Source organism: Ictidomys tridecemlineatus, chromosome 8, assembly GCF_052094955.1.
Source record: "Ictidomys tridecemlineatus isolate mIctTri1 chromosome 8, mIctTri1.hap1, whole genome shotgun sequence".
Taxonomy (NCBI): Eukaryota; Metazoa; Chordata; class Mammalia; order Rodentia; family Sciuridae; genus Ictidomys; species Ictidomys tridecemlineatus.
This window is the reverse complement of record NC_135484.1, coordinates 6,961,630-7,105,808: the sequence shown is the minus strand read 5'-3', so window position 1 is coordinate 7,105,808 and position 144,179 is coordinate 6,961,630. Positions and strand designations below refer to the sequence as shown.

Genomic DNA, 144,179 nt, shown 5'->3' with positions numbered 1-144,179 from the left:
TTGCACTCCCCTGCGGAACAGTGAGGCCCAGCAGCTTGTCACATGCCACCGGATCATTGATTTGTGTGTCTTCTTTTGAGAACTCTTCAGACCCTTAGCCCATTATTTAATTGGGGTTTTAGTCTTTCACTGTTTCGATGCTTGGATTCCTCAAATATTTTGGATATTAACCCCTTATCCGATTCCTGCTTTGTAGACATTTTTTCCTTTCTGTTCTTGATCTTTGCACTCCGTTTCCTCACTGTGCCGAGGGTGATGTGATTCCATGTGTTTGGTTTTGCTCCTCTTGGCCTGTGCTTTGGGTCATATTCAAAGAGACATTGCCCAGACTGTCAAGAAGCTTTTCCCCCATTTTCTTTTTTCTTTTTACTTTTTTATTTATTTATTTATTTATTTATTAGTTGTAGATGGACACAATACCTTTATTTTATTTATTTGTTTTTATGTGGTGCTGAGGATGGAACCCAGTGCCTCACACACGCGGGGCACAGCCCCAGCCTCCCATTTTCTTCTAGTAGGTTCTAGTGGTTTCCAGTGGGCCCCTTGCGTGGAATCCGGCTTGAGCTGGTTTGTACTTGGAGTGAGGTCAGGTCCACTTTGCTCTCCTGCGTGGGGGCATCGGGTTTCCCAGCACTCACCTTCCCGGGCTGTGCTCTCGGTTTCTTGGTCAGAGGTGAGCTGAGCGTGAGGTCTGGATCTATTTCTGGGCTCTCCATTCTGTGCCATGGGTTCTCAGGCGGATGTCACACTGTTTAGATGACTGCAGCATTAGTATGGCCTGACCTGGGATGCCCCCCAGGGTCTGTGTTGAATGCCTGGTCCCAGTAAAGCTATGTCCAGAAGTGGGGGTTTGGGGAAGTGGCTGGATCCTGAGGCCCTGACCTGGTAAGTCGGCCTGATCCATGCAGTTGATTCATCAGCTGATCAACTCCTATGGCTACTTGTTTGCACAGCTCCACTTATAATGAATGTTGAACTCTGCCAAATGCTTTTCCTGCTGAAAGGGGTGGGAGCTGGAGGAGGTGGGGCCTGGTTGAAGGAAGTAGGTCATGGAGTGGGTGCGTCCTGGGGACTATATCTTGTCCCTGCCCCTTCCCTTTCTCTTTGTTTCCAGGCTGCCCTGGGCTGAGCACCTTCCTCTGCCACACCCTTCCACCATGGGCTTCTGTTCGCCTCAGGCCCAAAGCACTGGAGCCGGCTGACCACGGACTGAACCTCTGAAACATGAGCCAACATAAATCCTCCCTCCTCTAAGCTGCTCTGCCAGGTGTTTTGTCACAGTGACGACCAGCTGACTAATACAAACTATTCAAGGTCAAGACATACCTGCTTCCTGCTGTATCCTTCGGGCTCAAGTTTGCTTTGGTGATACAGGATCTTTTGTGGTTCCATTTAAATATTAGAACTGTAATTCTGGTAGGGATTGCACTGAACCTACAGATCACTCTGGGCAGTGTAGACGTTTTAACAGCATGAATTCTCTCAGTCCCCAAACTCGGGATACCTTTCCATTGTGACCTCTCTAATTTTTTTCAATGCTTTGTCATTTTCAGTGCATATGTATTTGATCTGTTTATTTCTAAGTATTTTATTTTTGTTGCTATTGTGAATGGGACTGTTTTCTTAATTTACTTTTAAGATATTTTTGTGTATAGAAATATGATCGATTTTTCTATGTCAATCTTGTATCCAGCAACTTTATTGAATTCATTTACTAATTCTCACAGTTCTGTTTTGGTCCTTAGAGTTTTCTAATTAGATGACCATGTCATCTGCAAAAATAATTTTATATCTTCCTTTCCAATTTAGATGCCTTCTTTATTTTCTTGTCTAATTGCTCTGGTAAGAATTTCCAGTACTAGGTTGAATGGATGCCCTTCCTTTGGAGTGGATATTAGAGGAAAAACTTAACGGTTTTCCCCATTAATTATGATGTTATCCGTAGTCTTTTCATGTATGACCTTTGTTGAATTGAGGAAAGTTTTTTTTCTATTCTGTTCATTTTCAGAGCCCTAATGATAAATGAATGTTGAACTTTACCAAATACTTTTTCTGTCTTTATTGATAAGATGGTGTGGGGTTTTTTTTCTTTCAGTTTGCTAATTTGCTACTGTGCACATTGACTGATTTGTGTATGTTAAAACTTACTTGCATCCCAGGGATAAATCTCATTTGATCATGGAATGTAATCCTTTTAATGTGCTATGGAATTTGGTTTTCTAGTATTGCATTGGAGAATCTATGTCCCTAAGGCCTTCCAAATTTCATGTGTTAGGAACTTAATCCCCAAATTAATATGCTAATGATCTTCAAAAGGGAAAAAGAGGAAGAGAGACCCTAAGTAGCATACTTGCTCTGTCTCACCATATGATATCCTCTACCACATTATGGAACAGTAATAAGGCCCTCACCAGAAGTCCAGAAAATGTCCTGTGAGGGTTAAATAAACCTCTATTCTTTATAAATTACCCAGTCTCAAGGATTTTTGTCATGGCAATTGAAAATGGACTAAGACATGTTCATCAGGAATATTGTCTTATCATTTTCTTGTGTGTTTATTTGGCTTTGGTTTTGGGATGATGCTAGCCTCATAAAATGAGTTTGGAGGTAGTTCCTCTTCTTCTGTTTTTTAGAAGAATGCGAGAAAACATCATCATTAATATTTTATTCTACATTCAGTAGAATTTAGCCACCGAGCCATTTGATCCTGGGTTTTTCCTTTGCAGGGGTATTTTGATGACTGATTCAATGTGCTTTCACTTATTGGTCTATTCAGAATTTCTGCATTTTTCTGAGTTATTTTTGGTGAGCTGCATGTTTCTAGGAACTTATCCATTCCTTCTTGATCATCCAACTTATCAGCATGAAATTATTCTTAGTAGTTCCATAGGATCCTCTTTGTTGCTGAGATATTCATTGTAATCTCTCTTTTCTTGTAATAGTTTCTCATTTTATTTATTTAAATCTTTCTTTTTATTTACTTAGTCTAGCTAAGGACTTGACAATACTGTTTACTTTTTTTAAAAAAATGAACCCTAAGATTATTTTTAATTATTTTTAGTTGTTGATAGACCTTTATTTAACTTATATATATGTGGTGCTGAGACTCAAACCCAGTGCCTCGCACATGCTAGGCAGGTGCTGTACTACTGAGCTACAATCCCAGCCCAAATTTGTTGTGTTGGTTTTTTTTTTTTCCTGTAGTTTTTCTAATCCTATTTGATTTATTTATTCTCTGGTCTTTATTATTTCCTTTCTTCTGCTAACTTTGGGCTTAAATGTTTTGGAGGTGTTGTTTGTTTGTTTTCACTAGCTCCTTGAAGTATACTATTAGCTTGTTTATTTGAGATCTTTCTATATACATATACTTGTTGTTTTGTCTTGTTTTGGGTGGTACTGGGGATGGAACCCAAGCATGCTCTACCTCTGAGCTACATCTCCAAGTCTTTCTATTTTGTATTTTGAGAAAGGGTCTTGCTAAATTGCTGAGACTGGCCTCAAACTTGCAATCCCCCTGCCTCAGCTTCCTGGGTCACTGGGATTACAAGTGTGTACCACTGTAATCCTGGATTCTTCTTTTAAATGTAGGCATTTATCAGTATAACCTTCTGCTATGATTTTGGATATAGTTTGAGTGTGCCCTGCTCCCCTAGAGCTTTGTGTTGGAAGATTGGTCTCTACAGTGGCCATGTGAGAGGAGGTAGAAACTTCAAGAGCCTACAGGGAGGTCATGGGGGTGCTGCCCTCCTAAGGAGTCAATGTAGTGCTCATGGGACCCTGGTCAGTCCTTATGAAAGAGTTATTACAAAAGCGTGAGTCTGACTGCTGTCTACCCAGTCATCCCTCCCTCCCATACATAGTCCCATCAGTTTGTCATCTACAGTTATGTGATAGATCCAGGGAAGGCCCTCACCAGCAATGGCATATGCTGTTTGGATTTTCAACTGTGAGCTAAACAAACCTCTTTTTTTAATAAAGAACCCAGGGTTTGGGTATTCGTTATAGTAACAGAAAGTGGATTAATAGAATGTCCCTGTTAGCGCTGCTTTTACTGTATTCCTTTGGTTGCATGTATGTTGTGTTTTTATGTTTATTTTTTAAAATTTCATTTTGATTTCCTCTTTTTTTTTTTAATTTTCCTGATATCTTGCTCAGTGATTTCTAGTTTCATTCTTTTGTGATTGGAAAAGATACTTAAAATTATTTCACCTTTCTCTAATTTGTTAAGTCTGGCCTAGTGACCTGGCATGTGATTTTGCTGGAGGATGTACCATGTGCACTTGAGAGAGTGTGGACTCTCTTGTTGTTGGGTAGAGTGTTCTGTGTGTGTCTGCCCATGTTGTCTCCCCGGTCATCAGTTCTGTTGTCCTCTCACGGATTCTCTGTATGGATGATCTATCCATTATAGAGAAGGGGGTATCGACGTCTCCTGCTATTATGGGATCACTGTTTTTCCATTCAGGTATGTCTGTGTTGGTTTCATATTTAGATGCTTTGATATTGGGTATGTGTATATTTATAAATATTATATCTTCCTAATGAATGGATCCTTTTTTAGTATATAATGAGCTTGTCTTCTGAGACAGTTTTGGTTCAAAGTCTGTTTTTCCTGTTATACGCGTAGCCATGAGGGTCTTTTTATGTCAACATTGGCATAGATTGTCCTTTTCTATCCCCACACTTTCAGCCCATTGTGCCCTTCAGGTTAAAGTGAGTCCATTGAAGGCAACATAGTGTTAGAGCTTGTTTTTCCTAACCCATTCAATCACGCTATGTCTTTTGATTGAGGAATTTAATCCATTTACCTTTAAGGTAATTATTGATATGAATGTACTCTTGCCTTTTTGTTAATTATTTCTGACTTTTTTTGTAGTTTCTTCCTTTTTTCTATCTTCCTTTGTAACTTGATGACTTTTGAATGGTATTCTTTGATTCTTTTCTTTCTTTTGTGTATTCACTAGGAGTATTTTTATTATGGTTACCCTTTATGCATACATCCCTGTCAAAGTTTAGAAAGTTTTCAGTCATTATTTCTTTAAATAAGTTTTCTTTCTTATTTCTCTCTTCTAATGTGTATACACATACATAAGCATACACATTTCACTTTTAAGTTGTTCATAGATATAAGAACATAGACATTTTGACATTTTATCCCAGCAAATCTGGATATTTTTTTTTACATGACCAGAGTTTCCCTTTCAGTTTACTTTTAAAAATTCAAAACCATTTCCTAATACCATGTAATACTCTGTCTATATTCCAATATCCGTAATTGTCCTCAAGCTGCCTTTTACAACTCCTGTTACTATTTTCTTAGCCAGGATCCAGTCAGTATTCACATCCTGCATTTGGCCCTGTGGAGGAAGTCACTGCATTAACCCTTCACCCCCCACTGGGTGTCCAGGAAGCCAGACAGGGACACCTGCCTCAGAGAGACTGTGAGTGCTTACAGAGGCTTGGCTTTTGTCCTTTGGAATCGCACAAAATAAGCAAATCTCTTTGTAAAACAAAAAGGACAGACGTAGAATCCTTAATAATAGATTGAGTTTTTATATTATATAAAAAATATTTTAATTAAATCTTCCCCAACACACACACACACACAGGCACACGAGTCTTGAAGAAAATAAAAACAAGCACTACCTCTGTACAAATTCTCCTGACAGTAACGATCTGCACAGAAGCTAAAAGGTTCCACACTCTGCCTACATTTTAAGAAATAACTTGAAAGAAAATACAAATATCGTTTGGTATAGGGAACTCAGGTCAATAGACTAAAATCTATACCTGTGTGTCGTAGCCTTGCTTGAGAGGATGTCTAAGCCTGGTTCCCAGATCACCTCTGTCCCTGCAGAACCTCCTCCGGGGAGGACGTGAGGAAGCTGTGATTCCCTCTTCACTGACTGAAATAAACAAGCATTTTCAAAGTGCAGTGATTAATCTTGAGAACCATTTGCCTTTGGAAAACTTGACATTATAAATAATTCACCTTAGAAATAGAAAGTGATTAGGAAACCAAAGACGAAGGTGGAAGGCAATAAAATACCAATACTCCTTCGTGATTTCAGGGAGCAAACGTGTGAGGATCGTGCATGGTGTTGTAGGCCCTGGAGTGAAATGAAAACAAGCAGCCAGGAAGGCCAAGGTCCTCAGGGGACTCACAGGACGTGGGGGACACAGGAGGGGACGTTACTCATCTGTGATGGAATTCCCTTGGTGTGGGGTGTACTGAAGCCAGCATTGGTGGGCACGGGGTGGTAGGGAGACTTCTGGAGTCATTTCCATGCTGAGGTCTACAGGAAGAAGGAGTTACGACGACAGATGGTAGGGCCAAGGGTCGAAGAGAGAATCTTCTAAATAGATAGGTAGCATTTTCAAAGATCCAGAAGGGCTGGCTGAAAGTCAAAAGTGCTGAAAGACATAGACATAACTGATAGTGCCTCCGAGTGAGAATTGCCCAAAGATGAAGCCAGAGAGAGGCACCAAGATGAGATCCCGAAGACCTTTCCAGGATTTGTGTGTGAGTGGGTGATACTGTGTGCAAGAGATAGGTGAGGAGGCGGCTGAGGCAGCACAGATGCAAGAGGCCCAAGTGAGGGCGAGCTGGTGGGTGCCTGGAAAGGAGGTGGCTGGGGCTAGACTAAGATGGACGGGAGTAGGGTGGGGTGGAGGGTAGCCAAGGAGCAGGCGAGGGGGCATGCGGGGCCCAGGCTTCTGACCTGGGTGGAAAGTGGTGATGTGCACTGACAGAGGAGAAGTCAGGAGGAGCAACAGGTGGGTGGGTACGTGAAAATTTGCATGTCCAGTAGGACACCCAAATAGAAATAGATGGATTGTGGCTGTGGTCTTAGAAGCCTGGGTGTGTGGGGGATCATCAGCTCACAGAAGTTTCTTAAAGTCACAGGAGTGGGTGAGCATGTCCATGTGCAGAGGGAGAAGAGAAGGCAGACCAGGACATGACCTGGAGGTACGGAGGAGGACGAGCCAGGCGTAGAGGGAGAAACTTTGTCGAGGTTGTCACAGGCCCAGCAGTGTGCAAAGGGACCGTTAACACACGCTGGGGCTCAGAAAACAGATTTTCTTTTTGAGACTCAAGAATAAGTTGAGTAGTTTTGAAATGGCTACTCTATGCCTAGCAACTATGGACATAAAGATTTATAAATAATCCTGGCCTGGGAACTTAAAATCTGTTTGTCAAATCAAAACACAGACATAAAAGTATAGGTGGCCAAAACATTAGATAACCTGAAAGTATCAGCAAGGTACTCTACAGGAAATAGGAAAATAGTTTATTCTGAGCCAAATATGAGTGACCACGGCCTGGGAACATGGGTTCAAATGACCCTGAATGACATTCCACCGTGGAAGAGGTTACATGAATTTTTATAGCACAAAACAAAAGGAAGTCATTAATCAATACATTTACCAATTAGACTGGCGGGGCATGAGGTAGACGAGCCACAGCAAGGCCGGGAAATCTCCCCTGTAGGTTCCAGATGTTATCTCCCAGCAGTCTTCTCTTTAGGGTTGACGGAGGCTAGCGGTCTGCTAAGCTTAATGAACATCAGTCATGAAAATGTTAGGTCAGATACAAAAGCTAAGGTAGCCCAAGATAATTTTGACTCCTGACCTACAACCTCCCATGTCTCCAAGGTCAAGCAGTCTGCAGGATCTTTAATACAGGTGCAGCTTTGACAGAGAACTTCGGTTCACAGTAGTAGTAACCGTGGAACTCGTGGTTAAAATGTCTGACTACCCATGTGTACACAGCCCTGTCCTCAGAAAGGCCCAGGGAAGGCAGGCCCAGAAAGCCCTTCCCTCCCCAGGGATGAGAGAGAGGGGTCTGTTCTCGAGAGATGGTGGGCTTCCAGGGTCGAACAGGAGGTGACAGCCGGTGTTTCAGGCTGCAGAGGCCTCTCAGCAAGTCACAGGACTCTAAGGGATCAGGTGCTTGGGACTGGGTCTGAAGCCTGCCAACAAGGATTTTTCTGGTGGCAATTGTTTTAGAAAAATCACAAACAACCTGTCACTTAGACTGGACCATCCAAGCGGCCATTCCTTCTTTGCTTTCTAACCAACTCTTGAAGCGAGTCAAGGGAACTGACTTTAGAAAGTTCCGTGTGTTGGGTGGGTGTAGGCCTGACCTCGTCTGCCTGTGGGTGCATTTGCTAATTTAGAGGTCTGAAGAGTTCCCGAGGAGTTCACCCAAGGCCAGCTCATCTCCGTCCTTCCTGAACCCCCTTTTTGGCCTCAGTTATAATTTGTTCCCCCACTTTCTCCTCCTGTTCCAGTTCTCCAGTTGTGCTGCTTCAGAAGCAAGATCCACTTTTTACTAGAATTAGAGGTTTTCATTTATTTACTAGAATTAACAAACTAGAGGCTATTTTTCCTTTTTTAATCTCTTCTTTAGAAACTTTCTGCCTTCGTTGTCTCTAAGATTTGTTGTAAGGACCGGCTGGCTCTCTGCTCTGCAGGCCCCTCTGTGTGTCCGTCTAACCCCTGGGATAACAGCACTGCCCTGTGGTGTCTCATTGAGGCGTCATTTGTCTTCACTGGAATGCTTTCCGTATGGCTTTTGTTTTTGTTTTGTTGTTTTGTTTTCTTAAGTGTTTTGTTTACATATTTTTGGCAGCAAAATTGTGTTTATTTAAAAAAAAAAAAAAAAAAGCCTAGACTGTGAACACACTTCACTGCTTCTGTTAAAGAGCCCCAAGCCAAACAGAAAGACCCATATTAACAGCAGCCGACTGGCGACTTTCTTAAAGATACATAAAAAGAATAAAATGCAACAGTGTAGGAAGACTTTTCAAAAATCACAGCTTCTTCCAAACCAAGAATGTGACCCATCTGCCATATTGAGTCGATATTTATTTCAGGCCTGTGGCTTTTTGACAATCGAGATATATAGCGTGGGCTTCTGTTTCTTTGTCGTTTTTGTGGATTTTTGAAATTCTATTTTGACACATTTTCTTTTTTGCTTTGTCATTAAAGGAAAGGTTTGAGTAAAGAATAAAAAGAGACTTCAATGTACAATTGACAGGAAGTTAGTTGATTCTCCCCTTTCAATAAGAAAAATTTTGAGGACAACAGATTATCTGAAGGTGTGTAAAAATGCCACTGAGGATTGAGGCTTTGGGGGGGAGGCGGGTACTAGGGATTGAACTTGGGGACACTCGACCACTGAGCTGCATCCCCAGTCCGATTTTGTATTTATTTAGAGACAGGGTCTCATTGAGTTGCTTAGCACCTTGCTGTTGCTGAGGCTGGCTTTCAACTAGCAATCCTCCTGCCTCGGTCTCCTGAGCCGCTGGGATTACAGGCATGTGCCACAGTACCCAGTGATTCGAGTTGTTTCTGCCACAAACTATTTGTATTGACCTCTTTACAGAGGGCCTGGGGGAAAATGTAACTATCAATATGTTTTGAATATCAGAATTATCTGTGACCTTAAATAAGTATTTGAAGAACTATAAAAACTATAAACTCTATGTAATCTATCAGATTTCTCACACATGCACTTCCCAAAGCAAAAACAAAGTTATTTGGTTAGTCTACATTCAGACCTTGTTATCTGATGTGGACTTGCAGAGCAAAGAGTGTATTGAACTGTCAAGTCCAGAAGAGAGTGAAAATATTTATCAGTATTTCTAATGCAGGAATGTTATGAATTGGACAACAGGATATTTTTATTTCCATTTGCATCTTCAGTGAAACCCTTTCTCTTGTATCCCCATTTTTTTTTCCTGGTCAAAAAGAGAAAGGACTCAATGCCATGTGTGGAAGCTACCTCAGAGTTTTCTCTACCTTATTTGTTCTTAGGAATCTAGAGACCTCAGCACCTCAGGGCATCTCCAGTTTTCGTCTTGATGAGTTCAACAGTTGCCTAATAGTTACGGGATAAATAAGTTCTTGTGTTTTGTTTGCTTATTTTCCAGGTTGGGAAAATAATCGGTTAAATCTAGGAGCTTCTTTTACAGTTGTTTTTGATTATGGGCTTCTGCACAATTATATTACTGCTAAGGTGACATCTTAGTTCAGGAGAATGAAGATTCACAGGTGCAGGTCAAACTGAGCTAACAAGACACACTTACGGATCAGCAGGGTCCACTCACTTTGTGAGGCACATGAGGACAGCTTCAGCCCCACCATCGTTAAACCCCTGGGGCACAACCATGGACCCTCCACAGATAATTTTTTTTAAATCTTAGCTATTTTTAAATTTTGTTCAAAAAAAATACTAAAAAACCAACAAAAAGGTTTTTTTCATTATTTGATAATCCTAGGACAAGTGGCTAAGAAATAAGCTCATTGAAGCTGAAATCATACTGAAAACACCTTCACACAACTCACACCACCACCACAGCCTAGATTTGCCTGGGTTCCTGTCCTCACACTTTCCCTCAAAACAAAGAGCTCTCCCACCACAGAGAAAAGCCCTAGATAGGTGGAAACAAAGCCACAAGGAACTGTCTGGAATCCAGAGTTCAATTCAACATCACACAAGGTCATTTAATCAATTAAAATACTTAGGTTTCAGAAAACATTATTTGATATATTTTCATTTTTAACTGACACATAGCAATTGTGCACATTTGTAAGGTATGCTGTTAGCTCAATACATGCATACCACGGGAAAGGATAGGATGGGGTGGTTGCAGATCCGTCACCTCAAACACATCATTTCTTGATGTTGGGGACATTTAACATCCTCTCTACCAGCTCTCCTGAAATATTTTACTAATCATTGTCAACCATAATTATCCTACTGGGTTTCACAAGCCTTAAACGTTTTTTTTCCTAGATATAAAAGGCCAGATTCATTTTTCTAAATTTTATCTTGTATGCCTTTTAAAGTTTTACATTTATGAAACAAATCACAATTTCCTATGTTTATAAAGTTCTTGAAAGCATTTCAGCAAACATTTATGTTTTAGCTTTTGTTAAAGAACTTTGCAAAGACCTCTTTTTAAATCTTTTTTTTTTTTTTAAAGCTAAAGTTACTGTTTTCTAGCCATGTGATACAGCACATGAGTATCTATGGGCATGTGCACAGACAGCCTGGGTGTCTGGACAATATGTTCACCAAACATCTATTTTTAGATGCACGCTGCACAGAACTATACTGTTTTGCTTTTTTAAGTTAACAGCACTATTTCATTTTAAGATGTTTTTTAAAATGTGTTGGAGCCTTCTTGAGAATAATCCAACCGTTTTGTTGAGCTTCCTTTGTTTTTCCCCCAAGGTTACAGCAATACAGAGTAGATTCAATTTGTTACATAAAGGATTTAGTTAAAGAAGTTTGAAGCTACTTCTAATAAGTTTTGTTTTGTTTTGTTTTTGTTTTTTTTGCCAGTCAGGGAACAGTTTATCACAATTTGACAAGATGCTTTTAAAATATAGGGTCAAGAAGCAAAGTAGAATTAGCTCTGGGCAGAGAGGGAAGGTTCCCAAGAAGGTACATAATGTATTGTGATGTGATATTTTACCCCACACCCATATTATAAATAAACACACCTGGAGTGCAGTACAAAACTCCACCAAATAATCACTGTGCTAACCCTGAAGCGAGTGTGCTATATTAAGAGAAGTGCTGCGTTCGGTAGTTTTCATCACAAAATACTTATTTTCCTTTCCTCCCTTCCTCTCACCGCCCCCCCCCCCAAAAATGGCTTCTGCACTTATTCATAGCGATCATATAGTTTGTAATTTGCAGTTCAGGTTACATGTGGTTAGAGAAGGACACTCGATTTTCTTTTATAGACATTGTGGATGTCTGTAGGTAGTCTGCTGTCTTTGGTAATCATTTGAAAATCTGCCCAGTCTCTGCTCTCTCTCCAAGTATTTCCTGAGGATTCTTCCCTTCTAAAGGCCTCCTGAAGTGTCCAGCACCATTTGCCAAGTGCCAACGACTCTTTGCGATGGGCAGACCTACTTAGGAGAAAGGAGAACCTGGGTAGGAATTCGAAGGTAAATATATGTCATTTTGGCAGTGAGTGATGGCATGAGCTGGCAGTGTGTCACTCCTGGGACCAGCCCAGGTGCCCGTCTCATACCAGTTTGTTGACCTCAAGCGATTCCAGAAACAAGTTTGGGGATGACTCAAGACCAACGCTGTCTATTTTTTAGCATTTAAAATCTTTCAACAGTAGGCATATTGATCTTCTATTTCTTTGGTAATAAAACAGTGAGAGCTATTGTGTTTTGGAAATATAGACTTTATAGGTATGATTATTAGTCACCCAGCCAAAGTCAGCAACTTTCAGAAAGCTCAGAATATCATTCCTTTTAAGGAGTCCCCTTCTGGAAAACCAAACCCCCATATTTTACTTGCACATGCAGGAAGATCACTTTCAACAGTCAGGATGAGGATTATCTACAGATGATATCTGAGGTGATCCTTCTTCCATTAAACCCAGTGGGTCCTGACGTCTGTTGAGCCAGCCCTCTCCTGGGTGCTGGGCATGCAGGGATGCAGGAGACACGCCCCGGCTTCCAGGAGTCAAACCTGGGAGGGAAACCATGCTTCAGACAAAAAAAAAAAAAAAAAAATTGTACTTGAGCTGCAATATGCAGATATTAGCATGTGCCCAGGGTTTGGGAGAACACAGGAAAGGTGCCCCTTCCCCTGGGAGCAGAGAGGCAGGCTCCCCTAGAGAAGATGCCCAGAATGAGTCCAACAGGGTGAGCAGCAGCATGAGGCCCACCAGAGTGGGGAGGGCTTGTGTGGGGTGGGAGCCGCGGCCGGGAGAAACCCACACGACGACGTGACCACAGATGACACTCCTGAGGAGCTACAGTGGTTGGCTATTGTTGGCACAGGAAGTGAGAGGAGGTGCATGACAGGAGAAGGGGCAAGGGGAGCAGGAGGGTGGACTCCTGGGGGCTTCAGGGCCTCAGTGATGAGCTTGGACTCCATCCTTAGTAGGTAGCCACCCAAAGTTTTAAGCAGGGGGGGTCACCAGGTAAGAGTGGCACTTTAGGTAAATCAGAATTAAAAAGAGCAAGGGCTGGGGATACTGGAGATAGAGCTCAGTTGGTAGAGTGCTTGCCTTGCACGCCCGAGGCCCTGGTTCAACCCCCAGCTTCACACACACACACACACACACACACAAAAAAAAAAGAATTGAAAAGAGCAAGACCGGACCCTGAGAGAAGAGTTGGAGACCCACGGTGTCAGGAGTGGGGAGAGGAAACTGTCTGGTGGAGTCATAAACTTCCCACTGGCAGAACTTGATGCTGGACGAGGTGGCAGGGGCAAAGGAACAGGAGAAACGAAGGGCAGTGCCCAGCAGTGGCGCTGAGGAGACTGGACAATGGAAAGACAGAGAATAAGGAGCAGAGCCTGTGCAGGAGACAGATGGTGGACAGGCTTTCCCTACTCCTGTACACACGCGCAGGCGCACACACACACTGAACCATACAAATCTCTGTCTTGCTCCTGTAATGTGCCACTCATCCTAATCATTGATTGACTGTTTCCTCACCTGCCCGTAAGGACAGGGACGGTGTTTGCCTTCTCATGACTCATTTCCACAGTCATCAGAGCCTGGCACACAGTAGGCATCAGTAAATGTGAAGGTAAAGAACATGTTCAGGGGGCTGGGGATGTGGCTCAAGCTGTAGTGCGCTTGCCTGGCGTGCGTGAGCCCGGGGTTCGATCCTCAGCCCCACATACAAACAAAGACATTGTGTCCGCCGAAAACTAAAAAATAAATATTAAAAAAAATATTCTCTCCCGCTCTTAAAAAAAAAGAACATGTTCAGTTTTCTGATCATAATTAAGAATCAACCTATATTTTGTTAATTGTTTGAAATCTTGCTGTACATGCCCATGAACCTGGGTTCCAGCCCACCACTGCCCTTGCCAGACGTGATACTGGACAAGGGAACTTCTACAGTATCCTTTGGTCATGAGTATGGTTAGGGATTTGGACAAGGATGACTGCTGAGGTCCTGCTGATCCAGATGTTTTACCAGACAGAAAGACATTTAATGGCCAAAAGAGGAAAACAGTAGTGCATTAAATTCTTGATTTAGTTAAAAAAAAAAAAATTAAAGCTTCAGGAAAACAGAAAGCCCAGGCCCTGTGTCTCCTGAATGGTTCTGCAACTTTTTGGGTGCATGTGGACTAAGTCAGAGAAATCAGCTCCAGAGTGGCCCTTGCTGTATGCTTTCTGAGCACCATCGCTTTGTCCTAGAACCCTGGGGTTCCACTAGAAAAGAGGGTGAGAATTAAGTGGAGCTTTGGGATTAGCAGGACACTCGCTCGCTGTTGCCTGGGTTTCCCCACACAGCAGCTCAGTGTGTGCTCGGGACTCTGTCTTGTTGCCAACATCAATCTGTCCCTAAAAAGCCTTGCATTGATTCTGCCTCTAAACGATTTTCCCTTTTTGCAAAGCATCATTATACCCCCACAAAAAGAATGTGAGCTCAGAGGCTTCTTTGTCGAAAACATCTTTGAGGGCAAATTCTTTGAGCTCTTGAGACATTCAACACACAGTAGTTCCTTTCCTCATGGAGGCCTGACTTTAACTCTGGCAGGAAACGTGGATTCATTTTTTTCCATAGTTCCGTTCATTGTGACTTCCTAAGGACATTTCACTGTTGACAATTTAACTAGAAAAGAAAGTATGCATTCTTCTTGCTAGACTTAAAACAAGCTTGAAACACTCTTTTACGCTATTCGATAATGACGAGGGGCATAACTTGCTTATACAGAAAACATTCAAAAATGATGTTGGCAGATCAAGTTTCTGTAAATCAAGTCATGCTAGGTGAGATGGTTGGTTAAAGGAGTTTGTCACGCCCTTTAAAAGAGAGAAGTGTGTTTTACAGGCAGCCTTCTGACTGGCCTATTTGTTGATCCTGGGTACCATTACACCAGAAGAGCTGCTCCTCCCCGCTAAGCCAAGCCGTCTCTGTCTCTGCATAGGATTTCTGGTATGGTCTCCTCGTTGCCTCCCCAGTTCCACACTTGCTCTCAATGTAGCAGCCATAGTCATCCTTCCAAAACATAAGGACATTTAAAAACTTCCCTCCTCTACTTCAAACACTCCAACACCTCCCAGTGCACCCTGAGTAAAATCCAGAGTCCCCACAATCACTCCCTCTTAAAAAAAGAATATTATTTTGATTGATATAGTGATTTTACATATTTATAGTGTGCAACTTCAGTATGCATAAACACATCAGGCAACTCCTGTCTCAGGCGGCCACCTGATCCCTTAGCCGGAACGTTCCCCATGTGCCCATCTGGCCCTTCATTCCCTTCTCTCCTTCTGGCAATGCTCACCTTCTCAGTGAGGGCTGCTTGACCACCCACGTAACAACTGCAACCCCACTCTCCTCCTCCCCTTTCCCTCCTTTATTTTTGGCCCCCAACACCTTCTGACCCATTGCAATGAATTTGCTCACCCACGACGTTATTGTCCTCATGAACAGATTATAAGTTGGACGAAGGTACAATTGTTTGCTCCTCTGGTAAATGTTCTCTCTCTCTCTCTCTCTCTCTCTCTCTCTCTCTCTCTCTCTCGTGCCTAACTTAGTACAGTGCAGAGTGGGGCTCTACATATTGATTGAATGAATGAATTTGGCATTTTTCATGTGTCATCTTAATAGAATCAAATCTTAATGTTCCATATAGTTTAAAACTATATAAGGGTAAAATCTATCAATGTGTGCATTTTTTTAAAAAAAGCCCTAGCATTTATAAATAACCCACAGGACATTCTTTACAAGTGAGGAAGAACGCGGACTAGACTGACCTTTGAGAGGCATGGAAGATGCTAGACGGGGAGCCCTGAGGGAGGCCTTAGCCAGAGCACTTGACCATGCTCAGTTTGTGCCTGGTAAAATGTGCACCATGGTAGGGTTGGGAGGCCGGGGGATGTATATAAAGTGCCTGGTCCACACAAGGATGCCTATGTAAAGGGAATAGTCGAAAGCTTTTCCTGGCTGTCCTGATGACTGAAGACATCTAAGACAAACGAATAAGCTAACAAAACACCCATTTCCTCCTGGAAGCCCCTCACCCACCACACCCTTTTCTGACATCCCTGTAGCTTGACAGGACTCCAGTTTTGCATTCGTCTGGTGCTGTGGATGTTTTGGAGTCTTGCTTTTATACCCCTGTCTTTGCTTGTCCCGTGAACAGACCAAGCACCTGCAAATACTCTTGGTCCCAGATTCCAAACGACTTATGGGTAGCCCCAGGTGTTTTGCACTCAGGTAAGTTTTTTTTTTTTTTTTTTTTTGCCATTCATAGCCTTCATTTATTTATGCAATAAATATATGCTCATTACATGTCAGGCACTTGTTAGACGTGAAGATGCAGCACTACTTGGGTCCTCATGTAACACACATTCTCAGGGAGAGAGAAAAGACAGTAAGCAAACAGTAACAGGCAACGTGCCCGGTTACAGAAAATTAGAGCAGGGTGAGGGGCTTTGGATGTGGGGACTACTTTAAACGGGGAAACTGCATGAGGTGACATTCAAGCAGACACTGCAGCAAGCCTTGTGGATCGCTGCAGTATTGCACTGAGCCACAACCAATGCAAAGGCCCTGAGGCAGGATGGTACCTGGACACTTGAAGCACGACAAGGAGACCTCAGTGGCTGGAGCTCAGTGAGGACGGGAGAGAGTGCTGGTGAGGTGGTCAGAGAGAGCACAGGGGCCCGGTCCCACTGTCTTTCTGGGCCTTGTAGACTTTGGTTTTGCAGAGTGAGCTGGGAAGCACTGAGGAATTTGAAGAGAGAGGTGGTACCTGCTGACTTACCTTTATCAGAACCATCTGGATGAGAGTCAAATAGCCCCAGGGAGGCAAGGAGAGCCAGGAGGGCAGCCCTTATGGAGGATCCAGCTGAAAGACTGCACTCCACTAAGACCAAGGCTGTGGCAGTGGGGGTATGCAGAGGAGATCTGACTCCGGATTGATCTTGCAGTTGGAGCATTTTGCTAATATGCTGGACATGCAACTTGAGAAAAACAGCCTTGTTAATGAGCAATTTCAAGTTTTCAACTCAAGCAATTGGAAGACTGAAGCCATGTGTACCTGAAGGAGAGGATGGTGAGTAGAGGGCATTTTCCCTGGCTCTGCTTGTCTGATTGACATGCCGGGTGTAGCTGAAATCAGGTCTGCCTACTCGGTGTCCACGTGGAGGTGCCCCGTGCACCAGGAGCAGGGGAGTGGGGAGGGAGCCCAGGCCCAGCTGGGCTGGAGACAGTGATGAAGACACACCAGGGTGGGGGCTTTGAGCCCGTGAAAGGGAGTGCAGTCATCTCAAAAGTGGGTAGCCACGCAGCAGCCCCAGGGCAGAGCCCCCGCAGAGCCCCGACACCCAGGGATGTTGAGGAACCAGCAGGGCAGGCTGAGAAGAGCGCTGTGTGGTGGGAGAGTCAGGAGATGGTGTTCAGAAAGTCAGGGGTGAAACGGGATGGAACTTCTGTCTCTGCCGCTGGTGAGTCAGCCCCTGGGGTCTGAGACACAAACCTCCTTCTATCCCGGAGGGGATCTCAGTCGGCTCACAGTCTCTTCCTTCTCTCACCAATATCAAAACTAGTGTTAGAAGCACAGTAACGACAGTGGGAGTTTGGGTGGGTTGGTTTGTTTACATTACAACCTCTTAAATTTTTTTTATTTATCATAGAACTATGTAGGAACTGACTAAACTTGCCCAGAATCCCACCACCCATAGGTGTTTTTTTTTCTATTTGTCCTTACATATTTGGGACCCTATTATGTTTAAATATTTGTGGGTGTGTGAACCCTTTTTAATAAGCTTAATATTGTATCATGAGGTCACTGAAAGTTGTTTGTAAACATTATTTTTAGTGACAAGACTGCATTATATCCTATGTTATACAATAGTTTATTAATTATTCCTCTTCTACTGGACATCTTAAATTCCCCAAATTTCACCATTATAACTAGCATCCATAATAGCATGTTAGCTGTCACGAGAAAGTCAGGATTCAGGATGGCTAGCTGGATGTGGTAGAAGTCAAAGGGGGTCCTGGGCATTTTAAGTACTTGCTCATGGCACCTGGATGCTTTTGAAGAAGTCTGTATGAGCATACACACCCAAATTACTGAGAGACTCTTTCTTACTCTCCCTTCTGCACTGAGTATCACCAATTTCATTTAAGTATTTTTTTCTGATTATTAATGCAATATATTTTTCTTGAAGAAAATTTGAAAACTCAGAAGTGAGCAGAGAATTTTAATACAAACAACATTGTCTTTCACAATTTTGGGGGATATATTTGTGCTTTTACACTGTTATACACATGCAAATTAGATATGTATCTATGGGAATATATGCATTGCCTTCTTCTTGGTACCAGGGACCAAATCTAGAAGTAGTCAATCACAGATCCACATCCTCAGACCCTTTTTATAAAAATATTTTTTTTAGTTGTAATTGGACACAAAAATCTCTTTTTATTTCTTGGGGTGCCAAGGATCAAACCCAGTGCCCCACACATGCGAAGAAGGCACTCTACCACTGAGCTACAGCCCAAGCCCCTCAGACCCTTTTTTATTTTGAGACAGGGTCTTGCCAAGTTGCTTAGGGTCTCATTAAGTTGCTGAGGCTGGCTTTGAACTTGTGATCCTTCTGCCTCAGCCTTCAGAGCCAGGATTACAAGCATGCACCATCATCACTGGCTATATTTTCCTTCTTAACTTGGCATTATTACTTCATGGAGCACCTTATGAATCATTAGAAATAAACCCAAATATGGCTTTTGATGACCCCACAGTATTTCTTTCCCTGTTCGCTATGAATCATTTGCTATTCTCTGATTGTTGGGTATTTGTATCAATTTTCTATCCTATAAATGTGCCTTGTATAAAACTCATTATGTGTCTTTGGATTCTTCAACACAAGGCCCTGGAAGTAGAGTTGTAAGCTTCAACTATATATTAGAAATATATGTTAGAAATGCCCCTCTAGAAAGAGGACACTGGGTGGCAGTGCCATGTCCACTGCAGCAGTGGGAAAGGGATCATTTGGGCCATGTGAAGGCTCCCGGGGACCATGACCTGTATTCATGGCTGCAGGCTTCCCCGCTGTGCGTCAACGCCACGGTGATAGAAATGGTTTATAGGTGATGTTTACTCATTATAGTTTATCATTGGCACAGATTTTCTTCAAATCTCCTGTCAATTTATTTGTTGGAATCTTGCATTTTTCTAAGTTACTTGATCCAACCAATCATGTGGTGAGGATATCGATGTTTTTTGTCATATTTGGGGTAATTACATTTTGGTTTTATAATGGCATTATGTGACCTATAAAGTTTTCACAGTATATGTAGTCAAATTTATCAATTTTTTTCTTTCTTTTAAATTTATAAAATTATTTGCTATGAAAGTAATTTAACTCCACATATGTAATTATAAAGTTTATAACTCATGATTTCTAAATTTTAGCTGTTTTAAAGTTATTTATTTTTATGCATAAAGGTAAGCTCCTAAACTGCCTTTTCCCCTGGAGGTAGCAAAATCTACTCTCTTAGGTCAGGAATTTCTTTGATATATTCCAAATTCAGCCTCTCATCAGCCACTTCTAGATTAAGGCCACAAAAATAGTAAACAGCCTGGTTGAACAGTTCTAGTACTTTGAATGTTTTTGGTCTCAAGGTCTCTTTCCATGTAATTTATGAATCAATCAGGATATGATTGGCTGTGCTGCAGTAATAAGCAGGCCACATTTCTTCCATGCCCTGTCCAGAAGTGCCACCCTCCTTTCCACTCATAGATCATTGCCTAGAGCTGGTCATGTGGTACTTTCTACTGCAAGCGCTGGGAAGGCAGAGCAGTAAACGGGAAGCTGAGGGAGCATCTCTGCCACGCTGCAGCTTCATGCTGGTTGTCTGAAAGCCGGCCTCCAAAGCACAGGGTAAGGCTTTTACAAACGTGCTTTCAGATATTAGAAAACAGTAATTCCACCATCCTCCTCCACATCTACTTACCCCCAACACATTGCCCTCTGGCTTCATGGTTTCTGGTTTTCAGGAAAACAAACACTCCTCTTTTGATCATTCTTTCTGTGATGCAGTTTCTTGTTCCCTTGACATCCTGCTGAGCCTTTTCTGGATTCCTTGTCCCTTAATAATGTCCCTTAGTAATATCCCAAATATCCTGTGATTAAAAGAGAGATGTATATGATATTTATTTTCCATTTCATTAACTCTTTGTTGTTGTTGTTGTTTTGTTTTGGGTGTGTGTGCGAGGGATTGAATTCAGGGGAAATTGATCACTGAGCCACCTCCCCAGCCCTATTTCATATTTTATGTAGAGACAGGGTCTCACTAAGTTGCTTAGCTCCTCGAGGTTGCCCAGGCCGGCTTTGAATCCTCCTGTCTCAGCCACGGAAGCCTCTGGGAATACAGGTGCCACCACGCCCAGCCCAATTCATTAATTCTTGGCTTTGTAGTCTTGAAAGCCAAGCCTCATCTTCCTCTTCACACTAGGCCGTCCTACCCAACTAGCAGAAAGCCAAGTGACTTTAGTTACTAGATTAATTGTGCACCAATCCTTTCCCCTGACTTGGGACCATGATTCTAACCACTACAAGAAGCCATAAGCACTTCAATAAGCTGCTGTAATTGCTTTGCATGCCACCCCATCCAGTCCCTGTGCTGCGGCTCTTTGGTGCTTCCTGCTGCTACACGTCTTCCCCACAGGGTCGAGATGAATCACAGCCTAGAAAACAACATCCCTAAACTGATAACGATTGTGAAAGTCTTTCAGTCTCCCTACCTTAGAATGGGGAAGAGGAGGGGATTTTCACTGCCCTATTCCCCAACTCCTCATATTATTTTTAGGTAGGAAAGTTTGCCTTGTTGGATCTTGTCTCCCTTGAATTGAAAGTCTTGCCTTGGTGGCCCCTCCCCGTCCTTCACAGATACAGAGGTTGACAATGAGCCTGAGGGTCTCCAAGGGCCAGGCTTCTTCATGATGTGGCAGCCAGGAGAATTAGCCCAAGTGACCCATGAGGATTCTTACAGATTCATGTGGTGTTGACTTCTGTATTACCCACTATGCCTTATTTATGTCGAAAGCCTACTTAATATGCTAAATAGAAATACCTGCCTTTGTGACCCATAAAAGGCGCTGTGTTAAAAATCTGCATGACAGCTCGTCATCACGCGTACAGCAAATCCTAGTTTGGACGGAAAGCCATGGTTTGTTATATCTCACCCTTAGCCTGGATTCAAATTTTTACTGGGACACTTAAGTATATTAAACTGAAGCTTAGACTTGCCCTTTAGCCTACCTGAGAGTTTCCAAATACATATTCACGTACTTGGCGTCTTCTGCCTCCTTCGTGACCATGACTGGATATTAGTATAGGCTGTGAGCTTGCCCTTGAGCCTCCTGGAGACCAGTCAGCTCAGAGCCCCGTGGAATTGCACTGACCAGGGCTTCAAAGCCCCACAGTTCTACGTGTTGTCCTGGAAGAATATTCAAGCATTATTTCCAAAATGCTTTTTTGTTCCAAGTAATGTGAGCAGGACTAGCAATTAACTAATTTCCAGCCAAGTCTGAAATATCAAAGGTTAGTCCCCAGAGATGGCAGAGAGCGAAAGAATGAGAGTATTTGTTGTAAAATTCAGCTGTGTTGATTTTACAATCCAGGACTGGAAAACGGCCAGCAGACTTTGTTAACCTTCTCTTAAGTCTTTCTTAAGGTTTCTCTGATGTCTAGGATGCCAGTTATACCCCAAGAATTCTTATTCTTGAGGGAGGCCTACTGGTACAATTGGTAGGGGCTCAGGATTGTCAGAGGGAAAGGTTGTTCTTAACTCCAGCACAGGGTACCTCTTTCACCTGCCATCTCAGTCAAGTTCAGGGTCACCCAAGAGGCCCAAAAGAAGTGGAAGGAGCTTCCAGCACAGGTCCACTGAGATTGCTTGAATATAGATTGTTTTGCATCCTGTTTCTCTTGATGATCTTGGCCTTGGTTTTGCTTCTTATGACCTTGATGCACACTTGACCTAAAGGCTGAACTCTGTTGACCTCTCACCTCTGGTTCTGCTTTCTTGTTTCTCACACAGGACCTTTCTATCAGCACACCCTAAGTCTCTCTCCCTGGGTCTATCCCAGCTCTGAGGGGGGATCTGCAAAGCTGTGCTCCCACCTGAAGTGTCTTCTCTTACTAATTAGGAACTTTGCAGGGAGAACTCAGATGCAATTTAACCCAGCTTCAACATACTTTAAGAAAATGATGGGCTGGGGATATAGCTCAGTTGGTAGAGTGCTCGCCTCACATGCACAAGGCCCTGGGTTCAATCCCCAGCACCAAAAAAACAAACAAAAAAACCATTATATTTGGGGGCTGGGAATGTGGCTCAGGCGGTAGAGCGCTCGTCTGGCATGCGTGCGGCCCAGGTTCAATCCTCAGCACCACATACCAACAAAGATGTTGTGTCTGCCGAGAACTAAAAACTAAATATTTAAAAAAAAAAGAAAATGAACATGTATCCTCCCAAGTGCAAAAACTGAAATTTACTCAGACATAGAGAAGCTAGCAAACTTTTACATGCAAGTTCACACTGTATAAAATGGCAATAGAATTGTGTAATGAGGGACATAGAAATTTTTTTGTTTCATTAACAATAGGCTCAGGTATCAAATATAGAGGAAGCTGGGATGATACAGACTACAAACCTATAAATCTTTTTATAGGTACTAGGGATTGAACTCAGGGACACCTGAATAGTGAGCCACATCCCCAGTCCTATTTTGTATTTTATTTAGAGACAGGGTCTCACTCTCTTGCTTAATGCCTCGCTTTTGCTGAGGCTGGCTTTGAACTTGTAATCTTCCTGTCTCAGCTTCCCCTGCTGCTGGGATTACAGGTGTGTGCCACCATGCCCTGTTAGACCTATAAATCTTTTAAAAAGTGATTTATTACCTTCTCCCTGCCAAAAGAAAAAAAAAGAGTAGTCTTGTACATTCATTTCTCTTGAAGTATTAATTCTGGCAAAGACTATGTTCATATTGTCATAACTAAAAATAAATAAACTGAGAAACTTCAATAGAAACCAACCATCAAAATGTGTGAAACACCCAAGATTTTGATATAATTACTACCCTCTAAAATGCCTGATAAATACCAGTTTCCGTCCATTGACATCTAATCCTCAATTGAATAGCTATGTCTGGGTTTGAATTATAAGTCCTGTACTCAAAAACCACAGGAAAACAGTCCACCCTGGTTATCTCTGGATCCATGGCTTATTTTATTTTATTATTTTTTGAAGTACTGGGAATAAAACCCAGATATAGCTCTACCACTGAGCTGTATCCCCAACCCTTTTTATATTTTACTTTAAGACCAGGATCTTGCTAAATTGCCCAGGCCAGACTTGAACTTGTGATCTTCCTGTCTCAACCTCCCGAGTCACTGGTATTAAAGGCGTGTGCCACCTCACCTGGCCCCTTGAGTTTTAAAAAGCACTAAATCAGATTGACTGCTTATTTGGGACACAAAACTCTCCATACAATAGATGATAATAATAAAAAAAAATTACAAAGCTCCCCTGTTCAAGAATTCCAAATGGCTTGGTAGATGCCGTGGCGGGGGGGGGGGGGTGGCATCTCACTTCCCACTCCTTAAATGTAGGCTGCACAAAGCTTTGCGGTTTCTTTCTCAAGAGTTCAGTATTGAAAGGGGGCAAGAGTCACTATCATGGAGAAACCCGCCAACTTCACCAGGCAGGAGTCCAGGCCAATACCAACGGTGATGAGCGCCCTTGCTAGGGTGAGCCGAGAGGGCACTTCACCTCTGTGGTCTTCCTCCCCAAAGCCGCAACTCCAGCCGTGAGGAAAACACCAGACAAACCCTGGCACTGACCTTCTACAACATGCCTGACCATTGCTCCTTAAAACTGAGGTCACAAGCAGGGAAAGCCTAAGAGATGGTTGCAGCCCAGAGATACCTAAGGACACATAGTAACTAAACGTAATGTGTACATAGGAAGGATCCTAGAACCAAAAACCTGAGTAAAGTAGGGGCTTCAGGAAATACTGATGTACCCATGTTGGCCCGTGGACTATGACAATTGTACCATGCCGATGTAAGATGTTAATGAGAGGGGACATGGTGTGGGGCCAATGGGACCCCCGTACTATCTGCACAATGGGTCTGTAAATGTAAAACGTTCCTGAAATAAAAACTTATAGAGGAATGATCATAACGGCCACCCTGACAGGTTGTATGGCTTCTCTGCACAAAAGCCTGCCTTGGAACAGCTGGCTCTAGGCCACCCTGCCATTGGGCTCTGACTCAGACCTGCTGTCCTGGCTCTGGGCCTTCTCTAGAACCCAGATGTCTCTGGCTACATCTTCTAAATTTCCCCTCACATCTGGAACCAGGTCTGAGTTCCCAGGAACTTAGCATGAGATTCTGTCCCAGGGTAACATCCCCTGGACACAGGAAGATGCTTGTCCTTTACTGCCTGCTCAGACCCCGACCCTTCGACATCCTGGGTCTTGGACTGGCTTCCCCCTGCAGGAGTCAAAAATATGAAGTGTTATCTGTTTTTATGCTAAAGCACTGAGATCTATTTTAAAGAAGATTTTGAATTTGCTTTTGCTTTTTTGTTAATCTACCAAAGGTATTTGACCAATAAATGGGATTACATCTTGATTTGACAATGTTAGTTATTAATGTTTTCATTTTAAATATTATCAACATTAGTGTCTCTTCCCATCTCTACCCAAGAAATATTACCTGTTCCAATGTGCATTAGAAGATCTAAACTGGGCATTTGGCTACATTTTAGATTCATTTTTTTTTTGAGATCTTTAAGGATTAGGTCTGTGTTTCATGAATTAATTAAACTGATATTTGTGTTATAATGAGGTAAGGTAGTGAGAACACTTGACACAAAAAGCAATTGAGTGAAAACTTTTTTTTTTTTTTTTTTTTTTTTTTTTGCTCAGCTTGAAAGATCTTAGAGAGAGGAGTTAAATAGCAAACTGGTTCAGTTGGTTACTAGACTGACTTTTGTTGATACTGAAGGAATCACGTATATGGTAGATTAAAATAAATTATTTTAAGAGTCTGGTCCTTTTCCAAATAAGTGTGCACATTGCTATCACCTGGGGATTTATTATTAGTGATTTTAGAGTGCCACCAAGTCACCGCTGGGTCATTGCTCATGCATGCTAATCTGGGCAAAGTCCAGTCATAACCAGAGGTCTGCAAGGTAATTGCTCTATTTTATCATTTTTAGCAGATAGAGTAGAGTGATGTTAACAGTTAGCCCTTTATCTTTCACGTTTTATAGTTGAAAGAATTTTGGCATCCAGCACATATCCTGACTCCACCATTTATTGGCTCTGTGATTTTGAGTCACATAGTGATGCAATCAATGTCCTGAATCGCAGCTGCTACAAATGAAAATGAGGCAATGACACTCGTATTACAGTGGTGACATGGTGCATCTAAAATGCCTACACTGTACATAAACTATCTGTGCTCATTTCCTTTCAGCTGCATTTATTTCTCTAGTCATATTCTTTCTCTACGGCAGACATCATACCTAATTCCTAGATATTTCTTTGTTCCCATCTCATAGGATTTGACTTCTGTTTCTATGGGGCAAGGCGGCCTCTAAGCGTCACCCACAATGCCTGGCTCAGGGTCTCCGCTGGCCACCCAATCCCCCAGGTCTCCAGTGGTGCATCTGACTCAAGGTAAACAAATATCTACAGGCTGACCAGGGACAGAGGATGTTAAAAGTCCACTTGGGCCTAATTAATTAACTCTGCTGGGAATGGGAATTGGTGAGTGCTGAGGTGACAGTTTGGCAGATGACACCCGTCAGAGTCAGAGCCTTGCCATGAGACTCTAAGAGGGAGAAGGCTCTGATTGGATGGAGGAAGCTGGCGAGGGCTAAGAAGTGAGGGTGAGCCAGCATAGGCACCAGCTTCTGTCTTCTGCTTAAGGCAATATTTGCATCTCTATTGTGTCCTGTGAAAAGCCCTGCTTTCCCTGAGTCCAGAGGAGATTACTCTGTTCCTTAAAGCCAAAAGAGCCTGGCTAGTGAACTATCACCAGCAGATGCACAGAAAGCACATAAACCTCCAAGAAAACTAAGACTCGCTCATGTCCAAGTCTCATGGAAACCAACATCTTCCAAATCACTGGCTTTGGAGGGATAATTAAGAACACTATTGCATGGAAAATGGGATGTCATTTAAAGGTTAGGCTCCAAACTGTGATATTTATAGAATTAGATCTAATCTTGGAATGGAGAATAGGCAGTCAGTGTGCCAACAAGCCTCCACTGGGTCCTGATCAGTGATCCTTCAAAAATTATTTCCCTGTTTTCCTGTCTGTTTCTCCTTGTGTTCATAGGAAGAGAGCATTGTGAACCTGGGCTAAAAGAGATATTCTGAGGTGAGAGCATATCGACTTTACATGGCAATGAGTTTCATATGTGATTTTGTTATGAAAGTCTGTGCCAAGCTCCAAAATATGAGAAAAAGCTAAAATGATAGCACAAGGCAACACAGGGGTTATCTTTTGCACATGTGTTTGCTAATAGCATGAGTGTGTCAAACTCAGTGGAGAGCACTGTAAGCCCCCGATGCACACTAGAGACATCTAGAATTCTCTTGCCTGAACCGCATAAGCCATTATGACAATTTATCTGATGGTGCCAAGTGTCGGTTTGTACTGAGACAGAGTGTGAGGCTATCCCCTCTCCTGACATTTTGCCTTTTAGACAGTTACTAGGAACACAGGCAGACACTCTAGAGGACATAAGAGCCATTTTAGGATGAACAGGGCCAGTGGTAACAATTTTTAACACATTTGGTGGCACACTCTGGGTTCTAATTGCTTTGGGCACTTTTTCTAATTGATTTTGCTAGATATATTTATTTGCAATTATTTATTTGGCACCTGCCATGCAAAATTCCACAAAGAATTTCCAAATAATATCTATGATATTTTTCTTCACTTTCCATTTTTTTCCACTGTGAGCTCCTAAAGGACTGAGATTTTGTTTTCCATCTGTATATCCCCCAGCATTGAGGGCAGTGGCTGGTGATAGATTTATTGAATTAATAACTTTGTAGCATTTTGCTCTCCAAAGGGGATTGTATCCTTTGGAGTTGATTTTTATGTCGTAGAACCTGAGCATATATAGAAAGTGAGTGGGCTCAGAACCCCAGGGCACGTGTCGGCTTTGATGTATTATCTGCACCTTGGGTAAGAGACCTCGGCTCTTAACCTGCATCCTAACCTATGCCGTGGGAATAACAACGGCCTCACAGGAATCTTGTGAAGCCTACAGGATGCTATGCATATGTGAAGTTCCCAGCACAGAGTGGTGCTCCTGATGGTCGTAAGCTTCTTATTGTTGAATGGTTAAGAATGAAGGCTTTGCCATCTGACCTTAGCTCTAGTCCAGTTCAACCATCGTCTTGTTGTGTGACATGTGTAAACCATATGGCAGTGAGTAATGACTAAATTATCAATATTATTAACAACAACAAAAACCGCTGAAGTTGTTACAAAACCTCAATTATGCCTCTTAAAAAACGTACAGAGTAAAGATACTTGGATCCTCTTAGAAAGAAGAGCAATAAATTGCAGAGGAACTCAGGATGAGAAAATTGTTATAATCGAGCACCAAATCTAGCTTTGGGTTTCCTGGCAACCAGGGCAATAAAAAGAAGCACGATGTTTTACATAATCACCATTATCGGTTATAGTCAGTCAACCAGAGCTGCCAATATGGGAGCCGGTAGCCACAAGTGTCTATGAGCACTTGAAGTGTGCTTGCTCAGAACCAAGATGTGCTGTGAGACTAAAATACAACAGACTCCGAAGGCTTGGTATGAAAAAGCAAAGCACCTCATTAATAACTTTTTCTGTTGATTACATATTAAAATTGTGGTATTTTGGTTATTTGGATTAAATAAAATATATTATTAAAAGTAGTTTCACCTTTTCTTTATTACACTTTTAGTATGGTTACTAAAATTTTTAAATTTCATGTGTGTTTCAATTGACAATGCTGAATTAAAAGGATAAAGGTGCTGGGCACAGTGGTGCACACCCATCCCAGTGGCTCGGGAGGCTGAGACAGGAGGATCACGAGTTCAAAGCCAGCCTCGGCAACAGTGAGGCTCTAAGCCACTCAGTGAGACCCTGTCTATAATAAAAATACAAAATTGAGCTGGAGATGTGGCTTAGTGGTTTAGTACCCCCCTAGTTCAATCTTCAGTACCAAAAGAAAGAAAGAAAGAAAGAAAAACATTATTTTTACTCTTATAGTCTAAGTGGATTTATATTATTTATACTTTTGTATTAAGTTAAAACATTATTACATAATTACATATTATGCAATTATAGTTTGTTATAATATCAAAATGCTATAATTACATAGCATAGCAAATGATAGCACCATATTGATATGTATTAAATATTAATTTGGATATAAAAGGTAATAATGATATTAAGGTAATAATGTGTTAGATATTATTATATAATTTATATTATTTACAAAAGAAGCATTGGATAACTAAGTGGGTATTATCTCTACCTATAATTTCAAAGAAAATTTGAAAAGTATCTTCATAAGAAAGAGAAGGGATAATAACATAATTACTACTTATTGAATGTTGTAATAATAATTGCAATAGCTACCATCTATCACATGCTTACTTATGTGCCTGGCATAGTCCTGGTTTCCTTATATATATTAATGATTTAAAAAATTAAACCAGAAACCCTTACAAATGATGTTAAGACATAGAAATATGCCTCTCTTTTTCAACCTCTTTGGTATCACTTGCTCTGCTCAGCAAGTGCTGGGCAGCGAATAGGGCTCCCAAACCAGGTGTTGATAGCTGGAAGGCTTTCCCCACCCTGTATCATCTGGCTTCCCAGGTGATGCATTTCCCTTCCATCTCAGAGGGAGCAGGACTGGAATTTGAGAGTGTGACTTTGTCCCCAGCTGTGGTTTGTGTCTGCAGGAGAACACTGCATGCGCCTTGGAGAGGGTTTACTGGGAATTTCCCTTGTGCTTGCTTGGGCTTCCTTTCGAGCCTTGCTGCATCAAGAAAAACTGAGCTACAATGATGAAGATGTGGCTTTTGCAGCAGGTAAAAAGCACCTCTAAATTTTTTGATGTTCAAATCTTTTGAAGAAACATTGTATAGCTTATTTTGAATCTGAGTACATTAAAAATAAGTTTCAAAGATAAAATGGATTTTATAAGAGCTAAAAATGTAAAATGAAGCAAGGGGATCTGATCCTCTTGTTCCTAGTCTTTTACACCCAACTGAGACCAGGAGAAAAAAAAACAAAAACCTGTGGCGTTTAGGAAAGGCTTTAACATTCAGTCACAGGTCAAAACTGTGACATATCCTGTTCTGAGTGTAAACTGCAAGAGATGACAAGAAAATACTGCTTCTATTTTAGGTTTTCCAACTTATAAGATAGGGAAAACTTAGAAATCTTTGTTCAAAAAAGTCACAAGATGATGGATGACAGCTTGGGAAATAGGTCTAAGGAGCAGACACAAAAAGAGTTTATGTTAATTTACCAAGGAAAAGAGAAGAGTTCGTAGGAACTCAAAATACATGGGTCTTGTTGCAGAGGGTGCTAGTTCACAGTGGCATTCCATCCCCATTAACACTAGACAGAATGAAGGGCCCTACCATAGTCCTAAGTGTGGACTTAGAGTGAAAGCCAGAAGAATGTCCTCCCAGCCTGAGCTGCCACATGCTGACCTGGGCTGCAGGGGAGGATGAACAATCTTCCCCTCTGGAATTCAGGCTCGGCTCTCAGCTTCCTGGTAAGGCCAGGGGTGCTCCAGTCCAGTGAAACAGGGTCTTTGGGAACGTGGACTGTGAGTAGCACATGGATGCAGCTGTCTTCCAAGAAAGAGTGACCTGTACCAGGCATTTGCACAACAGGTCTCTGGAAGTCAGGAAGCTTCCTTGTACTTACTCTTCTCAAAGCTCATGGGAGAGGCAGGAGAGGTGCAGTTACACCTTCTTCTTTATAGGATTTAGTCTGAGAAAATGAGAAGGTTTCAGCCTGGTTGCATAGATGGGATCAGGATCACGAGCATAATCTTCCACATTAAATCTGAGGCCTTCCTTCAAGGCAATTTGCAGTAAAAAGTTTTGAATGTTAGTTAAACCTTCTGATTTGCAGAGATTACATATTTTATTTTGAAACTTCTTGCACTGAACTAGTAGGAAAGTCCCTGTAACAGAGTGTTTCAAATTTCCCTAAGGCCACTTTTTGTAGTTAATGGAGGCATCAAAATGTACTCTGTTGTCAGCAGATTGGGAGCCCAAGGATGGGCAGCCCTCCACACCCTACCGCAAGTCGGAATGCCAGTTCTCCTCATGGCATTGACAAGATTCTGCAGCTTAACAGCTGTCGTGATTTATTGGTTTCAACAAACTAAAATTTTTGCTCCAATACAAACAGCTCAGTAGAACCACCAATGCTCAGAACCTACAAGGACAAGTAGTGCCAGCACTTTCTACTTGGATGTTGTCGGTTCTTGGCAGCTGCAGGTGTGGTGCTTGGTAAAGTTCAGACATCCATTTCTACCAGACGTGGACAGCTACTTACACCTACATGAAGTGACTCACTTGGATTCTTAAGCACAGAAGAAGCTTTTAGGCATTTTTAGATGGTGATCAAGTTGATTTTTAAAAAATGCTTATATAGGTCAAAGGAAAGAAGATGGTTAACATCAGAGCATAAAACAACAATTTAAGATAAGCATGAGGGAACTCCTTCATCGCGATAATATTCATGGAAATGTTTGGAGGAGAGTAACAGAGATTTCAAAAAGATCCCTCGTGTCCCTTCTTCTGTAATTCCACCGATGGTCTGAGGGCACCGGGGGTTGGTCATCAAGGTGCTTTTAATTTAATTTGAGGCTCAGAACCCAGGAGAGGTTGGTTTATTGGGCTTGCTGTGACGGGAGAGGACCCACTGTTTGCCTTTGGGACCTCCTGCTTGTTGCTTTTGCATTAATTTCTTCTGGTGCACTCAGGCCTCTCAGGGCTCCCCCGCTCCTCTCTGAGCTTCCAGGGGGCTAAAAATGGTTGCTCCCAAATCTGGTGGGCCGAGCCCTGGGCTTTGTCCTTTGATGGACGGTTGTGTCTCTTCTGTGTGCTGGCTGTAACAGAGAATGCCAAAGAAACAAGAAAACCACACTCAGGAGGGAGATGGGCTCCTGGAGAGGCCGAGGACCTCAGCATGGAGCAGGTGGGACAGGAGCTGGAGGGTTTGACTGGGCAAAGAGCAGAGCAGACACTTGTGTGAACACCGTCACTGAAATATTATGCCTGCTTGTCTTATCCCCAACCAGACTGTCCCTTCCCAGGCCTAGTGACCTTTCCCCCAAAAACCAGCTCAGTCTCATATGCAGTAGGGAGTAATACTGGGGAGCCAGGCTGTGAAAGAGGTCAGAAATACAGGGGTGGGAGTGGGGAGGGTGTTAACTTGCAATTATGGAAACTGTTAATGTTGATAATGAATCATCTTTTTAAAAATCTTTCTAAAATTGCTAACAGCTCAATAAACATACTCATGAGAATGCCAGAGATTTAAATTAATGGCTATCTTCAATTCTTACTCATTTTTTGCCATGATATTGATAATAATCTCTCTCTCTCTCTCTCTCTCTCTCTCTCTCTCTCTCTCTCTCTCTTCTTCCTTCCCTCCCTCTGAACTTGGAGTCTTGCAAATGCCAGGCAAGAAAGAACTCTACCCCTGAGCTACCCTCCTGGCCCAATGCTTGCTCTTAAACTCAAAATGAGTATTTTTTTATATAAAAACAACTTTTATCCCAATCTACAGTGCCTAAGAGTCCCTTCTCTGAAGGGGCTCAGCTGATTTGCAAGGCATATCCTAGAGGAATCTTTTTTAAAATTTTTTTTGCTTTTGTTTTTTAATGATTAGGAGATGAGATCATTGAATTTGGAAGCCCGATGGCAATGGGCAGCTGCTGGGGACTCCAGATGTGAGCCGTGCTCTGGGTGGATTCACATGTGCAGCGTGTGTCTGGGAGCAGGGGGTCTCTTGAGGGGGTTCCCTGTTGGAAACGAAGGGGAAGAGAAAGTGTTGGGAGGCAGGGAGAATCTTCTCGAGAATGTGTCATTCCTGTTTTCCTATATTAAGAGCACTCTAGTTCCTTATTTTCCAAAGGGGAAATAGGAGCAACCCAAAACCTGGATACAGGAATCAGCACACGCTCCACACATCTGTCCTAATGGGGCAGAGACATTCAGCCAACTGGGAAGCAAGTGAGGTGATGACCTGTGTCACTTGCCAACCCAGTGGGTACATAGGACTTGAGGAAGTTTGGCTTAAAAACTGTCTTGTCACAGCCTCCCACACGCGTTCCTGAACAACCAGCAAAAGGGGTCTTGGGAATACTCTTGCTGGGAATCCAGAATGAATGAGTCAGAACACAGTCTGCCAGGGGACGCAGAGGCACAGCCTGCAGCCCTGAGCTCCCGTGCTTGCAGTGTGGAAGGGCAGAGACCACGGGCCCTGCCTGGGCCTCTCACCTCGGCAGGCTTCCTTGCTCTGTGGTACTAGGAACCCTGGCCACTCCAGAATCCTGCTCTTCTGATCTCTGACCAAAGACGACAGTTTGTATTGTATTAAGAATCCCAAATTGGAACTCTGAGAATAACTCAGAGGTCAGGGAGCCACTGAGGATTTGCACACAAGTGCAGACTGATGTCTGAGACTCCTCACTTCCTGACCCCACGCTTCTTTCTACACTGCCTCCCAGAGCATCTGAGCATCTCTGTCCCCAATTGCTGCTGCATGTTCCTTTGTTTTCTGTCCCTTCCCTTCCATCAGTCCTCTTCCCACCCTTTTTTGCTTAGTGACACCCATTTGTCTCTCAAGGCCCTGCTCAAATGCCACCTCCTGCCTGAAGCCATGTCGTCAGCCTTCCCAAGTGATTCTCCTCCTCTCCCCCAGAAAGGCCCACATGTGTTCGGGAGCAGTCATGATTGCTGAAGTGGATGATCTGACAGTCCAAGGCCAACATGCTTTGGACTAGGAACAGAATTAGAAAAGAAAGATGCAAAGAAACCCAAGAACACTGGTTTATATAGACTTGAACACCAGTATATTTAGTGTTTCCAGTGTACCAATAAACATGATATTACGTAACAGTTATTTAACAGGTTTAGATTTCATATTTATAGACAAGCATTCCCTTCAGTATAAAAATGTATTATATCTGTATAATAAATATACAAAGATGCAGCATATGCTACAGTATTTATAATTATAAATATCTTACTTACTTGACTATGATTTCTTAATACAGTCTGAGGGATGTATTAAAGTTCAGGTGCCTGGGAAGCCCCTCAGGGGTCTGGTTCACTAATTCCTGGATGGGGCCTGCACTTTCATGTTGAGTTCCCGAGGCTGGTGGTCTAACCCCCCGATCCCAAGCTTGGAGAAACACAAGTGGGAGGTGCACAGACTGCTGTCCTCTTCCTGGGCCTTTCCCTGTCCTGGACTCCCTGAGATCCCCATGTGGTGGTTAATTTCGGGTGTTGATGGGACTGAGCCACAGGGCCCAGTTACATGGCTAAACTTTATTCTGGATGTTTCTGAGAATATTTTTAGATGAGACTGACAATAAAATTGGTGAACATGGAGTAAAGTAGATTGTCCTCCATAATGTGGGTGGGCCTCATTCAAATAGGTAGAGGCTATCCAAATAGAAAAAACAAACAACAAACAAGCAAAACCCACTGACCTCCCCCAGTCATCTGATCTGCCAGCAGCCTGCCTGAAAACCAGACGGCAGCATGAGCTCTTCCCTGAGTCTCTAGACTGCTGGCCCACTCTACAGATTTCGGACTTGCCAGTCCCCACAATCATGTGAGCCAATTCTCTTCTGCTATACGTGCATACGTGCTGTTGGGGCTGTTTCTCTGGAGAGCTCTGGCTGATAGATCCCATGAGAACTGAACAAAGTGCCTCACTGCAAAACAGAGCAGTCAAGGCCACCCTACACCAGAGCCTTCCACTGTGAATCAAAGCCAGCCTCCATCAGAACATGCAGGTTCCTAGTCTGCATCCCCAGAGACTCTGACTCAGCAAGGTTTGGGTGGGCCCTGAAACCTGCGTTACTTACAGAATGCTTGGTTATTTTTAGTACGTGACTCTAATGCATTTTGAAATGTGAGTTGCCCTAGTGTTGAGCCCTGTGAAAGCCCTAAAATTAATACACACACACACACACACACACACACACACACACACACACACACACCAGTCCTTCTGGCAAAGAGTTCACAATTCAAGTGAGACCTTCTATTTTGGAGTGTGTTGAAGTGACAGCACTACAGTGACCCACTGTCCTCAGTCGCACGGTGTTATGTACAATGCATGCCTTTCCCGGAACCTCAGAATGTGACCGTGTTTAGAAGTAGCCTAGAAGTAGGACTGTTGTGCATGTCACTAGTTAAGATGAGGTCATGCTGGAAGGAGGTGGCCCTTCATCCAGTCTGACTGCTGTCCTTGGCTCTGGCTAGGGAACCCTGGCAACTCCGGAGTCCTGCTCTTCTGACCTCTGACCAACAGAAGACAGTTTGTATTAAGAATCCAATTCGAACTATGAGAATAACTCAGAGGTAGGGGAGCCTACCTCTGAGAGTAACGCAGAGGTAGGATTTGCACACAAGTGCAGACTGGAAAAGAGACACGGAGGCAGCCACAGAGGGAAGGGGGCCATGTGGTGGCAGAGGCAGAGAATGGAGCAATGGGACCGTGAGCCAGGGAGTGCCAGGGCTTACTGGCCACCCCCAGGATCCAGAAGATAGGCATGACACAGGCCGGCCCTCACACTTGGATGTTGGACTTCTGGTATTTAGAACTGGAAGAGAACAAATTTCTGTTGTCTTAACCCAGTTTGTGGTTCTTTGTTATGACAGTCCTAGCAAAGGAACACACCCACCCACTGTAAATAGCTAAGAAAGATATTCACAAGATGTACAACTCTTTTCAGACATTGGACAATTGGCAGTATACATCTGTGATCCTTGAGAGAAGGCAAACAAACAGGGGTGCAGCAGCACCCATGTGGCCGACTGTCACCATCCAGGCTAAACATGGGCATGTCTGTATTTGCACAAGTAATTTGCCTCAAGGGTCAGTGGCTGGTTATTTAGACCCTGTCTTGCCTACTGCACCCTGCACAATGCTGTCCACATTTGGCACTGGGTAAATGAGAAGGGACACTCTTGGACTGCATTGTCAAGGTTGGCCCTGCTTTTGAAGGTTTGGGTCTTTAACAGTGATTCTCAGCCCTGGTGGGACATCAGAATGAAACGAGGAATATTTTTGACGTAGCAATACTGGTCCCATCTCAGGCCAATCAGATGCAGATCTGGGAGGAAGGTGGAATGTAAGCATGAAAGTTTCTAGAACCTTCCTGGGTGATTCTATCATGCAGCCAGAGGAAGGGCTCATTGGTCTCTACATTATTTTTCAAACCAGTCACCAAGCCTCTTTAAATCATCCTGCTGAATCCTAATGTAAGCAGTTTTTTAACAAGATGCAGGCATGTACTAAGTGACCCCTGTACTGTTGCATGGGTACATTCCCATGGGGACTCTCTCACACAGGTCCACATTTTGTGTCATGGGTCATTGTCATGTTGGTGTCCTCCTCCTCTCAGGGCACCTTTCCGCAGAGGGCCACAGCACAGCTTCCTGGTGCTCACACAGCTGGAGCTTCGGGGTTCTTCCCTTCCACTCCGCCATGCCCAGGGCGCCATAACAAAGAGCCATAGACAGAGTGGAGTAGGACCGCAGAGGTGTGCGCTTGCACTGGTCTGTGTGAGCTTCCCAAACTGGGGTGTCCTCGGGGCGGTTCTCTCTCTGAAGGCTGTGGACGAGGCTCTTGTAGCCTCTAGTGTTTGCTGCTGTGTCATTGGCTTTCCTGGCCACACTCCATCTCTGCCTTCAGGGCCACATCTCTGCCTTCTCTCTGCACTAGTGACAATGTCTCTGTTCTCTCTTCTTTAAGGATGCCACTTCTATCAAATAGAGGGCCCACTCTGCTTCAGTGTAACCTCATGTCTCCAAATGCTTCATTCCCAAATAAGGTCACTTTCATAGGTACCAGGAAGGGACTCCACTGTGAATGAAATGCTCGTGTTCCCTCAGAAATTCACATTAGAACTTGGAGCCTGGTGTGCTGTATCGAGAGGTGCTGGCGAGAACTCACTTTTTGGTCCCTTCTAACACCTGTTCCCTCCAGAGGAAGCAATGTTTGAGGAACCATCTCGGATGCGAAGGCCACCAAACCTGTCAGGGTCTTGATGTTGGACTTTTAGCCTCCAGATCTGTGAACAATGCATTTACTCTGTTTATAAATCACTCAGTTCCAGGCATTTGGAAAAAAACAAAAACAAAACAACAACAACAACAAAAAAACTAGCAGCACAGGCTTAGATAGACATCAATATCTCTTTTGGAGAGACACAAAGAACCCACAACTCAAGACTCACCACATACCTGTTAGTTTCACTGGAAGGAGGCTTAATTATCTTTGAACTTAACACTTCCATCTTCTCTTTGGGTCACCCCCTTTAAGCAGGGGTCTGTTATCTGTCTTAGCAGAGTCCTGCGTCTATTCACTTCCCACAGCACCCACAGCACTTAGGAGCTTGTTAAAAATGCAGACTCTGTGGTGCCAGCCAAACCTGCTGAATTGGGAATCTACCTGGCCAGGTCTCTAAATGACCCACATTCACTTTAGATTTTGAGCAGTAGTGGTCTAAATAACAGTAGTCATCTCCTTTTTAAACTCCTCGTTGTTGAAGACACACAGTGCCCTTTGTTTAAATAGGAAAATGAAGTATTAAATATTTTCTTAAATACCTTATATATATATATATATATATATATATATATATATATATATGGAGAGAGATATGAATTTGAGGTAAAAGTTCTAAAGTTATGATTTCAAATTCTCTTAGTTTAATCAAAACCACTCTGGTCAAGTCTAAGTTCTCAAACACACCATGAGAAGAAAAATCAGTTCAAGTCTGCATGGAGTCATGGGAGGAAGGATTAATCTGGAGGGTGGGGAGTTGGGGAGAAGATTTTTTATTTTTGTCATTTTGGGAGACAACTGTAAGATAGTTGTTCTTAAGTGTCAAATCCACTTATTTTATGCAGTCCCAGATAGGCCCCTGGGTTAGACATAACAGGGAGGCAGATTTGGAATTGTTACAAACATTAATTTCCTAAGCCTGGGAGTTGTCAAAAACATGGCATATATTGCCTTATGAAACTGGAAGATTCAAGCCTGGGACACTTTTGTGACTTATGAAAAGTCTTGTTCTGAGAAGGGCAGTTTTGATGGCTTCTCAGGATGTTTCCAACTCAAAGAGTTCATGATGTTGCAAAACCACACTAAAAATGCAGACCTCAAAAGGAGGAGTCTGATTTTCTGGAATTTATTTCTGGCCTTTGGTTACAAGTCTGTTGGTTCAAAATGTTTCTGATGTGCACCAGAGCCATACCTCATAAAAATCGGGGCTTTAAACTCCATTTCCGTATTTATCCATGACTCCTTTTCCCTTACTTCAAGCACAGTAATATAAAAAGCCTTGTATTTGTTAGTGTCAAGTGTATATACAAACACAGCCACTGTCAACGTAAGTAAGAATCAAGTTTATTTCTGTTCTTCGTAAGATGCTTGTCATTAAGAGCTTACATGTGGTACATTGCTTTACCCTTCATGCTGAAATGTTTACTTTTAAGTGTAGTTTTTCTTTCTTATGTGTGTCTACCTTAGTAGTCTCTGATTGTTAGAATACTAGCTGCATTAAGAACAACAATAAAAACTGCCTCTGGAGACTTCTCTTAGTCTACATGTACCACAGAAATTTTCATCCTGGGTTTATTTCCCCAATTAGATCCATGCATGCATACATAATCCAGTTCATTTCTTCAGCAGATATTTAGCTGAACAGGTACTATGTACAGAGAGTTATTGCATGTGCTAAAGAAGTAATAATTGGCCAGAAATGGTGCCTGCTATTGAGAAAGAAAGACACATGTAACCACCCACAGGAGACAACAGTGTTTGGGAGAACAAGTGACCTTGACAGACAGAAGTGAGGGTCAGAAGCTCCTGGCACAGGGCACCGAGTCATCTCTCTTCTCTTCTGTGCCTGGTTCCACATCCTGCACAAAGCACATACTGTTGATTTGAAGGGATCTGAAGATAATTTAGGAACTGCAACTTGCATTTTCACAGTTCTGCCAACTTCATACCTGGTTATTCAGAAGGAGAAATGAAATACAGAGAATCAGGCAAGAGCCCTGCACCTTGCATTTTCACAGTTCTGCCAACTTCATACCTGGTTATTCAGAAGGAGAAATGAAATACAGAGAATCAGGCAAGAGCCGACTCCCTCAGGGGCTTCGCCAGCTTCGCCTTGCTGTGGCAGGAGCTTGAGAGGTGAACTGAGAAGTCAGAGCAGGAAAGAAGCCATGCGGGTTCCCTAACTCTGCTTCTCCTGCCTGCATTTCTAGAAGGAAACGAAGAGGCTGTGAGCAGGCTGCACATGACCCTCCGCTAAACTCTCACTATTCACACATTGGACTCCACTTTCCCTTTGTTAGTTTATTCCTTTGGATAAGAATAACTTTTTTTTTTTAAGCACATAACCTTTAATTCTTTGTTAATGATTCGAAGTCTTCACCGGCTCAATGTATACTGTGTAAGAGGAGAATGTCTGAAATAAGTGCTGATTTGTGTCCTGGTGGAGAAATAACAAAAACAAGTAAATCACCTCTCAGAAAAACAACACAAAGCAGTAGAGGTCTTATCTAAGTTCCCACTATTCAGACAAGAAGGATGACAAGGACTATTTTTAAAAAGTGCACTAATTATGTTTTTTTCATATCCAATGTTTCTTTGTGTTTAACTACTGAGTAGAAATAGATGTCCTTGTATCATTATGGGGAAAAAAAATCCATGTGTCAAAGTCCCCCATGAGGAGTTGAAGATTTCATTGCTCTTTCACAGTCTTCTCTCTTTGGATATGCTGGAGTGAAAATGAATCGGCCCCCTGTGAGCATCAAAAGACGGGGATGTCTGCACTCTTTCTGCCACTGCAGAGCTGGGCTGAGCCCCTGGGAACAGAGAGGGCCAGGGGCTGGTGAAGTCTTGAATCTGGGTGGAAGACTTCATGAATATCACTGGGAAGAGGGAAATGCATTTAAGTAAAATGCAGCACCACACTAATAATAATGTTCAAAACTATAATCTTGGAGTTTTTGTTTTCAAACAACAAAGACATAACCCTATTTATTGCATAGCTTGGCACAAAAATTCGCTTTGAATCATTTTGTGACAAAACCCATAAAATTAACTTTTGGCTAATATACCAGCCTTAATGCTATAACAACGGTCTTTGCACTAATAGGTACATCCAATAGTTTAAATAATGGTAGCCTGTGTTGAAGGTTTGTTAGTGTTTAGGGAAAGCAGAAAAACACATACATATGAATATGTAACTGGGTTCGAGTATGTGTCAAAATTGAACTTTCAACTAATTGTAAGCAAAGTTAAGAATGTTATGTACCTCCATGTAAACTGGATCTTTAGGAGAATTTTAGCTTTTAATTCATTTTTTAAAAGAGATTCAATAAAGGCTATGTGAATTTGGTCTTGAAGATACAGGGAGAAGCAATTCTTTGAAGATTTTGTTGCCATTGTTTTTAAGAACAAAATTAAAGGCAGAGACCAGCCATGTGCTAAATAGTGACATAAGTTTAGAGATGAAAACCTAATTATGAGAATAGCTCATTAATGTTAAAAGAAGCACCTCCTTGATGAATGTAACTGTAAGGAGGACAATGGTCTCTGTGTCTTCCTTAGTTCTTATGTGGGCTCTTAGTTCTTACTTGGCTGGATAAGAAACCCAATTAATACAAGAGCTGGTTAACAAGAGAAAAGCACAGATTAAAAAAAATCGTACATGTATATGGGGATCTTGACAAGAGAGTAAAGTTCAAAGGAATGACCAAAGTATGATGCTTTTATACTTTTTAGACAAAGAACAATAAATTTTAGGGAAAGACAGGACAGATGGCATATAGACTAGAGTAGTAAATTCTAGGGATTTAACTGAAATAAAATGGGGGAGGGTCTGTAGAAGTTGGTGGAAAACTAGAGTCACTTCAGAGTGTGTTTATTTAGGTGCACTGAGCCCCACTGCCAGTCTCAGGTGATCAAGGATTGTTTCCCAGAACTGCTATGTGAAGGATTGCTTTCCCTAAAGAATTTTCATGTTTTGGGCTGGGGATGTGGCTCAAGCGGTAGCACACTCACCTGGCATGCATGCGGCCCGGGTTCCATCCTCAGCACCACATACAAACAAAGATGTTGTGTCCGCCAAAAACTAAAAAATAAATATTAAAAAATTCTCTCTCTCTCTCTCTCTCAAAAAAAAAAGAATTTTCATGTTAGGTCAAATAGTCCTTTCTGAAGTCAAGTGACTTCAAAAAGACTGAAATAATCAATATACCAGTTGCATATTTTGAGATGGCATGTCCTTAACTCTGTCATAACAATATTAACTGAGCTCCTACTATATGTCAGACACTAGCTGGGCACTAGTGATTCTTGGTGGCTAGGTAGACCACAGAAGAACAAAGAAAGGCATCTGTCCTGAAGGGACATGGACTTCAGTGGGAAAGGCAGAAAAGGAAGGAAAGGAACCCTGGGTAACTGGGGGTGGATGCTGTGAAGGCCTGTCTGGAGCCCTGGGGAGAGGGGAGGCCTGGGGAGGGGATCAGCTAGGGAAATAGTGGGCCTGGACCCAATGTGGAGTTAGGTCAAAGTCACTGCACTTAAATTGCGTGTTTAGTACCACTTAACTTAGGTTTCTCCATGTGCTGCATTGTCAGATTAGTTACATGTAAAATTTGTTTGGATCTGGCTAAAATAGAACCCTCAAGTGGAAGGTGAAAAAAGGTCATAGGTCTCTCAAGGCTGATTTACATTTGGCCAGTGTCTTGTGTGCACTCTAGCTATCTAGTCACAGTTAACTGGAATGCAAGCCCTGAAGAGCACACAGTACAGAGCTTCCTACAGGAGAGGGGTTTATTGTAACTATTTAAATTTTTAAATCTCTAATACGCCTTCTCAGAAGGGTTTCAGGCTCAGCAAATTTTAAAAGAAAACTAGAGAACTAGAATTACAGAAAGTGGGAAATATTTGCAGAACTTTCTTCACACATCAAAAGGGAATTTAGTGATTTAAGAAATTATATGGTTTTTATTAAGATAAAGAAGTTTACTCTCCTTAAACACTCGTTTGTTTTTTCTCTCCTTTTATCATAAGGTTATTGGCTCCATTAGGGAAAGATTTGGTCTGTTTTGATCAATGCTCTATCTTCAGCAGTCCTCATGTATGCATTTAACAAGTACTTGTTGAATACGTATTGTTGAATAAATAAGATGAACATCAATTCAGAAATTCAGCACTATCTGGTCATAAAAAAAATACAGACTCTTGTAATAAAGAAAATTGAAGGAAGCAACTTAGCTACCAATAAATTTTGGAAACTTTTGAGTGCAACCTAGCTATCTTCTCAGCTGATCTTTAAGTCCTACCTCATCACGTTTAAATGTTTTGTTTTGGCCAGTTTTCTTACCAACATTTGCTCAGAACTATGTTTTACATATTTTGAGCTTTGGCTCAACCGATTTTTTTTTTTTTTTAACAGCGCATTTGAAGGACTAGAGGGGAACCTACTTGTTTAAAGGATGGTGTTTTAAAATTGACTTTGGCTTTCACTCCCTAGGAAATTTTGCAAATGTTTGCAACTTAAAGCTGTGAAGACCCGCGTGGTCTCTAAGGATAAACGAAGCATTGGAATTGCAAAAGTTTTCAATGTGTCTTAAGTAAACTTTACAGCTTCTTTTTCCTTTCACCCCGTCAGTGTAGGAACGCTGCGGTCCGCGTCTCCGGAAGGTCCACGTGGAACCCCGCGCTGGGTGACCAGCGGTCTTCGGTGCTCGCAGAAGTGGGGGTCCCTTCCATGGCCTGAGCTTCCGTAAACTTACTCCCGGTCTCAGGAAGCGGAGTTGGACCAGCGCCGCGAAGGCCCGCGCTTTCGTCCCTCCGCGCTGCGAGCGCCCGGGTGACATCATCCCGATTTCCGAAAGATGGGATTCAGGACGCCCGACCTTCGGCGGCGGCGATCCACTGGCTCAAACCACCAAGCACTTTGCAAGTCCCCGATTACCGCCCAGACGCCCAGCACCGCCTCTCCGGGGAGTCCTCGCAGCTCGCGCCCGCGCCCCGAGGGCCGCCCAGCACGTCGCACAGTCCAGCTCTGCACCACAGTGGCCGCTGTCACCAACCCAGCCGACACCTGATCGGCGGCGGGGAACCGCGCCCCTCCCTCGGCTTGCGCGTCCCCGCCCATTCGGATTCCAGCGCCCGCCGCCGCCGCCGCCGCCCACGGAGGCTTGTCCCTCGCCGCCCGCCGTAGCCCGGCGCTCGGCCGGCCGCCGTTCCCAAGATGGCCGCGGCGCGCTCGGGTCCTGCGGCGGGCTAGAGGCGGAGGCGGAGCCGAGTCACTCCCGCACTTCGGGGCTCCGGTCCCTCGCGCCAGGCTGCAGCTTACTGCCCGCCGCGGCCATGCGGGGCTCCGTGCACGAATGAAAGAAGCCGCCGCCGAGCTGGTGCCCCCTCCCGCCTTCGCCGTCACCCCTGCCGCCGCCATGGAGGAGCCGCCGCCGCCGGAACCCGAGCCCGAGCCCGAGCGCTGCCTGGCGGCGAGGTGAGTGGCGGCGGCTGCCGACCGCTCGCAGGAAGCGGGTCGGGTCCTGGCCCGAGCTCGCCGGGGCCGAAGGGGGCGTGGGGAGGGAAGCACCCCGGCTCCGCGGCGGCAGGGCAGGGCGCGGCGCAGCCTGGGGCCGGGGCGCCGCGGCCGAGCGACCCCTGCCCGGCCCCGCGCAGCCGCCGGCCCGCCCTGCCCTGGATGCCGGCCGCGCCGCCGCCCCCCGGCGCGAGCTGCTGCAGCGGCCGCGCCGAATTCCTCTCCGCCGGCCCAACCGCAGTGGCCCCTCACTCCGCCCCCGTCCGAGGGAGGGAGCCGCTCGGGAAGCCAGTGCGCCCCGCTGGCGCCCCGCGCGTCCCTCCTTCCCTCGGTTTGCACCGCGCCCCCGGAAGATGCCGGCTTCTTTCGCGGGGAAACTGCGCTGGGACTGAGCAGTCGCCTGGCCTCTTGGAGGGCCCTTTAGTGTCCTGTGGGGGAAGCGCTGTGCAGATTGTGGCTCGCACGTGCAAATAAAGTAAGCATTGATTTGTGAGAAACTTTGCCACCGCTGGAAGCTCTGAGGCGAACTTTGCTACGCAGAGCGTTGTTCCACAGAGACGCTGTTAATTATGTTTATGTCATTATTTTTTTGATTGGGATAATAAATGCACCACAGCTAAGATTTCCTCTCTTATGTGCCTGTTTGTGCGTCCAAATGCCCTCTTACTCACTGTCCTTTGCATCGCAGAGTAAATTTGCAAACTACTGCCCCCTGTCCCCTGTAAGAAAATACTGACAGCACCTCCCATCTTACTCTCTTGCTGTATTTAGTTCTAGAAATAAGGCAGTTAGGTGTGCTCTTTCTGTTTTTCCTGCTTAAGGAAATTTTAAACAAATATGTAGTCATATTTAGGACTGAACGCAGGAGACACCTTCTTGGTTGTCCTCACTGAATTGGCCCAAACCAGTTTGATTTTCAGTAAAGCTGTTGTTACTTTACTTTTCTTAATTCTAAGAAACCTCTGTATAAAGAACAGACTTCTCTAATATAAAGAACGACTTCTTTATATTAGAATATAAAGAACGACTTCTCTAATAAAGAGCGGTATAGCATGTAATGAGAATTACTTTTGAGTTTATCTAGCATTCTTTAGAAGTTTTGTTACATTATTATATGTGTTAATTCAATTTCTGAGCAATTTTGATCCCTTTAAGCTTTTTAAAAAAATAATTGTGAACACTTATTAATTGCTTAAAATTCTTAACACGTATTAAATTACTCATTTAATCTTTACACCACCCCTGTGAGGTAGAACTGTTATTATCTCTTTTTTACATAGGAGGAAACTGAGGCACAAAGGTTAAGTATCCTGCCCAGAGTTCACAGTTGGTAATGAGTAAAGGCCAGGCTGTATAGGCCATGCCTGACCCAGGGTGAGGAAGAGGTGTGATTTCCTTATCCACACACCAGAAGTTAATATTCTGTTGAACTCTACTCTGGGAAAGTGGACCTGAACATTCAGAGGTAAAAATGAAAAGGGCAAAGAAACAAAAATGTGCTGTAAAAATGGCTGCTTTTCCGTGATGAAGAGAAACCTTGGTATTTCTCTCTTTGTTATAATAAAAATAGGTCAGGATAATGGGCTTTATCCAACTTTAAGTGAACAGCAGTGTACGGAACAAAAAGATCTTAGAAATATTTTTCTTAGCAACATTGCATTTAATTTTACAAAAGCAAATCTGTGAAGCAGATTACTTGATAAAGCTGTTGTTTTGCCTTTATTATGCCCTCATTGTTACCACCTTCTCTTCAGAGCTGACCTCTGACAGACTTCTTGTCAATCTTTGATAAAGAGATGTTGCATGAGTTCCCCAGTTGTTTATTTGAATTTATTTTATGTTTTTAACTATTTTGAAGAAGCTCAATGTGCATATTGAGAATGTGCTAAATGCCACTTTTTGGCACAGTGGAGACCAGTAATGTGGTTATTTGTGCTACCAGGTTAACTGGTTTGTGATAGGCCAAGATAAAGCTATCCTTGTTCATCTACTTTATGTCTGTCATTGATTAGGAAGGCTGTATTAACACAGGTCTTTTGTAGAAGTCAGCCCTGTACGTGTTGGCCTCCCAGGTTTTGTGGCAGATACCACTGCAGATGCCATCTAGCCCATCACATCTGCCTGGTGTGTGCGTTCCTTCTGACAAGAGTTACGCAGTGACTTAATGAAGAACACAACAGGTTGAGAAGTGATAGTACTCTATTGTAGTTTTACTGTGTTGTGGTTTGGCTGTGAGGTGTCTCCCAAAAGCTTATGTGTGAGACAATGTAAGAAAGTTTGGAGAAGAAATGATTGAGTTGTGAGAGCCTTAAACCCAATCAGTGAATTAATCCCCTGATGGATTAACTGAGTGGTAACTGGAGGAGCAGGCATGGGGGGCATGGCTTTAGGGCATACATTTGTATCTGGGGAGTGGAGTCTCTCTTTCTGTTTCCCTCCACCACACTCTTCTGCCCTGTTCAGCCTCACCTCAAGCCCTGAGAAATGGAGCTGGCCTTCTGTGGACTAAGACCTCTGAACTGTGAGCCCCTAAATAAATCTTTCCTCCTCTACAGTCGTTCTGGTCCCATCCTTTTAGTCACAGCATCAAAAAAGCTGATTACAACATGAAGCTTATTGTCAGTCGTGGATATTTCTTGTCCTTATTTTTGGTAAAGAACTTCTAATAAGGACAGCTGTTGTTATTAGTGATTAAGCTTTGAAGTCAACATTCCTTATAATTTCTTTTTCAAGCTTCTGGGGCAGTTCTGTGAGGATCCTGAAATGACTAGGAGAGCAGTTAGAAATTATTTGCAACAATTTACCTTTGTGATTTCTTGGATTTGTGCACTTGAAGAAAACACAACAAATTGAATATTAAGTCTGATGTAAAGCTCCTGTCTAACATTTCATTTAAAATATTTATGTTAAATATGGCTTCATTGTTCTTACTTACCTTATATATCAGTGATCTTTTATTTTATATAATGGGTTTTTATGAGTTCATTTGAAAAAATGGGTTTCACTACTAAAAGAGTACTTGAATATCAGCACTCTAAGCAAATTGATCTCTCTAACTTGAATGCTTACTTTGAGCCTGCTTGTTTCGGTCTTGACACTGGATGTTGCCAACCATCAGAGAAGCTGTTCACGGAGGGTTGGTGTTGCATGTGCCTCTAGACCAGTATAACAGTAGGTGCCCTTGGTGGGGTGGCTTTTGACAGAGGAGTCACAGGCAGCAGTAACAGAGGACTCCAGTGGGGGCAGAAACTTTATGTTGACTCCATTCTGATTCCCTTTAATTGCCGGATTGTTGGAAGTTGCTCTACTTCCCTTCCTGTATGGTCTCTTACTGTCTTGTAAATCTTGTTCTGAGCTACTGAAACTTGGGGCTGTGAAGGTCTTGACACTTAACTGGATACACTTGCCTTAATAACTTCCTGTTGCTTAGTAATTCCTCATTCCTTAGTGATTATCTTTTCACTCCTAGTGTCCTTTTGTCTTAGCATTCTCATTTGACCAGGTGGTGTGTATTCTGCTGGAAATACTTTCTTAAAAAGAAAATGGAAGAGATGTCAGAAAAGGAGATTGGTTGACAATTGTAGGCCATGATAGGCTGCGTCACCTTGGCAGGATGAGCAAGGTCCGTTCACTGGGCCTCAGCTTCTCAGACATGCTGCTTACTTAGCTTGGTTTGTGCAGTGACTGTCAGTATGTTCCCTTGCCTGTAAAAGACAGAAGTATAATTAAAAGATGGATTGGTTAAAATGACATTAGTAAGGAAAATCAGTTGAGGGTTCTAAGTGACTAATGGTAGTAGACCAGGGAGATTGGCACAGCCCTTGCTTTTTGTATAAGACACAGGGAGACAAAGTCTAACTCTTAGGTTTTAATTTTTCTAGGTTTTACTCTGGCTGTCCTCCCACTCTGCCTGCTTCCCTTGTTTGGATTATAGTATGTTTATTATTATCATTATTTATTTTATTTTTTTGATACCAAGGATTGAACTCAGGGACACTCATCCAATGAGCCATGTCCCCAGCCCTATTATGTATATTATTTAGAGATAGGATCTCACCGAGTTGCTTAGCTCTTTGCTGTTGCTGAGGCTGGCTTTGAACTGAGTTCCTCCTGCCTCAGCCTCCCTAGTTGCTGGGATTACAGTTATGCACCACAGTACTAGACCTATAGTGTGTGTATTTTTAATTTTCAGTCTTACTTTAATTAAGTTATGACAGACATTGCTTTTCATGCTTTGACTTAGGGTTTATTGTATCCTTGTCCCTTCAAGATATTTATGTAAGAAAGCGTTCAGTGGTATGGTAGAATTTTACAAATATATGTCTCAGAGGATCACCTTATTGTTTCTACTCTTTCCATTACCTCCCTACCTCCCATTAAGAATCCTTTGGCATAATTTCTGAAAAAGGTGTGACTAAGATGTCAGTGGTTGGTGCTTGCATACAACTTTTTGAATATTGTGTTTAAAAAGGATTATGATCGTATGTGGTTTTTCTGGATTAAAATCAAGTTAAAAAATGAATTCTGTACACCTTTTAAAAACTATGTTTTAAATAATATCTAGTGGCATGGGAAAATATTCATGATGCATATCTTTTAGGTGGAACTGCATTTTTTTTTTTTAAGATTCTCAAGTACTTCCAACTGTGTAATATAACCCTCACATGCAAAAAGCAGATTACCAAACAGTATTTATAGCCAGGCATGCTATAAGGTAAACGCCTCTAATTCTAGTGACTTGGGAGGCTGAGGCAGGAGGATTGCAAGTTTGAGATTAGCCTCAGCAATTCAGCAAGGCCCTAAGCATCTTAGGGAGGCCCTGTTTCAAGATAAAAATTAAAAGCTCAGTGGTAAAGCACCCTTGGATCCAGTCTCTAGTACAAAACAACAACAACAACAAACCCAACAGAAACAAACAGAATTTACAGAAATAGCAATCCAGATTTGAGAACCTGTTTCTCCACCAGTTTGTCCTACTCCCTACCATCCTTTTCCTCCACTTGGAAGCATCCTGTCTTTACTGTAGCTACATGGTACAAATTGGAGCTGCCTTTTCTTACAGACTCCTGGCTCTAGGAATGGACATTGATCCAAGCCAGAGTAATAGGTTCTTTCCTAGGGTTTTTCAAATTGAAGCTGGAGGGAGCAATTCTCATTTTAATAACTGAAATATCTTTTGTGAAGACATGAAGCTTCGGTCGATCTTGTGGAAAAGCTGTGTAGTCTCTCAGCCAGTGATGTTAACCCCCAGAGAAAAGCAGGGAGATGAAAGAGGTCTTTGACCAGTTAGTTGCCTCTTATGCTATATTTTTTTTTCTTGATTTGGCAATACAAACTAATTTTCCTTTCTTAAACTATGAACTTGGGCTTCTTAAAATTCTAACTAATAGTATGATTCTATTTTTAAAAGTATCCACCCGCATCAAAAAAGTAAAAAGTGAAGGGTTACATGCCAGTTTTTCCCCCCAATTTTTTAAAATGATGAACATGTTACATGTTTTATTTTAAAATGAAAATCTAATTATAGATTTTCATTTTCTTAAGTAGTACATTTATACTTTTAAGTCTCCTTTACTTTGAATTGTTACTAAAAATTGAAATAGATGAGATTCCCAAATTTTAAATGAACTTAAATTTTATTTGTTTTTGGTCTCTCAACATCAGAGCTGAATGTAGCAAGCTGGTGTTCTTTAGTTATTTAGCTCATGTGGGTAACAGAATTTGCAGATTAGAAACAACTTCAGTAGTAACAGAAAAAGGTCTTGCTTTTTGATTTTTTTTTACATTTATAGAACTATTATTTAAAATCTATAATTGTGTTTCTCAGCATGTTATATTAAAATGCCTTCTCCTTTTTCATATTTGAAATGACTTTAAAAAAATATTTTTAGTTGTAGATGGACACAATACCTTTATTTTATTTATTTATATGGTGCTGAGGATCAAACCCAGTGCCTCACTCGGGCCAGGCAAGTGCTCTGCCACTGAGCCACAACTCCAACCCTGAAACGACTTTATTTTTATGTGAACATTATTCTGCTGGAAAAAATGAGATATGTACAGTCTAAGATCCCTACAGACCTCAGGCTTGGGTAACAGATTTTGTCTTTTAATATTTATTCACAAACAAGCAAAATGAAAATTTATTTTGACTTAGGAGCATATTCACTTGTCCTATTTTACAGACAACAGCAGGTATATTAGTCTCTTGGATCATATAGATGCCACATACTTATAAAGTAGCAGGGCATCTCTTAAGAATATATTAGGCCTTTTGTCAAAAGTATTTCATAAACAGACTTCATTTCAGCATTATTTCAGAAGGGGTAAGCTTTCTATAGAGAAAAGTAAATGTGATGCTTCTAAGCTGATGGGGTTGCTGTTTTTGTTGGGAGCTATTCTGCATGTGAGCAGACTGTTTGGCCATATTGCTGAAATAACTGTATGTGGAACTTTCTAAATAGAGGACAGCTAGTTTACAGATGTCAAATTAGTAGAAATTGCCAACCTTTTTAGTCTTTGAGTGGGGGAAATTTTGAAAGAAAATTTGGTACATTTTTATTTAAAATTTAAAGTCTTATGTAGGAAGATAACTTACCTTGTTTTTCTCATAACAATTTTGGCATTAGCTTGTTAAATATGTAAGTATTTAGTTTTTACTCGAGGAATTACTCAGTTACCAATGCAAGTCTTACTGGGTAGGACACTTAATGTTCATTTTACCCTATTTATTCCCAGCCACTGCTTGTAAGAGTTACAAGAGATGAGAGTTGGGAGGGACCTTAGAGGCCATCTCTGCTGTGCCTCTCATTTCACAGGTGAGGAAACCTGCCTAGAGAGGCTGCAGCTGCCCCAGGTCACAGCTTATAATCAGTTCTGTAGGCTCTTGCTTCCCTTTCCCTTGAGTCATCCTGTGCTCTGATTAGGGACCAAAGCCAAAGGTGTTCTTTAGCCACCTGGCTCACCCAGCCCAGCTCCAGCTCAGGTCCACAGGAGCAGGTACTTTGCCACTGAGCAATGCTCTTTTTTTTTTTTTTTTTCTTCTCTAGATTAATTTGACTTTTTAGGATCAAGTAGAGGGGAAGGATTCATTTTCAGAGGAAAAAATATGTTGAGGAAAAAAATGAAATTGTGCCGGGTGTAGTGGCTCCTCCTTGTGATCCCAGCAACTCAGGAGGCTGAGGCAGAAGTATTGCAATTTCAGGACCAGTCTCAGCAACTTGGCAAGGCCTTAAGCAATTTAGTGAGACTCTGTCTTCATCTAATAAATAAAAGGGCTGGATGTAACTTAATGGTAAAGTGTCCGAGGTTCAAGTCCAAATACCTAATAATAAAAAATAAAAAAAGAGAAATCCCAAGCTTATTATACACAACTTTTTTTTTCCTCTATGAACCTTTAGTTCACAGAATAAAGAGCCATTGTTCAAACCTTTTTAGATAAGTTATTCTTTTCTGTGATGTCTTTAGTGCAAGCAGGAATTAAGATTAGAATATCTGTCAGTGGTATTGGTTTTAAAATCATGGTGGTTGAGACTACAGTAAGAAATGTATTTTGCAACAGCATTTGTGTGCTGTACAGCTGAAATAAAAATCTGTGAAATAATATTCGACCTTGCAATATATGATGCACTCTGATAATTCTTATTCTGTTCTTAAAAAGTGTTCATCATGATCTAAATTGATTTTACTTCCATAAATGGTTTTTAACCCTTGGCTTAAAAAACATGGTTCTGCTGAAAAGGAAGGATGCTGTCATGCTTTGTGCCTTGTCCCTTGAGACTTGAGTCAGAAGAACAAGTACAGTATACATCCACTAAATGGTCAAAAGGAATTTTGAAGAAGTTAGGTAAGATTAGAATCGGAATACTTTTTCCTTGAAACCAGCATTGTTTGTTCCCTGAAGGCAGGAGTAGGAATGCATCTTAGCCTTTCTCACCCTTTTGCTGCTTATGCTTACACTACAGGAATCACAAGACCAGTGTAGAATTTGAGATTAAGTTAGGGTAGAATTAGGGTGGGAATATGTGAGTGCTTTAGATGATTTGTTCATTTTCCTCTAAAACAAAATGGCGTAGTCCTTGAAAAAAAAAATGGAACTCCTTTTTCTTTGTCACACATGCATATGTGTGTGAGTGTGAGTGTGTGTGTGTGTGTGTGTCTGTTGTGTGTGGGTATTTGTTAGGGGAGGGCAGTTTCATTTCAGGTCTTAAGCAATGCTTGCTTTAGTGTCAACCTTGATATCTCCCGCTTCCCATAGATTGGAGGTCCTTCTGTTTACATCCGTAGAGCCCCCTATAGTTTTGTGTCATGGTGCATGCCCCATTTGCAGTAATTTGTGCTTATGTCTGTTTTGATGTCTATATCTTACTGATGTCTTTTGCCATCAGTTCACATGAAACTAATAATAGGGATATTGTTTTGCTTAATTTCATATCCAAATTCCTGGCACAGTAGGCTCTCTCTGCGCTGATGCTTGTTGGATGGAGGAGGCAGAGAACATACTGGTTAGAACATAGGCTTCAGTATGAGCCTTTGAATCACTTTTTGGTTACTAGCTGTATGATTGGGGGAAAGTTATTTAGCCTTTCTCAGTCTTTTATTTTTAATAACTTTCTAGGTTGTGATTAAGATTTAGTGAAACAATACCGTGTATATAGTAGGTGTGAGCAATCATAATTACACTTGTGCTTTTTTTTTTTTTTGGTTTAGGTGAAAAAGGGGAAATCTCATTGTAGTTAATTTCCTTAAAAAATCATCATATGTGCATTAAAGCTAGATGCATTTTTAAAATAGCTGCAATAATCTGTTATTAAGACTTCCAACCCCATGTCTGCAGAAGGCATAGAAATGAAAAAAAGTGTTTGGGGACTCAGCTTTTCCAAATTCCCTTTTTTTGCTTCCATCGTGACTTATTTTGCATATTATTCTTACAAGAGTTTGGAATTCTGACTAGCTTTTGGAAGATCATGAATCATGCTACTGAATTAAGAAGTGTAATACTACTGGTTAAGCTACTTGTTTAGATGTCTTTCTCATTGGAAGTCCTTTTTAAGTTGTTCATTTAACTTAATGTATTTTTATTTAGATTAATGCTATTTTCTTTTTTTAAATGTTAAATGCTATAGTTAAAAGTAGTGTTTTTTCAGATTGATCCAACTGCTGCCTCAGAAAAGTTAAGGGGATCTGTTCACTTAAAGTAAATCAGAAATCTCTCTGGTTATGAACGAAGCAGAATTCCATTATGGAAAATATGAAAAGTAAAAGAATAACCAACCATAATCCTATCATCTAAAATGTTTATCACTATTGGCATATTTATTTTCTGGGTTTTGTCTATGAGTATGTGTAATTTTCCCCCCTTCTATACAGTATATCTTTACAAACTGCTATATCCTTTTCCTATAATTAAACAATTGCAAATATTGTTTTTATCTGTCTCATAATTAAATTATTTGATACTATATTTATAATATGTGGTTATTGTTGAGAGCCACAGCCAGAGTCGGAATGGCCCCTGGCATTTTGCCAGAAGTAATGGTTGAGAGGGAAGTCATTTAGATGATGTGCCCAGCCAGACTGTGGCAGTTTATAACATGATTCCACTTGTAATTAATTACTTGATAAAGATATTTATGTACATTTTTTTCTATTCCAGGTTCTTTCTTTTTTTTTTTTTTGAGAATTCTTAATATTTATTTTTTAGTTCTCGGCGGACACAACGTCATTGTTGGTATGTGGTGCTGAGGATCGAACCCGGGCCGCACGCATGCCAGGCGAGCGCGCTACTGCTTGAGCCGCATCCCCAGCCCCCAGGTTATTTCTTTAGGATAGATTCTAGTCATAAGATATTTAGAGTTTTAAGGTTCTTGAGACATAGTGCCACATTTCTTTATAGAAATGTATTAAGTTATTTTACTTATATGAAAGACAGGTGCTCTGGACAATTTCATTTACAATAGCAAGTCCACTAAATTGTTATGTTATATATGTATAGTGTATTAGTCTGCTTTTTTTTACATTACTATAACAAAATACTTAAGGCAATCTAATTTTTATAAAATAAAGAAGTTATTTAGTTTAGTTTTAGAAGCTGGTAGTCTAAATATCATGGCGCGGTTTGTGGTGAGAGCCTCCCTGGGCTGCATCAGTTCGTGGCAGATAGTAATGGTGGGAATGTATGTGAGTGAGAAATCATTGTCAGGCACAAAAGCAGAGTGAGATTGGAATCCCAAGAGAACTACCCTAACCCTTCCGAGGGCCCGTCTTCATTTGACTTAAGGACTAGTCGTCAGTTCTTAAAGATCCCCCCATTTCCTGGTACTGTTGCCTGGAGACCAAGATCCCAACACATAAACCTTGGACAGACCATGTCCAAGTCGTAGCAGGTAGCTTAAAAGAAAGGGTTTATTTATATGTCCAACAAATAAACATTAATAACAGCAACAATAGTCCAAACAAAACCCACAGTCATCCTGTATCAGTTATTTCAGTCCTATGTAATTTTTGTTCTCTTCAATTAGCAGTCTCATGAATCCATATTCTTTTTGACTGGAGTTCTAGAAATCCTAATTCAGTCCACTGTTATTTTCTCAGAGTTGTTTAAACATGCCCTTGAAGACCTGCACCCCAAAGTACCTGGCATAGTCCTTTGGCATGGGCCCTGAGACAGCCCTTTCTTTGTTGAGAACAAGACTGTGGCATAGCTCACTGCAAGTACTGTTAGGAGGCTGCAGAGCAAAACAAAGCCCTGTCTGTAGATGACAGGAGAGCTTCAAGTGGCTTCAGGCTTACTACTGATAATTTTCAAAAGTGAAAGGCCCAAAGAGGATTCCTGAGAAGAGTAAGGTAATTGATAAGTATGTTTGGTGGTTCTATGACAATATGAAACAAGAAAAAAGTCAGTCCAAAAAAATTTTGGACAGAATGTTTACAAACATAATGATTAATGCAATTTTCAAGGAAACATGCATGTTGCCTGTAATTTATAAAAATGGAAATACATCTTTACAGAGGAAAAAAGAAGCTCAGATATAAGATAGTCCTTATGATATACCAAGCATTATTGGAATATACCAAGAATACATCAAGAACACCAAGTAAAAAGATTGTTTAAGTCTGGAATGTGTCCTAAATATATGTATATTAATAAAAATTCATAGATAAATGATATGAATCTCCTGAAAACCTTTAATCTTAGGCTAGATGGTGGCACAAGCCCTGCAACCAGCTGCTCAGGAGGCTGAGGCTGGAGGGCTAGATTCAAATTAAAGAAGTTGAGATCAAGTGAAACTTTAAAAAACACAACTAAAATGGTGACAATGTTGTTTACTTGTCTAGTATCAAGCAAAGTAGCACTCAGACACTGATAAATGGAAGTGTGTCATGGTCAGTGAGAGAATTGACAATTGTCTGCAGCAAACTGTCTGAAATACTTATACAACATTAAACCTGTGCAAACTTAACCTAGGAAGTGCTCAGCATCTTTTCTGATTTGATAATTCATCAATAGTGACATATCAAATAATCCCAGTTATTTCTAGCATCTTTTTTTTTTTTTTTTTAATTTTCACCCCTATAAAAGGGTGATTTTCCAGGAGCCCTCTGGGAAATCTTAAAGACAATTCTAGGTGGAAAAGATACTACTTATAATTTGATTTGGGAAAGGTATCAGTAGTTGTCAGAAGATTTCAATGTTTCAAGATGGGATCAAGGTCATCAAGAAACAGTAGTTGGCTATATGTTTAACCTCAGTGACAATACAAACTTTAAACATAGACAAGTTAATGATTGGAAAGAAATTTTCTAAATGAAACACTTTTTTTTTCATAAATGATCAAGGATACAGTAGGTCAGCAAAAACAATAGAAGATTATGCCAATAAATCACAGAATCTTTGCTATCTAGACGGATTACACAGAAAGTAAAAAATAACTTATAACTTTCTTGTAAGAATAGGTCATAATCTAAGAAACCTTTGATACAAATTTTAGTTTTATATCAATATAAAACTGATATAAAACTAAAATTTGCTTTTTTTTATATCAGCATGATATTTGATACTAAAGATCTTTTTGAAAACTTTATTTTAAAAAAGTCAGTTTTGACTTTGAGAAGTAAAATTCCCATTCAGTGAGTGTTCTATAACTTTCTGTATCCAAATGAATGTATTCATTAATCAACTCATGATAGTCTTTTGATAGCATATAAAAATAGGAAAGGTATATAAACAAATTATATTTAGTAATGTTCTAGTACTCTATCTTAGGTCTAGGTATCTAGTGGATAACTCAATCTAGTATCAATAATTAAGTTTTAAGTTATCGAAAGATTTAGCTTTCTTAACTATTTTTGAAATAAAGTTTGTCAACATAATGATTCAATGGTGTGGTGGCAGTGGTGCTTTCCTGTAATACCAGTGACTTGCGAGGCTGAGGCAGAAGGATCACACGATCAAGGCCTGTGTGGTCAACATAGCGAGACTTTGTCTCAAAATTAAAAGGCCTGGAGATGTGACTCAATGGTAAAGTGCCCCTGAGTTCAATCTCTGATACAAAAAACAAAACAAACAAAACCAAGATTCAATATGGATAAATGAGAATTTATATTTTTATAATCTTAAACATTAAGTAGAAGTTCCATAAGTAAATCTGTGTAAGTTGACATATTCTACTTATGGAAGGACATAAGTAGAATAGAAATCTATATGTATATTTTAAGTAGTGAAAAGCAAGGAAAAAATTAGCTGTTTATATTAAATTGACAATATAAACTAGTCTCATTTTCTAAAGATTTGAATTATTATTATTTTTTGGTATTGTGGATTAAACTTAGAGGCACTTAACCACTGAGCCACATTTCCAGCCCTTTTTATATTTCATTTTGAGATAGGGTCTCCGTAAGTTACTTAAGGTCTTGCTGAATTGCTGAGGCTAACTTTGAACTTACAATCTTTTTGCCTTAGCCTCAGAGTCACTGGGATTACTGGTGTGTACCACTGCACTCAGCCATTTGAACTTGAATTCTTAAACTGTTTCTGAGTTAGTTTCCGTATGATACTTCTTCCCCCCTCCCCCTCATGTTGAATTAAAGGTTCAATTTCCTTAATCTCTGGGAATTTTAGGAATATTTAGTTTATAGATGTACTTATTTATCTGCAAACCATTCTGGTTTACAGAATGGGAATTCATATATATATATATATTTTTTTTTATTTTTTATTTTTTTTGGTGGTGTTGGGGATTGAACCCAGGACCTTGTGCATATGAGGCAAGCACTCTACCAACTGAGCTATACCCCAGCATTCAGAATAGGACTTCTTTAAGAGATTTTATAATCTAATTTGATATCTACCTAGAGGTAGGAAAATATACACTCACAAAATGAGGGGTAAAAACCTTTCTGAGTTACAGATACAGAAACATGGAGATACACAGAATGCTTTGTACATAGTCAGTTTAAAGCTTTAGCCACGGATGAAGCATAAACACAGAAGTATAAAATTCACCATTTAGAAAACAACTTGTGGCAGACATGAAATTCTTAATTGATTGGAGCTCAGAATGAACAAGTAAGAAAAGCTAACAAACCAGATGCTTGTTGTCTTTTAACCAACAGAGATGAGATCACTATAACCCATTAGTTTGGTTGTAGAAATTAACAAATGTCCAGATCCTGAAACCCAAAGAAGTCAGCAATTGAAATCAAGCACTCCTCAGAAAGAATCAAAGTTACTTTCTTACTGTGCTACTCATGGGCAAGGTTCGAAGCACAGTTTTGAATGGGACTCAGTTTAAGAGATATTATAATCTAATCAGGAGCTGGACTCACTGTTTGAGTCACAGGACCCAGAGGGGTCCCTGAAGCCTTGTTACTTGGCGAAGTCAGTGGGTTCTGCAGCAGGGCCTTCCTGACTCCTGCACCAAAGCTTGAAAGGCAAAGTGTGTCTTGGGGGTTAAGATGATTTTTTCCCCCTAGGCCACCAATGGGAAGAGTGTGAGGAAGAGTGAGTTTTTACAGAACATGGGGATCACTGAGGAAGGGTAGAGGACATTTTATCTCTCAATATCAAGGCTATGTCTGTCCTTTGAGATTAGCCATCCTTGGAACACAAAGGAATTTCTGTCACTCTCATAAGGAGCTCAGGGCTCAGATACAGTTCCACAGTTGTCACCAGTGATGTGTTTTGAGTACCCAGCTTACTGTGTCTTTTATAACAGAGTGTCTTCGTTTGTGTCAAATAGTTTGAAGTAATTAATTGAATTATAAATATCTGGACTCTTGAAATCCTGTTAAAAAGTTTTCTCATTTAAAAAAATTGCTTTACTTCATATTTACATTGCTGCATCTATTCTTGAACAGACTTCACATCTAGTTGTTTTATGCTTCTTGAAATTGATCTTTCAGAGAGTAATATTTCATCAACTACAAGAGTCCATTGATTGTAAGATGCACCATGATTTTATGTATCATTAAAGAAAAAGCAACTGCAATTAAACTGTGAGATAGTGCTTTTTAAAAAAATACTGATTGTAAGATATAATGCAACATCAAAAATGTTATGATATAGGAAAAATCTGTTTTAGAAATGAATGAAATATGCCTTGAATCTTGATTTCGATTAAACTTGTAATCTGATCTGTATGGTATGGCAAAGCCAATGACTTCTACCTCATGAGCCTAGTCACAGGATTCGTATGACAAACAGTAGAAAGAACATGCTGATTTTTATTGTATGATATTGGGTGTAACCATGGTCTACAGTAGGAACCTCTGTTGAAAAGCAGCTGTGTATGATTCCCACTGTGTGTTATTTCAATTTCTCTTCCAGGGAACTATTTGTGATCTTGACAAGTGTTTTGTTGGACTTTTCTTTTTTTCTTTCTTTCTTTCTTTTTTTTTTTTTAAATTGCTTTTATTTTTAAAATACATGACAGCGGAATGCATCATAATTCTTATTACACATATAGAACACAATTTTTCATATTGTTGGACTTTTCTTGGTACTGAGGATTGAACCCATGGGTGCTTCACCACTAAGCTATAACCCTACTCATTTTTTATTTTGAGACAGGGTCTTGCTAAATTTCTGAGGCTGGCTTCAAACTTGCAGTTCTCCTGCCTCAGCCTTCTGAGTTACTGGGATTATAGGCTTGTGCCACTGTGCATGCTTGTTGGACTTAAGGTGTTTCTTTCACTATTTTAAGGTGTTTTTTTCACTATTTTAAACAATATTATAAGCTTGTTTTAGCTCAGTCTTTATGTATATTCAAGATATTTTATTAGAATATAATTCTGGAAGAATAATTGCTGTGACAAAGACTATGTGTATTTTAGTTATTATTTGTTTTATTCTTTGTGTTCAGGATTTTACTGACTGATAATGTTTTATTTTTAAAGATATTGATTTATATTGTCAAATATTTTTCAGGACATTTGTGCCAATTTCTGCCAAGAATATGAGTTTATTCTCGCCATTACAATTATAATTTGTAAGTCTGCCAGTTTGATAGGTTAAAAATAAATTTATATACTTAAATTTTAAGAAAGTTTTATTTGTGGGGCTAAATGCTATCCTATTAATGAACTATTTACATTTCTTCCTATCATATTTTAAAAATTATTCATCTGTCTTTTTTCTCTTGACTGCAAACTACTCAAGGGTTGTAACAACCACCTTGGATGTTCTCTTCAACCTAAGGTGCCTGGTATTGTTTCTACCATGATGTGCCCATGATGGATTTGGTAAATGAATGAATAAATTTGTTTATGGATGTATTGGAATATCATAGGATTATATTCTTTTAATATATTTTGGTTTGTTATGCCTTTCTAAAAAGATTTCTTGAATTAGTTGTGTAATAAATAGCCTCAAGTTGCATTTGATTAGAAATGATTCCTATGGCTCTTCCACACTACGCACAACCAATCCTGAAAGTGGCACAGAAATGGCATCAAGAAAGCCCTCTCATAAAGATATGATTCTTTTAAGGGGGGCAGACTCCAAGTTCCTGAGAAATATTCATTTTGTCAAGAAGCACAATAAGAAGGGCCTGAACAAGATGCAGGCAAAAAACGCCAAGGCTGTGAGTGCAGGTGCTGAGGCTCTCAAGTCTAGGGAGGTTAAGCCCAAGATGCCAAAGGGTACCAGCCACAAGCTTGATCGCCCTGCTTTGCTTGCTCATCCTAAACCCGGGAAGTGTGCTTGTGCCCACGTGGCCAGGGATTGAAGGCTCTGCGGGGCAAAGCCCAAGCCCAAGCCCAAGCCGCAACTCCTGCTCCAGCATCAACTCCAGTTTGGGTTCCAGCTCCTGCCCCCAAGGGTGTTCAAGTCCCTGCAAACGCTCCATAGTAAAAGCCTCTGTGAATGTGAGGACAGAAGGACAGAAGTTTACAGGGACTGATGTCCTTCTATGCTGTTTGTACAAATAAATCCAGAGGCAAGGAAAGAAACCCTCTACTCTTTAACAATGCCCAACCCCTTCCAATTTCCATCCCTCCTAATCCTAAGTGACCACTAATTTACTTTCTGTCTCTGGATGTTTGCCTGTTTTGATATTTTATGTAGATTAAATCATGTAATGTGGTCTGTTATGACTGGCTTTTCTCACCTTAACATAATGTTTTCAAGTTCTATTCATGCGCATGTGCCATACTTCATTCCTTTACATGTTTATCCACTCAGCAGTTGATAGACATTAGGTTGTTTCTACCTTTTGGCCCTTATGAACAGTGCTACTATAATACATCCATGCGTAAGTTTTTATGTGGAAGTGTTTTAATTTTTCTTGCATATATACCTAGGAGTAGAATTGCTGGTCATGTGTCCCAAAGTGGCTTAACCATTTGGCATTCACACCAGCAGTGTATGAGAATTCTGATCTTGCCAAGTCCAATACTTGTTATTATCTGACTTTTTGACCATCTGATGGATGTACTATGCTTCTGTTTGGGTTTAATATCCTTTAAGGTGGTGATCATCTTTTTAGGTGCTTGTTGGTCATTGTGTATCGATATTGAAGGATCTTTATTTTTTGTCTTTCTATTTCTGAGCCAGAAGAGTTCCTCATATATTCTTTTTAGTTTTTGCAGTATTAAGGATCAACTCCAGGGCCTTAAGCTTGCCTACTGCTGAGCTACCTCTGCAGCACTGTGTATATAGGTGTCTATCAAATTAATGGTTAAATCTTTGGTCCATATTGGATGAATTTTATTTGGTGTGAGATTAAGTCTGACTTTATTCTTTTTCATGTAGCTGATTGTCCCAACACTTACTGATCTTAGCACCTCAGTTGAAAATCAGTTAGCCATAGATAGAGGTTGTAGCTGTACTCTCAATCAGTTCTCCTCTGTTGATCTGTGTATCTATCCTTATGCCACTTCTACACTGTCTTTATTACTCTTGTTTTGTGAGTTTTGAAATTGGGAGAGTGAGTCCCTAAATTGTATTCTTTTTCAAGATTGTTTTGATTGCCTTTATCTGTTATAATCTTTTGTATACTTGTGTCTAGAATAGTGCTTAGCATGTGGTAGCTTTTAGTAAATATTATTTCTTTGGATGGTTTAAAGTAACCCATTCATCTGGAATTTGCGTAGTAAATTGATTTCTCTCAATAGAATTTTCCAATTGTGTTTTAACTTTTTCCCCCAACATTTCGTAACATGTTAAAACTTTGTCAATAAAAGATTCTAGTAAAAATTATATTTATCATGGGAGTGATTATTTATTAAAGGTCTTATGTGCATTGAACAAAGAATCATAAAGATGAGAAAAAAGAATGGCAAAGGCTAGTTAAAATTTTTCTTGTAGAGTGGAATATATTTATATAGTTAAATATAAGTTTCCAGGAGTGAGTAAAGAAAAATTTGATGCTAAATTTGTTTGTGATAATTGACTTTCCCTCTCAGTAGTAGAGATTGTAGTAATAGAACTACTTATTATTTTTCTGACAAGCCCAGAGGAACTGCAAAAGTGCTGCTAAAGTAACTTTTAGCAAGTAAAAGTTACTTGTTTTTGTTTCTGGTACCATCTGTAGCTGAGAAATATATCATTTTGAATTGGGGAATTTGGTATTTTAAATGGTATGTGCTCTGTCTGCTAAATTGTTAAAATTTTAGACTTTTTATATCCTTTATTAGATCCACAAGGAATCTCATAGAAGTCATGGGGATTGCTGCAAAACAAATGGGTTGAATTTGACTATCTTTAAATATTATAACTTCCCAAACTAGATGATTTTTATCTTTTTATCCAGGCCAAGCAAGTGGTCTTCTGGGAGAAGGCAGATTGGAGTTTGGAAGGCTAAGAGATGGAAGTACATTCTTGAGAGGAGTTTTATCCTTTCAAAACTTGTATTCAAGCTTGGTTAAGATTAATTCCAGAGAAACCTTCCCCTAGAATAGGTTAGCCTCACTTAAGATCTGAACCTTTCCAGTCTTTACTGAATATCCCAACTGATCCATAAACAAAGACCTTCCACTTTGGCTAATTGGGACTCAGTGCTTACTAATCCTATGTGGGCTCACAGCTCCCCTGGCTTTTTGCCTAATCTTTCTCTGGAAGTTTCTATTCAAGTGTATCTGTTCATCCAGGACTCAGAGAGCCTTAGGTAGATTCCTCGAGCTATTGGTCTACCTTTTTCTACATTGTTTCTTCCTCTCCAGAATGTACGTCCATCTCTTAGCCATCCAGACTCCAATCTGTCTTCTTCCCTCTGCAAGACCACTTGCTTGGCCTGGATTCCCTCCCTGTCCTGAAGGGTTTCCAGGAAGGAAGTCAGGGTAACCATAGGTCGCCTTGTTTTGTCTCAGTGTTTACAATTATGAAAGCCTCCTGCCCATTGTCTACAAACAGTAAATTCACTATGTTTATTCCAAATATCATGGAATAGTTTATTGAATATCACTGAAAACAGTATTATTTCTATTTTTGTAACTGAACATTTTTTTCGTGTTTTTTTTAATGCTACAATGAAGTGATAAACTATTTACTTCATCATATATACAGGAAAAGCGATACTTGACCTCCTGAATGAGTAATTTCACTGCATAGCTAAATATTTTATGATAGGATTACAAAACAGTTCCTTTAAGAAATAGAGAATTTTGTTCAAAAACAAAAATAATATAAAAAGGTATCAAGAGGTCATGTTCAGTGACCTACCTATTTCTTTTCTAGGTTTCCTGCAATATTCTGTGTGATGTTTGCACAGTGACACAATCAATGTAATGGTACCTTTCTTAGAACATATTCCATTGTTAAGTGACACATGGCTGTAGTTGAAAAGCCTCGTGGGGGAAAAAAATCAAAGTAGTGTTAGGAAGTTGTATCTGTATGCCTGTCTACTAGGGCTGGTGATAGGGGTAGGTCCTTTGAAGAGGATGATAGGCTCACATGTGTCCCTCTCTTACTTAACACCCTTCAGTGGCCTCTTGTTTCTACTGGGATGGCAGGTGTAGTATGACTGTCTGCTGCTCCTGCTGTGATTAATGTCCAAAAATATAAAGAACTCAAAAACTTAACACTTCACAAATAAATAACCCAATGAATAAATGGGCAAAAGAACTAAACAGAAACTTCTCAAAAGAAGAAACACAAATGACCAACAAATATATGAAAAAGTGTTCAATGTCTGTAGTAGTCTAGGAAGTGCAAATCAAAACTGCATTAAGATTTCCTTTTACTCCATTCGGATTGGCAGTGATCAAGATTTTAAACAAGAATAAATGCTGGTCAGGTTGTGGGGGAACGGGTGTACTTGTACACTGTTGGTGGGACTGTAGACTTGTACAACTACTCTGGAAAGCAGTATGGAGATTCCTCAAAAAACTAAGGATGTGACCTGACAGCCTCTCTGGAGCCTGGAGCAGAACACCACTCCCAGTGCAGAGAAGAACCCCGTGCTGCAGTTCCCTATCCACCAATGAGTGGCTCCACCCAAACCTCCATCTTGGGACACTGAAGGACACCAAAGCCCTTCCCACATGGCAGTCTCCACCATGTGGAACAACAGACAGGGCCATGAGGCAGCTGCCCATTGCAGCACTGCACACCACAATGCACCATCACTGAATAGGCTGCCCAACGCCATTGCATAGTCCATCCTTCCAGCCCTATCTCTGACAATAGCTTCCATCTTGGAATACCTCCACTGCCATCTTGGGTTACCTCCGCTGCCACCTCTGCCATCTTTAGTTGGGGCAGCTTCCATCATGGGACACCACTGGAGCCTGGAAATTCAACATCAGGGTACCTACACTCTTGACGCTACTGCTGCCACCAACCAGAGACGTTGCCACTTCCATCTAGGGACAACAACCAGGACCTGGAAGACCATCACCAAGGTCCCTGGGGCCCAGTTGCACCAGAAGTATCCCTACTAGATGTGCTAACAAATACCATCCTGCTGCAGAGGCAAAAAGGAGCCTTGCATGGGGTCGCCTCTCTTTCTCTTTTCTCCTTCTAACATCCAACTTCTTTTGATTCCCCTTTCACTTATCCTATACTCTAATGCCTCTGTATTCTCACATCCTACCTCATAAACATCATATCCTACCCCCCACCATCTGTCCATCATTAGAAACTGTAAACCCTTATGCAAACCTATTGGCTATATGGTAGAAGATAACCAAATTCATCATTTCTGTTCATAGTGACAAAACTGTAAATGTCTAAGTAGAAGCTAGTAGATATATGGCTGCATATTGGTTGCATTGGGTCCTGTAAACATTGATCTCCCATTTAAAGGTGAGGTATTGGTAACCTGCAGGTACGCTACAAGATTATAGGGTGGAAACAGCAATACCTCAGATCTGCACTGCAAGAGAGGAAGACACATAGACAACATGAAAAAACAAGGGAGGAAAGTGCCCCAAACAAACCAAGATTCTACAACAATAGGATCCAATTACAGAACAGTAGATGAAATGTCAGAGAAGGAGTTCAGAAGGTACATAATTAAAATGATATGTGAATTAAAGAATGACATAAGAGCAAATACAGGTAAAAATTGATCACTCCAATAAAGAGATGAGAACAAATACAGGTAGCAAAAGATTACTTCAAGAAAGAGAGTGAGTTTCTGGAAAAAAAAAAGAAATCTTTGAAATGAAGGAAACAATAAATCAAATAAAAATACTCAATAGAAAGCATCACCAATACACTAGATCACTTGGAAGATAGGATCTCAGACACTGAAGACAAAATATACAACCTTGAAAGTAAAGTTGAACACACAGTGAAGGTGGTAAGAAACCATGAACAGAACATCCGAGAATATGGGATAACATCAAAAGACCAAATTTAAAATTTATCAGGATAGAGGAAGGCACAGAGATTTAAACCAAAGGAATATACAATCTCTCCAATGAAACAATATCAGAAAATTTCCCAAACATGAAGAATGAATTGGAAAATCAAATACAAGAGGCTTACAGGACACTAAATGTACAAACTTACAATAGATCTACACCAAGACACAGTATAATGAAAACACCTAGCATACAGAATAAGAATAGAACTTTAAGGGCCACAAGGGAGAGGAATCAGATAATGTAATATAGGGAAGACCAATTTGGATCTCAGCAGATTTTCCAACCCAGACCCTCAAAGTAAGGAGATCCTGGAACAACATATACCAAGCTCTGAAAGAAAGTAATGCCAACCAAGAATCTTATTATATCCAACAAAGTTAAGCTTCAGATTTGATGAAATAAAAACCTTCCATGATAAACAAAAGTTAAAAGAATTTACAGTGAGAAAGCCTGCACTTCAGAACTTTCTTGGCAAAATATTCCATGAGGAGGAAATGAAAAACAACAATGAAAATCTGGAAAGGGAGGAATTACACTAAAGGAAAGGCCAATCAAAGGAGAAACCAAGTCAAGTTAAAAACCAAAAATAAACCACAATGACCAGGAATACAAAATGTATTTCAGTAATAACCCTCAAAGTGAATGGTCTAAACTCATAAATTAAAAGACACAGACAGACAGATTGGATTAAAAAACAAAAAGACCCAACAATATGCTGCCTTCAAGAGACTCCATCTCATAGGAAAAGACATCTACAGACTGAAGGTGAAAGGATGGGAAAAAACATGTCACTCACATTGACCATGTAAACAATCAGGGGTTTCCATCCTCATATCAGATAATGTGGACTTCAAACTAAAGTTAGTAAAAAGGGACAGAGAAGGACATTTCATTCTACTCAAGGGAACCATACATCAACAAGACATAACAATTGGGGCATCTATGTATATTAAACAAACCCCTCTCAACCTCAAGAATCAAATAGACCACAACACAATAATACTGGGTGACTTTAACATTCAACACTGGATAGATCTTCCAAACAAAAACTAAACAAACTATAGAATTCAATAAAACAATCAGTAATTTAAACTTAACTCACATATAGAATATTCCATCCATAAATGAGTAAATACACTTTTTTCTTAGCAGTATATGGATCCTTCTCCAAAATAGACCCTATATTATGCCACAAAACAAGTTTTGGCAAATACCAAAAAAAAAAAAAAAAAAAAAGAGTACTACCCTATGTTCTATCTGACCATAATAGAATGAAATTATAAATCAATGATAAAATAAAACATAGAAGCTACTGCAACACCTGGAGACTAAAAAATGTACTATTGAATGATGTATGGATAACAGGAGACATTAGGGAGGAGATAAAAAAAATTCTTAGAGATAAATGAAAACTATCATATCAAAATCTCTGGGATACTGTGAAGGCAGTGCTAAGAGGAAAGTTCATTGCATTAAGCTCATTCACTAAAAAGAAAAAGCCAACAAATAAACAACCTGATATTGCGTCTCAAAGACCTAGAAAAAGAAGAACAAACCAACACCAAAAGTAATAGAAGATAGGAAATAATTAAAATCAGGACTGAAATCAATGATATTGAAACAAAAGAAACATTTCAAAAAATTGACAAAATAAAAAGCTGGTTTTTTGAAAAAATAAATAAAATTGACAAACCCTTTGTTACCCTAGTGAAAAGAGACAAATCACTACAATCTGAAATGAAAAAGGATATGTCACAACAGACGCTCTTGAAATACAGAAAACAATTAGAAACTATTTTGAAAATTCATACTTCAGTAAATAGAAAACCTCAAAGACACTGACAAATTTCTAGAGGCATATGATATACCCATATTGAACCAGCAGGACATACACAATTTAAACAACAATTTAAGGCAAGCAAGTAGAAGATGCTATCAAATACCTACCAACCAAGAAAAGCCCAGACCAGACGGATTCTCAGCCAAATTCTACAAGACCTACAAAGAAGAATTAATACTTCTTACGTTATTTCTTGTAATAGAACAGGGGAGAACCCTTTCAAACTGATACCAAAATCAGATAGAGATTCATCAAGGAAAGAAAATTCCAGACCAATATCCCTGATGAACACAGATGCAGAGATTCTCAATAAATTCTGGCAAATCGCATACAAAAACATATTTTAAAAAGTAGCGCACCATGATTAAGTGGGTTTTTTCCAGGTATGCAAGATTGATTAAACATACAGAAATCAATAAATGTAATTCATCACGTTAGTAGACTTAAAGATAAGAATCACATGATTACATCAATTGATGCAGAGAAAGCATTTGACAACATATAGTACCCTTTTATGTTCAAAATGCTAGAAAAACTAGGGATAATGGGAACATACCTCAACATTGTAAAGGCTATATATGTTAAACCCAAGTACATCATCATTCTAAATGGAGAACAGTTGGAAGCATTCCCTCTAGAAACTGGAACAAGACAGGGATTCCTTCTTCCACCACTTCTATTCAGCATAGTTCTTGAAACTCTAGCCAGGCAATTAGATGAAAAAAAGGGATACGTATAGGAAAAGAAGAACTCAAACTATCATTATTTGCTAATGACATGATTCTATACACTTAGAGGATACAAAAAATTCCACTAGAAAATTTGTAGAATTAATGAATTCAGCAAAGTAGCAGGATATAAAATCAATTCCCAAAAATCAAATGTGTTTCTATATATCAGTGATATATGTCCTATGAAAGAGAAATTAAGAAAACTACCCCATTTACAATAGCCTCAAAAAAAAAAAAGTACTTGGAAATCAATTTAACAAAAGAAGTGAAAGACCTCTACAATGAAAACTTCAGAACACTAAAGAAAGAAATTGAAGAAGACCTTAGAAGATGGAAATATCTTCTATGCTCCTGGATAGGCAGAATTAATATTGTCAAAATGGCCATACTACCCAAGACATTATACAGATTCAGTGCAATTCCAGTTAAAATCCCAACGTCATTCCTTATAGAAAAATCAATCATGAAATTCAGTTGGAAAAATAAGAAACTGAGAATAGCCAAAGCAATTCTTAGCAAGAAGAGTGAATCAGGAGGCATCACAATATCAGACTTTATACTAAAAGCTATAGTAACAAAAATGACATGGTATTGGCACCAAAATAGACACATAGACCAATGGTACAGAATAGAAGACACAGAGACAAACCCACATAAATTCAGTTATTTCATATTAGACAAAGTTGCCAAAACACATATTGGAGAAAAGATAGCCTCTTCAACAAATTGTGCTGAGAAAATGGAAATCCATGTGTGCAAAATGAAACTAAACCCCTATTTCTCACTATGCACAAAACTAAAAGTGGATCAAGGACTTAGGAATTAGACCAGAGACTCCTATGCCTAATAAAAGAAAAAGTAGGCCCAAATGTTCATCATGTCGAATTAGGCCCCAACTTCCTTAACGAGACTCCTAAAATGCAAGAAATAAAATCAAGAATGAATGAATAAATGGGATGGATGCAAACTAAAATCTTCTCAACAAAAGAAACAATAAATGAGGTGAATAGAGAACCTATACTTCGGAAGCAAATTTTTGCCACATGCATGTCAGATAGAGCACTAATCTCCAGGATATATAGAGAAGTCAAAAATTTAACACCAAGAAAACAAACAACAACAACAACAAAAACAACCCAATCAATAAATGGGCTAAGGAGTTGAGCAGACTTTTCTCAGAAGAAGATATACAATGGATCAACAAATATATGAAAAAATGTTCAACATCTCTAGTAATTAGAGAAATACAAATCAAAGTAAAATTTCATCTCACTCTAGTCAGATGGCAGCTATTAAGAATACAGGCAACAGTAAGTTTTGGTGAGTATGTGGGGGAAAAGGCACACTCATACATTGCTGATAGGGCTGCAAATTCGTGCAGCCAATCTGGAAAACAGTATGGAGATTCTTTAGAAAACTTTGATGGGACCACTATTTGACTCAGCTGTCTCACTCTTTGGTAGTTTCTTAAAAGATCTAAAATTGGTGTACTATAACAATAGTCACCTCAATGTTTATAGCAACACAATTCACAATAAATTATGGAATCAACCCAGGTGTTTAAATATAGAAGAATGGATTAAGAAATTGTATATATACACGATGGAGTTCTTACTCAATCATAAAGAAGAATGAAATTATGGCATTTAATGGCAAATGGATGGAAATGGAGAATATCATGTTAAATGAAATAAGCCAAACTCAGAAACTCAAAGGTCATATGTTTTCTCTCATATGCAGAAACTAGAGTAAAATAAAGGAAAGGGAAGAGAAGGATAGGAGATCATAAAGATGAAGGGAAGATCAACAGTTTGGAAGGAGATCAGGAGACAGTGGGGGGCTGGGAAAGGGGAGGCCATGCAGAGTGTATTCTTGATAAAATCACATTATGGGCCTTCTAGGTATAGAATTATATCATCAGCAAATAGTGCTAATTTAAGTTCTTCTCTTCCTATACATATCCCTTTAATTTCTTTCATCTAATTGCTCTGGCAGTGTTTCAAGAACTATGTTGAATAGAAGTGGTGAAAGAGGGCATCCCTGTCTTGTTCCAGTTTTTAGAGGTAATGCCTTTAATTTTTATCCATTTAGAATGATGTTGGCCTGAGGCTTAGTGTAGATAGCCTTTACGATGTTGAGATATGTTCCTGTTATCCTTAGTTTTTCTAGTGTTTTAACCCACTTATATTAGACAAAGGTGCCAAAACATGCAGTGAAGAAAAGATAGCATCTTCAACAAATGGTGCTGGGAAAACTGGAAATCCATATGCAACAAAATGAAATTAAACCTCTCTCTCTCACCATGCACAAAACTCAACTGAAAGTGGATCAAGGACCTAGGAATTAAACCAGAGACTCTGTGTCTAATAGAAGAAAAAGTAGGCCCTAATCTTCATCATGTGGGATTAGGCCCTAACTTCCTTAATAAGACTCCTATAACACAAGAATTAAAACCAAGAATCAATAAATGGGATGGGATCAAACTAAAAAGTTTTTTTCTCAGCAAAAGAAGCAATCTGTGAGGTGAACAGAGAACCTATATCCTGGGAGCAAATGTTTACCCCTCACGTATCAGATAGAGCAAGAACTCAAAAAGCTAAGTACCAAAAAAATCCAAATAACCCAATCAACAAATGGGCCAAGGACCTGAACAGACATTTCTCAGAAGAGGATATACAATCAATAAATATAAGAAAAAATGTTCATCATATCTAGCAATTAGAGAAATGCAAATCAAAACTATTCTTAAGATATCATCTCACTCCAGTCAGAATGGCAGCTATTATAAAGACAAACAACAATAAGTTTTTGCGAGGATGTGGGGAAAAAGGTACACTCATACATTGCTGGTGGGACTGCAATTGGTGCAGCCAATATGGAAAGCAGTTAGGAGATTTCCTTGGAAATCTGGTAATGGAACCACCATTTGACCCTCTACCCGTATTTTCGGTTTATACCCCAAAGACTTAAAAACAGTATACTACAGGGACATTATACCCAAAAGACTTAAAAACAGCATACTTTAGGGACACAGCCACATCAAAGTTTATGGCAGCACAATTCACAGTAGCCAAACTGTGGAGCCAACCTAGATGCTCTTCAGTGATAAATGGATAAAAAAAAATGTGGCATATATACACAATGGAATTTTACTCAGCAATAAAAGAGAATAAAATCATGGCATTTGCAGGTAAATTGATGGAGTTGGAGAAGATAATACTAAGTGAAGTTAGCCAATCCCCCCAAAACAAATGTCGAAATGTTTTCTCTGATACAAGGAGACTGACTCATAGTGGGGTAGGGAGGGGGAACATGGGAAGAATAGATGAATTCTAGATAGAGTAGAGGGGTGGGAGGGGAAGGGAGGGGGCAGGAGGTTAGCAAGGACAGTGGAATGTGATAGACATCATCCAAAGTACATGTATGAAGACATGAATTGGTGTCAACATACTTTATATACAACCAGAGATATGAAAAACTATGCTATATACATGTAATAAGAATTGTAATGCATTCCGCTGTCATTTATTTTTTAAAATCACATTATGTACATATATAAACATACCACAGAGAATTTTTATGTTTAAGTAAAAGAATCAATAAAATATAAATAGATAAGGGAAGGGAAGTCTAGTAGAGGAAGGAGAAGGGGGGAGGGGAGGGAAAAGAGGGGATCATGAACTGAAATTGAATTCCATGCATGTATACGAGTTTGTCGTGGTGAATCCAACTATTATGTGTAACTATAATGCTCTAATAAAAACTGTTTAATTTTATAATTAATCTTTACAGTTTTGGTTTAGTTTTGTCTCTTATTCTATATACTTGTTTAGTAACACTGAATTTATTCAGATTTGTCATGACACTGTTCCAATTAATGTAGTTAATTTTAAAATAGTTTTAGATTTAGACAGTTGAAAAAATAGTACAGAGATTTGCCATGTATTCTATGCCCATTTTTATCTGTTCATTAGTGTTACATTTCTGAATACGTCTGTTATAACTGATAAGCCAGTATTGACACATTATTATGTGGCTTGGTACTCTGTTTGGATTTCATTTGTTTTCTCCTGATATTCTTTTCTTGTTTCTAGGTCCCTTCCAGGATACCAGATTGTCTCCCTAGTTTTCTGTTTGTTCTTAGTTTCTCAGGTTTTCCTTTGTGTTTGATGACTTCAACCATTTGTGTACTGGTTAGGTATTTTGTAGAATATCCCTCAATTTGAGTTTGTCCACAGGGGTGGAGGGCTTTTCTCAACATATGTATCAGGAGCATGTGTTGTCAACATGACTCATCACTGATGATGTTAACCCTGACCACCTGGGTGATGGAGAGTTGGTTTATTTCTCTATTGGAAAGTTATTTTTTCTTTACCTCTGCACATCCTTTGGCAATAAGTCACTAAAAGTGCAGCCTACACTTGGGGAGAATTAAGCTCCGTCTCTTTGAGAGGGAAGTATCTACGTAAGTAATTTGACTTTTTTTCTGAATAGGAGATTTGTCTCTTCTGTCATCTGTTTATTGGTTTGTCCTGTAACTGTTGATGTGGACTTCTGGATTTATGTTTGCAACTCCGTACCGCCCCCATGGACTTTGTTGCTTAGATTTTTCTGGCCTGGGCCAAATGGATGCTCTTTCATTGAGCTACTGTGTTCCTTCTCACTTGCGATCTCTGAGGTGCTCCAGGCTTATGTGTACCCTTCTTGACCCAGTCCTAGAGTCAACCATTTCTCTAAAATTCTCTTTTACTGGAGAATGGTATTAGAAACCAAGACTGGTCCTCAGGTTTGTACTAATGCAAAGCAGAAGTGAGCTTCAGTGTCCAAATTCTCCTAATCTGTCCCTCACTTCTTTTCATTTTGCTTCACTGAAAACTGAAAAGGCTATCTCACGTGCTTACATGTCCTTGACTTGTTCTCCCAACAGTTGGAGGTCATGTTTTAAGCATATGATATGTGTTGTGGGGCACATTTACAGTTAGTTAATTTTACAATTCAAATTTTAAGATAAGGAAGCTTGAGCTCAGGAGATACAGGCAGCTCATCTTTTTCCTGAGGAAATGGCTCTACAGTTATTTTATTTCTAAGAATGCCAGGAAAGTAATACATGATATGAAATGTTTTTCCACAAATAAAATTGTCTTTGAATAAGAATTTTTTTTTAATGTTCTCATTTGTAAGAAAGAGAATGGGTAGGAGGAAATCATAATTCATTATTTTTGCCACCTTTAAAGTTCTAAACATTTTTCTTGTTTCTCTTTATATACCCTTGTCATAATCCCTTGTTTGTTTTTTCTTCCCATCTTGACAGTTCTTATCTTCTGAATATCCCTATCTTTCTGTTTAGTTAACTCTAAAACAAGCTTTGAAAGAACCATCACTTTTATTTTATGTTGCTTTCCTTTGATTATTTTTGGTTGGCATTTCATTGCAGAATGTGTCCACAGTGTTACACAGTGTCATTCACTTGTACTTCAGGGACATCCTTCCCTTTGCTCCCTGCTGCATTGCCCTGTAAAAGCAGCTGCGTCTCCAAAGAAGCCTGAGCAATTTTGATTGTTTTTTTATGTACACATAGGATGTGGTAATTATTCTCAGAGCTTTGGATGAAGATATTGACATATTCACACAATTTTTTTAGTTACTAGATCTAGTAAAAAAAATTTTGTTTTTAATCTTTTCATGTATAACACAACTCATGTGTATTTACATGACTAAAGCTTTTTTCCCTTTTTATTTTTTGTTCTACTTCTTTTTGAAGAGGCTTCTATTTAATCAGAAGTGAAAGATAATTAGTATTAAGTCTTTAAAGCATTGTGTTATATTGTATTTCATTTTAGAATTTATCAAAGCATCTAAAATATTTTTATACATCTTATTTTTATTTATAATAATGAGTAAAGTTTATCCATATGGGGTGATTTGTCATCATATGTGTGTGTGTGTGTGTGTGTGAGTTAGTTTATATACACAAATTCCATATGTGTATACCCATTTATATGTGTGTGTGTGTGTATATATATATATATATATATATATATATAGTTTTCTATCTTCATGCATTCTTTTTTATTCTCCTAGTGTAGGACTGATAAAATATACTTTGTATAAATCTATCAGTGAATCAGAAGATTTATGCTAGAAGGTATGTTGCATGTCTAGTTTTCCAAGATCTGATTCTATCCAGGTCATTTCTTCTATAAAATATACCGACTCATGTTCATAGTTAGTGGGTTGCTCCCTAGAATACCCATGATTTTATGTTCCCATCACTTGAATTATGTGCTTATCAAGAGTTCCTGATTTGCTCTTAATCTATTTAGTTTTATTCTACTTTTTAGTTGTAATTTCATGATTCTGTATACTGTTAAACAGATCTGAAATGTGTGTGCAAAGTAGGACCATAGTTTCCACATTAACTAATTTGAAATGCTTTACAAAATCTTTTTTTTTAAATTTTTAATTGTAGATGGCCATAATATCTTTACTTATTTTTATGTGGTGCTGAGGATTGAACCCAGTGCCTCACACATGCAAGGCTGGCACTCTACCACTGAGCTACAGCCCCAGCACTACAAAATCTTAATATAGGTGAGTCACATGCAAAAAAAGTTGTAAAAAAAAAATATTAGGTATATATGAGAGCTGTTCAAAGTTGAAGAGTAAAAATCATGAAAATCCTGAAAAACTGCTCCAGAGTCTTTACATTCTTGTTCTATTTTAAAGAAATACGAAGGGGAAGTTGTAAATGATGCATTGTACATCTAGCAAACCATGAAGTGGGCTCATCACTTCTTCAAAGGACCTACACTAAAAAGACAAGGCTGTGGCTCGCATCAAAATAATGATCACTTAAAACCCTTTCATGGGTTTAAAATGAAAACAAAGTGTTTAAAGTTTTTTATGTGTAGCAGTTATCTATTATAGTTTAACAAACCACGTCACAGTTTAATATAAAAACCATTTATTACCTGTCATAGTATTGAGTGGTTTTTCTGCTTGTTGTGTGTGTTGTCGGGACAGGGACAACTGAAGATCTGAAGAAGCCTGACTTTGACCTAGCCCTCTACTTCCTGCAGCCTCCACGTGGCTGGGTTGGGCCTCTTACCTCCTGGCTAGTTTCCCCTAGAGTATAAAGGAGGCCTCATTAAGGTTTAGGTTCAAAACTGGCCCACTTTCATTTTTGCTACATTCCACTGGTTAAACCAGTCACAGGGTCATTCCAAATTCAAGAGGAGGTGATTATATAAAAATGTGACTACCAAAAGGCCAGTTTCATCAAAGGCCATCAAAATAATAGCCACCACAGTATTCATTTTTTTCTATATGTATGTTTAATTTTTAATGCTTTTAATATACATATTTTAATTAACTGGCCAAATACAAGTTCTCAGTGGCATTGGATCAGAAGACTTCTAAGTGCAAAGTGTTTGCAAGAAAATACATATAATTTGTTTAAAACATGAAAACTTTTGTTCTTAGGATTCCTAAGTGCAGGGACATGGGGATTTCGGTCCATGTTAATCTGACTCAAACCATTTGTCTTCCAGAATCATTATTGTCTACACCATACCTAATTGCTACCATAGATAGTCTTGTCGGCATTCAGGGTTTCAGTATTGCTTAAGCAGCAGTATTGCCAGAAGTCAACAATCTCTAATACTTGAAGCTTTTTAAAAATTTTTATTATTTATAAAAATAATGAAAAATAATCGTATTCTAATGTAATTTAAAAATCTATCAAGATAAAACTACTAAACTCAGGAATTCATTCGTAAGAAGTTGTTGAAATCAATCAACAAATACATGAAAAAATGCTCACCATCTCTAGCAATCAGAGAAATGCAAATTAAAACCACTCTAAGATACCATCTCACTCCAGCAAGAATGGCAGCCATTGTGAAATCAAACAACAACAAGTGCTGGCGAGGATGTGGGGAAAAGGGTACACTTGTACATTGCTGGTGGGACTGCAAATTGGTGCGGCCAATTTGGAAAGCAGTATGGAGATTCCTTGGAAAGCTGGGAATGGAACCACCATTCGATCCAGCTATTCCCCTTCTCGAACTATTCCCAAAAGACCTAAAAAGAGCATACTGCAAGGATACAGCTACATCAATGTTCATAGCAGCACAATTCACAATAGCTAGACTGTGGAACCAACCTAGATGCCCTTCAATAGATGAATGGATAAAAAAAAATGTGGCATTTATACACAATGGAATATTACTCAACACTAAAAAATAACAAAATCATGGCATTTGCAGGGAAATAGATGGCATTAGAGCAGATTATGCTAAGTGAAGTTAGCCAATCCCTAAAAAAACAAATGCCGAATGTCTTCTTTGATATAAGGGGAGCAACTCAAAACAGAGCAGGGAGGAAGAGCATGAGAAGATTACCATTAAACAGGGACAAGAGGTGGGAGGGAATGGGAGAAAGAAGGGGAATTGCACGGAAGATGGAAGGAGACCCTCATTGTTATACAAAATTACATATAAGAGGATGTGAGGGGGAAGGGAAAAAAAGAGAAATGTGTTACAGTAGATGGGGTAGAGAGAGACGATGGGAAGGGAGGGGAGAGGAGGATAGGAAGGGGATAGGAAGGGCAGCAGAATACAACAGACATTAGTATGGCAGTATGTTTAAACGTGGCTGTATAACCAATGTGATCCTGCAATCTGTACATGTGGGAAAAATAAGAATTTATACCCCATCTGAATCAAATGTATGATATATGATATGTCAAGATCATTGTAATGTTTTGAGCAACTAATAAAAAAAAAAAGAAGTTGTTGAGCATATACTGTTACCAGGGACTTTTGTGGGCGCTGGAGAGATGGTGGTAAGGAATACATATGCGTTCCTGTCTGTTTGGAGCTTCATTTGTAGTTGAGGAGAGATGAAGAAAACCATAAACCATATACTTTTAAAAATATTTATTTATTTTTAGTTGCAGTTGGATACAATATCTTTAAGTAATTGATTTATTTTTATATGGTGCTGAGGATGGAACCCAGGGCCTCACCTGTGCTAGACCAACTCTCTACTGCTGAGCCACAACCCCAGCTCTTATAAACCATATACTTTAAAAAATCTACTTTTGTTAAAAAAAAAAGGTGAATTTTATTTAAAACACAAAATGTCTGAGTATGTATCCTGATAAATAATGGAGATCAGCAAGGTTTGCAAAGACCTTGTGCTGGAATTAGTGTAGAAGTTACAGAGTGAATGCTTGGTAAGCAGAGGTTTGACAGTTCATGTGGAGGTTAGCTGATGAATGTTCAGATGTAGTCTTTCAAAATCAACTAACTTATGAATAAATTGGGTCTTGAAGAAATAGGAACCAACCATGTACTTTCAAACTCAGCTACCTTTGCATTATGTTGCAGGCCAAGTAAACTCTACAGATTCTTAAAAAAAAGAAACCTAAAGTCAACCACTCTGCCCAGACCTCTCCTCTGCTTTCCCAGTGGCAGAAATTTCCCTTTAATTACTATGTGCTGAAGAACAGTTGTTGGTGAGGAGGAGGTGAAAGAAAGATGAGTACTGCCCTTCTTAAACGAATAAAATACTTTTAAAAAAAATTTCTGATGTCATTACTGAATAACTTAATGAAGTTAAAAAAAAAACTTAGGGGCTTTTGCAGAATGACATGTTTTTGAACTTGTCTAACCTAACTGCATTTTACAAATGAGCTGTTTCAGGCTTTATTGTGCTTTACCTAATAAGTCAGAGTAGAACTGTTTAACCCCAGTTACTTGAATTTTGATCTTCTTTCCATGCATTTTTCATTAAAAACTATCCACACTTCCTTGGATTGAGTTCAAGACATACTTTACTTTGACCAGATTCTGGTGTAAAGTGGGTAGTACTTAGGAGGGTTATATGTTGAAAGAGTGAGCCTTTTTTTTTTTTTTTTTTTTTGTGACTGTCAGAAGTTTAGTACCAGAAACACATTTCATATTCAAATTTTTTTAAACACAAATAAGGCAAAAAGTAGACCTTGTACCACTTTTCTCATCCAGAGTAATTGGCATCCACGTGAACCTTCCAAACCAGTCAGCTAACCATTGATGTGTATGGTTAATTGAAATGATGCAAGTTCTTTTGAACTTACCACCTGTATTTATTTTCCTAGATTTTGTGTACAATTTTTTTATAAGAGATACAAACTATTGCTTGGTATCTTCCCTATACTATATTACTTCTAAGCTAAGGCTACCAAACATAAGTTGCCTTTCTTCTGGCTGCATTGAAGATTTTTCACTGATTTTCAGCAATTTGTTTATGATGTGGGTAATGAAAAACTCGTAGTTTTTTTTTTTTTTTTTTTTTTATAGTTCTCCTGCTTGGAGTTCATGGGCTTGCTGGATCTGTGAACTTTATATTTGAAGTTTTCAGTCTTTATTTCTTTAATTATTTTTTCTGTGTCTTCTCTAATTTTGGACTCTAGTAATGGAAATGTTAGATTCTTTAATATTGTCCAGAGGGATATTGAGACTCTGCTCCCTCCTCCCCCAATCTTTTTCTCTCTGATTCATTTTGGAGAGTTTCAGTTACCATGTCTTTATGTACTGATCTTTTCTTCTGCTGTGTCTAATTTACAGTTATTCTGACTAGAGTGTTTTTCATTCAGGTATATTTTCCTCTCTATTAAGTTCCATTTGAGTCATTTTTAGTATTGACTCTTCCTTTAGTGATTTTTGATAGGATAGCAGACATGAATTTATTTATTGGATGTTTGACTTTTAAACATTTATTTTAAATAACGTTGAACTTTGTTCTGACAGGTAATTTCTTGGTTGGACTAAATTTCTTGGTTGGACTGTAAACCAGTAACATTTCTGACCAGGGTGAATACCATTTTGGCTAAGTAAATTCTAAGGAAGTACAAAATGCATAGCTTTACCATCATGTGATAACCTGCCATAAAATTCATTTTAATTTTAAGTGTGGTACCTTGGAGCACCACATGACATCTTTCCTAATTCATTTTTTCTGATGCATAATGAAAAAGGGAATATGAAGTGTGTTACATTTCATGTTGTTTATGACAGTATTCATCTTCATTTCAATGAGATTCTTTAATGTCTGCTGTTAGAATAGTTATACTTTGAAGTCAGTGTTTATTGTGTCCTTGTGAAGGTATAAAGACTAAGACTTTTTGTTTTGTTATAGATGACAGATTTGGAATCAATAGATTGTCAGATTCTGTAGAATTTTATTACAAAGATTTATTCTTCTACTTTTATTTGGGGAGTGCAGCCAAGTGAATTTTTTTCACGTGTGGGGAAATAATTTGTCCATAGTTGAGGACGACTCAACACAAATCTCTTCCTGTTTCCCTAATTTAAAATCTCATGAGAATTGTCTTTTTATTAGATTTGCTTTCTTTAGGCTCTTTAGCTGCTTAAAACACAGGATTCAATTCTATTTTATGTAGATCAGATGAGGGTACATATTTCTTTTATGTCAAGACTGTCCTCAGGTCAGGGGCTTACCATCTGTATCACTGAGGTTTGACATTGTTAGTCCCTCTTCAAAAAACCCTGTTTCGCTTTATTTTACACTAATTGAATTTATTCATCTACACACTACTGCTAGACACTGGTAAAAGAGACCATTTTATATTTTGCATAGTCCTTTATTCCCATTATTTGGTTTGATTCTTAAACAAAACAAAACAAAAAATGCTTCATAAGTAAATTTCCTAAAGCTTTTCAGATTGTAGACTAATTTTAAATTAGTCTCCTTACTGGTCTTGGAAAAATTTAGAAGTGTATATTTTATCCATGCAGGAGAGCTAGGACTTGGCATTCCATGACTGCAGAGGTCATGTTCTGAATGGGTTTTTGTTTGCTATTTCTTAGCTGACTCCATTTTTCTATTTATCCCACTACTCCATGCTGCCTAGCTTTGATGAATTTAATTGACCAAATGTTTGTGGTATGGTTTTCTAGTGATTTCCATTTTAGTGTATGAAATATGTTGTTGTAGAAAAGCATTGAAATCCGTGATCATTATGCTAGACAGTATTGGTGGCACATAAATAATAAAATGCAAAATCATTTTCTGTAATATTTATTTTAAATGTATTACTGGGGAAATTAAGTAAAACAAAATCCTTATATTGCTGTGTTTGAAAGAATTTAAAAGACATTAAAATGGTTTTCAGTTCTATACCTTCGTGCACTTCTTTTTCAGTGTGGAGTAGGTGAATACACAGAAATAGAGTCTAAATATTTATTATTTTTATTTTGTAAATGTATCACCATCTAACTGGGCTGGTGACCTATGCTGGGTTCACAAAATCTGACTACATCAATAATTGAGAAAATGGTGAAGAAAGCATGCATGCACTTTCAAAATCCGGGACGGCTCCCATGGTCTTAGAGGTCCATTGGAAAGAAAGAGAGCCAACTGAATTCTTTACTTTTATATAGGGGGTACAGAAAGGGAGGTTCCATGGAAAATGCCATCCAAAAAAGGTAAGGAGGTAGTATTACCAAGGAACAAGAAGGCAAACCCACTCCATTGGGTAATGCCCACTCCCAAAGCATTGCTCCTCTGCTCTCCATCTCTATGGTATCCACCTGCTTCTGTGGGGGGAAGCCAGTCTCCACATTTCCATCACTCAAAGCTAGGGGGTGTTCAGCTCTTGTGTGGCAGCTCCTGACATAAATGTGCAAGGACGAGGTTTTAAATTTGTTCAAGGCCCACATAGGTAGTTGGCAGCAGAGCCAGTATTTGAATCTAAGTCCATTCATAGGTCCACAAAGCCTATGCTGTTTATCATTCAATTAACCACTAAAACAAATGAAGAAGAAATGATCTTAACATTTATAACCATGTTCTTTAATCATCCAAATCAACTATTTTATAGTAAACAAAAGAAATGTATATAAAAATATTCCAAGGTAATCTCTAAGTTGTACTATTTGTTGTATGTCTTTATGAGACTTAAATAGTAAATATAGCTTGCCTAAAGAAACAGATTTGCTCATTGTTTTAGTTGACTTTCAGGCCGTTTGACTTGCATATCTTACTGTGTGCACAGTTGGGAGCAGGCAGGTGTGCTCACACTGTATCTAGAGTGGCTAATAAAAGTACATCATTGAAAAATCAGTGTTTGACAGCTCAGGGTTGTTAAAAATATAATTTAATTTTGTAAATTGGTATAATTCTGCAGAATTTCTATTTTTCAAAAGGTAACCTATTTTTTGAGTTTTTGTTTAGTTTAGTAATGGTATTGTTATTGTTATGGTAAGATGATGACCTTAGAGTGGTTTTTCTTTTTCCTTATGATTTTGAATTAACTTGGATTTTTATATCAGGATGTAAGTTGCCAGAAAGAAAACTGTATACTGAATATAGTTGAACTGTATTTTATAAAGAATATTCATAATGAGGTAAACCATGATGATACTCACTTGGAAAGAATTTTGTGATTAATTCCTTCCAGTTTGCTGTCTTGAAGTGTGTTTGACGTTTGTGTGATTAAATTTTACTTTGTTAGTTTTGCAAAACTAGAATGTTATCAAAATAGTCATACCATTTGAGAAATTGGCTGGGGATAAAGAATTGATAGGCAATATTTTCAGAGAACAAGTTAATAAGAGATTGCATTTTGTAGGTGAAGAGAAGTGAGTTCTTTTTTTCTTCTTTTACATCATTCTTTCCCCCCACATACCCACCTGAACTCAGCTTTGCACTGTCCCCCCCCCCCATTTTTTATTGTGTTGGTAACTATCTTAACCATTTCTAAGGGGCTCAGTGGTGTCAGGGCTTATATTATGTTATATAGATGTAGTTCTTTCAGATAACTTAGAAAAATGGACCTGTCACACTGTGTCTGTGCTCTGTTCTTTGCTGCATGGGCCATAAAGTGTTCCTTTATCACTCCCTATTCTGTCTTTGCCCTTCAGAGAGAGAAGCAAGGTTCTGAGTTGAGAGCAGGACTGAACTTGCCCACTCATCAATTGAGCTTGTCAGTAGCTAGCTCTTAAGTTCATTTTTAGTTCTTTTTCTGATTTGTATCTTCTAGTCCTTTGCTGTTTTTTCCCTTAATTTGTAAGGTTTTAGTTTTAAACTTCATTAAAGTCAGAAAGAGCTCTGGAAATATCAGAGGTAGCATCTCAGTTGTCCCATGTTGTGCTCTCTGTTGTTCATACCAGAGCAGCAGCAGTCACAGTCATTGATCCCTTTGAGTGAAAGAAGGTCTCACTGAGTTTTCACAGGTGGAAATAGAGAAGGATTATAATGCTGAGGAGACATACACATAGCATTTTAAGGGGTTCTTTAAAGATTGAAATCAGTTGAGTTTGAGTTCACTTGACATATTACTCAGTGTTTTCTCTCCGTACTGTCTTTCATAGGCAAGCATACACATTGGGAGATTCAGCTTGCAAGAGTCCTGAATCTGATCCTGAGGACTTTTCTGATGAAGCAAACACAGAACATCCGTATGGCACCTCTCCTCCCAGCACTCCTCGACAGATGAAACGAATGTCAGCCAAACACCAGAGGAATAATGTAGGGAGGCCAATTAGTCGATCTTATTTGAAAGGTGAGTCTTGTACTTAAAAAGATAAACATGAAAGGGCACTGCATATAATATTTATATAATGGTATATAATATTGATAAGATATGTATATTATATATTAGTATATATGATTTATATGATATGTAGCTGTTGGTTGATACTTTGAACAATAAGATTAGGGGCTGAGGTTGTGGCTCAGAGGAAGAGAGCTCACCTAGCATGCGTGAGGCACTGGGTTTGATCCTCAGCACCACACAAAAATAAAATAAAGGTATTGTGTCTACCTACAGCTAAAAACAACAACAATAATAACAAAATAAGATTAGTAATTCCCTTTATTTTAAATTTGAATTTAATGCTGCTTTTAAATTTTCTTAATTTTTGTATTGTTACCATTAGTAATATTGTTAATAGAGGAGACAAATAATTATCTAGAGGTAGAAAGGTTTGTCCTGAGTTATTGGTTAAAGTTAGTGTTGTAAGGCATTTGAAGATGTGAAAGAGGCCAAGTGTTTTCCTGTGTACTAACCCAAGATGACCAAGTATAAGATTGATGGCCCTTTCTTATTCTTTTAATCTCTTAAGTTGAAATTTTTAGATTCTGTCCATCCAGAAATGGTGTATCAAGAATTCATGGAGAGATAGCCAGGCTTTCCTTCCCTGAATTCCTTAGACCACTTGAGAGTTCTGCCATCTACCAGTGACCTATAGTGCTGTAGGGCTCTCTCTGTTACTATGGAGCCACTAGATGGTATCCTGCACCTTGTAACCTTGGATGGAACCTGTTTTCTACTTTTAGAAATTTTAGAGCTGGAAGGGAGCTCAGGCCACTTAAGAGTCTTCCACTTTTCTGTTTGGTAGGATCCAAAATCCAGTTAGTATTCCTAGAAGTTGAGAGTGTTTTTTGTTTCCACTTCCTCCTGTCTGGTCCCTGCTGCTCTTTTTGGAGGTAGGTGAATTGAACCATGCAGAGCTGGGCCTCCTTGTCTCACATATGGCCTGCAACCTTACATCACTGAAAACTTAGGGTTTTGGGTTCTCTGTTAAATTTAGAAAACCACTTGCCCTAAAACAGATTCCACGGTAATAAGTGAAACTCATCCACATATTACCGTGCAAGACCATAATTTTATTCCTTATCTCATCTGAGAAGGTTTTCCCTGTTGACCTCAAGCTCATCCTTGTCTCTCCTTTTCCTTAGTGGGTTCTTTCTTTCGCTTTGGCTAGTTTCCTTTCCATACAGATTTCTTTAGTATGTGATCTCTTATGGCTTGTTCCCTCTGCATACCCCTTGGAGCTCTTCAAGAGGAAAGGGGAGGTAAGAGTGGTGGGTCATTGTACTTCCACTTGAGTGCATTCTTATCCAGAGAGCAATTCCCAAATAGCCGGGATGATTTTCCTATAGAAGGTGATTTTTTAAACTGTTTAAAAACTTTATTTGCAGTTGGTTGTTAACTACTTGTTGTTCTCACCCTTTTGGAAACAAATAGCTTGCTATTTATAATTTGTCATTCTGAAAATCAATCTTTGTTCATTTTCTCAAAGAAATTTACCCAAGTTTCTTATCTAAAATAGATACCAGTGAAGTAGCCACTACTGAATCCATATTAGTTAATAAATAAATATTTGATTTGTATGGATAAGATGAAAAGATGCTGGTAGTATATCCTCTTTTTTATTACTTGTTGGTTCATGATATTTTAGAAAAGGAATTGAGGACACAGTTCCCCTATTTTATAGAGTGAGAAACTGAGGGCCAGGGCTTAAAGCTATGTCTTTACAACTGAAAGGCTTGAGGGAGTGGAAGGGCTATTACCACTACTTCTCAAGGGATACAGTGTGGACTTTCTTCTAGTGCAGGCAGAAGCAATAAACTTATTAATTGAAGGGAATACTTGTGTGATATCTGAGGATATCCTTGCTCTAATGATCATTTCATATTTTCAGGGAAACATCATGTGTAACTGTTTATGCTTTCTCACTTGAGAGGAGATAAGGCCAGTGTTTTAAATTTTAGACAACACATATATGGTCCATCAGTAATGGGCTTTGGGGTATACTAAAATTTCATCAGTGATGTTAATGGTTTACACATATTCTGCAGAGCCATTTCTATGTGTGCATGGATGGTGGAAATTCAGTTGTCTAATGTCTTTAAACATGTGAACCATACTGCTTGTCATTGGCTGCTTTCATTTTAACTATAAAGTTCTTTTTATAAGTTTTTCATATTCTTCTGATTTGTCAGGAATTATTGTTGATTGACCAAATGCAAAAAGTATTCAGAGGTTTGCTTTTGTTATGCTAAAGAAATTGTACCATTTATTTTAAAGCCACTTGGGATATAGGTGTATTACTTGTCTTAAGCTGTTGGGAACTAGTTTTGAAGTCCTGTAATTAAAACTTGCAACATAGAACATTCTGTGTCTCTGACTTCTGTACTTGTGACCCATTTTCCTTTGCAGAAGCTCTGTTTGCATTGACTTTTTGTTTTAATTACAGGGGGATTTAGTATTAGTAGAACACTGAAAAAAATTAACCTGACCATCATAATGGGCTTTGGGGTATACTAAAAGTTCACTAGTGATGTTAATGGTTTAACACAAAATGTACAGTGTTTAGGGAAATTTGAGTCTAAACCTATAGATGTTTTTGTAACACCCTAGTGTTTTTCTCAAATCTCCTTTAAATTGATAAGTCCTTTATGATTTTGTAAAGGTCTGTTTGGTCATTAAATGCTAGAAAGTACTCTTCCGTTTACTTGTACCATCATAAATATATTTGCAAAATGTAGCTACTGCTGAGGTAGACTGATGGATACATACTGGCACATTTATTTGAACTGTAGTTTACACTAAGTTTAAATTGCATTATTATTTAAACTTAGATTATGAATTTCCATTTTGTATATACTCTTCAAAACAAATGTGTTTTGTGTTTTGGGGAAAAAAAAAATAAGTGTTTCTGTCTCACTTTGCCTTCTTTCCCAGTTTGCTTTTCCTTATACACAATGGATTGTATATCCTAACATTTAATTACTACTTTATGTAAATCTAGATTTTAAAAAATTCTTTAATCTTGTAAGGTAAACTTAATAAGACTTGTGTATATACAGATGACCTACAAAATTAGTTTTTCAGGCCTGCTAAAATGAGATTATATCCGTGCAGAAAAGTTAAACTATGACCTTGCTTTGGTCTTTTGATTGTTGCCTTAAAGATTTAGACTAAGTATTTTTATGGTCTGCAACTTTATAAATATAGCATAGATTTGGACATAATATTTATAGCCAGTCTTCTGGAATTATTAATGTCATTCCAGAAATTTTTGTTTCATTTAGGACCTTTAAATTATGGAAGAGCAAGCACAAATATATAAGCAAAATAATTCTTTTTCACTGTTCTCTATTACTTTCAAATTATAAACTTTATACAAACATTTTGTGGCTATTATCAGTAATGCTTTATACCACATTAATTTTCTAAGTTATTTTAATCCTAAACTCTAATAAAATTGTTTTTTGTTATATATGACTTTATTTTCTTTAACCCAAAGCTGTTTTCTTGGGATACACATACTAGTTAATACAACCTTTTGTTCTATGTCCTCATTACCTCTCTTCGTCATACTTTTCCTGATTGTTCTTACATAATATCCTGCTGTTAAAGTATATCTCTGTATTCTATAGATTCATATCTTTGGATTTCTCCCCTGAGCCCAACATCTGTATTTTAGTTACCTAGAGACATCTGTACCTGACTGTCTCACAGTGCCCTCAGTTTTAATATGTTAGAAACTAAGCTCATTAATCTCCACTTACAATCCTCATAGCACAACACTGTGTATATCATTCTGTTTCTTTGTAGGAAGAATATGCAAATATGAATTCCAAAACTTGGAATTATTAAAACTTTTACAGTTATCTGAAGGAAATATGTGATAGTTACTTTGTTTGCATTAATTTTGAATGACTGTATGCCAGTACTAACAAGACTGGACAGATTATATTGAATTAATTTATGAGTCTTAACATGTTATTAAAGTTAATATTTTTGCTTATCTTTTGTCAGGGGCTAGGTTTGTTGCTGTTATTGAGCACTTGCCTAGCATGTGTGAGGCACTGGGTTTGATTCTTAGCACCACATAAAGATAAATAAGTGAAATAAAGGTATTGTGTCCACCTGCAACTAAAATTTAAAAGAGAAAGAATTCTTACATTAGTTTACTACAGTGAGATTAATGATGCAGAAGATCTAAGTGATTTGCTCTTAAGTGATTTGCTCATGACAAAGGCAGGAATTGGATGTTTTTGAATTCAGGCTCTGTCAGCTCTCCCATGGCATTTGTTCCTTCTTACATTGAAGATGATAGCTTAAAGAAATTTGATGAAATGCTTTGATAACTGCATTTTGTAGTGCAGAGGTAAACAAGTAGTTTTAGTTAGTAGGTGTGAATTTAATAGAATACAGCACATATGATGCATCAAGGAAAATGAATATAATTTTTTTTAGAATTTTAAAGAGAACTATATTTTGATTCTTTAAATGTTTAGCCTGTGGTGTTTCCCACCCCACAATAATGGTCTCATAAATACATGTGAATATCAATTTTTGAAAATATTGAGCAGCTTCATATTTTACAGTTACATAATATTCTGGTTTTTTTTTTTTATAGAAAAAACGAATGCATCAAATCAGCCTCCACATAAAGACACTGGGAAAACAGTGGAGAATGTGGAAGAATATAGCTATAAGCAAGATAAAAAGATCCGAGCAACTCTTAGAACAACAGAGCGTGATCATAAGAAAAATGTACAGTGCTCATTCATGTTAGACTCAGTGAGTGGGTCTTTGCCAAAAAAATCAATTCCAGATGTGGATCTCAACAAGCCTTACCTCAGCCTTGGCTGTAGCAACGCCAAGCTCCCGGTTTCTGTGCCCATGCCTATAGCCAGGACCGCACGCCAGACTTCCAGGACTGACTGCCCTGCAGATCGTTTAAAGTTTTTTGAAACCCTACGACTTCTGCTAAAGCTTACCTCAGTCTCAAAGAAGAAGGATAGGGAGCAAAGAGGACAAGAAAATACTTCTGCTTTTTGGTTTAACCGATCAAATGAACTGATTTGGTTAGAGCTACAAGCCTGGCATGCAGGACGGACCATTAATGACCAGGACCTCTTTTTATATACAGCCCGTCAAGCCATCCCAGATATTATCAATGAAATCCTTACTTTCAAGGTTAATTATGGAAGCTTTGCCTTTGTTAGAAATGGGGCTAGTTTCAATGGTACTTCAATAGAAGGGCAGTGCAAAGCTCCTCACGGAACAAAGAGTATGGGTTACTCAACATACCATGAGCACCTCCAGCGCCAGAGGGTCTCATTTGAGCAGGTAAAACGGATAATGGAGCTGTTGGAATATATAGAAGCACTTTATCCATCGCTGCAGGCTCTCCAAAAGGACTATGAAAAATATGCTGCAAAAGACTTCCAGGACAGGGTGCAGGCACTCTGTTTGTGGTTAAACATCACAAAAGACTTAAACCAGAAACTGCGGATTATGGGCACTGTTTTGGGTATCAAGAATTTATCCGACATTGGCTGGCCAGTGTTTGAAATCCCTTCCCCTCGACCATCCAAAGGTAATGAGCCGGAAGATGAGGGTGAGGACACAGAGGGAGAATTGAAGGAATTGGAAAGTAGTGCAGATGAAAGTGAAGAAGAGCGAATCTCCCACCCGAAGGTACCAGAAGTCAGGCCGTCTGTAGACAGCGGTTTCCATGTCCAGTCACGAGACTGTGTGTCCAAGAAGCTTGAGAGACTGGAATCTGAGGAGGAGTCTGTGGGCTGGGGAGCGGCAGACTACAGCACCGAAGCGGGCTTCAGTAGACATTGTCTGACTTCTATTTATAGGCCTTTTGTAGACAAAGCCCTGAAGCAGATGGGGTTAAGAAAATTAATCTTAAGACTTCACAAGCTGATGGATGGCTCCTTGCAAAGGGCACGCCTAGCGCTGGTAAAGAATGATCGTCCAGTGGAGGTAGGTGTCAGTAGGCCTCAGTACCGTGGTGTCCTTAGTTCTGTCATTTATTATAAACTACAGTGTAAGTTGTGTTGGTTATTATGTACTTCCATAATGCTGATATTTCAAGCATTCTTAGCACCACATAAAGATAAATAAGTGAAATAAAGGTATTGTGTCCACCTACAACTAAAATTAGAAAAAGAAAGAATTCTTACATTAGTTTACTACAGTGAGATTAATGATGAAGAAGATCTAAGTGATTTGCTCTTAAGTGATTTGCTGGAATCTGAGGAGGAATCTGTGGGCTGGTCTTCACTCCTCGTGGCAGCTCTCTTTCACTACATAACATTGTGAATGACATATAAACTACAGTGTAAGTTGTGTTGGTTATTATGTACTTCCATAATGCTGATATTTCAAGGCATAATAGGAATTACTATAAATTACACATTTAATTATTTCTATAAAATACCATGATAAATGGATCTATGAATACCATAAGAAATTTAATGAATTAAGGTCAAGGTGACATACAAAGGGGAAAAGCCCAGCCATATAAATGTAGGATCAGGAAGGATAGGCTAGGTGTAAATAAGGAGGGAGGAAAGTCACAGTCCTGGTTGACTTGCAGGTAGTTACAGAAAAAGTTAAAGTCATACTCAGGTATTTTTAAGTGGATGTGGTATTCACAGATACAACTTTTTCCTTTTACCCTTTGAAATAGATTACTCCCTTTTGAGTAGCATTTCCAGTTTTGGTTACTATATTTTAAAGAGATGTGAATTGTAGAGAAATGTAAAAATGACCAAAGGAAAAAGTGTACACTATTTGGTAAAGTTATAGTGTTTACTATAGAGGATAGAAATTTAAGGGAAGTCTTGATTATTATTAAATATTTGTTTTAGTATGTGTCTATTTTTGAGAAATCAGTGTATCATTAGAGGAAGTGGCTTAAAAACAGTGTAGACATAAGTTTTCATAGCACCTTAGGAGTTCCTTACTGTTAAGTGTGGCAAAACTAGAAAGGGCCATGTCATGGCCCTTGTTCTTTTTTTTTTTTCCTTTCCTGAATTAAAAACATTTTTATTTTTGTTTTTTTTAAGAGTACACTTTTAAATTAATTTTTAAAAATTTATATATGACAGCAAAATGGATTTTAATTCTTACTACACATATAGAGCACAATTTTTCACACCAATACAAAGTATATTCACACCAATTCATGTCTTCGTACATGTACTTTGGATAATAATGTCCATCACATTCTACCATCATTTCTAATCCCATGTCCCCTCCCTTCCCGTCCCACTCCTCTATCCTATCTAGAGTTGATGTATTCCTCCCATGCTCCCCCCACTATAAATCAGCCTCCTTGTGTCAGAGAAAACATTTGGCATTCGGTTTTGGGGGATTGGCTAACTTCTCTAACTCCATTTACCTGCAAATGCCATGATTTAATTATCTTTTATTGCTGAGTAATATTCCATTGTGTATATTGCCACATTTTTAAAATCCATTTATCTATTGAAGGGCATGGGGATATTGTTCTTAAGAGTCCAAAATAGTACAAGCAATTTTTTCCTCTTTTTCTGAGTATGTATGTTCATCTGGTTTAAATAAAAAGCACTGAAATTAAGTGAAATCATTTGTACCTGTTAGTCTGTGATTGAAATTTTATTAGCCCTATACATACATACATACATGCATGCATACATACATGCATATGCATATGCTTGTTTTTTAATTGAGTTTATTATGTAATCTGACTTGCTTTGGAGTCAGAAATGATAAAACGGAAGGCATTTCTCTAAGATGGGAAACATAAGAGAATCTGAATTTGCACACTTTTCTTTGATTCTCATGGCCAGATCATGAACCTTCAGGATAAGGGGGGTGAGCGTGGGTCAAGCATTTGCATAAATACAGCAAAATCTTTATAAGATAAATCAGTACTCTTAATAGTATTTTTAAAATGTGAATAATGTCAGTATTTTTTTTTTTTGAGTACACCTAGAATAAATAAGTTTTATTTCCTTGTGTTCTGTGAATCACTATACTACAACTGTGTTACAATGCCAGTTTCAAAATCAATAGCAAAACTTTCGCTAGGAAATATGAGTTTGTTATATGTTTCAAGTGGTGAATTGGTTTCTTTGGTCTAGATTTTTGGCGGGGTGTTTTAATTTCATCAAGACCCATGTGGGCAAGACCAGGTTGGTGTTTGATTTGTAGAAGCACAGTTTTGAGGTAGCATGAGCCAGGAAACCCTGGCAGTGCGATTCGTCTCTGACTCATTGGTTCTCCTAGAAGGTGTGGTGCCTGTGGGGAGGGCAGGGTGGGCACAACGTTGGCTTTCTGTGAAGTGCTCTGCAGTCTCCCCAGTCCTCTTCCTGTCTCCTCCAGGCTTTGTGGACGTAAGGAGTGCCACTAAGGGGAGTCATGTGCATCCTTCACATGGGTTACAACAAGAAAACACTGAGAAGTGCCTGGTATTTTTTGTGAACTTGAGTGGAATGTGGCTTGAACCCCCATTAAAATTGTGTTCTTTGATCATCTGAAATTTAAAGCAAGGTAGAGAAGAAGAGAACATTCAAAGCTAATGAAGTTGGGAGTTAGGCTCCTATTAGAATTACCTGTAGATAGTTTGCTTTTCAAAAAATGAAGTATAGAAGTCTTGGTTGTTTTAAATTGTTAAGTGTCACATAGTGAAAGAGAAACAGCTAAAGTAGGAATTCTTCTGTATTGGAGATTAATCCAAACTAACAAAGGATGAAGTTATGATGAACTCACTGGGAAAATAAAATTTTGTTTTTGTTTTCCATTTCAGGAACATAATTTCTATAAGGGGAGGTGTGTATGTGTGTGTGTGTGTGTGTGTGTGTGTGTGAGTGAGAGAGAGAGAGAGAGAGAGGCGGGCGGGGGGTGTGGGAGAACAGAGAATGAGAATACATGCATAGGCCCCTCACAGGTTTTACCAAGTGTATCAGGGAGAGAGCTACAACTCTAAAGTCCACTAACTGGTCTCCACTCCTTGTGGCAGCTCTCTTTCACTACATAACTTTGTGAATGACATTATCTTTCTGGTTCTAGGTCTCGGGGTTCTGAAAAATGTGCATAACAACCCCTGTGAATACCTTACAGGGTGGTTGTGAGGATTCAGAAAATATTTTACATGGGAAAAACACTATGCAAGCCATATATATAAACTCTTTAATTTTTAGAAGTTCTGTTATTTTTTTTCCTTTGACAGTCAATTAATACGGGCTTCTTTACTCTTATTTTAAAAATAAATTTTAGGAACATCATGCTAAGTGAAATAAGCCAGACTTAGAAAATCAAAGGCAAAATGTTTTTCATATGCAGAAACTAGAGCAAAGTAAGGGGGAAAAGAGGGGGAGTGGAATAGTATAAGGATAGAGGGAAGACCAATGGAGCAGAAGGAGAATGAGAGGAAGAGAGTAGGGACAGGTATTTTAGTTACCTTTTTCCTGCTTTGCCTAAAAGACCCATCAGAACAATCGTAGAGGAGGAAAAGTTTGAGAGGTCATGGTTTCAGAGGTCTTAGTCCATAGAAGTCTGGCTCCATCCCTTGGGGCTTGAGGTGAGGCAGAGCATCCTGGTGGAAGAGTGTGGCAGAGGGAAGCAGCTCACACGATGATCAGGAAGCAGAGAGAGAGAGAGAGAGAGACTCTGTGAACCAGATATATACCCATAGCCACGCCGCCAATACCCCACTCCTCTAGCCACATCCCAGGTGCCTCCAGGGATCAGTCCACTGATTAAATTAAGGCTCTGATCTAATCATTTCTCCTCCATACCTTCTTGCATTCTCTCATGTGTGAGCTTTCCGGGGGACACCACATCTAAACTATAATAGACTGGGAAGGGGAGGAAATACAGAGTGAATTTAACTAGATTAGGTGTGTGCATATAGGTGTATCACAGTGAATCCCACTTTTATGTATATCTGTAAAGTGCCAATAAAAAATAAATGAGTGAAGCTGAGCACGGTGGTGCACACCTGTTACGCCAGCCGTTCGGGAGGCTGAGACAGGAGGATCAAGAGTTCAAAGCCAGCCTCAACAAAAGTGAGGCATTAAGCAACTCAATAAGACCCTGTCTCTAAATAAAATAAAAAATAGAGCTGGGGATGTGGTTCAGTGGCCAAGTGACCTGAGTTCAATCCCCGGTACTCCCCTGACCCTGCCAAAAAAAAAAAAAAAAAAAGACTAAAAGACCATTAGAAAAGGGGAAGGGGACTAAGGGAAGGGAAAAGGTGGGCACTGGGAATTAAATGAAGTAAATTAAACTCCATGTATATGTTAAATTATATAAATACATAAAGTATATTAAATATTAGCATATATAAATATATGGCTATATTTATATATAATCATATAAACATATTAAGTATATTAAACTCCATGCATAACTATTAAAATTTTAATAAAATTTTAAAAATGAATTTTAGTTTTTATCTCTGCCAAGTAATCATACTTTTTTGGGGAATGGTACTGGAGACTGAACCCAAGGCCCTGCACATGGTAGGCAAGTATTCTATCATTGAGCTACTGCTCAGCCCTTTTTACATTTTTATTTTGAGATAGGGCCTTAAACTTGTAATCCTCCTTCAACATCCTCCTGAGTAGTTGGTATTATAGTTGTGTGCTACTGCACCTGGCCAAATAGTGTCACATTTCAAGGCATACATTTCATGTAATATAATCTGTTAGACTTGAGAACGATTGTGTTCATTATTGTCAGAAACATCTTGACCAAGAGTCCTGAGGTGGGGTACAGTGGCTGACACTAGACTAAAAGATTGTACTTAACCAAGATCATACATACATAATACATACCGTATATTTTGTCTTGTATTTATGGTTTTTGTGATTATTGTAGTAGATATAGAAGAAAGATTTTATAAAGAAGAAATATATTTGTGGTATTTGGTTTTTCTTATCTGTCTTTATATTTTCATTCTTTTTAATATAATTAGTTGTAACCAGTATTGACAAATAACATATGATCTTATATTCTTTGTAAGTAAGCTTTATGAAATAATTTTCTTCTAAAATTTTATTATATTTCAAAAATCTTTTTAAAAGTTGTAACTAGTGATATTGAAAAAATTGATTTGCAGTTTGTTTGAGTACTAGAAATATCATGCATTGTCTTCATGGTTTGTTCAAATTACGAAGGTGTAGTTCCCTGGCTTTTGTTAATTGATTTCCTCAGGACACATCTCTTTTTCTTTTTCTTTCCTTTTTTTTGGGTACTGAACATTGAACCCAGGGGCCCTTTAATTGCTGAGTTGCATTTCCAGCCCTTTTTAATTTTTGAGACAGTCTCACTCAATTACTCAGGGCCTTAGCCTCCCAAGTTGCAGGGTTTGCCAGTGTTGGCCACTGTACCCCACCTCAGGACACATTTATGATTACATAGGCAGTCTCTGATGACTGAGGGATTAGTTTCCAACATTCACTTGTAAGGCAGCTGTTTGAGGTCTTGAAAATATGTAACTATAGAAATTGTGTTGTAAATAAGAGTCTCTTATAGGCTATCAAATAAAACTTATTTAAATCTATGTAACTAAACTAATAATACCAGCTGAAGTTTTTGTCGTCCCCCAACCCGGTCCTCATCCCATCCCTGCCTTGGCAGCAAAAACATAATGTAACAGAAAAAAATAAGAGAAAGCTCTTTTCTTCAACCCTTTTCCAGAGATGATTTTTATGATTCCTCATTTGCCTTCTGGCTTTCTTACTGCCTGGGCATGCAGAGCCTCTCAGAATCTCATTGTTGCTCCTTCTCACCTTGCTGTACTCTACCTTGCTGTATTGAAAGTGTGGTTCACGGCAGCTCTTGGGGATGGATGTTATCTGTGGCCAGTTCCTGGAACACCTGCTGGTGTCCCTGTGGTGGAGTCCTAGCCTTCTCCTTGGGTACTGCTCCTGTTGTGATTTCCCGGCCTTCCTTGAAGGTCAGGGGAAGTCTTCTCAGCATTTGGTAATCTCAGGTCTGCTTCCCATAGGGACTGCAGTGAAGGCTGGGCTTTGTAATATTATTTACAGTTCAATTCTAGCTTAAAATTTAATCAAGAAATTATGTGTGTAATATCAATATTGCCATTGTATTTTTTGAAAAAACTTTAATCTTAGAATAATTTTGGCTTTACAAGAAAGGAAAGTTCTCCAATGTTCTTCATTCAGCTTCTTCTTCTTCTTCTTCTTCTTCTTATTATTATTATTATTATTATTATTATTATTATTATTATTGACTTCTTAGCTTTGTACATGTTAAAATTGATACAAAAACATTGATATAAAATATTGCCAAGTTTCCTGGCGGCAAAAAAACAGTATCCCGAGAAACCAGAAACATACTATTAACTGGTTTCAGAATTGCTAACCTACGTACCCTATGAGAAATAAATTTATGCACTAGAGTGCAGTGTTAAAGTATTCTTCTTGCTGGGCACAACTGTGGCACACGCCTGTAATCTCAGTAGCTAGTAGGCAGAGGCAGGAAGTTCGTAAGTTCAAAGCCAGCCTCATCAACTTGTTGAGACCCTTTCTCCTGATAAAATATACAAAGGGCTTGGAATGTAGCTTAGTGGTTTAGTGCCCTTGGGTTCAATTCCTGGGCTTAGCTCCTGCATTTAGCTTTTTGGTGGATAGTCAGCCTGCTTTCCCCCTCCCACTCCTCAGTGACATTATATCACACACCTGTAGTGTGGTGACTTTTTATCTCAGTCTGCATGCCATCTTAGCATCCTCAGCGTTCTGGTTGACGTTTTAAAATTTGCACTTTTGTAAAATTCCATGGGTTTTGTGCAATTTAAAATGAATATTCCCATCAAATACTTAAGTTACAGGTTGTGATGTGGTTTTTTAATGCTTAGATTTTGTTTTCCTCATGAAACATTTTTCAGAAGAGGAAAAGATAAAATGAGTATTTATATTTTATTGTGATGTACAAAATATTGTAACTGTCCGACTTTGTGTATTAACACACATAATACTCCAGATACTGGGAAGGTGTTTGATTACTTTCTTAGTTGCTTTCTTTTGACTTAGAACTGATTATATAAGTATTATAATTCTAATGGCCAATGAAATACTGTTTGTCTTTGGAGTCAAACAGTAATTATGCTAATTTTCTTCAGTAAGCATAAGAACCCTGAAGAGGCTGACTTTCATATTTGGAGTGAATCAAGCATGTAGAAACTAGGAAATAGGACAACAGCTACCATTTACTGAGACTTACCATGTGCCAGACACAGCAGCTCTAGGAAGTGGTATCATTTCTGCACTTTACAAATAAGGAAACTGGTTTAGGGACAGGAGATAACTTTTCCCAATCACCATGCTGTGGATTGCTAGAGGGAACCATACCCAGGATTCTGGAATTCCATGCTTTAAACCTGGCTGCATATCATCATTACCCAGGGAGCTTTAAAAATGCATGTACCTCTGCCCTTGGATGTGGGACAAGTCTGAGTCTTCCCGCATAGGACCTGAGATTGGCATTTTTAACCTATGTGCGTACCCCACATGTAGGCAGGGCAGCACCAGTGCCATCTGAGTTAGCCGCTGGAAACATTTGTGAGGCTGCAGCACTCCCTCACCCGCTGTGTTAGGATCCCTGCTTATTATGCAGTTACTGTAGTTAACTTTTTATTGTGCCAATTATTATCTGAACTTTTGATTGAGTGACAGACTAGCAAGCACATACTTGCTCATTTGCTTAGAGGTTTTTTGCTTTCTTAAACAGACTTATATGAGGGATGGCGGGAGGTTGTGCAGCGTTGTTCTGGCAGCTGTGAGCCAGTGGAATCAGAACTGAGATCAGAGGCAGGACAGAAGCCGTCAGGTTTCTGTGGAGAACTGGATCCCGTGGTAACTACACAGCAGCAGTGATGTGGAGATGACAGCTGGTGCCTAGCATTAATTGGACACTTCCGTGTCCCTCAGGCAAGGAGGAGGGTCAGCTAACTTGGTCAAGGTGGCACAGCCAGGAAGTGCACAGCCAGGAGGCGAAGCCAGAGCGCTTCGGTAAAGCCACTCATGTTCTCAACAGCGTGCTGTCTTCCAGCCTGAGACTTTCCCACAGGTATTTTCAGAAAGTTAAGAGGGAAATGTGTATGTCTGTTGATTCATCCATCTCTATATATTATTTAGTGACTAGCTAGTATTTGAAAATGGGAAGATTTCACATAAAAATCTGGGTTTTTTGGTACTCCTGGAATCTCTGAGAAGCTTGGCAACACTGGGCCACATTCCTAGCTGGTACCTACTAGCTGGAGTTGACAGCCATATGAGTGTTCCAGGTTACCCCAGCATGAACAGCCACCCTAGCACACCCCTGTGCCTTGCTGGTCTGGCCCCTGGAGGAATTACAGGTTGTGATAGAATCACATTGGAGGGGTAACAAAGACTTAAAAAAAAAAATGTAATCCTTTATATTTTTGAAGACAATTTGCTTTCCTTTTACTTATTGGAATATATAAAGAAACAAAGTTCCTGCCTGTCCTGCTGTATCTTTTAGACTTTTCTCTGCTTCAGTAAACATGGATCTGGGTTACGTAATGCATGACATTTTCTGAAACAAATGTGACAATGCTGTACATACTCTACTACAACTTGTAGTGTTCTACATGTTCTCTGCAAAGCTAATTCCATCTAATAACTGCATGGTGTTCATTGTAACAACATGCTGTAGCTTATTTAACCATTGAGATTATTTAATCATTTAACTCTTGATGGAATTTGTTTGTTTTTATAAATAATGTAGTCACAAACATTATTGTACCCACCCCTTTATGAACTTTTTCTGTTGTTTTTATAAGAATGGTTGAAATTGAATTACTGTCATAGGGTATGAACACTTACACCTTTGATAGGTACTGCCAGCTCTTTAATAAGACCACTCATTTATACTTTCCTGCAGAGTTTAGGAGAAATCCCATTCCTCCTCACATTTGTACCATCATCAACCAAAAAAATGTAATTTCATTTTAGTCTTTAATTCCTTTCATTTGTGGTGACATTTGAGAGTGTTTTTCATGTTTATTGAATGCAGTAGATATCCTCTGAATTTTCATGTTTATTTTGCTCATTTTTTATTGGGTTGTCTATTATTGAGCTGTTGAAACTTTATGGATATTATTTATTTTTCTGTGGTGGCTATAAATTTTTTTTTATGATTTGTCTTTTAGCTTATGATACTTTCACTATTATGTTAACCAGCTTTCCATCACTGCCAAGGCCAATGTCTCGGCTTGGCACCAGAATCACGAGGCACTCACAGCTTTGTAGGTTCAAACAGCAATTCTTTATTCCAGCTCTCACACCACCTCCACACAGGTCCAGGGGCAAACGCGTTCTGCTGTCTCCCGCACCGACCACCTACTCCACGAGGCTCTCTCCAAATCCCATTTTAATCTCACGAGAACTCAACAGGAACAAGCAGCAGGAACACCCTAATCCCAGAAATAATCTTCAACCGCCAACTTCCCTAAAACCCATTATCTTAAACTGGCAACGCCTTAAACTCAAGGAGCCGGTTACTTCCTCAAACCTGATCAGCTCTAAACCCGAATCCGCCTTGGTCCTTGAGCAAGGTCACCTTATTAAAGCATGCATGCAATGTTCCATCAAATGTCCTCTAAGCAGCATGGGGTACGCTTGGCAAGGAAATTTCGATGCGTCATTCCTACTTGGTAATGGCCCTCAGCACATCACTATAACAAAATACCTGGGATAATTAATTTATAAAGAGAAAAATTTTATTTTGGCTCACAGTTTTGGAGTTTGCCTCCAAGATTGAGTGGACTTATTGCTTTGAGCTTCTTCTGGGTGCCACATGGGAATGGTGAGGAGTGTGTGGCAGAGCAAGACTGCTTACTTCGTGACTAGGAAGCAAAGGAGAAAAAGGGGCCTGGGTCCAACAGTACCCTTTGGGACCATGCACCAGTGACCCAAGGACCTCCCACATGGCCCCTCATCCTAAAGGTTCATAGCACCTCCCCAAAGCACCATCCTGGGGACCTTTGGTAGACATGGATCCAAACTATAGCAACTATAGAGAAATTTACAATTTTCATATAGTCATATCTCTTACTATTCTGTGACGATCTTTTATGTGTATTCCTATTTTTTTCTTAAATATGGAAAATAATGTATTTTCAGAGAAGCCTAGCTCCTCTAATAGTTAATCTTTAAAAAAAATTGTTTTATCTTTTTTTTTTAATGTAAACTTTTTGGGGTATGCCATTTTATTTATTTTTAGTGTTAAAGTTAGATTTTCCCCCCTGTGTATATATTTATGTGTACTACATTAAGAGTATATTTATAATGGTATATTTCTGCATACCCTTACATATCTTTACATAATACCCTTGTGTATATAATACCACTCCGATTTTGGGTCCCAATTTTGGACATATTGTTTTATTTTCTGGTTCTCATTTAAAGTGACTTTCTTTTATTTTCAGTAAAATGCTAAGGTATTTTGTCTGTCACCCCAAGATTTGCAAGTTATGGTTATGTTGTCAGAATGCAAAGTTGCTATTTATTTTCAGTAATTTCTCTTCTACAGTGATCATTGAGTTAATTTAGTCCTTGTTCTACAGGGTTGTGTCTTTTTACACACACACACACACACACAGACATTGAAAATACAGGTTTTATATTTTAAGACTCATATTTCTTATATGCTGTCTTGAGTTGCTTTAGATGTACGACACTTGTCCACTAGTTGACTTCTAGTGAAGGATTCAAGGGAAAATTATTTTCTAAGTTCTTGGATATTCCTTGACACTTAGCAAATTGATACTTGAAAGTCTTTGGCTCATATTTTCTTTCCTTTAATAAATTTGTATTTATTTGCTTTTGGCATGAAGCATTGAGATTGAAAATTCTGACAATGTGAGTTTTTTTCCTATTTATTAAAACGTTGGTTTGCTTGTTTATTGAGTAGCTAAAGAATTGTTTTTTTCTTTCAATAAACTCTTCATAGTGTGCTCTTAAATTATGTGTTTTCAAGGATTTTGTCTTTTTTTCTCATTTGGTTTTTTTTTTTTGTTATAATTTCAAGTGAGTGTCTTATAGTTTTGATTTTGCTGTCCTAGTTGATACATATATTTTTATGGGGGCATAAAAGAAATGTCTTCCCAGAATTCCTTTTATTAGTTTGTACAAAATTGCCAATATTTGATCCTCTTCAGCTGACTAATATGACAATTTCATTTGGACTAAGCTAGGGTATTGCTTGATGTTTAGATTTTAATACGTTTGGAATCTATAAAATTGTATATAGTTGACACATACTTTTTGTATTTAAATTAACATGTACTTTGGTTTCCTGTAATAGATAGGAATTTCTAAAGTAGCTGTATAATTTTTAAAATGAGTCCTTGTGATAGTATGGGATGTAGTATACCGCATGAGTAAGCACGTAATTGCTTTTCCTTTAATCGTCCGTTCCATTCATTAGATGACTGATTATTTTCCAAATTCTTAATGAGCTGCTTATCTTCAGCAGCTCAGATAGATTGCTGCCTGTTTTTCTCCCTTCTGTTGATCTGTTTATGATTGGGCCAGTCCTTTTTATTTTAGATAAAGTAGGTATATTAGTCAGGTTTGGCCTCTTGTAGGGCAGTTCTCCTTATTCACCTTTTCTTTTCAGAAATTTTTGAGCTGTTTGTTTTGTACATCACTTTCTACCAAATAAACTTCATAATGGATTTGTCAAATACATATTAAATGACCTTGGGATCTGGAGGAGTTACATTGCATTCTTCTTATTATCCTTCCATTATCGAGTCTTCCTGGTGTGCTGGGCAGGTGGGGGTGGTAGTCCTCACTGGAGTGAAGTACATTGCTGCCCACACTGCCCCTTCTCCACCCTGTGGGTTTCTTGAAATAATTTGAAACATAAGATTCAAGTTTTTTCTCTTGTAGTATTGCTTTATCAAAGAAGCATAATGTGTTCTCCAACTTGAATTAGGTTCATAACCAGATCATTGTCATGTAGCTGTACCTGCCTGGACAGGTGTTGCTGGATCACAGCTTGTCACTTCCTTGGTAGTTTTCTTCTCCTCTTGAGATCTCCTTCCAGTCCATTTTTCATTAGACTAGACTGCCGTACTTCCTCATGCAGTGCTTTGGAGAGGTAAAGGAACTGGATGTCACACTCTTCACTGTTCCAAGAGGAGGTGGCTGTAGAGATGGTCCTGAACCTGCTGCTGCTCCCCCCACCCCCCACCCCCTCGTGACTGTGCCCCAGCTCCTCCATCTTTTCCTTCTGCTCTTCATGGAACTCCTGTTCTTATGGTAGAGCTTCTGGGTCTCACTTAATGCCTCTTATATTTAACTTTAAATTTCTGTTTTTTTTTTCCTTTGGCTCTGAGTTACAGTGATAATTGCTTCAGTTGATTTCTAAATTATTTATTCCATTTTTGGTAGTATTCATTTTATTCTCGCTGTTTTTATTAACTTATTTCAGAACCCTTGATTTATTTTCTCCAGTGGGCTTTCAAGTAGTTAGTTGTTCCATTACACTATTTTTATGGTGCCTTTTTGTTTCATACATTAAATCAGCAACATTTGAAGTCAGCTACCGTGTCTGATTCTTCACCCTGATCTTCTCTTAAGGAAGCTTCTGTTTCCTCGTCAGTGCTCAGTTCTGACTGTTTCCCACATCTGGACTGGTGCTAACTTACTATGATGTAGGACACATGAGACCTAACACCTGAGGAATTTTCAGGAAGCAGGTTTATGTAAGTTGCAAAGGTCTGGAGGGGCCAATGTCTAAAAAAATCTGTGGACTGCAAGTTTAGAAATTCTTTTAGATTTGTACTTAATGGTTTGGTTACTTGACAATGACAGTGGGTGGGTACATACCAGTTACTCTCAGTCTCATGTTTCAGGTCAGAGGTTTCACAGGTTTTTACCAAGAAAACAAGAGATAGTGACTTTTTGCATAGCAACAAGCTTGTGACAGAGTTCGCCCATCACACCTGGCATTTACAAAAAAGAAGAAACTTCAAACCACATTGAGCCCTCTGTAGAACTCCTGTCAAATCCTGTTGACACTGTAAAATCTTACTGACAAGATGGGAGGGGGTCCCTAGAGAACGCCCCATCTATTACAGTTATGGTGTGTGGGGGGTACCTGCTCTGTATCAACCAAATGCTAGCAGCAGGTCTGCGCTGCCTTACTGTGGTATAGACCTGCCTGTTGGGTGTCTGGCAGTGCTGCCTGGAGAAGGAGGGTCTGTTGCCTTGCTCAGTAAATGGGTCAGTGGGCTGGGGATATAGAACATACTAAAAGATGTAGCAAATGAGTCAGCAGAAAGTTATCATAGAAAGTATGCTTGAATTTTATAGAGCTTTAAATAAACACCTTTTTCTGAAGTCACGATACTAGTGGGAAAAAAGGCCTTTCATGCCCAACCCTGACCACATTTATCACAGTCATCATTTTAAAAATTATGGGACTACTTTAGAAATTGCTCTTTTAGGGAAACCCAAGTATAGTATGCATTAATTTAAATGCAGGTATATGTGTTGAACATAAAAGAATAAATTAATCTTCTTTTCAGTGCTGATGTAGATTGCTAGTTGAAAATACTCAAGTGGGGCTGGGGTTGTGGCTCAAGCAGTAGCACGCTCGCCTGGTATGAGTGTGGCCCGGGTGCGATCCTCAGCACCACATACAGAGATGTTGTGTCCGCCAAAAACTAGAAAATAAATATTAAAAAAAAAAAGAAAATACTCCAGTGTATTCCCTAGGTTGCTATGTTAATGGTTATATGCTGACATCTTGTTTGTTTGATGTCAGGTTATATATTACTCGAGATTAAATACCTATATAATAAGGAACAGAGTTTTCCTTTCAGGCATTTAATGTCATTGGGAATTTTAAATGAAAAATAGACAGAAGAATGGGTTGAACTCACTTGTTTTTGTGTTCACTTAAATGGCTATTTAGGATGAACTCTTCTGACTTTAATCTTTTCTCAAATTTTAATAATTCTTTGGTTCCCCATCAAGAGATACATGTGAATCATCCTGTATGTAAACTTACAAACATGTTCCGAAGCTTTGTCTTACTACCACTTTGATAAAAGTATTACTATTTGCTTTTAATTATTATTGTCATGTAACATTTTTGGAACTTTTGGGGTCTGTGTTGAATTATTAAAGATTTCTTTCTGTTTAAAGTTAGAACTTTGTAGATTTGTCAGAAAATTATAGAGAATAGCAGGTTATAACCACAAGCTTAGGACACTGTCCTGTGTGTTCTTTTAATCTCTGTCTTGAATTTTTGTTAGTTTTCTGAATTTCCAGATCCCATGTGGGGTTCAGATTACGTGCAACTATCAAGGACACCACCTTCCTCGGAGCAGAAACACAGTGCTGTGTCCTGGGAAGAGCTGAAGGCTATGGACTTGCCCTCCTTCGAACCTGCCTTTTTAGTACTTTGCCGAGTCCTGCTGAACGTCATTCATGAGTGTCTGAAGCTGCGACTGGAACAGAGACCCGCTGGAGAGCCATCTCTCCTGAGTATCAAGCAGGTCTGCTTCAAAGGCTGTTTAAATTTTCAGCACTAACATTAGTCTACAGGCTTAGCCTTTTCATGGCGAGGATTTTTCTCTCCTAATTGTTACAAATAGGGAATAGGGAATGCATGTTCGTTTTTTTAAGTGTGTTTTTTAGGGCAATTTTAAAATGTTCTTTACCTTTAAGAAAGATCCTGATTCTCAATCAGACTGTGGTTCAGCCTTTCTACCACCCAGTTTCTTGTTCTAAAAGCATTGAGTACTGCAAATATTAAGCACTGAGGACTGCAAATAGATTCATTTTTTTTGTGTGGGGGAGAGGTACCAGGGATTGAACTTAATTGAGGGCACTTGGCCACTGAGCCACATCCCCAGCCCTATTTTGTATTTTATTTAGAGACAGATTCTCACTGACTTGCTTAGCACCTTGCTTTTGCTGAGGCTGGCTTTGAATTTTCGATCCTCCTGCTGTAGCCTCCTGAACCGCTGGAATTACAGGCATGTGCCACCGCACCCAGCAACAGATTCATTCTTAAGAGTTTAAATTCTTTAAGTTTATTTTTTGTTCTATTTAGAGAAAGTATATGCAAAGGAGAGGTATTTGGATTCCTTGCTTGCTTAAGCAGTTCACGTGTGGTTTAAACAGGGAGGACAACTTTTGGTTTCCCATCTGGGCTCTCGTGGGCTTTGGTGCTGCAGAGAAGGCTGAGGGATGCTGGATGCAGTTTTACCAAGCAGTGACTGATGAAGAGTGCGCGCATTCATGTTTTGTGATGTTAACATATGGATATTCACTATCTAAAGCAAAAAATTAAGGATTTTATCCACAAGAAAAGAAAGATAGATTTGTGTGTTTTTTGTAGTCTGCCACATCCATCCCCTGGGAATTTAAGAGCCAGGATGATAGGACTGAGCAGTACAGATGGAGGGAAGGGTGAATCAGGTTGTACAGAAGGTTCAGAACAGGATGTGTGTGTGGGAGGTGTCTTTAGCTTGTTGTAGAAGAGTGGAGCCAATGGGCACTTGAGTTTGTACCTGGCACCCGCCAGAGCTGTCTCCACCTTAGCTCTGCTCCTTCCACCAGCCCGTCTCTGCTGCTATCTTGATGTCCACTTTGGCCCTGCTTCCCGCCTCTCCTCAGTATTGCGGTTGAGGACCTTCTAGTAAAGTACTGAACTCCCTTCCTTGCAAAGCACACCAGCAACACCCTGGTAAAGCAAGGTAGAGCTGACTTTTTGCTGGTGGGTTCTTGTGAGAATAAAATAGTAATTTTTGTCAAAACACTTTATAATGTAGTATTGCTAGGGAACAAAGAGAATAGAAATTTTTGGTCAAATGCATTCAGAGATCAGTTATTGCACCTACATGACACTTTTAATACAGAAATTTATATCTAAATAATCTGAACAGAACACTTTTTAGTAGACTTAACTACAGCCGTAGCGCTCTCGTTGTAGATAATTCTTTTAAAAACCTTTAAGGACTCCATCTAAAAATTATCCATGTGAGGGACTTTCGAGGTCATCTCATTTTAGCCTTTTTCCCTCCTTATAACCTGACCTCCCAGACCTATATATTGCAAATTTCCCTGTCTTTTAATTTTGTTTTCCTTGACTTCCATCTAATTCTATCAGATTAGCTTAGGGTTTGTTTGCTTGCTTTTGCAAATATTAGACTTTTTTTGAAGGTAAACAAAATCATACATCACATTAGGTAAACTCTACTAAAGTTTTTGAACAATTTTTTTGCTCTGCTGTATGTAGGTATGTTTGAATCTTTATTATGTTTTTAGTTAAAATTTACCAGTTTCCTCAGAAGATTTTTCTCTTTTCTCTCTTACAATAATGCAAATTAGTAGAAAAAATTGATCTTACTTTATAGAATTTACTTTCAATATAAATTTACTTACAGGACTAAATATTTGTGTGTGTGTCTGTGTAAGCACTTTTAGCAAAGCAGGTTGTTGCCTATATGTTATTTTCTGTGTATCTATGCTATAATTCTTTTTCTTTTAATGGTACTAGGGATTGAACCCAGGGCACTCTACCACTGAGCTAATCTGTAGCCCACCCTGCTTTTTTTTTATTTCGAGGCAGGGTCTTGCCAAGTTGTCCAGGCTGGTCTTGAATTTGTAATCCTCTGCCTCAGCTTCCTGAGTAACTGGGTTTACAGGTGTGCACCAGAATCTTGGTGTAATATTAAAATACAGTTCTTGGCTGTAATATTAAAATTTCTGTATTTTCATTATTTTGTTCTTACTAAATTGAGATTACTACAATATTCATGAAAAATAAACTTTGAAGAACATGGGAACTCTTTCTGATTTTTCAGAGGCAAGGTTCCCCCTTTCTGAGTCTCTTGGTCAAGCGGTGTGGACAGTAGAGCTTGTCTGTTCTTTTGCAGCTGGTGAGGGAGTGTAAAGAGGTCCTCAAAGGTGGCCTTTTGATGAAGCAGTACTACCAGTTCATGCTGCAGGAGGTTCTAAATGACTTGGAGAAGGCCGACTGCAACATTGATGCCTTCGAAGAGGATCTGCATAAGATGTTGATGGTAAGGAAGAGGGAGGCCTTTCTTGGGTACATGGACCAGGTGAGTGCACTGCAGTTGGTTGACCTGGTTGCACATTACATTTATTTTTTTCTTAAGCTCACTTTCTTTTTCTTTTTCTTTTCTTTTTTTTCCTTTTCTTCCTTACCTTTCCTTTCCCTCCCTCCCTCCCTCCTCCTTCCCTCTTTCTTTCTTTCTTTCTTTCTTTCTCTCTCTCTCTCTCTCTCTCTCTCTCTCTCTCTCTCTCTCTCTCTCTTTCTTTCTTTCTTAATCCTCAGTGGTTTCTAAATTGGCATTTTTGGCAAGAATTGTCAACTTGGTCATTATCTAACTCTAGGGCAGTTCATCACGGTCCACAAAGAAAATCATAGTCTGGTCTTCTTTTTATTCAGCCACCTGTTAGCAGAACTTTTGGTAATTCCTGGTACAGGGGCTAGGGACCTCTCATAGCTATGGAAGTAGTACAGAAGAGCAAGAAAGGGATCTGGTGAGGACTGTCCAGGGTGCACACTTCCGCCCCCACATGTCCATAGCTCTGGGGTACAAGTATGCTGAGATGAACCCTCGAACTTCTCTGGGGATGTCTAAAGGGAGCTTACCACAAGGATCCTAAGGCTCAAAGATGAGAGGAGAGTTTCTCAAGGAAGTGGCACATTGAGGATTTGTAAACGACTTGTTGGAGCAAGAGTGGACCTGTTTTACCCTGGGGCCCAGTCTTCTCACACGAATCATACTTGCCCTGTGTTTCTGATATTTGGACCATTGTTTATATTATTATTTTCTCATAGAACTGTTTTTCTTTCTCCCCATCCTTCCTCCTTAACTAAAGCTACTTCAGACTTACTTTCAGAGTTTATTTTTCTCCAGAAAACTTATCTGATAATTTTAACCTTTCTAGCCTCCTTTCTGTACCTTCTTTGAACTCTCTTCACAGTTACTGTGAGAACTGTATTGTAACCTAGCGTAAACACAGTCTCTTCTCAGGGTTCCCTGATTGGACTGGGAGCTTCCTGACCCAGGGTTGTAGCTTGACATGCTTCTGTCTTCCGTAGTGTGCGGTGGAATGTTGATGTGCATGTGTGTGTTGGAGTCTCTAGGGCAAGACCATGGGCGAGCCTGCATCCTGGCAGGGTGGTGAAATCATGAGAAAAGTGCTGCTTGGTGGGCGTCGTTTTGGAGGGTCTCTCACTCTTCTGGTTCCACTGTGTCCTGTTCTGGCTGGCGACAGCACCTCCAGGAACCACCCCTGTTTTCTGCGTTGGAAGAAAAAAGCCAGAGTCCCTTGCCAACCAGTGCAAGCCTTGCCTCAGCAGCAAGAGCTCACCCAGCATGTTGCTCCTTCTCTCAGTGGCGAGGCTGTGGCGTGGCCTCGTACTGTCAGTGGAGGCTTGGAATTCACGTGTCAAACAGCTTTTCAACCTTAATACGAGTAGAAAATGAAGGAGGTGCCAAGGAATGGAATTTAAAATAATCTGGTATTTATGAGAAGTAATTATGATGTAATTGAGATTATTTTCTAATTGGCTAGAATACATGAAAGATCAGTGTGTGTCAAATGGCTGTATTTTGATGTAATGTCTACTTCCTACATCAGAAAAATTTTTATTATTGAAAAGTTGTGGTAAAAAGCAACACATAATTGTTTGTTGTTGCTTTCCATGGACAATCAAATGAAACTTTTTGAAAAAAAAAAAAAAGTTCCTTGCTTCTTGAGCTGTTTCTGATGGCTTCTAGAGGCACCTGTGCCCTGTGATGGGCGTGGGATAGGGCCAGGTGAGGAGCAACTGTTTAGTCTTCGATTTGCTGTCCATGATTTGCATGAGTCAGTATGTGTACTGTCATAGATGAAAAAACTGGAAATTACCAGTGGTTTTAAAATTGTGCCCTGTAGTGTGCTAGAAAAATCAGGGGAATGTTTAGAAGACTTGGGGAACCTAAACAAAAATCATTGTCTCTGTTAGGAAGGAAGGAGAGAATAGCTCTTGGGTAGGCAATCAGCTCTTAATTACCCGGTACCCTTCTCTTGAAACCCACCAAAAAGAGAAGAAAAAAAAATTCCATATTCAGAAAAGGAGAAAATTTGCAACAGTACCCATTCCTTTACCACCATCCCACAAATTAAAAAGATTGATGGGATTATTTGCCTTGAAATGTAGACTAAACCAGAGCAGATGCAGGCTCTGATACTTCCCACCTTAGACCTGGAGAGTCTAGAGCCGAGGTGTCCCTGTGGAGCTCTAATGTTGACTAAAGATCTGTACATGACACAGGCTGCAGCGGTGAAATGCTCAGTGTTCCCACTGAACTTGCCAGCCCAGAACAGCTGCCCATGGGAGCGCTGCTGAAGTGCGGGGGCAGGGATCAGCAAGTTACTATGAAGAAAGTCCACGACTCAGGGTTGTTACGGTGTGTGACAGCGTCCTCTCTGCCCAGACACTGAGGCACTTACTGCGTGTCTGTGGTCCAAGGAGACGACTTGGTGAGGGTTTGAGGCCACAGACCTAACTGAAGCTGAGTTGCCTCAGCTCAGTGCCAGGCCCCTAGCTCAGAAGTAACCAAGGCAGGGAACGGACGGTGGAAGGACCTGTGCTTGACCTAAGGAAACCACGAGTTTTACTCAACTTTTTTTCCCACTGTGACTAAAAGATCTGACCAGAACAATGTTAAAGGAGGAAAAATTTATTTGGGGGCTCATGGATTAGAGGTCTTAGTCCACAGACAGCAGGCCCCATTCCTCAGAGCCCAAGGTGAGGCTGAACATCGCTGCAGAAGAGTGTGGCAGAGGGAAGTGGCTCACATGGTGATCAGGAAGCAGAGAGAGAGGTCTCCACTGTCCAGATACAAACGTACCCCCAAGCCACGCCTCAAGTCCCGCCTCCTCCTGCCTCACCCTACCGCTTCGTTTGCTACTCAGTGAATCCTCTCAAGGGGTTAGTTCACTGCTTGGGATAAGCCTCTCAAAACCCAACCATTTCTCCTCTGAACCTTCTTGCATTGTCTCACACGTGAGCTTTTGGGGAACACCTCACAGCCAAACCATGACACCACGTAAAGAGAAGTCTAAAGGAAAATGTGAAAGAGGAACAGGAAGTGTAGATGCCGAAGATACATTCCTTAGCCCATGTGTACACAGGGTTTCTGCAGAAGGATAAAGAACTAAGGAGCAGGGAAAAGTTTTTCATTCTGCACCGTAATTATTGGATGTCTGTTGTGTGCTGGGTGTCTTGTAGAGAACTGAGGATTCAGTGATGAGTGCAGACTTAGATTTTGGAGTGATGGGTAGATTGGTTATTATCTAATCATGCGTGAAAAATTCCAGCTGTGAAAAATACTACAAAGGAGAGACACAGGTTTTTTGTGGACCCTGAGGGTACGATTTGAGATTGTGTGGAGGTAAAGGAAGGATTCTCTTGAGAAAGGGACACTGGGATTTATCTGAAGGTTGATACATCTAGTATAACCCAATTTATGTAAAAAAATTTTTTAAATACCCAAAGGTATAATATATGTTGTCATCTGTGTAATGACAGATTGTTTTATAAAGTATACAGACTTGGAAAGAAACATACTAAATACATGATATTTATTGCCTCTGGGGAAGAAGGATAGAGAAATGAAGAGAGAGAAAGGAGAATTAACTTTCTGGTATCTTCTTACAGAAAAAAATTTCTGAAACAATATGACCAAATATTAATATTTGTTGTTCTAGGTGATATTTGTTAGATTGTTTTTTGGCCTCCTAACTGTCTAACAGAAGAAATGAAAAAGAGACTGAAATAAACACTTTTCCCACAGGAGGCAGCAGATGCCAGCTCTCTGTGTTGGGAAGGGGTGTGGCAGGAACGAAGGTTCCCAAGGAAAACAGTGAAGAGAGGCCTCTGGCTGCAGTGATGAGAGGGTTGGAGGCTGGGGCAGCTGTAGGATCCAGCGCCAGGTGGCCCCGAGCACTGCATGTGGGAGTGCTTGGGTTAGAGTGCATAACGTGTATCGAGAAAGAAGTGTAAGAATTCAATTTTAAAGTGTGAAATTGGAGGGACATTGGGTGGGTCACCGAGAGTGACTGCTGGGGCCAGATGGTATGGCCAGGTGAATTGTGAAGACTGGATCCAGTAAGAGCTTGCTTCTTAAGTTGGCCTGTGAGCATTGACAGCCTTTGGGATTGACTCTGATAAGGGGAGAGATGAACATTTATGCATGTGTGTGCACGTACCCACGTGTGCAGAGGGAAAGTCTGTGCTAGGAAATTGTGCTGATTTCAGGAAGAGATGGGTGTCATGATGCAGATTTTTAAATGAGGGGGGAACAGCAGCTCATTGTAAAGAAGGCGGGGAGTATATGTGCACATTTGCATTTTTGGTGTCAGGAGGCTGAGAGATTTTATGTCTAATGACTTCTGGCTTTTTAAATTATTTTTTTAGTTGTTGATGCACTGTTATTTTTATTTATTTATGTGTATGTGGTGCTGAGGATCAAACCCAGTGCCTCCTATAGCCAGGCAAGTGCTCTGCCACTGAGCCTCAACCCCAACCCCCTGTTCTTTTTTCAAGAGAGATGAGCTTCTCTGCTAAGAATGGGGGCGACAGTATTAATGGGTTGAGGAAACGGAGGAGTTTTAAATGATGGTTGTACAGAGAAGAAAAATGAGTAGTGAAATCAATACAATGTCCAGGAATGCTGGATGTCGTATGGTGGGCGATTGTGATTGAGCAGAACAGTGAGACTTCCTGACAGGTGGCTTCCTGGTGGCTCTCAGCTTCTAAGTGTGGACACAGGGAATGGCCCAGCTTGCTTTGGCTGGCAGTGGGGTCTTAACAAGCAATGAGATGAAAAGCGTGATGGGACTTCAGCATACTGACGGGTGGTGTTGAGGGGTGAGCCTGTGGGAGCAGCTGACAAGGAGAGTGGACCCAGGAAGGGGTTTGTGATTGGAGAAGGACCGGGCTCTGTGGACTCTGGTGGCTAGTGAGCTTGGCAGGAAGTTGTGTTAGTGAGTGAACAAATGAACTGAAGGCGGGGAGGAGGCAGGGCCTCAGAGTGTTGACTTGGTGCTGGGAGGTTGGGCAGTTCTGGTGTGAGACACGGGAGGCCCTGTTGGAGGAGGAGGAAGCCAGGGGGCTGAACTGAAGCAGAGTCCAAGTCACAGCATGGTGCTGAGCGTGATCAGGGTGAGGACTAGGAAGGTCAGGCCAGAGCTGACAGACAGGTCTGAAGCGGACAGATTGGAAGTCGGTGATGACAGGTGAAGACGGAATTGATGGTACAGCTGGAATCTAAACCTTCAAGGGGCAGAGTCTTTCTTTTGTTGAGCTTTTTAAGTGAGAAGGTGGAAGAGTAGTGGGTTGAAAGTAGCAGTGAGGAAGCGTGGAGGTGCCAGCTCTTTTAGCCCTTGGGTGTGAGGGGAGATCCAGGAGGTGAGGGAGCACCCGAGTGTGGGAAACTCGCTTCGTCTGGGAAGGTGGTGGGTCACACACGGCTCTGGTTGAGTGGCCCCAGGCCTGCAGAGCACTACTGCACCGCTGGATGGTAGGGGACCCGAGCCTTCAGAAATGCAGCAGAGGAGTGCTGTTTTGAGATGAAGGAAAGATTTGCAATCCACAGACTGAAAGCTATCACTGGTTCTGAGGAGAAACAAAAAGAGAGTGAACTGTTACATTGTAGTCTGTGAAAAAACTGAACTTGAAAGTAGAGAAAGAATCCTGGGAACTCCTAAGGCAAGTCACCTTCGGCAGTCGAGAGCAACGTGGCATCTGGGCATCAGGCCTCATGGCAATGTCCCACTCAGTGTCAGAAGGTGTCCTGAGGGAGAGAGTGTGTGATTCGGGTATGTTCTTGAGGTCAGAACATCCTCTGTGAGCCTGTCTTGAGAAAAACTGCTTGTAGGTAAAACTCTCCCACCCAGCAGCTAAGTCAAAGGAGGGCTGAGGCCTTGCGGGCTGCCGCAGTACAAGTGGTGGTGAGCACAGACCCACTTCAGGACAACTGATAGTCTGGCCATACATCTTAAGTTGTCTAATGAACCTTGGGAAGTTAGGCCACACAAATCTGGGCATCAGGTAGGTCCACCTCAGTGCACACCTGCCCCCAGCTAAAAAGAACAGTGAAACCAGCAAAGATCCTACTCTCCTATGGGAACCACAGTCACGTTTGTTCATCATGACGCTTTCTTTTTAAAAAATTTTTTATTGATTATATTATAAAAATATGTAACAGTAGGATTTGTGTTTCATATATTTGTATGTGAATACAACATACTTTAATAAATTTATTCCCAATACCATAACGAACATTTCTAAGTGCTGTTTTCCCTATTATTGTACTTTCCTGTACATTGTGAATTTTTTAGTTATTAGGCATGTAAAGGGATGTGGATGATGTGTGAAGTTGCTGAAGAATTATACAGTTTTAAAAACGATCTACCCTAGACCTTAGCTGATGTGGCAAAGACCTTGCCTCTGTGTCTCATGCTTTCCACAGTCCCTTTTGATATGCCTGTCTGATTCGTATCTTTATGTTAATAGAAGTGAAGATGTGGATTGCTGAATTTACTCTCAAATATCTCCTTTTATATTTTTGTATTTTAAGGTATATTTTGATTACATGAGAAGCTGGATCCAAATGCTACAGCAATTACCTCAAGCATCCCATAGTTTAAAAAATCTGTTAGAAGAAGAATGGAATTTCACCAAAGAAATAACTCATTACATACGGGGAGGAGAGGCACAGGCTGGAAAACTCTTCTGGTAGGAATCTTTCTGCTTCACAGTATGGCTTCTTTCCTTTCTCACTCTTCTCTTTCACACGTTTGAATGTTCAATTACTTGAAAATTATAATCATTCATACCTGTAATGTACCTGTCCCTCTCCCAAGTTTTGAATAGTGGTGCTTAACCAGAGTCGATTTTGACCCTTGGGGACATTTGGCAATATGAAGACATTTTTGATTGTCACATTTGGAGGACATAATACTGGCACCTGGTGGGCAGAAGCCGGGTTGGACATCCTGCACTGCACAGGACGGGCCCCACAGCAGGCAGTTATCCACCCAAAGTATCCATTTAAAACCTGAGAAATTCTGCTTTAGGGTAAACCCTCTTTTTTTGTCTTGTTATATCATTTTAATAAAAGGAAGGAAGTGCTCCAAGGGTAGAATAGACCTGGGTGTTTCAGTTGTGGTGGGGACAGTCAGAACTTACGTATTTCCACTGACAGTTTTTTGGTAATTTAGCCTAATCACACATCTCTTCATAACTGGTTTACACTTAATGAAAGCATATAGACAGAAACCAGGACGGTCTGCAGGAGGGAGCACAGCACTGGTCTGTTGTAGGAATGTGTTTTCTCCTGGGTCAGGCCCACACTATTGAGCCCAGGCTGCAGTTCAGAGGACTCTGCCAGTGGCCACTCCAGTCTGACTTGCTTTGACTCAGGTGAGATCGGGACTCTCCTGTGCTCTGGACCCTGTCGGTCCCATTGCTCATATGTTGGTATTTCTTCTGCTTCTTTTCATAAGTCACGTACACTCTCGCTCCTTCCTGTCATGCTCTACCCCCTCAACTTCCATGTCAGATGCGCTTCTGACTCCAGCTCCTGGCTGATCTGGACTCCACTCATCTCTGTCCCATCTGGATGTCTCAGAATCTTTTATCCACTTTTCTGCCTGGATTGTCAGGTCTTCTTACATCCCGTTTTATTCTGAGCAGTGAACTTGCCCTTGTCTGCTCGCTCCTGGGCTTCAGGCTGTGGTCCCCAGGCAGGCTTTCCCATAGTCGGCCTTCTTAAAAAAGGCTCTCCTTGTTGTTTTCAGCATCACTGCCTCCCCGTCCCCCTCCCACTTTATTTCCTTTAATTGTGCTTTGCTTATAACTTATGTTATATTTTGTATTTTCTGCTTGTAGTTGCTGTTTCCAGTCTATCAAGCTTTGTTGAAGAAAATTTTGAATAGGTTCCTGCTAGTTATACTAGAAACATGTAATTTTCACTGCACCCTCATTTCTTCCTTTCAGCATTTGTATCTTTGTCTTCTGCTTGTCCTTCAGATGCTCTGAGTCCAGGCTCTGGCTATTGCCTCCCACTCCTTATTCTGAGAGGCTCCTTGTCCTCCCTGCTGCCCCTTGTGTGGACTGCCCATCTCAGGATCCCAGGTCTGCAGTCCACTGTATCCGCCGTACTGGAGCCACAGCTTCTGCTCTGCAGTCGCCCTCACTTATTTCTTGAACATGTGCTGCTTCTGGTCCTTTTGGCTGGCCCTGAGAACACATGCAGAATTAGACCTCTGCTCACACTCCTGCCCCTGCTCTTCTTGAGCTGGCATTGTTCACATGTCAGGGCAGTACTCTCTAAATCGCCTCCCTATTCTGTCTGCACCTCACCAGAATCAGATGGACCTTGTTACGTGGCACAGCAGGCCATCTCTGAACACTCCCGTGGCTCCCTGTCTAGTGAGAATTCCTGGACAGTGGCCTTTGGGGCTGGCCACAGTCTGCCTTCTTACTGACGGACCTTGGCCCTCATCTCCTCCTAGACTCTGCTTCCTGCATGTCCAATCTGAGCTACCTTCTGTTCTCATAGGCTGGGCTTGGCTCCTGCCACCGCCCTTTGCAGTTGCTGGTCCCCTTCCATGGACTGCTCTTCCAGATATTTTCATGACTCATTTCCCCACTTCCTTCAGGTCTTTGTTCAAATGTTACCTTCTCAGCCTATTTTGAATCAAAGTTTCTACCCATAAGGACTCCTTAGCTTTTTTCTCTCTCCAAAGCACTGATTATTAATCTGAAATACTGTATATTTTATTTTTTATCTCTCTCCACTGGAGGGCTGTTTTTCTGTTTTGTTTACTCCTTCTTAATAAATAATAGGCATTCAGTCACTGTTGAGCAAAACCACCCTGGATATTCTTGTATGATATTCTTTTTAAAAGCTTGTGTCTATCAGGTCCTTTCCTACTTAGATTTTTGGTGCTCACTTACTTGTCCAACAAATGATCAAGTAAAGTAGTGTGACATCCAAGGCTCTTCCCAGCATGGCCCCATTTACTGTCCCAGACTCACTTTGACCCTTGGTGGCATGAGCAGCCTCTGCTCCTCTTGGCTGGGGCGGTTTCCTTTTCACTAACATGCCTCTGCTTGACACATCTCCATGCGTGATCCTGCTTGTTGTTCTTCCTGAACTGGCTTTCCCCTTTCTGTCCTCCTGACAGACCCCCTCTTTCTGCTCTTCTCCCTGTTAATATTAGACACTTGCGCAAGGTGGTTGCAGGGCTTTCTGGCCATGAAACAGCTTTGCGTTCAGCTGGGTTTGATCCTTCTCTAACAGCAACCCTCGCACTTGCCGTCCACCATATCTACTACGAGACCTGTGCCTCCCTGCCTTCTTTTACTAGGTGATAAGCGCCTTTCCTTGAACAGTATCGAGGTCATTAGACAGTTGTTGAAGTTTTATTATATTCATTTAGATTTTTTTGACTACTGGGTGTTCATTTTAACATTAGTGTTTAGATGGTGTGTTCAATGAGAAGGATCAGCTATATAGAGTATTTCATGTTTGTCAACTAGTTGTGAGGGAAATTCAAAAAACAGTTGCATTGAAGTAATTCATTTTGCTTTTGTATCCCATCATTTAGTTTGACATTTTGTATCATTTCGTAACATTTTGTAACATTTGTTTAAGATGGAAATAACATTTGTGTAATAATCACACCGCCACTAGGAATATAACATAAGGCTGGGTGTGGTAGCTCACCACTGTTGGCTTCAGAGGATGAGGCAGGAGGATCACAAGTTCAAGGCCAGCCTCAGCAACTTGGCGAGGTCCTTAGCAACTTTGTGAGGCCCTGCCAAACTAAAGAAGGCTGGGGATGTGACTCAGTGGTTAAGCACCCCTGGGTTCAATCCCTGGTAAAAACAACAACCAAAAAAGATTATAAAATTTTATGGTTTGTGATGAAATAATGGGGTAATAAAACAAAGATAGGTATGTGTTATAATTTAAATTTTTACTTTTTCACAAAAATCATTATTTTATATTAGAAGAAAAATTCTCATTGTTGAGTTTTAAGTTATTGTAGTAGTAGCTGAGCCTTTTAGTTTTAGGAAGATTTTTCTTCCCAGTTTTATTCTTGTTATTTTTGTTCCCTTAGTGACATCGCAGGGATGCTGCTGAAATCCACAGGGAGCTTTCTGGAATTTGGCTTGCAGGAGAGCTGTGCCGAGTTTTGGACCAGTGCTGACGACAGCAGTGCCTCAGATGAAATAAGGTTGGAGCTGTGCTCCTTCCTGCTCCATTTCTCCTCTCAGTTCTGCTGTCAGTGCTGAGCCTGCGGGAGCCTCGTCCAGACCCAGATGTGTGGGGCTGGAGAAGTTTGGGCAATAGACTTAGCGGGACTTGCTTCTTACTGTCATGTCTTTTTATGTCTCTTAGTTGTGGTTTCATGTGATAAATTTTTTGAAAGTGAATTTAAGAGTTTATTTCACATAATGAAAATAATACCTTAAGAGTAAAGGATAAAGTTGACTAAAAATGAGTAGAATCAGTGATCTCCATCCACAATTTCTGGAATGTCTTTAATTAGATGTTATGTTTCTGTCTTTTGAAACTTCTGTAGCAGTGCATGGTATGTGTTAATGACAGTTGATAAATTTAGCTTCTCCTTTCTACTGAACTTTAAGCTTAAATATGTGAAATCATGGTTTACTCCCCTGTTGAATTTCCTCCAGTTCTATGTAGATGCTATTTGTGATGAACCATTGAAATTGCTATTTGTGGCACATATTTCTGCCATTGAGCCATTTTGTGGCCATATATCAGTCATATGTAATTCAGTCTTAGCTAATGCTCAAATGAAACTGGCTCTCCAGAACTAGAATGTTTTCTGTCTCTCACCACCCAAAGTTTGATGCAAAACATGTTTTGGGTTCAAAATACCTGGGATGTTTCTATGCCAAGGTTAAAGAAAGGGGTTCACCTGGGGAAACTAAATTGAGTAGTTGAGAAATAGAATGCATCAGTTTATAGGTCTTGTGGTTTTGAGATCTAATATCATAGATTTTATATGAACATAAGAGTTCAAGGTGACAGATTTTGAACTAAAGAACATTTTATGATGCTCTAATTGTTCACTAGGGATGGATTTAATAGGAGCTTTATGCACAGTGGTGCATTGAAACTGGCTTGCCTCAGCTGACTGTGCACATCCCTCCCCAAGCACTGCTCTGTGGAATCTCACTGCTGCCTTGAGATCCTCCACAGTGGGAGCATTACACCTCACAGATGGACATGTATTACATGCCACCATGCTTTTGCAGAGCCAGTTGTTAGGCATTTACCAGACTGTGCTTATCTCAAACTCCAAGAAGTTATCAATGAAACCTTTAGGAATTTGACCTGTTGTTACTTGAAGGTATCCTGCATATATTTAAAGGACATGAGTACTTCCTATAAAACTGAGGAGGGGGCTGGGATGTAGCTTAGAGGTGGAGTGCTTGCCCAGGATTGAATCAGGAGCTGCACACACGCACATCCAGAAAACCAAACCGAGTAGCCAGCTTTCCATATTATGTATAAGTTCACAGTAATGGCTTGCTCCCATTGAAAACACCTGCAGTCTTTGTTACTGTGACTTGGGATTTGCTTCATCTTTGTTGTTCATGCTGTTGTTTCTGGGGCACACCTGATGGCTTCTGACCCGGCTTTGATCTGCTGGCAGGAGGTCTGTTATAGAGATCAGTCGGGCACTCAAGGAGCTTTTCCACGAAGCCAGAGAAAGAGCCTCAAAAGCACTTGGATTTGCTAAAATGTTGAGGAAGGTGAGTTTGCAAACCTGACTATTTACCTTTATTTTTTAAAAAATTTTTTATTTTATCTTACTTTTAAGAAAGCTAGTACTAAAGAAGTTTCTTTGTAACTCATCCTAGGACCTGGAAATAGCAGCAGAATTTATCCTCTCAGCCCCAGTTAGAAACCTACTAGATGTTCTAAAAGCAAAACAGTACGTGAAGGTAAATAAGTATACTTGAAATACTTTGCCTTTCATTCTTTTTTCTAAAATAGGCATACTTTTACAGAAAGGTCCAGATAATGAATATTTTAGGCTTTGGAGGCCATACATTCACCTCATTATAGAACTGCCCCATAGTTTCCCATTGAAAATTAGAAAAATACTTTTTATTTGACTTAACGTATCTTAAGAATGCAGATAAGTAATCAAATATTTACACATACTACTTGTTTAAAATAATGTACATGAAAAGATAATCTTGATTTTTAATAGTGGCTTTTTCACCCTCACATTTCCTGAAGCAGTTTGAAGTTTTTACATGGGTCTTTGATGTTGGTGTCCGGGTTATCACCAGAACCACTTTCTGAGTCATCATCTTTACTTCCCTTTGCTTGAGATTTAGTACTTTGGAATCTATATATGTTATTGTCACTGGAAATGTTATGCCACACCCAGGGATGTGTGGCCTAGGGAGGGATGTGTGGCCTAGGGAGGGATGTGTGGCCCATACAGCACCACATTATTGTCCCTTGTTGAAATGATGGGTGATGTTGACCCCCCCAGCAGAGCATCAGGTGACTTGAAAAGCCTCACACACCAGTGCTGACTGAAATTGTTCCATTCCCTCCCAGGAGTACTTTGTAGTTGAAAATGGAACAATAAAAAGATGTCCCATAACTGGAGAGACTGCAAGAACCTCCCCTAGTCCATTCCCAGACTTTCTCTTTACGTCACTTTGACCTCAGTTGCTTGCTGTTCCCCATACTGCTCACATTCTTGTCTTTCCCAAATCCTGACCCTGAACCTGCTTTTTTTTTTTTTTTTCTTTTTAAATAACAGATTTCTGTAAATGCATAAGCCTGGATCATTTCTTTTCTAGGTACAGATTCCTGGCTTGGAGAACTTGCAAGTGTTTGTTCCGGACTCTCTGGCTGAGGAGAAGAGCATCGTCTTGCAGTTGCTCAACGCTGCTGCAGGGAAAGACTGTGCAAAGGACCCAGACGACGTGCTCATGGATGCCTACCTGCTTCTGACCAAGCCCAGTGACCGGGCCCGGGACTCAGACGGTGGCTGGGGCACCTGGGACGCACAGCCTGTTAAGCTAGTGCCTCAGGTGGAGACCGTGGATACCCTGAGAAGTATGCAGGTCAGTCTCACTCCAGGTCCCACATCCACTCGCTGGGCCCCCACCTTCCAGCTACTTTATTTACTTAAAATGCTTTCAGAAAAATGAATTTTTACTAGCCCATGATGGATTTACTGCCCTGGTTAGCTCAAGAATATGCGTCCCAAAAGAGTGCTTCAATGTTCTACTGGTAATTTTCAGCATAATTTGTACTAAAATGTTACATTAAATTTTATAATTATGTTACATTATACTGGAATATTTGAAATGATACATCTGTTTTATTTATTCCTTTCCTTAGTTCAGGTAGTTAGGTCTAGAGACCCAAGTCTTAAAGAATTATCTCAGTAATTTAATTTCTAATTCTAGAAATTCAAGTACCCTAAGGATTCTGGCTTACTGATTATTTAGTTATTTTTATAGCAATGGCTATTCCTGCTCATATAATAAGGATCCCAGTCAGTTTATATACTCACTGATTTTAACTGTAAGGAGCTTCCCATGTTACCTGAGTCCAGTTTAGGGATAGAGATGGGAGTGTCCATGTGCATCTTAGTCAGCCTGACTAGAACCCAGGCACTTGGGTTATGTCTCCCTCTGGCCCATAGACCTGCTCTGTCTCCCCAGGTGAGGGGATGGTGCAGGTTGCCCACTCATTTAAGCCAGGAGCATGACAGGTAATATAAATCTAGCTTCCCCCCTTGCAGTTAATCACTAACCCTAGTTTGAACTAGAGTGGGAAAGCAGAAGTGTATCCAGTAAGTAATGCTTTCCCTGCCTCCTCAGGGCTACTGTCATGGTCAGAAAGTCACCGTCTCTTTCCTGAGTGGTTATAGTTTCTTTTAGTTTTCCTCCTTTCAACCTCACTGTTGTTCTTCAGTTCTGTATTGGTTGGTTGTTTTGGAACTTTGAGAATGATGGTTCTAACAGTGAACTCCAAATACTGCAGTGACTATTTCTGTTACACACAAAAAAAAATAATAATAATACAGTTTTGATCTCTTAAATGATTCACACAAGCCGCCTTATCTGATCCTGGTCCTATTTCTGCATTTTCCACCTTGACATGCTGCTCCAGAGCCCATGCTCACACCCCCACACTCCACACTACACCAGCAGTATGGACTACTGGGAGGTCTAGCTACGTCAACATTGCAGGCCTGCGTAGTGCAGTGGGTTCTTCTCCACTGTGCGGGAAAACCTGGACGTCATTGCCCACGCAGAGCGTTGCTCTATGAGAGCAGCTTTGCTTGCCTTGACTCTCTGGTCAGGTGGTTATTGACCCGGTGGCCGTGGGGTTGACATTGCTTTTGGATGAGGTTTGAACTAGAGTGGGAAAGCAGCCTTTGGTCTTTGTCATACCCTGTGTCTGATTTCCCTCGTAGGTGGACAATCTTTTACTAGTTGTCATGCAGTCAGCTCATCTCACGATGCACAGAAAATCCTTCCAGCAGTCCATTGAGGGGCTTATGACTCTACGCCAGGAACAAACGTCCAGTCAGCCAGTCATTGCCAGAGCTTTGCAGCAGCTCAAGGTACTGCGCCTCCTCTCCCTTCCCCGGCTCTGATGACTACCTTTGGGCATGCTGCTGTGGAAGAGTCGAGAGACGTGACATAATGTTATTTGGGGAACAGGAGCTCTGAAGTTGCCCTCCATTCTCCCTCCCTCCCCAGTACACACTTTTCCTCATATTAAGCCTTTCTGGAACTGAGGAAATTTATAATTGGAAAGGAGTGAAAATTGAGCAGTTAAGTGAATTCATAATGGTCACATGGCTGAGTAGCAAAGTTGAAGCTGGACTCTAGGTCTCTTCATTCCTAATGTACATTAATTTCTCTTTTAGCAATTTCCAGGATTTACTACCAGAGTTCCATATCAATGATATGTAATCTAAAGGAAGATTTATTTATTCCTTTGTTTAACAAAAGATTTAGCCATCCCAAGGACACAGTGGCACATGCCTATAATTCCAGCAGCTTGGGAGGCTGAGATAGGAGGATCAAAGCCAGCCTCAGCAACAGCAAGACACTAAACAACCCAGTGAGACCCTGTCTCTAAATAAAATGCAGAATAGGACTGGGGAGGTGGCTCAGTTCAAGTGCCCAAGTTCAATCCCCAGTAACCCCTCTCCCTCAAAAAGGAACAAATGATTCAGCCAAATTAACTATAATAGGGAAAATAATCAGTTGTACATGGGCACAAAGGCCTTCAGAGTGTCTGACAAGCCAGAGCCTGTATTCTTTTCCCATTTTTTTCTGTTTTCATCACTTTCTATTTTGTACGCATTTATCAGTCCTGGTCTCATCTATACTTTCCCACAAGCCATTAGTTATGTCTTCTCAGTCAGAGTAAGGTGTGATTTCTTAAAGAAGTAAACCCTGAAAAGACGAGACAAATCATTTGAAAGACATTTGCTTTTTTCCCTACCAATCTGACTTGTCTTATTTATCTATAATTCTCTTTTATAAATTGTAGTCTCACACCAGTGGCAGAGCGGGAGACTTTTGTCTTTTATTTTAGTCTGAGCTGATGAACTCTAGAGTGTGAGGATTTTATAAGATGCTGATTATTCTTGAGCTTGGGGAGTTTATACCCTAAGGACCTAAAAACATACAGAGGCCCGAAGGCTTAGGGCCCTGTAACAGCAACTTGAAGGGTTTCAAAAGATGCAAATCAGAAAGGAACATTTGGGCATGTGTGTCCATGGCTCAGGGTGGCTGGTATGTGCTGACCATCACATGGTCTAATTTGGCTGAATTTTGATATATGCAATGGAAAGTAACAGTAGCAGGTAAGGCTGTTGAGATATGCTGGGTGAAAACCATTTTATTTTCTTAGCTTCAGAGAAATGCTGATGATTTGAGAAATATATTTTTGTAACCATATATGGGGGCAGTTGTCTGATGGATTCTGTGTACACACAGGTGTGTGTAAGGACGGGTTGGGAAGGGAAAGCATTCTGAAGCTGTTGTGATATTGCCTGTGGAGTCAATTAAAGCTTGTTGTAGTCTGGTGTCTTTATCATCTGCTCTGTTGACATTTTGGGAAAATAATTACTTGTTGTAGGGTGTGTCCTGTGGATTGGAGGATGTTTAGCAGCGTTGCTGGCTTCTGCCCACCATGTGCTGTTAAATTCTACTTCCTTCCATTTTAATAACCAAAAATATCTCCAGGCAGTGCCAGTAACATTTCTGGTGGTTGATACACAGAAATACTGAAGCCACCAGCACCTATTCAAAGACCAGATTGTAATTAGGCATTATCATTTTAAGTGGATTTTTTTCCTTTTGTGTTTTATAAAATGTTAAAGAATGCCAAGTACAGATAAAAATGAAAATAATATAATTCCCTCTGTATTCAGTGATTTCTTTTGCTAACTAAAAGTGATTGTAATGTGTTGTGGTAGTTAATGTCTGTGTGATGATGAATGTAGTATTCCTTTTTAAATGCAATAAGTAATGTATGATTTGCTTCATTTTGTGTCCATCGTGACTTTGCACTCTTCAGAATGACGCACTAGAGCTCTGCAACAGAATAAGTGATGCCATTGACCGGGTAGACCACATGTTCACCTCCGAGTTTGATGCCGAAGTTGATGAATCTGAATCTGTCACCTTGCAGCAGTATTACCGAGAAGCAATGATTCAAGGGTACAATTTTGGGTTCGAGGTAAGTAAAATAAGAGGAACAATGTAGTACACTTTAGTAACTGCCTTGTAAGTTACTTACAGAAGTATTAAGACTCATTTAACAACAAACTTTATTTGTTGTAATCATAGTTTAGCCAAGAATATTACTGTACGTTGCTGCCAAATATTGGAAATTTTGACTTTTAAATTGTTAGATAATTGCCTGGTTTTTATTTTGTTTTAATAGCTTTCTAGTACATTTTAATGTTAAGAGATGTTTAATATCATAAACACATACTTCTTAATATAAGCTTATGAATAAAGCCTTTATGATATTGCATTTTTAGACACTAATTCTTCATGCAGTTCAGAATATAAAGATTTAATTGGATTTTACTTTTGGGTTTTAGATAATGACAGTTTTAGCAGACATGACATTATAGTGTGTAGGCATTACTATAATAAATTTTTTTATAATTTTGATATACTTGAAATCTTCTTACAGTACCATAAAGAAGTTGTTCGTTTGATGTCTGGAGAGTTCAGACAGAAGATAGGAGACAAATACATAAGCTTTGCCCGGAAATGGATGAATTATGTCCTGACTAAATGTGAGAGTGGTAGAGGTACAAGACCCAGGTAATGTCCCAGAAGCATGCCTTGTGCCTGAGTCGTCTAGGGTGGGTGGTAGTCTGTTCCTACATGGTATATGAAGTTTTGGAGCAGGTGGTGTAACAAGGAGGGTTCTAAACTTGATAGTGATCAGCTTTTTTTGTTGTTGTTGTTGTTTTACTGAACATATATACTTAGGCTGCATGCCTAAGTGGTGCACACCGATAATCCCAGCAGCTCAGGAGGCTGAGGCAGGAGAATCGAGAGTTCAAAGCCAGCCTCAGCAACAGTGATGCACTAAGCAACTCAGTGAGACCCTGTCTCTAAATAAAATACAAAATAGGGCTAGGGATGTGGCTCAGTGGTCTAGTGCCCCTGAGTGCAATCCCTGATTACCTACCCTACCCACAAAGAAAAGAAAATCTATACTTAGGAACCTGTTAACTATTAGAAAACTTTTACTATAAACTTACTCAACACAGGCATTTGTATAAATATAAAACATGTATTTTTGTTCTAAAGAGTAATTTTCCAGTTATATTACTTTCCATTATCATGTAATATGAGACTGCTATAGCATTTCTTTGGTGGGTTTGTGATTATTGAACATTTTCATGTGACAGGTGGGCAACTCAAGGATTTGATTTTCTGCAAGCCATTGAACCTGCCTTTATTTCAGCTCTGCCAGAAGATGACTTCTTGGTATGGAATATTCTATAATTTTCTTTCATTAAGAAACAAATTGAGGGGCTGTAGCTGTAGCTCAGTGGTAGAGCGCTTACCTATCATGCCTGAGGCACTGGGTTTGATCCTTAGCACCACATAAAAAAATAAGTAAATAAAATAAAGGTATTCTTTTCATCTACAACTACAAAGAAAAAAAAATTAAAAAATTAAGAAGTCAATCACTCTATCCTCTTGTTTATGTGTTTTCATATATAAATATGGTTCTTGGAACACTCTAAATAGCATAGCAAGATCTTAAATGCTTTTATTTTTAATCACAATAGGGTTAAATTAAATCATTATCTGGTATCCAGTTGTTTGTAAACCCTGGTACTTCTAAAATATTAGTTTCTGCATTTTATAAACTGAGTAAGGATTAGCTATTTCACTTCAATGTAATGCTCGAGTTAAGTATTATTGCTGTTCTGATAAATTCCATCAGATTTAAAATGTGAATTTGTTTATTTTATCTTCCCAGTGATAGAGTTGGTTACATGAGAAGTCCTTTGCTTATGTGTATCAATGCATCATGGGCACTTGACTGCTAATTTGTGCTTATTTATAAAAATGGAATTTTGTACTGTATTCTTTTACATTTCATTTGTGTTTAATTTGTGATTAAACCTATTTTTTAAAATTAATTAAAAATATTTACTCAAAGTAGCATGTCTCTTAAATATACTGGAAACCTAACTGGTACTGCTGATGTAATGCAGGCTCTGCTTGCCGTCTCTTCTCTTTCCCATTTCCCTTTGGTTTCTAGAGCCTACAAGCCTTGATGAACGAATGCATCGGCCACGTCATAGGAAAGCCACACAGTCCTGTTACAGGTTTGTACCTTGGTAAGACAGCTGTTCCAGCATTTCTCCTGGAGCCTACTGGTTGGGACAAGAGCAGGTCATCTTGTGAGACGTTTTAAGAGTATTTAGGGAAATGACAGTGAAAGCGATAGAAATAAGGTATATATTTAGAGAATTCCACATTAATTGTTCTAAATCCCATAGGAAGATTAAAATATCAACACAAGGCTGTTTCCTGCTAGTCAGCAAGGTGAAAGTACCTTATTTTTTTAAAAAATATATCAATACTACCATTCTATTCTTCCTTTTAAAATCTTTGCTCATGGGGAGGAAAGATTGAAAAGGTCAAAAGACACTGCAGGTGGGTGAATAACTTCTCTTCCCCTTTCCCTTATCTTTGGAAAAGAGTGGCAACCATTTTTCTCCACAAGTTTTCCTAGGAACCCATTTCCCCATTCCTTAGTAGTAAATTCTGATTTGTTTTTACTTTTTTTTTTTTTTTTTTTAAGAATATGTAATGTTATGGCACAGTATACATTACTTTAACTACAGTTTTCAATTATTGTTAGGCTAGGTAGTTTTACAGTATATGTTGAAACTTTAAAAACAAAATATCAAGAAGAAACTAATAAGTATCATGTTATTCTTGATACAGTCTGAATAAAACAAAAGTGTATTTGCATTTAAGCACCCAAAAAGTGAAAACCCAAAACTTTTATACAATTTAAATCACACAAAAATAATTTATAAATGTAAATTTTTGAACATGAACTGTATTTCTTAAAGGGTACTTGCTAGCTTCAGAAAATTTAGTATAAGAACAAGTGTTAATCATTGATTGTTAAACTTTGAGACTCATTTATTTTATATAAACTCTTTCTATCAAGACTATTGTAAAAATGGGGATTATTTTTTGTAAGATTATTTGAGCTGTATACAAAGCCCACTGTGTTCCCATCAAACTGGCTTAAGCCTGTAATCATAGAGCTTGATTTTCTGATCTCTTAAAATATTTTTCTAAGAATCCATATTCAGTAATTCAGTATACATATCTTCTTTAAAATATTTTATTGCGTAAGCAGTATTTTCTTTGTAAAGCAATTATAATAGAAAAAATATGTAGAAAAATGGAGAGGACATACATTAAGGAAAATTTTTGATGTAGGAAAAATTATAAAAGACAAGAAAAATACTTACATTGCCATAATGCAGAGGTGATCATCAGTAGTATTTGAGTCCATGATCTTTGAATATGCCTGTCACTTCAAACCGTTGGTGGGACAGTTAATAGTGCCTGCTGTAGGCTCAAGTTGTCCTTTGTCCCCTCAGCCACTATGGGATTGTAAAACTGATCTCAGAGTCAGATTGCCTGACAGCAAGTGACCTGGGCCTCATTTAACATCTTTGAGTCTCCCCTTGTAATGTGTAAAATGGGCTGCTAACAAGGAGTAAATAAGGTAATAATATTTTGTAAACACTCTAGTGTCCCTTACACAGTGAGAGTTGTCTTTTGGTTTTGTGTTCTTCTCTGACAAGGAAAATTAATGAAACTGAGCGCACATCAGCTGTCATGTTGCTGCTGCTGCTTGCTTTCTTCCTCTTGTGCTGTAAGCTGCAGCTGATGACAGTAGCCTCATGTGCAGCCTTCTACGTTTTCTCTTTATTCATGCACCTGCACAGACACATTCCACCCTACATTTCTCTGCTCACATAATCATACAAGCATCTATAGGGTTGTTTTCCTGCATTTATTGTATAAAAATGTGTTCATCTTGGATATTAATCTCTCCTTTTTTGCATCTGACAATGTAGAAATAATTCCATGTCAACAGGTTCAGATCTAATTCATCTTCTTCTGGCCACACTGCAGACATCGTGGTTGTACTAAATTCTTTTACTACTCTATGGGCTTGTCTTTATTTTGGCCATGAAAACATCTCTATGATAAATGTTGACCTCTAGTGAAATTTGAACGTCTACTTTATATTTATTGGCCATTTGGGTTTTCTTCCCAATGAAATGTCAGTTTCACAACATTAAATAAATAAATAAACATGCTTACACTCTGAAAATAAATGTTTTGTTTCATGTATGAAGAATATTAAACGTGTGTGTGCATGCCTGCTCTTTTTTAAAAAAAAATGTCTATACCTTCATGGGAAAATGTTGTAGTGGTTCTTGATTAAGTACTTCCCAGTCTTTGCTGAATTAATGACATCATCCTTATCAAATTGTTTCTTTTTTCCTTTTTTAAAAAAATATTTGTTCTTAAGTTTTAGGTGGACACGATATCTTTATTTTATATTTATGTGGTGCTAAGGATCAAACACAGTGCCTTGTGCATGCTAGGCGAGCCTCCACCACTGCACAACCCAGCCCCGTTCTTTTTGTCCTTTTCACCTTTGTTACTTATTTGAGTTTCTTTTACTCGATATTGGAATAATTGAGATACAGAACCAAACTCAGATTTCCTGGCTTTCTGCTAATAGTTGCTTGGTTTTTGTTCTGCAATTTTTACAAGGGAATTTTAGATCTCTCTGAGTTTGCTACCACTTCTCCTGTGTAATGTTATTAAAAGGAAGGAAACAAAACCATGAAGGAAGAAAGAGGATTCCCATTTCAGTTGAAATTATCAGTGTGAAGAGAAAATATGACATAGAAAAACAAAAACTTGAAGGATGAAATCAGATAGTTAAAAGTACAGGGCTGGGGATGTGCTCAGTGGTAGAGCGTTTGCCGAGCATGCACAAGGCCCTGAGTTCAGTCTCCAGCAGGGGTGAAGCAGGGTGAGTAGAACTGAGAGGAAAGCATGAGGATGGACAGATTATAACACACGTCCATTCCTGTTTATATATAGTTGTTGGGAAAATGGAATGCTCAGCATTTTTATAATCACTAGATAAAATCTCTAAAGTTTTCTTTTTAAATTTTATCTGTATTTAACTTTTACTATAATATTTAAAAGAAAAAGAGAACATACTCTGGAAAAAAGAACAGTTAAATTATACTCCATCTACTTGGTTTGTCTTAAAGGAATCAAATAAAACTTCATGTACTCAAGAATGTGACAGTGACTCCCCCAGCGTAGGGCCTGTTGAAATATTTGCATGACCAGATCTTTTTAAGTGTAGATAGCATAGAGAATTACTTCATATTAGAGAAGTGCCACATTTTCATCTGCCTCTAAAGTGAGTGTAATCATTTGTTTGTTCAGTATACATCTTTAAAAAATTGGTTTTGGTGAAAAAAATTTGTGTGTTTAATATAGCTTTTTTAACTTTTAAAAATGATATAATATTTGTAATTAAGTTTTTACTCTTGAATGGTTTTACTTTGGTCACTGACAAGATTAAGAGACATTCCCTCTACATGTAATAATTGCCTGGTGTGTCAGTTTTCTATTGACCACTAAACAAATCGCATCTGTTGCCATTTCTATTGGCAGCTATTCATCGGAACAGCCCCCGTCCTGTGAAGGTACCTCGATGCCATAGTGACCCTCCTAACCCACATCTAATTATCCCAACGCCAGAGGGATTCAGGTATTTGGTGTTCCTCCAATCATTTCCTTTGTGGCTTCTTCTCTGGTGTGCATGGCGATGCTCTGGAAACAACTGTTTGCTTGCCCTGAGAGCTAAATGTTTTTCTGTCTTCTCCATATGCTCTTAAAAGCTCTTATTTGTGTTATCTTGAAGTCATACCACAGAGCCTTAGTTGCAAACAAGAAAGACATGCAAATTTAAAACAGGCCTGTACTTTAAAGATAACTGAATTTCTCGGCTTCTTTATAACCTCAAGCTACTAAGTGTATTCTGGCCTTGGAATAATTCTTTCTTTTTCTGTCTTTGAAAAATTACCTTAGGTAAACAAATTTAAGTTTGCGTAGCATAGTAAACATTTAGAAAACAGTACTGAACATCTCTGTAAAAGTGGAGAAAGCTGGAATGACCTTTCCAGTCTTGGCTAGCACTGAAGTGAGTTCAGGAGCAAGTATATTCACAGGGATGTCCTTGAATGTGGTGGCATTTCTGCGTCTTGAGGTAGTGAGCATCCTGTCTCCCCTGTGTGGTCACTTTCATAAGTTAATTTCATTTGACAGGATTTGCTAAGTAAGGACCACATTATTTTTTAAAAAACCTTTGAAATTAGTCTTTTTTTCCCATACATGAATCTCAAACAGCATTTTGTATTTTTAAATATTTTTCACTTCTCCTCATGTTTTATTTTTAATTGAAAGCCATTTGCAAGTCCATCCGCTTTCTCACCTGTGTTCCTGAAGCTTTTCTTCTCGTCTTAGCGCTCGGAGCGTGACTTCGGATGGGCGGAGCCATGGCAGCCCAGGTGCTGCTCCTGTTGCTGCCACTGCCACCACTACCACCGGCCGCCTGGCTCCCTGTGGTAGCGACTCTGTGCCACTCAAACCCATCAGCAGTGCCCCTGATACCAGGTAGTCTCATTCCATCAGCGCATGTGTCCTTGCCATCCCTCATGTGTCCTTCTACAGGGACCTTAGCTTTAGGATACCTCATGGGAACCACGGGCTTCTTTCCTCTAGTACTTGAGTGGTGCTCAGGGTCTTTTGTGGTTGTCACAGTCCCAGACTCTGGCACCAGCCAGCCAGGTGGACCATGTGCCTGATGCTGATGTTTCTTTGGATTCGGTATTAGCCAAAATGACCATAGAGGATCAGAGGGAAGAATCTGGGCACAGTAGAAGGGGACATGACACTGCCTTTTCCTGGTAGTCACAGCGTAGTACAGAGATGGCATCCTGTCAATGGCATTAGGCAATGAATTTTTTAAGAAGTATCAATTTCTGACCTAATTTCCTAATTTAAAATAATTGTTGATTAGAAATAGTTATACAAAAGTGGGAAACTGAGTTGATGGTGTTTGGAGAATAGATGATTATTAGAGAGAGCATTCAGATGTGGCAAGCTTCAGAAAAATTTAAGTCTCTTGTATTAGTCTTCTGTATAAGGAGGGACTCCCCAGTCTCTTCCATTCTAGCTATTTCCAGGCAGAGGAGTTTATCAAGTTCTTGTGATTTATTTAATGAAGGACTCTGGGTCTCTGAATTCCTCTGCTATACTTGGGTAGAAAGACAGGATGCTGTCGATATCCCGTCTTCTGGTAAGGAAGGTGACGTACAAAACTATTTGGGTTGAGGGTGAGTTGACCAAGAGATGAAATGTAGTGGAACTCTACAGTCTTCAGCTCTTAGGGGAAAAAGATTCACATCATAGTTGGCAGATAGATAACTTATGACTTTAGGATTTAAAGCCTTTAAAAATGAAAAGTTTTTGAATTTTAACAAGTTTAAAATTTCTACAAATGTTTCCAGTCTTCTCATTAAATAATTAATGCTCCTAATTTTAGTAATAAATGTAACCTAAAAACCTAAATAACCTAAAAATATAAGTGTTTTACAGCTTAAGCAGTAAACTAAGAAATTAACAATTAACATTGAACCAGATTCTCATTTATCCTCGTTTTGTTTTGAGCACTTTATGGTGCACACATGCTTCCATATCCCATGGTGGCTGCTGAGACTTGTTGTCTTTACAAATGCAGTGCAGAGTCAAGGCAGGTGAATCTGCACCAGACAGTGGCTGGGAATGTTGAGCAGACTGGTGCTGGCTCCCACACTCACTGCGTCCTCCTTCACAGGAGGCCTCTCCAGAACTGGAAAGAGAAAAGAATATTTCACTTTTTAAAAGTCAGTCTCAAAGTCTCCACAGAACTGAGGCTTAAGGCATTTATTTATATTTTACTATAGGAGTTAAATACGTGCAATTGGCCTTTCTGTGCATTCTAGTCTTGATGGTTTGCATAAGCAGGTTTTTTTTTGGCATGTCACAAATAATATTTCATAAGTGTTTGTGTTCAGTTTTTATATACTTGGACAATTCTTAACATCCAAGAATTTTAATAGCATCATAATATGTTATCTTGAAATTCATTGTTTTTACAAATAAGCAAAGTTTGCTTTAGGATAGTATGTATGAGGGTAGTTAAAAGAGCAAAACCACGCAAAGATGTGAGGCGTGGTCAGGAGACTCCCACTGCTCACTTTCACGGGGAGCCTTGGTGATCCTAGTGGTCCTGGGAGGTAGACCACAGAGCTGCTGTGGATTGGCTCACTGCTTCGGAGGCTCTCCGGCCATAGGTGAGAGCCCAAGGCACAGCATGCCCCGAGTTTGTGAAGAGTGCCACGGGGAGGCAGTGACACTGATGACTTCAGCTCTCAGCCCACAGTAGGTAGCCTTTGCCTGTCTTAGAGAATCAGTAACCCAAATTGAATTTCACCTGACTTTGCAGTGTTTTAGGGCATTTTTCATTGATTTTGCCCTAACAAATACCTATTCTGGGCTTCACTCCTCATCATTGTGCATAAAAAATGTTTTCGCTGTGGTGGATTTGCTGGAGCAGCTCCTGCTGATTCCCAGGAGCTGATTGTTAATTGTCTAGAGTTTTATAATGGTTATAACTCTGTGGAAATTGATAAATTCCACGGCCTACCTCCTACCCTCTCAGGTCCCACCCCACAGGTAGTTGTTAAACATTCCCAGATACACCACTAGGGAAAGTGTGTGTCCTTGCTTTTCACCTTTGCAAAATTCTCTGAAGGACTTGGGACCGACTTATTTTGCCTGTAGGAATCAGGAAGGTAAAGGCGTTGGGTGACTCCTCCATGGTCTCAGACTGTGGCACTGCTGATAAGTGGATGTCTTCCTTCACTTCAGCACCCGTGGTTTTGAACTGCATGGCAGAGAAATTGTCACCCTCTTTCTTTTTTAACAAATACTATACTAGGTTTGAAGATTTAAGGAAACATAAAAATGTATATATTTCATAATTTTCCCAATAGTCTGTGCTGTCAACTACTTAGTGTTTAATGAAAAGAGCATAAATGCTACCATACTTCATTATATCATTCACTTAAAAATACACACCCAGTAACCTTTTTAATCAACTAATGCCATATTTATTTTTGATTCTTTAATTTTTGTATTGCAGTTTTAACACTTCCTTTATAATTAATCCTGGTTTTTACTCCTTATGGGTTCATTCTGGTTGCTGAATATTACTCTGGTTACTTTGTTCTGGAAAAGCAACTAATTAACTTTGTTCTATTTAATATATTAAGCTTCCTGCTCTTGTACTTTTGCTTTGCTAATACTGCTTGAGAAGAAAGCATTAGGTATTCCCTTCCATTTTCTTACCATTTAGAGGTTTGGAATCTTTTGAACTATGTAATAATTTTAGTACATTAAGTATGGTTGAGTAAATAAATATAATTTAATGGAAACCTTGAACATTAGCTATATTAGCCATATTTTTACCTTACCTGGGCTTAAACTAGGGAGCTTCTCATGCCTGTCAGTCATACTTAAGTTAACCCATCTTATGTCCTGTGTTAATGTAAAACAGGACATTCTGCAGGCAGGAACTGTGGGTCTGGCCTGCTGTTTGTGGAGGGATAATAGTGGAGCTCTCTTTGGCTCCAGAATTTTCCTCACAGCCTGTAAGGGGACCTTTTCTCAGTGACAGCTCTGTTCTTTTGGGTGGCAGTTCTTGTGGGACTGTCCTGTGCATTGTCCTTTGCCCACTAGATGCCAACTGTACTCTCCCATGACAGTCCAGCGTGTCTCCAGACACTGCATTGTCCTTTGGGGGGCAACATTTTCCCCATTTGAGAATCAAGGCTCCAGGAGAATCTCACAGATCTTTCATTTTAAGTTCCATTGAATTGATAGTTCAATTGTTTAAAAAAATATTAAAACAGGGGTTCCAGCGTCCCTGAAAATGATCGACTGGCTTCCATAGCTGCTGAATTACAGTTTAGGTCTCTGAGTCGTCACTCAAGCCCCACAGAGGAGCGAGACGGTAAGTGTTTAAAGGTGTCAACCACATTCTCTACCTGCCTAGTGATTTGTCTCAGTCAGTACCTATTGTTAACACCTGTAAAGAGGAAGAAAGGGTCAGGAGCATTAGGCTCTATGAGAAGATTGGTGCTCAACACCCTGACTTTTCATATAGATGCCTCTATTTAGCTGGCTTTGCATATTCTGAGACTACTTTTTGCTTTTTTTTTTTTAATCAGTATTGCTGATATTTTAATTGTTGGGTACTCCTATTCACTTTAAAAAATATCAAAGTGATACTGCACTTGTTGATGATATGCTGAAATTTTATTCCAGTGCAGCCCTCAGTGTCTCTGCCCAGCAACATGTTGCTATTCCTGTTGCATCAGGACAGAGTTTCCAAAACCAGCCTCTTGAATGGGGTCCCCAGGAATGCAGGACCCATATAGTGTTCTTTTCTGTTATTTATAGGAAGTAGTAAAAAAACCTGATAGCAACTTATGAGTTTGGTACAATTTTCTAGAATTGATTATAGAAATAGTTTCTGGCACCCACATCAAGCACATTAGGAATTGATCACCAGAAAGGATGGCCAGAGAGTAACCATGGCCACTCACTGTTTCAGTCTTCCCTCAAGTATATTTATTTTATAAATCTTTAAATTGCGTTAAAAAAATACTTTTTGCAGAACCAGCATATCCAAGAGGTGATTCAAGTGGGTCAACAAGAAGAAGTTGGGAACTTCGGACACTTATTAGCCAGACCAAAGGTAAAAGAAGGACATTGAACTTAAAAATGTTTTCTAAGAGTGAGTTGATTAGCTCCAATTTAAAATTGTCTTAGCTTGCTGTGGGCACCAAGGCACATGTCTATAATCCCAGTGACTTGGAAGGCTGACCAAGAGGATCACCAAGAGGCTAACCAAGAGGATCAAGGCCAGCCTGGACAACTTAGTGAGATCCTGTTTCAAAATTTTTTTTTAAAGGTGGGATTGGGGGAAGGAGATGTGGCTCAGTGGTACACTGTGGTTCAATCCCCAGTACGAAAAAAAAATTTTTTTGTTTTAACTTCTGAATTATTGGACCTTTTACATTAATATTTTGTGATCTCATACTTCTGACATCAGTTCCCATTGTTAATTGTTTGTGGATGTTTCCTATTTAGCAAATTACAAGCTTTTTATATTCTTAAGCAGCTTAGTATAATTAGCTGTTTATATTGAAAAGTTGAGGGGAAAAACTGAAATGAAGTAGGTGATCAGTCAGTATTAATCAGAAATGTGAATAGCAGAAAATTCACTGTCAAGCATTTTATGATCAACAGAATGCTTTTATGTATTTTTTGTCACAGTTGTCTTGAGCATTATACAGAATAGATGTTTCTCCCATTTCATAAATGATAATAGATTCTGAAAGACCTCATAATTTGGCCAAGGTAGTAAATGATACAGCTGGGATTAGAATACACTTCTGTCTTTAAGGCCGGAGCTCTCCCCAGCACAGCACCTCTTTGAACTATGTATGACCAATCAGAAGAGTATTTGTCCCCAGGACCTATAGAGGTTAGGAAGGAGGAGACTGACCTGACCCTTTTTTTTTTTTCGTTTTTTTTTTTTTTTTGTGGTGCTGAGGATTGAACCAAGGTCCTTAGAATTCGAGGCAAGCACTCTACCAACTGAGCTATATCCCCAGCCCTGATCTGACTCTTGAGGGAAGACAAGTCTATAACAAAGCAAGAGGCAAAATACAGAGAAAAACATACCTTGAGGCTTGAGAGCTGCAGAATGGTCCAGTGGGACCAGACTGACAGGTTTGGATGTAAATGCAGGTGAAATTGGAGGGGTGAGGTCTTTAGTGATCTAAGAGGTGGTGGGCAGCTCTCAAAGACTCTTGAGCAGCTGGTATATTTGGTTAAAGGGGGGACGGGATTAGAAAACACTATGCAATAGATTACCTGCTAGCTTGAATTGGGGAGATCAGTTAGAATGCCCATTCAAGTGATTCAGTATTAATAATATTTATTGGACTAAGGTGGGCTTCAAAAAGGGAATGGCAGTAGGAAAAAGCTTGGGTGCCATATTTGACAGCCCTGGTGACAGATTACGTGTATGTCTAGGATTTAGGTAGGGGAGACATCCTAGGCTTGATCCTGATGCAGGGTCTGTTCATGTCTCCCCCAGAGTCCAGATCTTTGCTGTGCTTTTCAAAACAATTTATGGTAAAGTAAACTTGGGAATCACTGGGACTGTTCCCCTTGGGAGAGCTACTATAATTCATATTTACATATTCAAGACTAAGAAATCTTGAAAGGGGAAAGTAAACAGCAATTTGGTGTGTTCCATAAATCTTTCAGTCTCTCACAGATCTGGAGCCTGTGGTAGGAGAAGAAAAGAGGAAGGGCTAAAACAAAAAGACCTAGAAAAGTGAAACTGGGTCTCAATTCTGCAGGACCTTGAATCCTGTTTGAAGGAACTTAGATTTTTGGTTAGCAGATAATGGGGAACTGAAATATAAAATGATGTAGGAAAGTAACTCGGTAAGTTTTCCTGTTTGCTAAGGTGCTGGCCAGCAGGAGGGTGGGCTGGAGATGAACTTCTAACAAGCATGGGGTTTATTTAGTGTGTCTTGTCATGGAGAGACACTCTCTGCAGGCCTTCCATTCACCTGCTATTATCTGAGTGTGACGACATGCTGATGTCTGTTGCTCCATTGTCATTGGTATTTACTGGAAATTGACTTGGTTGTAGTGACTAGGACCGATGAGTTTGTGGGTCTCTCTGCAGATTCTGCTTCTAAACAAGGACCCATAGAAGCTATCCAGAAATCAGTCCGATTGTTTGAAGAAAAGCGGTATCGAGAAATGAGGAGAAAAAATATCATTGGTCAAGTTTGTGATACCCCTAAATCCTATGATAATGTCATGCATGTTGGCTTGAGGAAGGTGACCTTCAAATGGCAAAGAGGAAACAAAATTGGTAAGGAAAATAAGGAAGGTGGAGTGAAAATAGTCTCTGTTCAATGTGTCCATCTGTCAGGTAATTAACTCTGAGGGGCAGACACAGTTGTGAAAGAGGACTCCAGGCCTCGGGGAACTGGAGGGCCTTGGTGATATCAAGTAGGGTAGTACCTGGCACAGTCAAGTGCTTTACAGAGTTTGTCATTCTCCATCTAATTCAGCTGTAAATCCCTGTGGTTTGACATCCCAGAGGGGACACAAGAAAATACCTGCCCCCATGCTCCTGGCCCTTGTAGCAGTCAGGTTAAACGGGGCCTGTGTGCTCCTGACCACTAGCTTCCACCCCAACACAGATCTCCTTGTGAGGCAGGAGAGCTCAGAAGTGTGAGCCACTCATCACTTGTCTGATGTCTCTTTGGAAGTTTTCTGAAGCCAGTTTTTCTCTATTTAAAAATATTTACAGAGAAGACACATCGATGTCTGAGACTTCACTTATTAGGGGACATTCAAAACTATTTTGAGTTTTGCAGTAAGCAAACTCTAGAGAACATAATTGTAGATATATAAACATACATCCAGAAGTAATGGACAACATGATTGTAAGCTTCAGAGACTAAACCTGTCTGTGTTAACTAGACGAGCAGCCTGTTTGTGTTGTTCGCAGGAGAAGGACAGTATGGGAAGGTTTACACCTGCATCAGTGTGGACACGGGGGAGCTGATGGCCATGAAGGAGGTGAGTCAGTTGGCTCAGGGGGGCCCTTGAGTTGGATTGCTCAGCATGAGAGTAAAGACAAGCTTCTCCTGCTCACAGCTGACAAGTGCTATCCATGGCAAGGTGTGTCGGCCTGAGGCCCATGTCTTAGCATTGAGACAGTCAGGACCAACGCGACAGCTGAGCTAACATAATGACGTGGGGTATAAAGGTGCTGAAGATTCCAGTGAAGATGGAGAGAGAGTATGTCAAGACCACGCAGATATGAGAAGTGCCGCAGGAGGGAGCAGGGAGCTGGGGAGAAGGTGACATTTGGGAGGAGCGTCACACATGGGTAGTGTTTTGACAGCTGGAGGTGGATTGACAAGAGTAGGGGAAGCCCAGAGAACAGCCTGAGGGAGGGAGGGAAAGGGCTTGTTCCCGACGGAGAGGCCCTGTCATGGCTGGGAAGGTGGATGGGCTGAGGGTGAGATGGGGGGTTTGACCCGCAGGGTCCCAGCCACTTTGCCGTGCTGGCCAGTGGCTCTCCTCTTTCGAACTTGGTTGTAAACTTTTTTTCCTTTTGTGTTAAATTTTTAATTGACAAATTATAACTGTGCATATTAATGGGATAGGGTGATGTTTTGATACATGTGGGTAATGGGGAATGAGTAAATGAAACTAATTAACCTTCCTCATCGCTTTTTTTGTAATTTGAAACTTGCTGTCCTGGCAGTTTTATTAATTGTACTCACCTTTTCAACCATATGGAAGACATTGCACCAAGTGGAATAATACACGAGGCACAGAAACACAGTACTGCACGGTCTACCTGTGAAATCTAGAGCCGTAAACTTCATACAGGCAGAATCAGATTTGATTTTTCTGTATTGCCCCAAAACAAAACACCAGTGACAGCTTGCTTATGGATATTTAATGTTTTGGGTGGTTATGTTCATAGTTGTAACAGTAATTCTAGCTGCTATATCCTCACTTATTCAAACACAAGTATTCTTAATTTTCTTGAACAACAAAGGAAAGAAAATCTGTAAGTTGAGTCATATACAAAAGGACCATATGCCAGTGGGCCTGGACAATGAAAGTGTCAAAGAGACCCCTTTACAGACCTCGTTGCTTAGGACATTCCTGTTTCTTGTTTGTGATGGTGTTGATAGTTATCAGCAATTTTCCTTTCACAGATTCGATTTCAACCAAATGACCATAAAACCATCAAGGAGACTGCAGACGAATTGAAGATATTTGAGGGCATCAAGCACCCCAATCTGGTTCGGTACTTTGGTGTGGAGCTGCACAGAGTAAGCCACCTTGAGTCACACTGCTTTGTGTGAGGAGTCAGTGAGGGTGCACAATGGAGTCCTGTTCTACATCACAGGTCTTCTCATTTCAGAGCACAGTAACTTTGCCTAATTATCAGGAAATCTCCATGACTTACATCATTTCTGCCTTCTCTCTGAAACTAGAGGAGTTCCTCCTAAAATGTAAGTTGTAGACTGTAGTCATCAACCCAACATTACAAAGCACTGAAACCCGTCCTGCCAGTCAGAAGGTCCTTCTGAAGCACCCCTCCACATGACATGTGCCTGCTTTCCATTCAAAGTACATCTTTTAAGTGATACTGAATACTTGTCTCTGCTGTTCAGGAAACTTTGTAAAATGACAGAAAATTAAAACCTTTACATTCATTTCCCTGGGTTTAGAGATGCACGTGTCAGGGAAGAGAGGATAACTTGGAGTGTCTTGGCAGCCAAAGCTGCCAGGGAGAGTTGAGTGTTGATCATTTCTGATGTTTTCACAAGTATGTCTACGTTGGAGAAGGATGTGTTTCAGTACTTTATAGTATCTAGGAAGGCCTTGTAACTCCCTGTCTGAGATTATATGGCAGACTTGATCTTGGAGGATTATAGAAGTGCATCCCCTGTGATTTGGAGGAGGCTTTCTTACCCTGATGAGCTCTGTTAGACACATCTTCTGCACAGCGCACTCAGTGCTTGGGATGGCCAATGTGGCACATCACTAGGAAGAAGAGTGATTCTGGAGCACGGCCTAGGTGGTTTTCCAGACTGTTCACACTGTAAGGAACACCACAGTCAGGGCTTCATCTTATTCCTCCTGTAGGAAGAAATGTACATCTTCATGGAGTACTGTGACGAGGGCACATTAGAAGAGGTGTCAAGACTGGGGCTCCAGGAGCATGTCATCAGGCTGTATTCAAAGCAGATCACCATCGCCATCAACGTCCTCCATGAGCATGGCATAGTTCACCGTGACATTAAAGGTAATCCCCACGTGCACCCGGTGTCCACATAGTAGGTGCTCTGGAGATGCTCACTCCCATCCTCTCCTACACAGTATGTCTATTTCCACATAGATAGATCTTCACTTTAACAAACACCATGTTGAGAAGTGATGTAAAACCACGTCTCCGTCCCTGAGAAGAGTCTGTAGCTTCTTATCTGTTTGTTAGAGAAATCTGCTTCTCCAAAAGGAAGTTTCATGAGCTAATTTGACATAGCCTGTGTGTTTACTACATATTTGTTAACAAAGCAACCTTTCTATTTCTAGTGTATAAAATGATAGTAAATCAGAAATAGCTTTGTAAGTCAATGTACATTTATGTCTTTGGAGGTAAGAACAGGGTTTATTTACACCAACCTCCAAATTAAAGTTCCGTTAAAGGTTAATTCGGTCATGCTGATTGGTTAGAAGTGCATTTCACTCTGGCACAAGGGGAATAGCGATCCTTTCATCTCAGATCTGTTAGTGTGGCCGTTTGTACTTAACCACACTGCCCCTGACTTTTTTTTTTTTTTTAAGTCTAGGAGATAATTAAAGCAGGAGAGTATTTTTTTCTCTAATTGGCACTAAAGAGTTCCATCTGTCATGTAGTCTGAGTTTAACCTAAACACACTTACTTGAGAGTTGGTGTGACTTCTGACCAGAGACCAGATGCAGTCTGTTGGACTACTTCGGATCCCACCAGAATTTGATGCATCTGAGCATAGGAGTTGTTCATGCTCACAGCATGGCTCACCCTAAGTCACCGAGCATTCCCAAGTCTTGCTGGCTGCCTGCCTCTCCACCACATGGCTTTGCTGTGGGGATTATTCTGGGCCTTTGCTTAGTTGGCCCTGTATCAGCCCCTGGCATTACCTATTTTAGTTGTTCAGAAATCTTACCCTTGGTGCACTGTCATGTCTTGGGCGTAAAGAGAATTGCCCAAGTCCTTGAATCAGTTCAGCACACCGGTGTCCTTATCTAATGCCTTATAGTTCAGCATGGCTAACGCTGAGTACATGTGCAGGATTGCAGAATCACCACTCTAGTCCACTGTGGGGACCTGAACCTTGGGAGGACTCGAGTGTTGAGGATGACTGTTAGACTACCTCTCATCACATAACTGCTTACCAGTTTGGGTGTCTTTTTGTTTAGGAGTACCATAGACACATGCTAGAGATGTGTGACTTAGTTGGAGCAATAATATCTCGTAGCCTATAGTAAAAGGCCAAGCCGCATTGAGAGGTGAGCAGTAACCCCAAGTTCCAATTATAAGTTGGTATGAGTTAGGCTTGTATATTGCTTGTAGAAATATTGGAAAATTACAGAACATTGTTTTCAGTCATATTCTAAAACATATCCTGAGGTGGCCTCAGCCACACCTCTGAAGAGCCACAGCTTGTGTGCTGGTCTTTCTACGTGTCTCTTCCTCTTGTGGAGGCTGTTAATTGCATCCAACTCTAATGTTCAGGAGCTGTCACAGACATTTGTGTTTTATAATAATTTCTCAAGTATTCTGTGAGTTTTTAGTGTTAGAATCTATGCATCTTTCATTTCCAAATTTATTGGTCAGAGCTATCTATCCTGATGTTAAATTTTGTTGCTTTGTATTATTAACTTTTGTGAATAAGCACCACATCTTTTTATAATTGCACGTTGTAAGTAAAACTCCATAATCTTTATATTAGTTAGTTTATAAATAGTTTCTTGTAGTTTAGATTACCATGTTAACATGCAGGTGCCAATATTGTGTTTCAGAGGCTGATTAATGACTGCTTATTTCTTGTTAGGTGCCAATATCTTTCTTACCTCATCTGGACTCATCAAATTGGGAGATTTTGGATGCTCAGTAAAGCTTAAAAACAATGCCCAGACCATGCCTGGTGAAGTGAATAGCACACTGGGGACAGCAGGTATGGGCCAGTGGGGCTGGTCTGCACTCATTAAGTGCTGTGGGCATGGCTCCTGGGTTTCCCTTCACCCTTCCTGGTCAGCACAGACCTGCAGGGTGGGAGCAGGTTTCAGGTCATGAGGAGGACCCTCCCCCACATGCTCGGGCTTCTCCTGGAGGGCAGCTGACTGAGTAATGATCTTAACTACCCTCGGAGGATAGCTGCTTTTTCTTCTCAGAAAGACTCTTGTGTTGTTTATAGTGTTACTAAAACTATTTTAGTTGAAACGGTATTTTGATTGTTTAATGTCATAAAATTTTGTATCCTCCTTTGCAAATTCAATTTCCTGTTTTCAATGTGAATACAATTTATTTGAAAATTTGCACATTCAAAAGTTGTCTGTTAAAACAGAATTCTGTCCCTAAAAAGTCTATTCAACAAATGATTCAAAATACCTGTTTTCAGTTTCAGCATTGACATAATTCAGGAAAATAATATAGAAATATTAATTTATTGCTCGGCACTCTTAATACATAGTATTGTGTTTATAATTTATTACAATCACCATATCTGTGACTTTTAAAGCATACATGGCACCTGAAGTCATTACCCGTGCTAAAGGAGAAGGCCACGGACGTGCAGCAGACATCTGGAGTCTGGGCTGCGTTGTCATAGAGATGGTGACAGGCAAGGTAAGCAGAACCTGTACCTGGAGGAGGAGCTTCAGGAGGGCACTGTACAGGGATGGGGCAGTAGTTGTGGTTTATTATTGGTTATAAATTCTATGGACACATTTTCTGCCAGAAAACACAATTAGAGATAAAAATGTGACCTATCAAGAGACAGAATAATGTTGAGGAAAAGGACAAACTAGGAAACAAGTGTTTATAAGATATACGCTATAGAGAACACTTAACAAGTGAATTTAAAGAAAGCATAAAGAAGCAAGCAGTTACAAAAAGAAACATGAAATTGAAATTTAGGTCCATGCGAAACCTGCACATTAGTACTTACAGTAACTTTATTCATAAATGCCAAATATTGGAAGCAACCAAGATGTCCTTCAGTGGATAAATGGGTAAACAGACTGTTACATCCCCACAGTGGGATATTATTCAGAGATCTTTAAAAATGTGCTATGAATCCTTAGAAGATAGAGGAACCTTAGTTACATCTGGCCAAGTGAAGAAAGATGGTAATCTGAAAAGGCTGCTTACTGTATGATTCCATCTGTGTGACTTTCTGCAAGAGGTAGAACTGTAGACATCAAGAACATCAGTGGTTGAAGCACACGGACATGGAGGACAGGTATTTTCAGGGTTGCAAAACCATTGTGTGGGATAGTGGTGATGGATACATGCCATTGTGCATGTGCCCAAACCCACAGACTCCACAGCACAGAGTGTGAATCCTGATGTGAACTATGGACTTTGATGAACAATAATTCGTGGACGTTGGCCTATCAGTTGTGACAAATAGACCACACGAATGCAAGATGTGGATAACAGGAAACTGGAAGGGTGGGGAATTGGGTGAGAACTTCGTATTTTCCGAGGGAGTTTTCTGTAAACTTAAATTACTCTGGAAAACATAAGCCTGTTAATTAAAAGAAAGAAAGAAACATGAAATGTTGAGCTTCATCAGAATTACATATTTAAAAGTGGAATTTTATTTTTTACTTAGCACATGAGTGACATTTTAAAAAATAGAATACTTGCTTTGGGGGTATAAGGAAATTGACATATATTGTGGTCAAAAATGCAGAATACTCTGGGAAACAGTATCTGTCAGAATTAAATTGCATAACCTCAAATCAAGAGATTTTTCCTTCTGAAAATTTAGCTTCTGATGAAGATACTACTGAGGAGTAATTATAAAAATGTATAGTATAGACATGTACACAAGAGTGTCTGGCTGTCCAGCATCACTTACACAGAAGAAACACTAGCAAGCTCTTAAGTGTTCTTAGGAAACTAGTTAAATCATTATCCAGCTATACTTGCAGCTGTGGAAAAAGAACATACCTTGCAAGTGCTCAGCAAATATTTGCTGATGTTAACTCTGATAGCGTTAAGGAAGATAGCCACGGTGTCTGCATTATTTTAGTCAAGCCACACAAGAACATCAAGAGTACATGTTGGAATAACCAATCAATAGCACATAAATTAGAATGGTACAATAATTTGGTTCCTTCCCCTGTGAACCTCATTTTTCTTCTCATCATGGTAAAATAAGCTTTGCCCACACAGAGTTTTCATTATTCAACCAGGGAGCATATTAAATCCCTGTGAGAGAAATGTTGAGTTTTGTATGTTTTAGTGACTTGTATCATTTTACATATTACATCTTTTAGTTATGTGACAGTGGCTTCTAAATTATGCTGGACTAACAGAATATCCCAAATGGCCTGGGCAAATTGTGCTGTCCGTCTGCGTTTAGACGAGGTTCCATTGGACGGTCACACCTGTTCCTGTACGTACTGTCCCCAGCTTCTGTCGTGTTCTAGTGAGAAAGCCGAATGCTTAATGGGGATCAGGTGGCCTCTAGGCCTGAAATATTTTCTGTTTGGTCTTTTGAGTAAAAGTTTGCTAACTTCAAATATAGATACCAATTTTAAGATGCCTAAGATTGAGTATTTGCATTTTATATGGCCATGTAATATTAAAATCAGATGTTTTTCCCCTTCTTTGTAGAGGCCTTGGCATGAATATGAACACAATTTTCAGATTATGTATAAAGTGGGAATGGGACATAAGCCCCCAATTCCTGAAAGATTAAGCCCTGAGGGAAAGGACTTTCTCTCTCACTGCCTGGAAAGTGACCCGAAGATGAGGTGGACGGCCAGCCAGCTCCTCGACCATTCTTTTGTCAAGGTCAGATCACTGATCATTATCTTCATGTTTAAATATTTAAGTTCAGTTTTGCATCTGGCATGTAAGGAAATTTGGAAACTTAAAATTTTAAAATAACTATCTAAAATGGAAAGGAACTAAATGTCTTCTCATGTGAGGGAATTTAATGTTGTTTTTTTTTTTAATTTGAAAAATGTTTATTGAGGTTTTTGATCTATTTTGGTGGCACATATTTAGGTACACCTGGGACAGTTAAATAGGATTTTAAATGGAACTAGCTCCAAGATGGGTTTCCACTGCAGTGAATGGATAGTGTGTGGCGTCAGGGACAGGTTGGTTAGGACAGCCAGATGTGAGACCTGTGGTGGTGGTGTGTGGCCTACTGAGCAGAAGAATTAGAGCAGTGGGGGATTTCAGTTGTTGTTTTCTCTAGAAAGAAAGGCTGATAACCTAGCCTGTTAGAGAGGGTTTTGCCAGGTCAGGAATCGAGGCAGGGTGTGGAGCCTGCATGAAGAGGCATGAAGGCTGAGTCCAGAGGGAGAACCAATAAGGAGCCAGGTGAGGAAAACGGGGTATGGAAAAGGGCAAGAGATGGCCTGGGAAAGGAGCAGAGTGGCTTGAAGGCATGCCAGCTTCATTGTAAATGTAACATGATTAAATAACTTTTTGGAAAGATTACTCTGAAGATAAGAAACTAGTTAGGAATCTGCTGATACAGCTGAAGGATTGAGGATGGGCAATTAGCAGACTATCCACCATGTTTAAGGGTAGCCTGGCCTTGACTAAGGATCTGGTCGGATGTGAAATGTGAAGGGGGAACTTGGGGAGGAGTCTAGGGTGGCCCAGCTTCCTGGCTGTCAGCAGTTCATGGAAACTACCTTCACCACTGTAAAGGGCAACTGGCTAAGGGGCGGGCCAGGGGCAGGATGGTTTCCCCTCCAGTAAGTTAAATTCACAGCACGTTTGGAACATTCACTTGTGGATTTCAGATGAGCATTTGGATGTTAGGGCTGGCACTCCAAAAGAAACTGGGCTGTGATAGAGATTTGGGAGACAGAAGTGTTGCTGGGGTGTGTGTCAGAACAGTGAGAACGAGGAGACTGGAACCCCGGAGAGCAGCACCACAGGGCTCTGTGAGGCACTCCCACTGCCGGAGAGAACCGGGAAGGAGCGGAGCGGGGGTGTGGAACAGGCAGCTGGGCTAGCTGTGGGGCCTTAGGGACTAGTCATCGGGAATAGTTATTTCTTATAGAATATGTAAATAATGGATCAACATTGACCCAAGATTAGACAAGTTTGAAAAAGTAACTTCAGTTCTCAATTCCCAGGCTCTCCCTGAGAGAGGACAGTGCTGAGTGTCCTTTCTTGTGCATTTCCTTTCTTGTGCCTCTCCCCCTGTGTCCAGCAGGGTGCTGGCACCAGGGTGGTGGACTGGCCTTTACTGTCAGTCTTGGCTCAGGCGAGCTTGCTTGTGTGCCTGCACCTGCCTGGGCTCAGCTCTCTCCTGCTTCCTCACAGGTTTGCACAGATGAAGAGTGAAGCTCACCAGCCCGTGGCCTGGTAGTTGTGGACTTGGAGAACCCCTTGGTCACTACTGTATGTAATATTTACATAGACTGCTGAGAAGCAGTGTTCGCCTTTCAACCTTCCAACTGAAGACTGCACAGGTGACAGGCGTCGCTGCTCCCGCTGCTCCTGTTTGTCTGACGTGGCACAGGGCCTCCTGAGTGACAGTGTCCATGAGGTTAAAGAAGCTGCATGTTAAGTGCCATTACTACTGTACACGGACCACCGCCTCTGTCTCCTGTTTCTCCCGTGGTGGAGAACCGTGACATCAGTGTAGTGTTTTCACCCTTCTGGGTTCAAAAGAAGTTGTGGTGTTATCAGGTGTCCCGGACCTTGTTCTGATCTCCTTTTGTTGAGTGCACTGACTGTGAAACCTTTTTGTTGTTGGCAAGCTGCAGGTTTGTTATGCAAAAGGCTGATTAATGAAATTTAAGAAAAAGGTTCTTTTTTCAATAAATGGTTTATTTTAGGAAAGCTAAGTCACACTGTCTTTTAATGGTTCCCAGCTTAAGAGCCAGCAGTCAGGAGAGAGGCCTGGCATTTTCCTCAGCAGAAGAAGCACAGCCAGTGTGTTCAGCTGGACACTGGCTAGGTGTTCCTTAGGGACTGGTGTCTCCTTGCTGACCAGCAGAGGACATAGTGAAGCAACACTGATGATATGAGGTAGCCCTTCTTAATTATATCCTACTAACCAGCAATTACAACTGA

At 39.9% G+C, this 144,179-nt stretch overlaps 1 protein-coding gene and 1 long non-coding RNA gene across 9 annotated transcripts; one reads left to right on the top strand and one right to left on the bottom strand.

Moving 5' to 3' along the window:
• Positions 1 to 37,708: 37,708 nt before the first annotated feature.
• On the bottom strand, positions 37,709 to 42,157 carry LOC144365961 (uncharacterized). 2 transcript variants are annotated; one of them, XR_013424701.1, is made up of 3 exons: positions 41,829 to 42,157; positions 40,401 to 40,470; positions 37,709 to 39,265 (listed from the first exon to the last, which is right to left on the bottom strand). It is a non-coding gene; the product is annotated as an uncharacterized LOC144365961 (long non-coding RNA). The 2 variants fall into 2 exon arrangements; XR_013424700.1 differs by having other exon boundaries at positions 37,709 to 40,470.
• A 421-nt stretch (positions 42,158 to 42,578) lies between these two features.
• Positions 42,579 to 143,945, top strand: Map3k4 (mitogen-activated protein kinase kinase kinase 4). Of its 7 annotated transcripts, none has more exons than XM_078018786.1 (27): positions 42,582 to 42,861; positions 81,159 to 81,349; positions 86,001 to 87,364; positions 101,691 to 101,933; positions 104,322 to 104,468; positions 111,048 to 111,205; positions 114,601 to 114,717; positions 116,167 to 116,266; positions 116,375 to 116,458; positions 117,338 to 117,604; positions 118,969 to 119,118; positions 121,092 to 121,253; positions 121,719 to 121,852; positions 122,449 to 122,527; positions 123,315 to 123,381; positions 126,797 to 126,893; positions 127,649 to 127,798; positions 131,140 to 131,240; positions 131,907 to 131,987; positions 134,001 to 134,192; positions 134,838 to 134,908; positions 136,066 to 136,182; positions 137,003 to 137,162; positions 138,952 to 139,074; positions 139,639 to 139,745; positions 141,747 to 141,926; positions 143,424 to 143,945. In XM_078018786.1, the coding sequence occupies exons 1-27, from the start codon at positions 42,740 to 42,742 to the stop codon at positions 143,442 to 143,444; spliced, it is 4,785 nt and encodes a 1,594-aa protein (XP_077874912.1). In that variant the 5' UTR covers positions 42,582 to 42,739; the 3' UTR covers positions 143,445 to 143,945. The 7 variants fall into 7 exon arrangements, with proteins under 7 accessions (XP_077874918.1, XP_077874917.1, XP_077874912.1 ...); XM_078018785.1 differs by having other exon boundaries at positions 123,315 to 123,393; XM_078018790.1 differs by lacking the exon at positions 101,691 to 101,933 and having other exon boundaries at positions 123,315 to 123,393.
• Positions 143,946 to 144,179: the final 234 nt, after the last annotated feature.

Coding starts and splice junctions, on each gene's coding strand:
- Map3k4 (XM_078018785.1), top strand. CDS start 42,740: ATGAAAGAAGCCGCCGCCGAGCTGGTGCCCCCTCCCGCCTTCGCCGTC. Junction 117,605..118,968: donor ATACCCTGAGAAGTATGCAG/GTCAGTCTCACT, acceptor TTTCCCTCGTAG/GTGGACAATCTTTTACTAGT. Junction 126,894..127,648: donor CCAACGCCAGAGGGATTCAG/GTATTTGGTGTT, acceptor TTCTCGTCTTAG/CGCTCGGAGCGTGACTTCGG.